Source organism: Colius striatus, chromosome 23 (assembly GCF_028858725.1).
Source record: "Colius striatus isolate bColStr4 chromosome 23, bColStr4.1.hap1, whole genome shotgun sequence".
NCBI lineage: Eukaryota > Metazoa > Chordata > Aves > Coliiformes > Coliidae > Colius > Colius striatus.
The window spans coordinates 4,151,718-4,295,896 of record NC_084781.1 but is presented as its reverse complement, the minus strand read 5'-3'; the positions used below and the strand labels follow the sequence as shown (position 1 = coordinate 4,295,896).

General features: G+C 43.5%; 1 long non-coding RNA gene across 1 annotated transcript; it reads right to left on the bottom strand.

Annotated features, from left to right (window-relative positions):
• Positions 1-69,895: 69,895 nt before the first annotated feature.
• Positions 69,896-119,331, bottom strand: LOC133627627 (uncharacterized). Its single transcript, XR_009820321.1, has 7 exons — positions 119,246-119,331; positions 118,456-118,566; positions 113,928-114,013; positions 105,759-105,883; positions 84,994-85,054; positions 76,125-76,156; positions 69,896-69,980 (listed from the first exon to the last, which is right to left on the bottom strand). It is a non-coding gene; the product is annotated as an uncharacterized LOC133627627 (long non-coding RNA).
• Positions 119,332-144,179: the final 24,848 nt, after the last annotated feature.

Genomic DNA, 144,179 nt, shown 5'->3' with positions numbered 1-144,179 from the left:
TCATAAACATAGCTGCTGAGTGCAGCTGATTAGGGAGAGGACATCACAGCCTCAGGGCACAATTAACACAGACCTTTCCACCTGCTCTCCTGAGCCTACAGTAGAGATAATTAGTAAACCAGTACCTGAGCATCACAAGGTGCAGGCTAGCTTAGAAGCCAAAAAAAGGATGAAACCAGATAACTGAGGATCTGGACTCAGACACCCTGCAAGCTGAGGAAAAAAATGGGCCAGATTAAAGCCATAGAGATGGCATTCAGGACCTAAACTAGGACACAAAGAGGTTCTGCTTTAATGTATGTTGTTCCAGAGGCTGGAGGCCTCCTCCAACTAGGAGATCCAGGTTCAATCCTATCCTTTGTATCAGTGTTTCCAGAGAAAAGTTTCATGCCCTGTGATTTCAGGGAGAAAACTGGTGTAGAGACTGCTGAAATCTACAGGAAAACCAAAGGGCATAGGGGCTGACTTGAGCCCGGGTACATGTATGGTCATGGTTTTTCCCTTCCTTCATGCAGGAACTGGGAAGAGATTTGCATTTCTTGAGCAGGCTGAGACACGGATACCTGAGCTTGCACAGCTATTGCAAAGGAGCTGTGCACAGAACATCTGAAAGACTAACTCATAAAGCAAAGTGGAGCAATCAATATGGGGAAATGATGAAGACCTGAGAAAGGCAGGTGGTGTTGACAGGACTAGGAGGGAGGGATTATTTCTTGGGTAATAAAAAAGAAGTGCTCATGCCAGAATCTAAGGCAGCTTCCAGTAGCAGAAACAGAACAGCAACAACCAATATCATGGCAAACAAGTCATGAATGAGTCAGCATCCGCTGCTCCCCCTTGTTCTCTGGTTCTATACCTCAGGTATTTGAGGACAGTCTACAGTTCAACCAGCTTTGCTGTGCCTAAAAATCATCTCTGTGGCTCTCGAGGAATGACAAGAGGAATGCATCCTCCTCCTTGGCTGAACAAGGCTCAGTTTCTCTCAGACAACGAAATATTGAAGGTCAGAATTTTTATTAGCCTGCTCAACCTCCCTTAAAGTGGCTAATGACAGATCCCCAGAGCTTCACCTTGACCTTGGCTTGTCCTGCATATTCTTTAATTGTAGGTAATTATTTTCTACCCTTTGGGTTACACAACATTGTGAAGGAAACCTAAGAGAGAAGAGGACTGATTTCTAGCATGATTAATGGAGATAACCAAACTGATTTGTAATACCATGCAACATCCTCCAATATATTATTTAGATTTTGGTCTTCAATTATTTCCCTCTGTTGCTGTCAGGCATGTAAATTTGAACTATTATATTTATCCAAGTCTGTGATAAATTCTGGTGTCCTGACTTTGGTACAGTGATATTGTACCTTAAGATCTCCTTGCAGCTAAGTCATTTGTACTATTGTGAAGGAGGGGTAATAAGAAGAAATATTAGATATCAGGGCATGACATTTTCAGAAGAAAAACAGTAATTTCTTATTGCTTCAAATCTTTAGTCCTGCAGTTCAGAGAGCAGAACAAAACATTGCTTTTAAAAATCTTTCCCATTTCCCTTTCTTATCTCTTGTTGATACGATTTCATCAGTGGGAAAAGGGAGAACGACTCCCGATACTCTATTTGCAATGTTTAAGAAGCTTCCTCTTGAAAGATCCCCTTCAATACTTTTTTCATATATGTATTTTTATAAAAGGAAACACTGAGCAGAGGTGTTGGAAATGATTTTTTGGGAAGAACACAGTGCTAAAAGTTTATTTTGCCCTGAACTTTGTCACTGCTGTCTGCAGGCTGCCAGGTAGGAAACGCATTTTCTCTGTGCCACGTGAAAACTGTAAAGACTATGCATTTCAAAAGTCACAAATAACAAATCTGTGGGTTTCTTTGGGCAGGGAGAGAATAGGAGAAAGAACATAACTTCATTTGAAGGTTAGAAAACATATATCTAGTCCTGAAGTTCCGCTTGTGTGTTACCTATCTGTGCATCCATCTGTTATGTGTACTGGATTATTCTGACCTTTTGGGCATTCTGTATGCTGATTATCTAGCAGCTCTGCTCCTCCAATGATTACAACCTCCTCAACTTGTGGGAAAGGGCTGGGGTAGCCAGTCAGTCAAACTACAGAATAATGAAAAGGTCAGACCCAGTATAGCATACAACCATACTTCAGAGGCTACATCAGGCATCGAATTTTGGTACCTCATCTTTATAGGAGTGACTGTAATGAGGTCAGAAATCAGCACAGTGGTTGCCAGACTGAAGGAAGGACTGGAGTAGGAAACCAAGCGTCTGTGATACACTACGGTCCTGAAAGCTTTTGGAGTGGTGATGATGAGGGCAGAAAATCTAGTTTATACCCCTGATTTGTGCTAAAGATGTGATTCCTGTCACCAGTATGAGAAGCAAAGAAGAAAAAGGAAGAAAAATCAAGCTCAGGGCAGGGTTAACTAATTACAGCTGGGTCAGGGTGGCTTGTCCCAACAGGATAGGGGGTTTTTCCTACAATGACAAAAATATTACTGTCATTCAAACACAAGTTGCTCCATAGCTGGGAAGTAAGAAATCATGCCCCTCTGCAAGCTATGTTCAGGATAGTGGGGTATGGTATTCAGTGTAACTATGAGCTGTAGGGTGGGATCTGCAAGACCCTGCACTAGGCACAACAAAGAAGCAGTGTCACAAAACAGTTTATAACTTACACATGCACATCTTCCAAGGCATACCAGGAAATACCTACTAATGGAGCTACTGGTAACCAGCCATTCACCAGTTCCAGCACCTTGAAGACTGATGTCTCAGCTATGTCTTCTGACTGGAAAGATTCATGGAGAAAACTCACAGCAGCAAGGCTTTGGTCAGAAGACCACTGGTATCACATGAACACATCTGTATTCCACGTTACACCCTTGCCTTTCTCATCCTCTATGCCTCACTACAGCTGCCTTGCACATCACCACAGCTCCTTCTCCATCCTCTCCTTAAAAGAAAGAGAAGTGAAAAGCATAAAGGGGATTTCATGGGATTTGAGTGCCAAACTCCAACAGGCTCCTCTGAAAATCCCAGCTTAAAGCAAGAGACTTGTATTCTTGCATTTCTTTCTCCTGATGTCAGTAATAATGACTACTGAATTAAAGATCTCCCATATTGCTCCAGCTTTTGTTTGTTCGTTTTCTGCATTTTAAGCTCAAAAGTTAATAAAGGGGAAATTCCCCTGCAGAAGAAAGGGCAAGGGAAAAGATAAAATCAGAAAGAAAAGATGGAATTGTGGTTGGACATGGTGATCTCAAAGGTCTTTTCCAACCATAACAACTCTTTGATTATCATCACATTTAAATCCACAGCTGAGAACCGAAAGGGAAAGCTGTTTCAAATGAAGGATCTATTTGAAAGATGTTGTTTCTGTGTTCCCAATTATGTACTACATATTCCAGAAACAGGTTCAAGTTCAGGGAACTGGCAAAGCCCATGCTTAAAATTCTGTGCAGGCTTTAAAGTCTATTGACTCCAATGAGACTTTGCTAAAATTTAAGCCTGAGCCATGCTCAGCAGAGTTGAAATTAAGTGTGTAACTAAGCATCTGCTTAAGTGCTTTGCCTGGTCATACATTTATTGCTTAGCCCAGCACAGCAGAAGACCATAAACATGCTGAGAGACCAGAATTTTCCCCATAAAAAGTTCTAGAGACTTCCTTAGATTTTGTGTCATATCGTCACTAGGTCCAAGAAAGGACTATGAGCTATACTCTGAATTTCATCTGAATGAGACATCCAGGAACTGAAAACTCCCTGCTTTGTCTGGAGAATTTGATTCATCATGAGGTGTCCACCTCAAGCAGGATGAAAACAGAATGTGCCACAAAACCACACAAGAGGCTGCGAGACTGATATGTCAGGCTTTGATGCAAAGGATGAGTTTCCAGAAAACCAGCAAGGAATTTCTCTGTGGGTTCTTTTAAGTTTACTTTGAAAGACTCAAGATCTTAGGAGGAACTACATAGTCCAACAGTTAAGCCACAAAACTGGCCATCATCTCAGCCCAAACCTTGCCCTTCCTGAATGACTCTTTGTGACCTGTGACATCGCCTCCAGCCAAGCTCAGAGGCCTCTATTTGGCCCCTGAATCCCTATTAATTGTGGATCTGACTCTGGAAGCACCAGCCCTGCATCAGCAACTTCCAGGCAGGCTGTGAGAGTGTTACTACCACTGAAACCTGAAGTTTTGTGAGGACATGCAGACCCTTCGTACCGTGCAACACTGTGAACGCTCAAAACTGCAGACAGTGGTCCGAATGATATAAAAACCAAGTGTGTTATTAGTGCTGTCAGTTTAGCCCAGAGTGTTATGGCATGTGTGTCACTAAGAGAGACAGAAGCTATTATTGAAATGAGATTAGAAGCATTTTGAAACATCAACAGTGGCATTATAGTTGGTAACATTTCCATCTAAAATAGATGACATTGATGCTATACAATCAACAATGCCACTGGGAATACGATATAGAACAGAAGACTAGATTGTTTTACTCTATATTGATTTTCCCTTAGTAGTTTTTGATTAACTGTCAAATCAATTAGCTTTCCCCACCCAAACATCATATCACATTGCTGTATTTTTTTGGTGTCCTCCTCAGAAACTCCCTGTTCCATAGCAGACCAACAAGAGAAGCCTGGACTCAAGTGCTCAAAAGAGCCCTGAAATAGAGGTTTTCCAGGCAGAGATAAGACCCCACGGATAGCCTGCTTCTCCTCATAATATTGGAATCTGGCCATGTTTTTATTGAATCAGGTTCTGAAGCTGTCTAAGGCACTAAGAGATCTGATTATAGCCTTGCCATAATGTCCTTTTAAAATAAAATGCATGGCATTTTCACAGTGACATAATGTTCTTTCAGCTCAGAAGAGACAGCGTGTCTAGAAGGTTTTGACTGGGTTGGCCTTCCCATACTGCAAAGGAAACAGATACATCGTCTGTCTGTCTGTCCATACAGCCATCTACCCATTGTGATTTCACAGTCCCTATACAACCAAACACCTTGCTTATTTTATTACTTTTATCCCACAACAGCCCTACAGAAGCTGTAGGAAAAAGCTGTTATTACAGGCAGGGCATTAAGGTGAATTAATCAACTGGTAGTCCCCAGATCTATCTGGTTTACCGTAGGCTTCCCAATTACAAGTCCCCCCTTTCTCCTCACCATTCCAGCCCAGGTGACAAGACACATACAGCATGGAAAAGAGGCTTTTGATCTGCAAACCAGAGTTGAGAACTCATTCAGCTCCCGTAATTGCTTCATACCTATGGAGGAGTGACTGGTATTACAGAATCAGAAAGCTCAGATCTAGACTGAGACTAGATAGAAACTTTTCAGAAGCTCAGGAACTTGATGGACCTTGTCTTTTTTTGCACTCTTTATTCGTTAACCCCCGTCTCTCTTCTAACACCTTCTGTTTGTTTTTCTAATTCAAATTATGTTCACTGTAGGCAGTAAATATCTCCTGGGGTTGCTGTGCTATCTACCAGATCTACCAGGACTGATAAATTGGACAATATATATTACTATTTGCATTGCACCAATGCTTATAGGGCCCAGCTGGGACCAGGCTCCTTTTATGTTAGTTTGTACAGACGCGCAACAGAAGCCAACTCCAGCTGTGAAGTTCTGGCAGGCTGAATGGGGACAGCAAGGCAAGGAAGGGAAATCTCAAAGTCACACAGCAGGTGAGTGTCTGGGACAGATCCTGGGTGTTTCAGTTCCCAGTCTTGTGCCCTATCCCTTCGACCTCTCTCTTTCTCAAGAGGCCGTCGTGACGGTTGCTTTGGGACAACACACAATAAATAAACACCTTTAATAAAGCCTTCCACTAAAAACAAGGACTTTACAGGACTTCATTTCCCTCCTGCCTGCTTCCCAGTCCCTTAATGAGAGAAAAGGATCTTTATCAAAGTCAAAGCTGCCCCAGTGTTAGGTGTAGGGAGCCACAATGAAACCAGCTGCTGCTACCACGCCGGCAGCCAAGACTCTCATTTGTTTTGGCTAGCACTGAAGAATCAGCTTAGGCATCTTTGAGAACAAAATGGTGCATGGAACTGATCCAAGCTGCAAAAGATAAGAAGCAATAAGAGTCGCAACAGATTATTTGTCTGCTAAAACAGAAGGAGAATTCTGTTGCAAAAAGAAAAAAAACCACCCCAACCCCAAAGCCCAAGCTGAGAGGATCCCGGTCCCGTGCTGCAAACACAAGTTGTGTTTGTGCAGCGCCAGATGATAGCCTCTCGGCTGCACAACAGGTGCTAAGCTGCAGCTATTTCTGGCAAATAACAAATTGCTGCTGCTGCTGCTGCCGAAAAGGAATGGCAGAGGAAAGTGATTTCTGCACAACTGCTGTAAAGAGGGAGGCTCTTCAGCAACATGGCAACGCTCGCAGCCACCACCGCAAAGTCGGAGGGGAGGGATGTAAGAATAAACATAAGTAACAACAACTCAGAATAACCAGCTTGCTCTCCTGTGATGCTGGAAAGGGAGATTTGGTTGAAGATTAGCCACAGGCTTCCCTAACTGATTTTCAGCAAGCCAATTAACCTCTCTGAAAGTGAGAGGATAAATCTTACCACCTCTTCACACAATTCAGATATGTTGGGCTCGTTTCTCCACGTCCTTTACGCAGCACGGGAGAGAGGAGTGTTAAGTGAGAGGGTGTGTACCCAAAAGGGATCTAACCAAACAGATATGAAAGAAAAGAAAAAGGGAAAAAGAAAGGGAGTTGTAAATATAAGCTTAATAAGCAATGAGCAAAGACTGGCACGAATTCCAAGATCAGGTTCTCACCTCACATACCCCAGTCTCAATACTCTTAATGTCCTGAAGTAGTTTTTATTACATTATTTTATATCCCTTCCTTAATCAAATGTAAACTTAACACTACTTTAAAGCATGGATTCCTTTTTTAAGAAAAATCTCTATTAAAAATGGATATTTAACACCATTTTCATTGCAACTCAGAGTCCCCTTCAGATCTGGGATTCAAACCCAACCCTGAACCGGGAATCGAAACCCAGAGAGTTGATTCTGAACAAGCACCAAACAACAGCCACCTTCAGCCTAAACAACTGAACTTTCACATATCTTGTGCTAAAAAAAGGAGCATATGATAGCAGTATCTGAAGGGATGTCACAAAGAAGCTCAGAGTGCAACAGGCGTGGTTCTCATGGCCGAAGGTCTCTGCAAGGAAAGTGGCACTGGGCACAGTACAAGTGAAACCAGACCCAAACATCTGCAGTGAAGTCACACAGACATATCCGCTGATTTCACCCCCAAACTGTGTTTGCAGCAAGTGTTTCGTTCCCCTGTGATTTCATATGTGTTCATTCCTACATTGATCCTGAGAAAGGGTTTGTATGCCTGAATATTTGTTCTTTGTTTTCCTCTTCAGCTCCATGAGAGGAGGCAATGAAAGAGGCTGATCTGATCCTCTCTGTGAATCCTGACTCCCTCAGCAGTGTACAGCATTTTTTTAAAACTCAGGACGTTACAGTCTTTCTGATAAACACATCTCTGCAGCCAAAGGGATTTTTAATCTCACTTGATTTACAAGCATTTCATTGCATTTGAGGATAACGTATTTAAATAGCATGGTGGAAATTGCAGCAGGGGCTAATTAGAGCAAATAAGCTAGTTAGATTTCTGTACATTTGGAAAGCAGGCTGCATCCATTTAATAGGATAAGCAAAATGGATCACCTCAACCTGCAGAGTTTCTCTGTGGATATCAGGAGTACTTCTGCATGTAGTCTGCATTTACCTGCAGAGGTAAATCTGTTGATTTTAATGGGACAAACACCACTTATCCCTGTGAGCGTGTGACCCATCCTTAGGGTTAGATCCTGCAAAGTGCTGGGCACCTTCACTTCCCATGGAGCACCAGTGAGTCTAGACAATTAGCTCAGGTGCAGATATGCTCAGCAGAGTTTACCAGTTCAAATTCTGCCCTGGTCCCTAACACTGGGTTACCTCCAAGTGACAGAAGCCTCATCGACGGGGACCTCAGCTTTACAAAACCACCACTCCTCTGCTCCATGCTACACAGGAGTGCCCAGGTGTCACAGTCACAGGCCACAAGACCTGCCACATCCACTCTCTCCTGCAAGCACGATGAGAATGGAGGAGCACACAGAGGAAATTAGATGTCAGTACATGCTGATTATAAATCGCAACCAACACCACTCTCTATCAATGTGAGATGATGAATGTGTCACACACAATGTTTGAAAGTCATTTCAAGCCTGTTAGTGTGGCTGGGATTTTCCTGTGTGTGCACTCCTGCTCAGGGGATTGCCCAAACACCATCCCTCCTGCCCTCTGTCACTGTCCACGCAGTTGCACTGATCTTCCTGGGCCCCACCGAACTCGATTCTGTTCTCATTTGTATTAAGTACATTATCTGACTTCCAATGGCTGCTTGATTTAAGACAAAGAAGGAAAGGGAAAATCATACCTGCTCCCCTCAGAAGTGCTTTTCCAAGGGCTCCCTGTCTGACATTGGAACTAGGAAACGCTCCACCTAGGCTCAAGCAAAAGCTGGGGAGCATCTTTGATCCCCTTTGAAATTGCCACAGAAGGATTTAATTTAATTTTCCAGGCTTCTTTGCCTTTCTCATGTAATAATGGCTGATATTATTTAGTGCAAAGCACAACAGCAGCCATTAAAAATGGTTATTAGTCTGGAACTGCTTTCTTAATAGGAAACACACATGCCACACTCTGGGAGTTCAGTGTTTTTTAATAGACTTCAAGGTAAATGCCACCGTGACCCTTATTTTTAAGGAGGGAGGGAGAGAGAGGAATATGTTTCTAGGGCTGAGATTTTGCCCTTAGGCAGAGCCTTGGGCAAGAGGTGGAGCAGCTCCACCTCCCCTCCACTCCTCCCCTCAGGAGGGACCCTGCCTCTGAAACACTCCTCTGAGGATCTGTTCCTCCGCAACCACTCGTTTCTGCTGGAGGGAAGGAAGATGCATTAGCACTTCAGCATCCTCCCTCTCTGGCATCCAGCTGGTGCAGAGGAGCAGAGCCGTGGCTCAGCATACTGACAGCCTTCTCCTCCCTCTGCTCACCCTCTCCCTGCTTTCTCCTTCCCTCAGGCAGAGCAAGGCCTTTGCAGAACTGGGGTGCCCTTCAAGGTAGCCCTGACAAACCTCAGATAGGCAAGGAATTTGAACAGTGCCATCAAGACTGCGGCCTTGCCTTAGCGCTGTGACTGGCCTAATGCCCCTTTCTAGAGCAAGAGATACTAAAAATTGCTGCCTTGGGGAAAAGTAGAGAAGTATACACCAACCTTCAGCAGGCTGAAATGCTTCAGTGTGATGTGGGACAACAAATCTTGAAGTCACGTCAGTACTTAAGATCTTGAAGACTTGATTTACCTTCTCTTCTCCTGAAGCAGGACCTGAGACCTCCTAAATGAAAACAGTAACAGCCCTGGACCCACTGCAGGATAAGGACACAGGGGAGAGGCGAGAGCTGCTTGATCTGATGGAGAAACTCTGAATCCACAGGATGTCCACTGCTACCCTTACCTAATAAAAAACATGCCCCTTCCTTACAAGCCAATTTCCCTAACAGGATATTTTATTTGCACTGGCAGAGAACGTCTAAGGCCGATGTGATGTTTCCCATTGGGGTTTGTTGTTGTTTTTGCTCCTTTCATCACCTTACAAAGGCCACTCGGTGCTTGCGTGATGTTGCGACGTTTGGCAGATGTAACATATGTGCAACAGTGTTTATCATTTATTTAGCGTGCTGGGCACAGCGGCTGGCAGGACGCTGCCATGCCTGACTTAAAGGCTGCTGGCATTTCCATTAGGTAAAATCCCATCATGCAGGGGGTTAAGAATTCAGGCATTTCAAATCGCATCAGGCTGAATCATGATTCAAATTGGAGAAGCCAGTTTTTGGTTCACTAAGGGCTGACGAGGTAGGCATAGGGGGAGGGTGAGGAGGAGCAGGAATCGATGGCAGGTCACGAACACGCTCCTCTTTTCCAATGGATGACCAGGCTAAGGCAGTGCTGCTTATGTTGCTAAATAATTGGGGAAGAGAGGGGGTTCTGCACCATTCAGGTGGAGCTCTCAGATAGATACCCTGTATTTCACAGTGAGATTTTTCAAAGGCATTCATCTCTCGAGCTGGCTGTCTTGCTGCTACAGACGATTGCGGTGGAAGCAGACATAAGCCAGTAGTCATCCGCTTTGAAAATCCCACGGCAAAGAGTCTGACAGTTGCATTTTAAGGACCACATGCCTGCCAGACACAGAAAGCCTCCTGCTATGTGCTGAGGTCCTGCAGCTCTCAAGAACAGAGAGAAATGTCGGCACTGACCTATGCTGACGGCATAGATGCAGCAAAACCAAAACAGCCAGAGCCCCAGGTCGAGCTCAGGAGCTCAGCGTCCAAATCCTCAGTGTCTGTCGGGTGTGACAAACAAACCTTCAGCTGCTCCAGACCTGCCTTCAGTGCCAGAAAGGTTAGCTCAGTGCAAACCTTCCTCAAGACATCCTTATGAGCATGATACAGCTTAGGGGTTTAGTGATAATTTCCTTTTTTGTTTGTTTGTTCCCAAAGAAAGTGAAATCTCTTCTAAAAACCACCCAAACAAACCAGGAGTGTCGGTTTGCCCTGACTCTGGCTTGCCTGAAGAGCAGTAAGAGGAGTCCTTTAACTTCTGTCCAGTTGCAGCTCTCTCTGTTCTCATGGAGCAGCAACATACCACACATTTCATAATTAGGACGAGAGTGAGAGATAAGGCCATCGGTCTGTGCACATGAAAGGAATGTGCTGGGTGTGGGGAGATGGTGCTGAAAGGAAGAGGAGTTTTATATGGGCTGAAAAAGGCTCGGGGAGAGCGGTGTTGTGGAAGGGGGAGCTGCCCGGGTCAGCGGGACAGAGCACGTGTGTGAGCAAAATGTGCAGTTTCTCTCCAACTCTTGCCTCACAAGGATTAAAAAGAGGCTGGTAAAAATACTTGTGTTCAAATCCCTCCTCAGCATCTACATTTGGGAAGGAGGTTTTTCTGGATGCAGGTAAAAGGAACAAGTGCTTTGCAGCGCTTCTCACCTCAGGAGGGACACAGCTCCCACGAACCTGAGATGGCTGTTGCCACCAGGTTGGGGCAAAGGGAAGCAGGAGATGCCTTTTCCCATTTAGCACATCTCCACCTCAGGGTAATATTTACAAAGGCCCACACTGCATTTTGGAGGGCTTTCCTGACTGTTTTGAACAGGCTTGGTTTTGGCATCAGAGTCTAGGAAACCACACAGTTTTACAAGCCTTCAAACCAAAAAGAGACCCGAGTGCTGAGCACAAACGCATGCTGCTGTGGCAGAGGTAGAAGACATCATTATTTGCTGGCTAAAACCAGTGAAAAGTCAAGAAATATGCAATTGCAGCAAAACATAGAACCTACAAATTCTGGCCTTGATCCTGGTCTCTGCTACTGACTAATTAACACAACCTTTGGCGAGTCACTTGGTTTCTTTGTGCCAGTCTTTGCTCCTCAGACCTTGGGTTCATTTCCTCCAGTTAAAACTCCAGGCTCTGAGCCCACACCACTGGGCCCACTGCACTTCTGACCTTGCTGGGGACTTAGAGCTGCCTCTGAAAACACCAATAAATGCCCATAGTTGATATTTCTCTTTCAACTCATAACACTCACTGACCAAACAGGAGACTGAGATACATCAGAATACTGGAGCCTGTTATTAATCATGTTAAAAATAGTTGGTGTATATTAACTATCAGCCTAAAAACCTCCCTTGTTTTGAATATGAAACAGCAGGTCTTACAGCAACGGTGGTGGTTGCTGTGCTGCTGTGTGAGAAGGCTGTCCCAGAGCTCTGTCAGGTGCGGGAGCAGCCAGTAGCTCCTTTGTCTCGGAATAAAGGAAACTCTCCTGATTTACACCACTGCAGCATCCGAGCCTTTGTTCCAGAGAGCCTTCACGTAGATTTCTGCCAGTGAGAAACCCCAAGAAATGACCTAAAAGTAGTCTGCTGTTCTTTTCTTTTTAATATCTATTTAAATGCCTGGTTTCTACCTGACAGCAGTTCTTCTGGGTGTTTGCTCCTCTGGGCAATGCAGCACTACTTAAGCAGCAGGCTGACTACAAAGCCGCTTGTACCAAAGCCTCGCATTTTCCTAACAAAAGCAGCACATGAACCCCCCATATAAATGGTGTGGAGCATTTTCCTAAAATCAATCAGGCTCTATTATTCAGTTTAAACCCAATCTCATTGTCTACTTCTTCCTCCGGAGGCCGATTTCTGCCAGGTAGAAAATTAAGTTTCCTTTACTTTTCTTCCCTACACAATTTTTTCAGTGTTTCAGCACTGTTGTTCGGTGTGGGAAACCGACTTCCTGTCTCAATAAACAAGTGCACACAAGGCTTTTCTGGACACATAATGGGGGGCTTTTTTTGATTTTATACAAAAAATCATTCCACACTTAACACATCAATGAAGCCACTTAAGCTCTACTGCATCTGAATTAAAGGGGGAATTGTGTGATCAAAGAGTGTGAAGGAACCACACATGGAGTTCTTCAGACACTTTACTTTTGTTACATTTGATACATAACAAACCCAATAAATATGCTTATCCCAGAAGCCCATTTCATTATCTCATATCCTTATGTTTAAGAGCATTTCCTTTAAGAGCTTTTCTTTTTCCTTTGTTTTACAGCATCATGGTTTTGAGGCAGTTTATTTTAAATTAAGACAGAGAAAAGCATTTTTCCCTGAATTCTGGATACGCTCAAATAAGACCAAAATCCCTCTACTCTCTTAGTTTTTCACTGTGCTTCAACTGAACTGTGTGCCTTCCATGGCAGAGTACACATACATGTACAGTAACCTCAGCAAGAGGTTATTAGAGACAAGACACAAGGAAGGCTGCCTAAAACTCTTTGCAATAATTCTCTTCATAGGCACCACTCTTTCTTATATTATAGATCAAATTGCTTAGAAAAAGGAAGATTTCACATGCTTCCAGTTCCGGGAATAATGGCAGATTCTCAGCTAACAGTATTTCTCCAGAATTGCATCAAAATAATGAAGATTAGGATCTGCCCTGTTTTTTCCCCCACTGTTTCACAGGGAAGTGACTAGTTTTCTCCAGCCAACAAAGAAGCTGCTAGATCCCTATTTTGGAAGTGCTTATCAACTAGCAGTCGACAATAATGCCTGTCTGGTTGAAAGATCTACTGTCAGAACAGCTCCAGCTGAGCCAAAGCAGGACTTTGTCCAGTCCCTACAGTGGTTTGGGATGGTATGATTTACACCCATGCAGAATACATAGCCAAATCCACTGCTCCTGTGAGGAACCTGAATTTACACAGGACGTTTCAATAGGATTGCTGTTACAAACTGTGCGTGCTCAGAGCCATACATCGTATGGTCTGCCACAAATAACCACTGTAAAGCATCCACCAGACCTTTGAGAGAACTTATTTGGAAGTAAATGACAGGTGCTTTTAGCAGAGTTGCTCATTAAAAAGTGTTTTAACATGTCATTTTAAACATTGCCTCAACTTCTTTTTGTTTTTCCTGTCTTCCCCCAAGGGGTCCAGATAGAAACACTTGAGACAAGATCTTTTTACCCACTGAAATACCGAGCTCAGCACCCGCTTTGGCAAACCTGCTTTCTGCCACACAAGATTAGTTTCTTTCTTTCCTAAAACTGGATGAGAAATTATCCTGCCTTAAAATCATAGATGGAATTGAATGCATCTAAGTGCTTCTCACAGACTCATGTGCAGCAAAGAAAAAGCACCTGAACTACCAGAAAACATTTATTTTCTGCTCTGTTTAATTCCCATCATTAAATATCATGCTTTTGTAATGAGCACAGCCTGGTTATAGCTCCCTTTGTTTCACCGAGCAGTGTTTATCTCTTGTCGCTTCCCAAATCAAAGCAGCTAAACAAAACAACCCCCTGCCAACAAGACACGGTCTCAACTTCTAAGTAGGACACATCTTCATCTCTTCACTCCAGCTGAGCTCCCACTGAAGTCAGTAGGGACTCAGCGAAGCACAGATGAGGTAAGACTTGCAATATTTGACCCCTTGTCCCTCCATCACAATCTATAAATACCTTTTACAGCTCGGAGACATCTAACTCTCTCTGGTAACAGAGTTTTCCTGCCACCATGTTCTTACCACGAGTTTCATAGAATCATATGATTCCTACCACAAGTTTAACAACATTTTTATTGTGTCTCCATGAAACACAGTTCCTGAATTCATGGGAAACTTGTTTCAATATCAGTTTTCATTAAAAGGTGCGGGGTAGGAAAAAAAGGAAGATGCCTTTAACACTCTTGGTTGAGGAGAAAGATGTTGTAAAACATAACTCAAAGAGAAGTAACAACTTCAAAAGCTAGAAGGCAATGAGAATAAGTCCCATGTATTAATGTCCTAATCTCATCGATTTAAGACTCGTGATGTTAAGCACCTGACACTTGGGTCTTGAATGCTACAGGCAGCAATACTACACCAACCCCTACGAAGTGTAAAAAGAAAGTGCTTGGCAAGGAAGAAAAGAAAGATCAAACCTAGAAGCCTGGCTGATACTAAAAAGTGATGCTGAGATATCATCCAAACCGGCCACGCTCACCTTTTGCTGGTGGTGTGTGGGGAAACCTTTGCTTATAGTAGCAGCATCCATACAGATGTGCAATTCTCAGCATTTTTCCTTCATCCATTGTGGTTTTTTATTCCCTGTGCAAATCCATATGGTTCATGAAATAAAAATTTAAGAAGTATTTAGCAGCCAGCAGCTGGGTGGCAAAAGCCTGCTCTGACTCCTTTAAGCTCCTGCATCCCATTTATTGGTAGTGTGAAATATCTACGCTACGCACGTCCACGGTACCGTGTCCAAAGTGATACACGGGAAACAAACAGGAGGGACAGAAGAACCTTAAAGGCATTTTTATAATCTCAGGTTTTCCCACAATTGAAATCCTCATCCAATTTTGGGGGTTTTTGTCTCGTTTTCTGACTGGGAGCTGTTTAAAGGCAACTGTGCTGGTTGTGGTAATCCAGCAGCATTAGTGGTTCTAATCACCTTTTGCTTCTGAGAAAATATGCTTTGGGGGAAACTAACAGAGGAATAATCAGACACCAGCTTTTATAACAGCCTGACTACAAGAAATTTGAGGGGAAAAAGGTGGAAAGGCTGCAAAATCTGGCTGAAGCCCTTGCCAAAACACTTAAATGATAATGAAACAAACCAGCATTTAGTTTTTTACAGATTAAATTGAGAAAAGAGACCACAAAGAGCCACTGATGCCTCACTAAACCGCTGCAGATATTTTGTCTGGCAATAACGCTGCACCTAATGATTAAACCAATTCCCCACTCACAAACTTTTTAATCTCGATCCAAATGGTGAAGGAGGTTTCAAAAAATGAAAGAAGTGGATGTTTGAATGGGATATTAGGAAACCTGTCTGATCCAAACATAAAGTGTTGCTAGGGACTTATAAAACGAGGGGGTAGTGTCTGCCATGTGTACAGAGATGATCCTTTGTTGGTTTTGATGTGACATAGGAAAACTATTTAAAGATTTATTTCAGCTTTTAAACCTGTTTTGAACAGCATAAAGGTATCTGCAGAGATTTGGAACTTCACATGCGCCATTTAGAGTTCACAATGGATCATTCAAATCCATAGATCCCAAATACTTAATTACAAGCTTAATTACAGTCTCTTTCTGTGCAGGAAAAAGTAATACAGGAAAGCAGAATCATGGAAGAACCACCTTCCACTAGCACTTCTTAACTTCAGATATTACATGGGTAGTTTTAGGCAGGATCACTTGCCAATGAAATTCTGTAAGCAGAAAATAAACAACCTGGTTTTCATGCCTGATGGGAATTTGGTGTCTACTTGGCAGTAAGGGAGCTCCAGCAGGCACTTTGGCCTCTTTTGCTCCAATGTAACTCCCCACTAACCTCTGTCAGCATAATGGCACACAAAAAGTACAATCCTGTCAGCGAGGCCCGGGGAAAGTTGGATCCAGAGAGGGTATATTGGTGTTAAGTGAGTAGAAACAAACACAGTCCTTAAGGGCATGGTCAAAGTCCCCTATTGCTAATGAAAAACAGTGTTTTGCACTAGGTGCAAACTCCCCATAGCTGTGTGGCATACCCATCCCATGGCAGTAGCTGAAAATCAGACTCAAAACCTGGATGTCACAACATCAGAGGCTAAAACGATGAAGCTACACATTGAAGTGCAGAGAATGGTTAAAATTAATGTTTCTTGCTTGATGCAAATAATCCCAGCAGGATTGTGGGTTACTTGACAAACTACATGGCTCAGGTGATACCACTGGGCTGTTTTCATAGCATTCAATTAAAAAAGCCACTATCACCATACTGTCCTGCATTTATGCCTCAGCTCTCCAGCTACATCTTTCACTTGCCTTCAGTCCATTTTAACTGCTTCAAACAAACAAAAAATGTGGAGTTTCAGTGGCTTCAGAGGAAGATCACAGCTGTCAGCTCTGAAACAGGACTTAGAAAAGCTGGCATCTGAGCCCCTTCCTCAGATCTAGACCTTCACCTTCAGGGGAGCCACTGAAAACAGCGATTCTCCACACAAGAATAGTGCAGAATATACACCCTTTATGTGTGTGTCTGCAACAGGGACACAAATAATAATGAGGCTTCTTTTATCTGTCCCACAACTCGATCTCACTTTCAGACAAGCATCGGTCACTGCGGGGGGAGGTTTGTAGCATGCAGGATATAACTCATCGGTGAGCAAAAGCGGGAATCTGAGCCATGGCATTTTCATTTCAGACATATCCCAAGGTAGGGAGAGTCACTCTGTTCCGACTAAACTTTAGATAAGCACACGCTGTGCCACGGTTTTGGTCTACTCACAACATTCCTCAAATTTTCACTGCTGTAGGAGGAAAGAGAGAAAGAGAGAGGGGGGAGGAAAAAACAAGAAAGGGAAAAAATGCAAGAAAGAAAGAAAGAGTTTGGTTTACAGGAGGTGTTTTATTGTGTCGGTACCCAAAGGCTGGATTCAATAAAATCTCCATCTGGCTCTCACACAGAGCAACCTCGCAGCAGCCCTCCTCACCTCCAGAGCCAGTTTTTGGAGGCTTGTGAACCTTTGCATGGGCTTCCCTCCTACCACAGCAGGACAGGGCTTTTTACTGAGTCAGACCCAGAGAAAGCATCTTTCTGACTTATTTCGGAGATTGAGGGTGATTTCAAGCCCAGAAGATGTTCCAAGTGTGCTTTAAAAACTTGGCTTCAGATAATCAACTGTTCCCCACGTGCCAGAGCACAAATCAAGCTAAAGCAGTTGCTGAAACTACAAATAGGTTTCCATCAACCCAACTGAAACTTCAGTCAACAACTTCTTTTGTGTCTGAACCAGAGCACAGGGTTAAAAATACATAAATACATAAAGCTCTGTCCTGCTGCCCCTGTTTTCTGATCTGTCATGTACTCAGGTACCTGGACTAGAAGCACAAAAGAAGAGCCTGGAAGGAAGGACAGAGAGATAAATGATACACACATCAATAGACAGGACCAATTAATTAGATGGATCTGATAGATGTTTAGTGCTTTCTCAAGTAAAACAAATATCAACTCCCAGGGACTGGAATTTTCCCTTGTATTGTAAGATGTGATCAATAAATCTTGGTGAGAATGCTATTTTTGGGTCTGCTTTTTCAAACCAAGGAGCAGTTTAGATTTTAAGGTAATTCCTCCTTTGTTAATTCCCACATAGCCTTTCCTCCCAAAGTTCATTTTATAGCTGGCATTTTGGCTCCCATTTTGTTTCCCAGCAAAAAACACTCAGACAGACAATAACAGAAGAACCTATTCCTTCCTTAACAGATAACACTCGTGTCTTGTTACAGAATTTTCAGGCTGTAAATCAACTTGAAAAGCTAATTTAAGGATATTCACTTGCACTGTTCAGGGCTGTATAAACATTCCAAATTCCAATTTCTCATAGAGACATATGTGAACGTTTGAAAGGGATTTAAAGAGCCATTTTGCAGTCGGGAAGAGCCAGACCTAGCATTTTATGCTTTTTTTTTTTCTCTTCAATGAGATTATCATGTAATATTAATCTACAGGAGAAAAAAAATATTGCCAGTGCCTCTATGTATTTATGAGGTCCTGAGGGATGGCAGAATTCCTTCAGCCGAGGGGAAGGCTGGAAGAAACTGCAAGAGCAAGACTGACCGTTGAAACATCAAATAACACGGCACAATTCGTTCATCCACTGCGATTTCTGCCAAAGTGCTGTGGTGTTGGTTTTCACTGTATCTGCTGGTTTAATTGTTTCTGCCTGTTCATTTCTTTGTCTGCCCGAACCCTCTAGCCTAAGGGAGATTTAAGAACCAAAAGGTAGGGCCGAGGTTGAACAGGAAATGAACACTGGTGTTGCGGCGTTATTAAAGCAAAAAGTTCACAAGTGGCTCTAGGAACTGGTGTATTAGTACAGGGTTTAAGTGCCATCTCCCTCTCTCCCTGCTCTTTTTGTTGTTGGATCGCTGCTACAAACCAACCCCAAATCCTCCTGCAAAGCGCCCTGGGTTTGAGAACCTTCAAACAATCCCGATGAGTCCTAGGGAGCCTTTCCCAGCCCCCTCCCCGCATCGACAGATCTGCCTTTGATTCGGTGCCATCGCAACCGTCTCTTTCCCCCCTCCCCGTATCCTTTCCCCATGTGGGAGTTTGTGTAGACAGAAAGCTCACGACAGGGGGAATGAAAAAAAACCTCAACATAAGAGAGCAACACGCGGGTTTCTATTTTCAGTGGGGGGAATGCAAAGTGAACTTCCAAAGTTCAGAGCTCTTCGCCTGTGCGGGTTGGGTCCAACACCAATGACACACTTAATGAAAATAAACAGAGCTGGCATTAGAATCCCAGCAAGGAATTTTCTCTCTTCCTTTTCTGCTATCTTTTTTTCCTTTTTCTCTGATCTCTGGGACAAAAGATTCAACAATCAAGAGATTCAAACCCCGAGCGAGAAGGATATGTGCTTAAAATACCACACGGCCAGTAAAACCTATTTTACAACAGATCTCACCTTTAACAAGCAAATCGACCAATGTAAGCAAAAAAAAAAAGCCTGACCCAAAATCCTTCTCTAAAATAGCCAAAAAAAACCACCCTAAACCCTCAATTGCACCTATTTAAACAGCCATAAAATTATCAGGAAAAATACTCAAATCTCTTTAACAAAATCCCAACGCTGGGTGTTTGGCCACATAAACGTTCTCCCTAAGCAAAAGGTATGAGGCCACCGATTTCAGGACTTAATTCGGGTTAATTCAAATGGCAAAGATGAGGTAGGCAAAATAACAAGCAATTACCTTTTCCTGCCTTTGAAGAACAATGAATTTGGGACTGGTCCAACTTCAGAAAGAGTGATTACAGATTTTTATGCTCAGGCAAAGCTCTGCCTCTTCAAGACATACAACATAGCTCTGTGCACACGTGTGCCACATACATACTTCCTATGTACCTCCACTTCTCTGTATTCCACAACACCCTGCACTTGAAGGCTTTAATTAAAGACAAAATTCAATTATTTATTACGTACCCTGCTAATTATTTTTGAAGCCCTATAAAGGGAGCAGGAAAGCTAACCAACACAAGGCATAATTAAGCAGAAAGGCAGCATTTGTGTGGTCACTCGGCGAATTCCACATGCGAAACGTTTATCATTTAACCATTTCCTTTATACCCTGCGTCGGGGTGGGGAGGGTTGAAAGCGAGGCAGGACCACAAACCCGACTTCAATACATTTTTGAGGAGGGAATATCTATTTCTATGAGTATCGACAATCACTTTAGTGGATAATAAGCAACGTTAAATAAAACATGTAGCTAAACAGGCATTAAAGGCCTTTTACATACTTGGAAGAAAAGAAAACAGGTTTTTTTCCTCTTTTTTTCTCCCCTCCCTTTCTTTCTTTTCCTTTTTTTTTCCATGCTGCAGACTGCAGGCATTTTGGTCTATCTCTGTCAAGTGCAATTCTTTCTTGATGAATGACAAGGTACGATAATAGGCTGCCGTTACCAGGGCAACCAGACAGCAGAGCTGTGTGCCTTGAATTTTGTCATCTGAAAATGAAACCAGAAGCAAAAGAAAAGCTGAGAATCTAGCGACAGATTAACTTGGAGGGGGGAGGACTGGCAGGGGGAGAGAGCACGGGAGAAGGAAGGAGAGAGCACAGGGAGATGGGGGGAGAGGGGGGCTACATTACAAGCAATTAAAAATAGTGTAATATGTGGTACATGTACCTGCATTCCCATTGCAGATACCATTTGTCAATAGGTTTTTATCAGCTTTCCCCACCACTCTCTTTGTTTCAGAAACATACAAGAAGCCTTTAAAAAAAGAAAAGCACATGTCAGAGAAGCCTCTCCAACACACTCATCCTTGCAACAGATACCTGCACCACTGCTCTCCACTCTGCTCCCTTCCCACTTCTTTCTAGCCCCACTCAGCCCCTAAAAGGCTGCAGCTGGGGCTGAAGGTGGGGAACCAACACTCATGTAGTTTATGCTGGGCAGATGGCATGGGACCTTACTTTGTAGGTCCTAAAATTCCTAGAGGATTCACCTAACACATTCACCTGGGGCTTGGAAAGTCTTTATCGTGACCTCTATGAAGTTGTCCTGAGTCAGACCTAGCCATCCAGGGAGTGGTTTTGATTCACAAGCACAAAGTTAGGGACATGAGCTAAAACTAGCTGTACCTCCAAATGTGAATGAAGTAGAATCCAAAGATGCATAAGTCTAGGGTTTAGAAAAAAAAATACCTCACCTGCAAAGCTCAAACTGTCGATGCACAGCATAACATAGCCACTGGCCTTCACCAACACACAATATTCAGAGCTGAGACAAAAACCCTGTCTGCTCCAGCCACATTAACTAAACCTGTAGCACATTTCCTCAGCAATGTAACCCGAGACCTCAGAATATTTGTGTTTCAGAGCCATCATCTCCATACCCTCCATAGATTTTAACGGGCATCTCTTACTAACCTCCTGGATTATCAGATCAAACCTCACTCCTACCACGTTGTGGAAGAGCTGTTGGTAAAATAAGCTGCCTGTAATTTCTGTGCTGTCCCTCAGGCAAAACTCACTGTGATCCTTGAACAATGTGAATGAATCATTAGGCTCTCAGACTTCAGAAGTAGGCACTGCTCCTAACTTTAAGGATGAGGAAACCCACCCTCCAGACCCTCTGAACTCAAAGGGACTCTTTCATTGTGCTCCAGCTGATTTTGGATCAGGCTTTACCAGCCTCCCACGACACTGTAAAACAGGACCTCATACACCTGGCTCACAACTTGAGGCCTCAATAAGCCAAATTTCTTCCCAGCAAGCTTTCTCTCAACACACTGTTGTAAAACATAGTTAATTCAATTAAAGAACGCAAAGCAATAGGTGTTGCTTAACCAGAATTACTCCACCTTTGCACAGGAAAATTATACTCTGAGCATGTCAGTCATAAAGATGACAAGTTCTTCAAATGAAAACGTTTAACCTGTGCATGTCCTTACATGGGGAAATCAGTTACCTGGTTTTTAAGGTATCTAAAGGAAGTGATCATCCCTGCTGTTTCTCCATAGGCACTCAGGAAAATGGATTAAAGACAAATGACTTAACTTTTTGGCACCTTTTCCATGGAAAAATGAAGTGCTTTTTCTCAGTATCATCACTTGCATGATTGACTTTTTTTGCCATGACAAGTCCAAGACATTTCAGTTATCTTGATTTATTTGTGCTTGACTAGTATCCTGTGACTGTGCCTACATGGCATTGAGGAGAGGAACCCCTGCTAGCTCTGGCATCAGCAGCAGTCTATTTGCATCAGCAGCTTCATTCCACATGGACTAATTAGCTTGGGTTCTCAGGCAAGACTGTTGCATTAAGTATAGTTATGCTAAGTTTTGGAGCCAAATTAATATCATCTACACGTTACATATAGCTTTAGCTGACATCCTGCACCGGCACTGGGAAGTCAGTGGCTGCTTTTGCAGGCTGGAGAGGTAATTTGGCTACTTTGTTTGCCAGCCTCTATTCAAGCAAGTGGTCACTAGGGCAATTACAAACTTGTCTTTATTGCAAGCTGCTTGCACAGCCCTTCATTTGAAAGCTTCTTCATTCTTTCTGCACACCTTTTAAATTCAGTTTTCGAGAGGTAACAGCAATCTTCAGTAGAACTTGTTAACAACTGGGTTTATAAAATGTGGAGCTCTTGCTCGTGATGTTATCTCATAACTCCCAAATGTATTCTCTACAATGCAAAAGGCTGTATTTAGCTTTTGAAATGTCCTGTTTTTTCCATCCAATTTTCCCAGAGTTGGGCAAGGCAATATAGACTATAGCCACAATGATTGTGTATCATTTTAAAGATGGGAATTGAATTAAGGCTCCATAGTTTCAGAGCCATGTCTTAACCACTAGACCATCCTCCTGCTGCTTTATAATCTTTCTCTGCACCTCTGTGTTAACTCAAGCTGAAGCTGAATTATGGCTCTTCTTATCCCTGATAAGCTGGGGGAGCTGTGGAAGAGCAAGCTGGAGTTTACGTGGCCTCATGCATCCATCAGCAACATGTCAGCTAGTTTCCAGTTGTGGAATCCTTATTAGCAGTGATGATGGAAGACTCGCATGGAAAAGAGTGGGGTTTTCAAACCCCTCCAGCGAGCACGGGGAGGTGACAGCACAACTAATCACCTTTAGATTTGTGAACTCAGCAGATTGTTTCTGGAAGTTGTTGAGAGAAAATAAATATGGAAAACCACAATGTCATTTCTAAGAGTCACTTTTCAGAGCCTGACCATATTTTAAGTATCTGTTAAGTGATGTCCTTTCTCCTACCATGCTCCTCGCCAAAACCACTGTTGTATCAATCTCCTGACAAAGACAAGTTTGACATTGGGAATCCAGACACCAAAGCAAATAATACCACCTACAGCCCTTGTGAGTCACAGAACTCATGGGATTTTTTTCCAATTAAAAAAAAAAACCCAAACTCAACTAATTCTTAGCACAAGAGGCTCAAGAGAGGAAACAACTTCCCCCTTTGTGGGTGATCTTGTGTCCAAAGGAGAGAAAATTATTTATAAATGTCCTGAAATCACACAAAGGACACAACTTTATATACTTAATCATTGCCTCAAACTGCCTTCTATGGTCTGACCTCAGGGACAACCTCTGGGAGAACCATCTACTTGTAGCAAAGTGCACAGGCAAGAGAAGCTTTTGTCTCCCCTCATCTGCCTGTGTAGATGAGCCAGCTCAGGTGCATCCCTTGGCTAGGCAGGCCCTTAAACTTCGACAGTCCTTCCTGACAACTCTCTCTGGGATGAACACTGCATGTATAAAAGAAAACTGGGGGGAAAAAGGTTCTTTGGGAGAGACACAATGCTACACTTACATAGATCTGGATGCTCCGGTTATGGGTACGTTAAAAAGTATTTAAATGCTGTTATTAAACGAGAGCTTTCCTCCTGCTTCTTACTCTGAATGCAGATGTCCTATAAATTAATCTGGAAATGGCTCTAGACTTTTGCACTAATAGGTTTTTGGCAAGCAACAGGACTCTTAAAAGGACTGCTTTATCATTATGAGAAGATCATAAATGAGGGATAACTCATAGATACAGTCGCTTGCTAACTGTCAGAGGTAATAACAACATATAAGCCACTTTGGAATGGACTGCCATGGAGGAAGCTAGGGGAAAACATAAACAGGCAAAATATATTACACCCTGCAGTCCAGCAGATCCTCTTTCTGTCAAATTGTATTGGCACAATATGGGTTTTTTTCCTTGAGAAGAATCACACAACTATCTCGTGGGCTTCATCTCCAGTGGACACAGAGAACAATGTGTTCCCTTCTCTGCTTCTTTTATGTATTTGAAGGCAATTTTCAAGTTTCACTTTCAGCCTCCTCTTGAATACAAAACCTCAGCTCTCTCAGATGTTTTTCCCCCCCCCCAGAAAAGAAGTCATTACTCATCAACCTCTAACCACTTCTGCTGGTTTTCCTGTTGATCATTTCATGGCATCACTGAAGCACAGACCCAAGAGAAGATGTTGTCCTAGACCCAAGGCTCTGCTTGGTAGAGGGACAGGTTTATTATTCACACACAACATGATGACATTGCTGAGTCATGCTGAGAGAGCTGCTACTGCTTATGCATGTGAAGAACACAGTAATTGTTAGTCTTCACTTGTGGTAACGTGGCCCCTCAAGAGTAAAGATGTGTCCAGCTAAGTGGTGAGCAAAAATTAATCATGTGTTGATGGAAACATGCTACTCTGAAAAAAAACCAACCCTCTGCTGCTATGGAGATGGGAACTATATTGATAGAGAATTGAGAGGCTGAAGCTGTAGTGAGGAAGGAGACCAAATATTTGGAGTATGACAAGAAACAGCCTAGTCAATTAACTTATCTGTTTTCATAACAGTTGGAGAGTCTCCTACATCTACATTGGCAAGTGGGTGGGGGGTTAAGATAGCTGTCATACTTTGATAACTAGGCCACTCAGTTATGAAAGATTAAGGCCAGGGATGTGGATGCAGCTGAGTGTAAATGAGACTCCCAAGAGTGATGATCAAAGTTGGTAGGAAAACCATAGGAAAGCATTGAAAAACCAAACTTCCTACCAGGAATTTGAGCATGAAAGGGCCATGGGAACTTATAGCTTCAAGGCCAGAGGCTGAAGAACTTACTGAAAGCTGTTGGAGGGTCTCTGTGCCAAGCTTAGATAGTCCTCACTGAAAACAGACAGGAAAAGAGGGGTTTCTTTGTGCCCAATAAAAAGAATCAACTTTGCATCCAGGGAATCGTGCTAACAAACTAAGACAAGATACAGCTTTGATATTTCTTGGCATTTTTCTCCTATAAATATGAAGACCACAAGACTTTAAAAAAAGCCCAGAGGGTTCTTGTCTGTTTGTAGTCATGTAAACCACTGCTCATCAGAGAGTCTCCCTGGCCAAAGAATTAAAGCCGTTTCCTTCCTGGCTCCATTTGTGAAAGATTTTGTCTCTGCTGCTTCACTGCATTACAACTGCCTGGGACTTTGCAGGATGTGAGAGGTACTGGAAATCTCTTCTACAGCAAGGTGAGTTTCATTCATGCACTCTTATCTGGTGTAGGAGAACACAGTGCACCAGCCTAAGCTTCACATTCTCTTTATTGTGGCAACTGCACACTCAGTACCCATTAGAGCCCACTACATGATGAAATCCTGGCAGGTTCTTTCACTTCTGTCACTACAGCCATGTTAGTACCTCAGCCCTTTTCCTCACTCTTTAAATGCCTTAATGTAAAACTTGAGGTAAATAACCCCCTGCCTGTAAAATGGAGGGTTGAATAATTACTGTATTTTCCCTACAAACTGCAACACAACCATTAGATCCATCTTATCTGAGCATCTGATTATCTACAGCTTGCTACCACATTGTAACCATTAAGTTTGTGGAAATATGGTATGTAAGTAGTAGGAATGAGGTTTGTTCTGGTCAAAGGGAACAATAAATGGAACACTGAAGAGTTGGTTTGGCAATGCAACTCCTCACTTTTAAAATTCCAGCCTCCTTTAGTTAACTTTTCTAAATCATGTGAAGAAGGGTGGGACACGAAGCTCATGGATGCTCATGTGCTCTGATTGCAGCAGAGCTTTATTCAAAGGCTATTTCCAGCAGATGCTGTACATTGCAGCTCTCAGCAGAGGGAATAGGGGAAGTATCTCCCTCTAGAAACACCAGCACAACTGCATGCACTATCACTTCTTAATCTGAGGTTAGAATTCCTCTTTAAAAAGACAGTGTAATGTGGAGTATTTTGAGCAGGCTGAGGGAAGGCATGGCTACACCTTGCCTCAGTGCTGTCAGGGTTGGGCAGCTCGAGGTGAGAAAGGCAAACTCTGCCCTCCATTGTAGTTGCACTACAGTGACTTCTTCTGTCCCCACAGACACTTCATGGTGGGGGCACTTCAGCTGCCTCATCAGCGACCCTGCACTGTGAGAGTGAACTGCACACAATGGGCTAACCCTGTGCAGCATCTTCCCTTTTACAGTTAGGGTCAGAGTTTGTAACAGGAGACACATCCCTTGCTGTTTTACTTTCCCTCTTTCCCATATTTGTCTCCTCCAGTTTCCTCATCTTTGTTATCAAGTCACTTGACCTCATATCTCTCTCCCTTTGAGGAAAATGACTCAGAGCTAACATTCACCCTTCTTCCACTTCAGCTCTATCCACTGCAAGTGTGTACCAACTGCAGCCCCACGAGGGGGTTCAGTTTTGTCACTGTAACCCTGCAGCAATAAAACTTCAGCAGTACTGAACAAGAGCTTAGGTGCCACAGCAATGAAGAGCAGCACATGTAGCTGGGCCTGAACTAGCTAACCTTAATAAGCTTGGCCAAAAGATGTAGCATGCACTTCACCATGAGCTAGTGCAGGGAGGGCTCTGCATGCTCCTTCAGGTGACTAAGTCGGTCTAGTTTCTTTGCTGTTGCATTTTCACCCCACCATTACCTGTTATCAGTGACATTGGCTCTGGCAGCTCAAGCCACAATCTCATCACACCTTCACCTCTGGCAGCAGAGCCAGACTCTGTTGTTGAATTTCCAGCACACTGGGCATCCACAGACATCATCACCGGTGGCACGAGCTTGTTCCCATCAGCTTTATTCACTGCTCTTCCCTCCTCCCGTTCCTGCAGAAAGCAATCCTTAACTGGGTGCACAAAAAGATTTCATCAGCAACTTCCAGGAGAGCTAGAATGATTTACATCAGCTGGGGACTGAAAGGGATTGTGTTTAACTTTAGTCCCTTGTTTCAGAAACAACAACGCTATGAATAATCCTTTTATGTTCATAGGTCTTGTATAAACATCTGAAACACTCAGAAAACCAAGGAGAGGGGAGAATTCATTAAGGTGGTCCACAGGAATGTCACTCTAAGGAAGGAGGGACTGCTTAGGACAGTTAACATTATTTCATCCCATTACTTAAGAAAGGAGGCAGGGAGGGAATTAAATATAAGGAGATTTCCCCCATCGTGGTGGAAGCTTGTAGAAGCATATTCCTGAGGAACTCGTGGGAGCATTAGTGTGCTAGTCCAGCTGGCCTAAAGGAAAATGCTTCATAATGATTCTTCTGCATTTTACTGCAAAATTGCCAATCAGACAGATCCAAAGGCTGGGATCAATAGTTATCTTTCAGCAGAGTCAAATGGACTTGAGGGCAGGCCCCACATGCTCACTCTTTAAATAAAGGGGAGAAGCAGCGAGTCAAAAAGTGACTGGGGCAGTCATTTTAAGAGAATCCACCTAATTTTTGAGAGACCTATTGAAGCCAACTTTTAAAGACAAAACAGGGCATGCATTGAATTTTCAGTCCAATTACATCACGTCACACTGATTTCATCTGGTCACCGCATGTTATGGGTGAGAATGTAACTTGATGCAGCTCAATACAGCTTGTGGCATCCTGTGATTTATTACAATTTAAATGATAGAGCACTCAAGAATGTTCAGGCAATTGGATTACTCCATTGACTGAACGTTCAGACATCTATTTTTAGGAGAGAGATGTCAGTTTGTACAATATTAGAAGCACTGAGCCATTGTTACTGGAGGGGCAGAGGCATTTCCCTTATCATGTGCTACTGCTTAATATTTCCTCTGCATTTTATGAAGTAGTTTGTGTAGACGTGAATGTGACAGGATTTTCTTCATCAAAGGTGGAACCAGCTTCTCAACACACTTTGCTGGCTCTGCTTATGAAAGAAAGACTAACTGGCAGGATGCATCAAGTCCGAGTCCAACTTGTGCCCACTGTTTAAGGAGACTCAGGACATGGGTTGTGGTTTTGCTACCATTTCCTAGGGATAGGCCAGCAACAATCACTGTTGAGTAGCAGGAACAGGACTAGAACTTGCCTAGAACACATGCAAGTCTATGGATGCCAAGCTCTTGGCTCACACCCATCCTGTACCCTCATAAATTACCAGCTAGGTTCTCAAAGCTGGAAACTGTTTGGACCCACAGCTCTAGACAGACAGACAGTCAGGAAGTGGAAAAACTATGTTCCTTTCTTTTGTCTTGCAAATATTTTAGAACCAGCCATGTGCCAAACCAAAAATAACCACGAAATGGGAATAATTCATGAATAACATGGCACAACAATAAAAGGTTGGGCATTACTGCAGTGGATTCTTTAATTCAGCCAAGAAGAGAAAGTGCTAAAATCAACACAAAGGGATCCCATTAGACCATTAGTAGATGAAAGGCTGTTTCCAATAGCTTTGGTTTACTCAGCTGGATCTCTTTAAGAACACTGAATGGTGAGGTGGGGCCTAATTTTCCATTTTGTTGTGTTCCTAAGCATGGGACAGGGGCTGTGGGTGTGTGAAGGTAGGAAAGGAATTCGATGTGTGTGTTTGGAAAGACAGTAATAACTTATGGCCATCATATATCAGATCAGTCCATCTCTTTGATACACCAGAGAAAGTCTGGTAATGGCTCCAAGAATTTGCTCCTGCCCTGACAACAAACTCCTCATTTTACATTCAAGCATCAGCAACTTCTGGGAAACAGATTAAATCTAGTTCCAAACTTCCTCTTGATATGGATAAAAAATGTCTAGGGGAATGGGCTTGACTAATCTCAGCAGGAACAAGACCTCCTGCTGGTGGGCTCTTAGTTCAGTGTTTTAACATCTGATCTTACTGTCTCTAGGTCAGGATCATGCCTGGTGCAATCCTGACAATAACATTAGGGGCAGTGTAAGAAATCATTCCTCCCATTGCATGCGTGATTTTAGCATCTCAGTCCATCTCTTAGGAAAGAGGCAAGGCTCTGAAGGTAGCAGGTGCAGGGAAAAAGCCAAAACTCAGAAATAAACTTATTAAAATCAAAAAAAAGAAGAAGAGCATGTTTAAGTGCTCATTCTTGAAACATCTCCCCTTCTAGGAGTAAAAATGGTTTTATGTAAGAAATAAGATGCACCAACAACGCTGAAGACTTCAAGGATTAATTGCCTGCAGATAGCCAGGGACAGGGTTACTAGGAAGCCTATTACCTTTGTCCTCTGTTTCAGCAGCAAGCAGGGAAAAGTGGAAGTCCATATGAAAGGATATTCTGGCTCAGGTGATGTAAAGAGCAGTGGCAGGCTGCTAGCAAAATGGAAAGATATGTTCCTTGGAGGAACACCTCCCTCCATTAATCCCCCAGTCACAGCCTCCAGAGCTCTCTGGCCCATCTATGCAGACAGCAGCTCTTTAGTCTTGAGGTCAAAACAGACTTAACACCTAGAGAAGTTAAAAGTCTTGATTTAGCAATGATTTCTAGGTGTACCTTATCTCTGTGGCTTGTTTCAGGCCAATGCCAATTAACACAGAACCATAACCTCAGATACTACCCATGTAATGGGAACTGGTTGGCATTGCAAATCCACCTGACTTCAGCTCACAGGTGAGCTCATAAGCTTAAAGCCAAGCTCGAGCCCAGTTGCTGAAGGTGATGCAGACAGGGGATGTGGGTCCCCATCCTGTGCCTGAGCTTATTGTGGAGACAAAATTACTTGTCCCCAGGCTCAAGCTAAAGACGAGCAAATGGTGCAGACAATTAGGGAGTTTGTGTTGAAATTAGCCCAACAGAACCCAATAAATGTAAGAAAGTAGCTCCCCTGACAGGGATGTAAAATCCTTACAGGTGTAAAAGGTATTCAAGCTGCCAAATGTGGCACACTCAAGCCTGAACATCCCAAAGTGCTTCATGGAGAGAGATAATGCTGGGTGGGAGTCAGTAAGCTACAGTGCACACTGCACTAAGAGCTGCTGAAGGCACAGCTTTACCCCTCCACTGCTCTGTTACCTATATTTGAGGTGTCTTCATAGGCACAGATGGAAAAGGCTGTAAAGGAAACATTTTAAAACTAAGGCTGCATTAGACAAGTGATTGCAGGCACTGTAATTTATAGCTGAAGTAATGGACTGGATCTCAGAAAACTGAAATCCAATTATCAGCTCTGCCATCTCAGGCCAAACGCTTAAGCCAAACTTTCTCATCAGTGCTTTTAGGCTGATTTTTCAGAGGTGCTAAGCACCTGCCCACCCCACAAGCTCTACACAGAATATCCCTGCCCTGGTGAACAGCAAACTGTGTTGAAAGTCAGTGTCCCTTACCCTGTCCCAGAGAAAACAAACAAAAAGCAAGCAAACAAAACCAACTAACACCCCCCATCCCCTCCCCCCAATCAGATTAAATTTGATTCTCCAGTGCTTGAAGTGTTTTATTGATAGTTGGGTTGAAAAGGAACGGCCTTCCTCCTGGTGATCAGGAAAATGAAGTGTGGAAAGGAGGTTCAGGGACTTGATTCTCTGCCTGTGGTTTCCCCTCCTATGAATAAAGACCAGGAATATTTCCATACCCACCTCACAAAGGAATGTGAGAGTTAATTCAGCTCTCTCTGCAGAAAGTGCCTTGAGATCCACAGATGGAACTTGCTGTAGAAGTGATGCATTACCAAATAATGAGGTACCATCATATGTGAACAAAACACACTCATATATTGCTCCATATGTTTCATAACATTAAGTCCTGTGTTGTTTTCCAACAGACAGATACATTCCAACCTGGAGAGGATCAAACACATCCCAGAATATGTTGTCTCTTTATTGGTGAGGTGAGGAGATAGCTCCAACAACACTGTTGTCTCTTTTGGGGTACTGAAACCAAAATAGGATTTTATTGGTTTTTCTTTTTAAAGAGGGAGGGGAAAAAAAAAAGAAGTAAAGGTTTCACACAGCATGTGCCAAAGGAACATAACTTCTCCCTGGACATCTGTCCCTGAACAACAGAGGAGACCTTGGATTTTATATCTCAACTGAAAAGATAAATGTGGAAACACACCTCCCCCACTGTGGCTTCATCGATGGGCTTGGAGAGGGAAATACTCATTTAAGCTTTGGTTCTGCTCCTGAAGCCTCCTTTTGCCCATCTCCAGCTCCCAGTGAATTCACACCAACTACACATGCTCTACTGTATAGGTAGAGGCTTGTGCTTTGGGGAGGGTGGAATGTGGGGAAAGGTCTTCCTAAAACAGGCAATGTGGGGGGAAAAAATGGGGTGATTCTGTCTGCCTTCTCAATGCCAGTTTGTGTGCCATGACTGCAACAAAAAGCAGCATTTGGCTGCCTGAGGAATAAGGGGACTTTAGATCCTTATTGAATGCTTTTGGCAATTGTACCAAAGTGTCATGTTTTTACTGGATTTTGATCACTATTTTTAACTCTTCTATTCATATATTCCAAAAGAAACTGCTTGCTGATATAAAGACAGCAAGCAGAGTGCCACTAATTCAAAAGCAGGGCTTCCCTCCTCCTCCTCCTCCAGTTATGTCTCAGCAGCTTTCAAAATCCACCTTACACCCCAAAACTACACGTGGCATGTTAGGTCACGTGAGAAAGAACAGAGTGGGGTGAAGGAGAACAGGAATGATGTCAAAGCTGTACTGTTATTTCTCAATTACCTATGAAATGTAGGAGAAATATGGATTTCCTGACTTTTTAGTGGGTTTGGGCCCTCAACAATGAGGTCTTTTAAATCACCTTACCCTGCCAGAGAGCTGTGAAGTGAAAACTCAACCAAACAAAAGATTTGAGGGCAAATTTTGATCAATCTGTGTGTGGTGCCCACCAACCCTCTCCCCAAGGTGATATTCTCCCCCCAGCTGAGCCCCAGGGAGAAGCCAGCCCCAACCACTCCATCCTCTCCTCAAGGAAACTCTAAAAGCAAAGGGATACCCTGGGGGGAAAAGGGGTGATCAAATGAAACAGACACACTTGAAGTAACTGATTTACAGATTCACCCTTTACTGGATTCCTTGTGAATAACCAAGTATATTCTTTGCAAGTTCAGACACGATACAAGCACACATGCACATGGGAAAAACCCAAAGTCCACTGATTATTTGTTGGATCCTTTGCACTTTCTGTCCTTTCTGGAGAAGCTGGAATCCAGGTGAGTCTCAGACTTTATCCAGAAATGAGTTCATACGCTGAGAGAGGACTCTTCTCAATCCTCAGCTCATGAATGTCTGATGCTTCACAGCATTTCTTGCATAATTCATCTTAAAAGTGGAGTTACCAGCAGGGCAGTCAAGTGAGAAGTATATAATAGCCTGTGATCATCAGACACACCTTCCAGGGAACAGGAGCCATCGGTTCAGCTCGTTGTAGTAGCCAGAGGGAGCTCTTTGGAGACTTCTCTCAGGAGCTGGCTTAGTTTATCCTCCTCTTTGCCACACAGGACACTCAAGGGCATCCCCCTTCTGTCCCATCTTCCAGAGGTATACAATCAGCAAACAGCACCAAGTTTCAGTCAGTGTGTTGGCTGTTTGACATGAGCAGCCACGGTCTGAGAGTTAGCAGCAGGAAATAAACTTGCCAGGGATAATCTGCTCCTTGTTTCTCAGAAGCCCAAGGCACCCTTCAACAGTTGCTGCTGGACACTATCCCTTACTTAAGGGACAGCACGAGATGCAAGCACAGCACAGTAAAGCATATGTTTATCCTTTAATGCTCCCCCCCAACACCCCATTCCCTAGAGAATATACAATTTATACCCAGTGTACCATCAGCCCACTGCTGTGGGTAGAGCTCTGTGAGCAGGACACAAGGATAACAAGGGCCAGCAAATAAATGATTCTGTACTTGTCAGACATTTCAGTCCAGGATATTATGGATTCATTGACTATGGTGAGGGAAGAGCTGTTAAACAAATACAACTGCAGTAGTCTCAGCCTTCCACAGTCACTTTGACTACCATGTAAATCACAGACTCATCTTTCATCTGGAAAAATGTCTTTTTTTGGCTTTTAATTGGTTGCAATGCCCTTGTACATCAAATGCAGTTGCCCGAGCAGTGGGTGAATGGCACCAAAACAAAAGAGCAAAAATGCATGGCTTGCTCACAGAAGTAACATATTCTTTCATAATTACATCTGGGGGTACACAAGAGGGTCCTCTGGCACACCAGCAGCCTTTTTCACAACCTAGAAAGTTCCACAGAGGAAGAATGTATACCTTTAAGTACAGCAACTCTGTAAACCAGGAGACATGAATTCTTGCCTTGCTAAAGACGTGCTGTGCTTCCCTGGGCAAATCACTTTTAGGTGCCTCTTCCCCTCATATTCCCTCCATCTACCTTGTATAAATCAGTCTCCATCTCTTTTAAGCAGGAAAAAGTCTCCTTCCATGGAGCAGGAATACTACTACATTGGGCACTGTGCAGTTTCAGGGTGAGCCTGTGAGTTCTCCCCTTGCATGCACAAAATAATTACCAACCAGAGCATCTTACCCCACAGCATCACTTGTCTGGGTAGTTCATGGAATCAACATGCACCTTAACTGAAACACAGTTTTGTGTTCAGTAACAGAGGAGTAAAGTTCATTTTGATCCCAGAGTGAAAACAAGAATTAGTGCTGCATCTGAAAGACTAAATCACATCCCGTTCCATTGTTTAAAGGGTGAGCTGCATGCTGACATTTTACTTAAAACAGGAGATGTTTAATTGACTGGCAAAGTCAAATTTTCAGACATTCCTTTGTTTGGCAGAGGAAAAAAATAACCTTGAACACAGCAAACATAGAGGCAGTAAATTACAGTTTGTAAATGCATCACATGAACCTGTGGATACATTTAGATCAAAGGAGTATAATGAGATATTCTGAATAATACACTGAGACGTTCCCAGTAATATTTGATGCACCTCATTACTGAGAACATGCCTAACAGAGTTTTCCAGTAGCAGTATCAATGCCCTGCAGGTACTTGTCCATGCAGCCTGTTCCCCTGTATAGGATCTGTAGACTGCCAACACAGATTGTGCTTGTGAACGTACACAGTCACCCATTCCAGCTGAAAAAAACCCCATGCATCCAGAGGAAAAAGTGTTTGCATGCCATGATGGTGATAGCTGTCCTACTGAAGGCCTAAAACAACTCCACTGATGGCAATGGAGCCATTCCCAGTTTGTCCCACTGGCCAACGAGACAAGGCTTTGGCCTTGCAATTAGAGCCCACACTGAACCCGAGGTCCCAGATCTCTCCTGGACTCAGCCACGCATTTCTCAATGATAAGAAAGGCTGGAAACAGGCAATCTAGGTCCCCAATTGCCTCTATAAAAAGATCTCAGGCTCCAGCACCCATCCAGCAACTCCAAATCCAAATGAGTCAGCGCCATCACCATCAACCTCAGAATGGCTCCTGGCTGATAATTTAATCCTTCTAATGGATCACTTCTAACAGATCTGGCTTTTATGAAGCTATGATCTTCATTATTGACTAATATTGAAGATTCCAGTTGTACATTGTTCACTTCTTCTAAATACCTAATCACCTGCTGCAGATAATATTAGCTGGAGAAGCAGCCCAATTAAACGTGCAACTATTTGTAACCTTTTTGTGTTGCAGTATCAGGTGGGGAAGCGGCAGCAACAGCGGGGGATAAAGGATCTTTGGGAAATGCAGCGTATTATTAGATTTGATGAGATCCATTTTCTTGATGGCTTCTGAAAGATCTTTGTGCTAATTAGCTAAGAATACCACTGAATTATTTAATTATCTCTACTTTTGTGCAATAAAATATGTTGTCATATCACACACTCTATCTTGCTGTTGCTGTTCATACTTAATGATGCCTTTATAGTTAGCGATTTCCTTTGTTCTCCCTCTGTAAGTGGTTTTTGGTGGTGCTGGGGAAGGCGAGGGGAGGGGGAGAAGAGTAGAAAGGGAAGGCAAAGGGGGGGAAAAAAAATCAGGTTGAAATACATTTTTATGTGTGGGAAAACCTTTACACGTGTTTCTCTGCAGCTCCAGATCCCCATGCAATATGTGCATCGTGTTTCAGCGTCAGAGCAGCCCCACGTTGCTAATGCAACCCCGAGCACTTTCCAGGGGAAGAGGAAAGAAACTATCGCTTCAAAAAAAAGATTCTAAATCAGCAAGGAATGTTTTTAACAAGGAAGAGGTAAATTATGATAATTACTCTGACTGGTAGGGTCCTTAAGCATTACTAATTAGCATTTATTGCCTGGATTATTGAAACAATGTGTGGGCTCCCAAGAGTGAAGAAGAACTGGGATGCTCTTTCCTTCCGAGCCCTGGGAAAAAGGCAGGGCAGCAAGAATGCAGTACAGTTGGCAGGGAGGCTCTTCTTCCAAGCATGGCGAGCTGCAGCCCCATGCAGAGCTGCACACAGACCCTGGGAAACGGGTGCCTTTTGTAAGCCCACATCTCAAACTTCTTCCCTGTACGGCTGCGTTCCACCTCGCCCACAGAAAAGCGAACGGAATTAGGGCAGCACAAAAGGGAAGTGGCCATTAAAATAGGCAAAAATCATTTGCCAATGGTTAGAGGTGCAGCTTAAATTTACCTTCTACTCTAGGTAGTGTGTGTTATTCTATTCTTTATTGGGGTTCCATTCTAATATGATTTGGCATGTGTGCAAATGTACTACGAATAAACCTTTCATGACTTTACTGAAGTGTGGCCAAAGACTTCAGGACAGAGAAATTAAAGAGTTAACAAATGCAACAACAGCAACAACAAAAAAAAGAGGTATATTATGCCATTTTCAACCAGCATTTTGGCTGGGTTGGTATGACTTTGCGAAGAGGCTGCAACCAGATTCCAATAGAAGCTGCATTTTAATATCGAGGATTTACAATGTGAATGAAGTGTTGAATTTGAAATCGATTAGAAATTAATCAATCATCTAATCAGCACTAGCCACCACAGAGGATCTCAACTGCTGTTTGGTACCTGGCCCAATAAATCCCTAAGTCCTTTGGAAATGATTCAGGAAACACAGGCAGTAAAAGTATTCTCCATTTTTCTGAGCTGCAGCACTATGCAACTCTAGGTACTGATAAAACCCCTGAAATAAAAGAGCAACAATGGAGAACTGCAGAATGCCTTAGACCTTTTTTTTCTTTAACCTTTTACTGCCACCAAACCCCACGCCTTTCAACTTGGGAAAGCAAGTTCCAGCTAAGCCGCAATGAGGTCAAAGTCACAGAGCTAAATGCTACAGTTGCTGCTCAGACAGAACTCCTGGATGCCAGGGTTCTGCAAAATTGGTGTGATTTATTTTTTTTCCAAAGCAATATTCAAAATATAAATCCCCCACTTTGTTTATATTTCCCCTCTTTAATTATCTGCATCACATATTGCACAGATTACTTGGCGATGTGTTATATTAAATGGCACGATAGCACGTTAGCTATACTTTTAATTCAAACTAGTCCCAGTCAGGTATTATTTTCTTGTTTAGTGATGAATAAGATCTTCAATCCTTACTAAGCCTGACTTACTTGTCTATTTGTTAATTAAATTAACACCTAATATTTATTTTCTCTGCTATTTTCCTTTTAAGAGGGGGAAAAAAATGCCCTTTTGTCCACAGCTTCCTTTTATCCCAGTGACAAATGTACAACTACAGAGACTGATGAAATTATCCTTGAAGGAACTATGTGATGCTAAGACAAGAAAGCCTTACAGCCAGATGCATGAAGCAAAAATAACCCCTCAACGCAGTATCCCTTCTTTTGTCTGCAGAAGGTAGAAACGTTGCAGGAGCAGTTCTGGATTGATTCACAAAGAAATTGTTCCAACTGGGTATTTATAACCTAATGAAGTTTTTAGTAACAGGGAGGGCTGTTCAGCTCAAATCTGGCAGAGGACTCTCCCCCCACCTCAAACCTGCGTGAAGAATTAGGGGGAAAATGCCTCTTATTTTAGCTGCTAATTCTCTCTTTTTCTCTTTGCAAGAATTCGCCTTTTCCACTAGAAAAAAAAATAAAACGAGGGTGGGGGATTCTTTTTCCTTCTTTTTTTTTCTTTGGGTCTCTCTCCTTATTTTTAATTCCTGCCAACTCCATTTCATCTGCTTTCACCGCCTGTCCCCAAGGCCCGCGCTGGCTCCAGCCGCCGCTGTCCCTTTAAACCGACAGCCCCTCTAATTGATGTGTCTGGGCGAGTCTAGACTGGCAGCGATTGAACCCGCTCCCAATTACGCGCTGCGCTGCGCCGGTGCGGAGCTGTGCGCGCCCGGCGGGGCGGGGAGCGGGACGGACACCCCCCTCCCACCGACACCGACACGGGCCCCCCCTCCCCTCCGGCCATTGTTTTGCCGCAGCCCCGCGCAACTCCCGCCTCCCCCCCCCAACTCCGCACAGCGCGGAGACAATAGCGGTTCCGCAGCCCCCCCTCCCTGCGCTGGGGAAGGGGAGGCAGGGAGGGTTTGGGGGTGCGGGCACGCTGGGACCTCCCACCCTGGGAAAGGTTCGGGTGCAGGGGGGGGGCTCAAGGTATCCCAAAGGTGCAGACAAAAGCGTTCGCCCCTGCCCTTCTCGGCGGGAGAGGGGGAACCGCGATTAAAAGCGGCTTTAGAAGGTGAAAAAAAACCCCCTAACCTCCCAACTTTTTGGGGATCACAGCCGGACAAAGGTGGCTGGGGCTCTAGCGGATCGTATCCTGATTTATAGCGCCAAGCAGGTGAGAGAAAATAAACGCAGCTCGGAATAAGTTCCTCACTTTGGAACGAGAAGGCGTTTGGAATAATATACAAATTCAGAAGCAAAAGGGTTTGTCGGCATTTTTTTTTCCACGGAGGTAAAATAGTGAATGAAATTACAGTGTCAATAAAAAGAAGCAAAAAAAATATATACTCTCTCTATATAGATAATCAAACAAGCAACCTTTTTCCAGTTCAGTAACTGTTAAACAACGGGAACCATCAAAGATATCCTAAGCTATTAAAATACCAAAACGTTACACCATGGATTAATAGATATAATTTCTTTTTCGGTGCATTGTGTGTTAAGGTAAAGCATTCAAATAATCAAACACAGCAAATTCGGTGCCATGACAAGGTACAGTAAGTTCATTAGAAATTGCCTTGCAGAACACAGATCAGAAATACACGGTTCCAACCATAATTTTACAGCAGTATTTAGAATATCTAATAAAGAAAAAAAACCCACAGCAGCAGGAAACATTGGGTTTGGGTGGTTATTTTTTAAACATTTCTGATTTGTCATTTACACATCATTTTGACTGGAAAAAGCAGGAAAGTTTGAAGTTCTCGGAAAGGACTAAAACAAAACTGCAGCATTTGCTCATCATTTCTTTTCAGCAGTTTCCAACCATCAGCGCACGCAACCGTTTTATTCTGTAGTTTATTTTTGACCTAACACTCCATAACACCCAACTCATCTCCTGGCTTTTTCACCTTTTCTCTCTCTCTCTCTTTTTGTGTGTGTGTGTCCATCGAGCACATTTCTAAGATTAATCGTTCAGTTTTAAACTTGGAAGCATGAGGCATGCTGGGATTTCAGCTGAGGTCAAGCACCAATGTACCGAGCTGTTACTGTTACGCTCTCAGGGTACTCTGTGTTGCTCTCAAGAAGGGGGTGTGGGGGTATGGGGAGGCGGGGGGGGTGTGTGTAAAAAACCCCAGAGATGCTCCATGCAGTGGCCTGCAGCAAAGCAAATCTTCCTCTCAATAGGAAAACACAGGCATGTATATTAATAAAGCTATAGATGGAAACATAGATCTAGACATATCTGGGGGTTTCTTTCCCTCCATACATCTCCATACCCACGGATGATCCATATGTGCACCTATACACACACTTCCATGGCCGCACTGACATGCGTCTGTATCGAGTATATCTTATCTCCACACACATATATAATAATCGCTGTCTGTGTACACACATACACCCCCATATCTCTGCCAGCTGTAAAATTATCTCTTGAACATACACAGAGGGAGAGAGAGGGAGAGAAAAAAATATTCTCTCTGTCATACAAACACCAGTTTTCATTCGAGAAGAGATTTTTTTAACAGTAAATGGCCATAAACCACCGCCCTGCTATTAGTCCATCGACCCCACGGAGCAGAGAGATACACTTTGGGGTGGTTTTTTCTTCCCTTAAAAGGGCTACTAAACACTATTGCATGTGCGTGTATACCCCTACAATATATATACACACACGCCCGCAGACATATACACATTGAGAGAGGAGATATTTATAAAATAAAGATGTCAAAGCACAACTCACAGCTCCCAAGAGCCTAACCCGTGGATTTAAAAGCTAAACATCACAAGTTAGGGTCTCAGGGATTGAGAGGGGCGCAACAAACTATTTCTTGCAAAAAAAACCCAACAAAATAATAAACACAACAAACGACAAACCAGGGATCAAAAAATGTGAAAGAGAAAAAAGGAGAAAGAGGAAAAGAATAGCAGGCAAGTTCGATTCATGGCTCAATATTACAAAACAGGACACACAGGTGGAAGGAAAGAGCTTCTCTAAGGACCCTCTGTTGAGAGAATACATTCCATTTTTAATCGTTTATACAAAAATGACAAGGCGCGGCAGGTTCCTTACAGCTTCCAACAAGATCGCTTGCGACAAACGCATCAAAAGTCTCCGCATTTAAATAACGAAGAGGAAGAAAGAAAGGGAAGTTTGGGGCAGTGACGGAATTATTTTCATTGTTTCAACGAGAAGGAATGCAGAAATAAGAGCAGGAATATGCAGGCTCTCCCTCCAGCCGCCTGGCACAAAGCATGCAGCAGCATAAAGGCGCTGCCTCCCCGCCCCCTCCGCCAGCCCCGCGGCCGGCGGGGATGGAGAAAAACCCCGAGTTGCAAGAAAATCAGGTAGAAACTCACCATTTGGAAGCGGGGGAGGCTCCGATCTTCAGCGCCGAGAGCAGGGGGGGAAAAGCCCGGCGGTGGGGAGGCGGAGGGGATGGATGGGGGTGGGGGTGGGAAGGGTAGAGGGGAGGAGGGGGGGGGGACGGACGGGCGGGCGGGACCCCCGGGCGGGCTCGGGGCAGGGGCTGGGGCAGGGGCAATGCCCGGACCAGGCTGGGTGCCCGGCGGGTTTTGACACCCGAGCGAGCGCGGGCGAGCGAGCGAATGCGAGCGTGCGGTGTGCGCAAGCCGGGGGAGGGAGGCGAGGGTGGGTGTGTGCAGCTGGGCAAGCCGCTTGCATTTTTAAAACATCTTTTTTTTTTTTTTTTAAGGGAATATATCAAGGAAAAGAAAAGGGGGAAAAGGAAAAGGAACCAAATTCCTCCGCAGTTCCTCGCCTGCCGCCCTCCTCCCGCCGCGCTCCCCACCAATGCCGCTGCTGGTGTCGGTATTATTATTATTAAAGAGCCGGGGCTTGGGGTGGGGGGGGGAGGGTGGTCTGCAAGCTGTGGCCCGCTCCTAACTCCCGCATCAGCTGGGGGCGGCCGGAGCCAGGGCCAGCGCGGTGCCGGAGCGAGCCCCGGGCTGTCAGCGGGGCCGGCAGAGCCGCCGCAGCCCCGGCCGCCCGCACAGCCCCGGCCGCCCGCCCCTGCCCTGCGGAAAGAAACCTGCAGAAAAACCCGCTTCCCCGGCAGAGGAGGGTCCCCGAGCACCGTGCACACGCACACACACAGGCACACGTACACACACAAAAGGGACTCCATCCTGCACCGACTCCTCTCCGAGCACCTTGTGCAACCCCAGCCAATGGAAATTTACGCCGGCCATAACCCAGAGCAGGATTTCGTCCCCAGCTTGCCACCTCCTTCTCCGTTCTTCTTCCCTTTTCCCTCCCTCCCATTCCTCCCTCTTCTCCCCACCTCCCCACCCCCCCCCATCCCCCCCCCCCCCCCCAAATAAATAATATGGATCTGCACCCTCCACCCATCTCTGGAACCGCTTTAGGCCCAGCGCCGTAAGCGGCGAGAAGCCGAAACGTACCGGAGGGCCCGAGATTAAAAATGCAAAATATCCTCCCGCCCGTCGCCCGGCGCTGCCGAAAGCGGGTCCGTCCCTCCCCCGGCCCCGCACGGCCCCGCACGCCGGGCCAGCCCGGCCCCGCCGCCCCCCGCCACCGCACGGCCGGGGGCAGCGCTAACAGGCACCATTACGGAATCATCATCGTTCACTCCCGTTCTTTTCTCACCTCAGGAGTCTGAGCCCATTCACCAAAGTCCTTCCTCGTCCGGGATTTCAAATCTTTTCTGGTTTGGATTTTTTTGTTGTTGTTGTTTTGGTTTTGGGGTTGGTTTGGTTTTGGTTTTTTTTTTTCCTTTCCTCCTTCTGGATCAGCCAGTCCCGACATCATTAAACTCTAGTCCTCCTCTTCCTCCTCCTTCCTTCTCCCCCTCTCTGTCTCCCCCTCTCTCCTTTTTTTTTTTCCTTTAAATTTCAAAAAGGGGGAGTGGGAGGGGGGTAGCGGGGGGGTGGGGGGGAGTAGACATAGCTGCATGAAGTGGCTGCCTTTTAGAAAGCACATTTAATCTTTACTGGCTCCCCTAGGCTTCGACGAAGTAGAAGGGAAAAGAGAGGAGAGGGGGAAAGAAAAAATACAGGCAAGGGAGGCTGTTGAGGGACAGCAAGCATCAGGCTCAAATCAACGACCAGATGAAAATGTACTAGACCACACTGCCCCCTCTCTTCCTCTCGCTCTGTCTCCGTCTCTCTCACACACTCTCACTCCTGGAAAGCTTCAGTGTCTGGTTACAGACTCTTTTGGATCCTTCCCCCCCCCCCCTTCCTCCCCACCCTCGCCCTTTGCCAACTATCCTAGAGATTCCTTGCATGCCTACTTAAATCTTTAACAGAATAAGGACTCGGCTCCCCCCGCCGCCGCCGCCAGCCTCGCTCACACACACACCAGCCCCACTCACCCCTCCCCAATAATCTCTTAAGCTCCCGGGAGAAACCCGTCGCCGCGGCCGCCGGCGCATCCCCGGCGCGGCCGCCCCGGCCCCGGGACCCTCCCGGGCACCGCGCCCGCCTTCCTCAGAAGGTGCAAGGGGGTTGAAGAGGGAAGAGGAGGGGGGGCGGGGGGAAGTGGTGGGACCGCAGCCCTTCGCCTAGCATCCCTCTGGCTCGCTCTTGATTTTAAAAGAATAAAATCCAGCGCTGCTATCTCGGTTCCCCCCCGTCCCCCCCCTCTGCCACACTGCAGCCCGCAGCCGCCCGTGGAAATCGCACGCCCCACGTCTGCATTGAGGCAGGCAGTCTGCCTGGCTCATGCCCGTGATGACTTTAGAGCTGACAATCTCCTCTCCTCGACCACCTCCCCCCCCCCCCCCACCTCCAACCTCCACACCCACCCCTCTGCTCAATGGCAGCACTGCTGCCTTTCGCACCAGACTATATTTGCAATATGTGCTAATTTACCAGCTATATGCCCTTGGATTTTAAAATGAACTCATCAGTCAATGTTTCTAGTACCGATGCTCCCTCTCTCTCCCTCACACACACCCTCCACTGCAGACATGTTACTCATTCTGCAAGCATTTCCTCTCCGAGTGTCCGTCAGACGAGCCTACACTTCATTGATCAAACCAAATCCCTTGATAACAATAAATAATAATACAGACAGTTAACATCAGCGGGGAGCGGAGCTTGGAGGGGAGGGGGTCGGGGAGGTGGGGTGTGGGAGGGGGGAGAGACAAAGATGACGACTAAATCTGCATTGTGCTTTATGAGGCTGCTCCCTGCATTCGCCAGGGATGCGCTACACAATGCGGAGCTCAGGTATACCCCCGGAGACAGCCCACGCGGGGACGGAGGGGGCCTTACCTGAGCCCCCCCCAGCCGTGGAATATGCTGTCAATGCCCAATACCTGACTCTACTTGCTTGTGGGAAGAGAAAGTGTTACTCGCTACGAAAGAGATGAAACGCCTTAAGCACAGAATAGGGGGTTTCTTTGTTGCGCTGTGCGCTGCACAGGTGCTCAGGGCTTCAAGGTAGCTGGGTACCCAAATACCCCCATGGGTGCACAGTGGGATTTTCAGAAACACCTTCTCAGCTCCCTCTGAAAGCTTTTTCCTTTGTACTGAAGACAGAGAGCACCTATCCAAGAAACCAGGTTAGGGAGACGGTCCATTAGACATCCCTCTGTTACACGTGCTGGGTGTTCCAAGGGCTGCAGGGCTTTATCTCCAAGTTTTCTGGGGGCTAAAATGAGGGAAGCAGGAGAAGCTGCCTCTTGGGATTTGGGTTAGTGAGACATCTTGTGTGGGTCTGGCAAAGAGAAAGTGACTGCAGTGTAAGTGTTCGGGAAGTTGGGGAGGGTGGGGCTATCTAGAAATCTTTGACTCACTGGGGTAACTCCCTCAGCACAGGAATGAAATTATTACTCAAAGAGAGCTGCATTTTACGAGCTGCAGCCTTAGAATGAAATGCTGCATGCACACAGAGTTTGAAACAACTAAAACAAGCATATGCAAATCAATATACAATATATAATCAGACTGTTGGGTGCAATGCAGAAGTCGCTGGGTGACAGAAGAGGGGGGGATTATGCAGCCAACTCAGTCCAGGAATCCACAGATACAAATTTTCTTATTTATACTGGCATAATCCTGATTGACATCAGCCCAGATAGGGGAAGAATCAAACCCTGTGTACTGAGGGGTCTAATCTTTGGGAAAAGTAGACTGGATTAGACAGACTGTATCTGCTAACTGTCCTTTCACTCCCCTTACAGATTCCCTCACCATCACAGCAGTGGGCAAGACTTTGCCACCACAGGGAACAATTTACATCCATACTCTTTTTTTGTGGTCCTTATTTTCCTTCCCCCCAAAAAAATGTTTAAGTTTTGTTGCAAATACATAATTTCTTTATACAATTTAACCAAGTCTTTGGAGGATACTTATTTCAAGCAGTTAACACCTGACCCCAATTTTTGTGGGTAATTAGTGAGCTAGATAACCACAAGAAGTGGGTAATTATTTAGTACCCAAGGGTACTGTACAAGAGGGTAGAGGCTGGCAATGTTAACAAAAGCACATCTCTAATTATTGTATCTATAGTGGTGATGTTTTAAGAATAGTTACTCCATCTAATGATCCATGATAAATCAGTCAACTATTTTGCTTCCTTAGCATATATGCATGGGCTAACCAAGGGGAGTATGTGAGGGCAAAGCAAATTGAAGCTCCAGCTTTGAAACATGCACAGGCCTCAAGAGAAGTGAGAGGCATCCACCTGCAGAAGGCAGTAAGAGTGGAAGTGTCTGCTCTAGAAGAACAGCAGCAGAGCCGCCACTGATAGCTAACAGGTTGGTTGAGATGACTTGAAAAGCCACGTAGCCTGTAGAGCGTGCCTCAGGGTCTCCTTCTTGTTTGGGTAATGTGGCCAGGCTGATGGATCTTTGTATACAACAATAACCCTAATAATGTTTTAACTGAGTTCAGTGCTGCTTATTGAGAATGGCTTTGAAAGCTGTACAAATGAGGCATTCTGTGTTTGCAGGAGGTCAGGGCTGAGATGCAAGAGAGTAGCACTGGGGGGGAAAAAAATGTACTTGCTGAATTTCAATTATCTGCCATCTCCAGCATTTCCCCTGGAAAATATTACATCCTCAGGAGGTTATTGTTTTTCCCCCAAATTTAAGAATGAGAGAAAGAGGTGGGAACAGTTTCAAGATTGAGACTAAGTCAGAAAGATTCAACTACCAAAGGAAAAAAAAGGAAAAGAGGTTTTGATCATCAGAACCATATGAGAAGAAGTGTTATGCTGGAAACAGATCCCCAACCTTAAACACAGTGGTCACTATCCACTGACCACTCTTTGCAGCACTTACACACACAATTAAGGACATCTTCAAACCAAGACACTACACTCAGTGGAAAAGCACTTTCCTTTTTGAATCGCTTTTATGAATCGCCACTAACATCCGGACACTTCATTTACTAGAGTCCAGTAACCTTGTTTTCAAAGACTCAGATTCCAAAACCTAAGGGCCTCCAATCTGGCACAGGAAAAAAAAAAGAGAATAGAGGTGTCATTCTCTTTTGATCATAGCCATGTCTTTAACATAGCATCACTGCTTTGGCATTCCAGTCAGGGGAGAAAACACAAATGGCAACATCACCTGGCACTGTGACCACCAGGAACTTGATACTTAAACAGAGAAACTTTGAGGGGTTTCCACAACTCCTCGTATTTCTTTTGTTGTTGTTTGGTTGGGGTTTTTCTTTTAGTGAAATAAGCACAACTGAAAGAGGTCTGAAAATTGTTGTCATATTTAAAAAGGAGACGTGTCTCTGCAGTTCATTTAGTCCTGAGCATGCCTGGTCATATTACCAGTGTGATCAGGTTTAGAAGGAACAAAACCAACCAAACACCAGAAGTGGGGATAAGTTCAGAGCAGCTGTGAAGTGGACACTTGTCCATTCTAAACTGAACCAGAAGACTGAAGCTTTTTTGTGTGTGTGTGATACAGGCCACTTAACAACCCAGTAACTTATCATTTTGGCTGCTACCATGCTGGGGTGGGTATAAACAATTGGGTATCCCCTTCACTAATCCTCCTAGGGAACTGGTTTGCAGGAAAAGTTCTTGCAGAAACGGAGTGAGAGGAAGTTAGCAGAGAGAAGCTGGAAAACAGAAAGGAAGAATGAACTTAATTATGGAGACTGGTCCAAAGGAAGAAGAGACCTTGGTATGTGCACAGTTACAGCAGAAAAACAGAGTAAAGACAAACTATTGCTATCTTTTCTAAGACCAACTGGAATTTGTGATTCAAAGGAGAAGACACATAGGAGAAGGGATGCTCAGTCAGACAGGGTGCTTTAGGGACTTCAATGTGAACTATAAAACCTTAAGGCTTTTTTGAGGCAAGTCAATAACTTCACTCTAGACAAATGGCACAGAGATTATGTAGGAAATACCTTTAAAGTAACAGTTATCTCTCAGCTATATGGACAGGATATATGATAATACATGAGAATAGTTTACAAATATCTTCAGCAGGGTAAAAAGTATTTCCTAACACAAACAAAGGATTCTAACAATGTGAGGAAAGGGACAAATTCACAGTGTGGGAAAGCAAAGTTGGGTGAAGGTGTCATGATTTGGGTATTACCAGAACAGTGGTCTAGCAAGTGAGGAGTTGTGACAACCAGGAGCTTCTAATTCAAACCTCCCTGTTTTGTATAGCACTGTCCAATTCCACATGAAATCACCTCTTCCTACCTTGCTTCCCATAACATGGAACCATCCTGACAATGCTTACCATATCCTTGGAGCGTTCTGAGGTCCTTGGAAGAAAGCTGCTATGTCCAGATTGCATTTCTCATCCTCACCTGATACCCTGTTAGTCAACAGAGAGGATGGAATGTGGTTGAAGACCGTGTAAATTCCCTCTCATCACCAACAGTTCCTTTTAACCTGACTCACCCATCAACTTTCACCTTCAAACCCAACAAGGCCTATGTTAGCAAATTACCTCACCTAAGCACTGTCCTAACAGCTTAAAAAGGGGTTGTTATATTTTCTCTTCATCCCCCAATTCTGCTAACGGGTTTCTCGAAGATCTTTGCTCTCCATCTGTATCAATCCCTGGATAATGGAGAACAGCTAAAGCAATAAGGTGAGAAGGCCATAAGACAATTCAGTCTCAAGGTGAGTAAAGCAAGCAAACAGCAAAATGAGGCAGTGCTGTTCAGCTCCTGGGGAAAAGCCCTGGAATACCACACCATTCAGTGTCCTTACTGAAAACCAAGTCTGGGGAAATGGGAAGAGTTCACCTGAAGGTCAGAAGAATAATGGAGAGATTTGACAAGAGAGGTTACAGAAATGAATTCATCCAATATCAGAGAAAATGAGAAGGGGGAATGCAATACCTAGAGTTATGTGCATTTTGTCTATGGGGAGTTAATGTGCTCTTATCCATGAGTTCTCCTATACATACCAGATTTAACTGAGCTTGAAACCCAAGGTGAAAGTCAAATTGATGTGGATGAAGTCACGCAAAAAAAGTATTACATCTGCTCTTGCACGATTTGCCATTTCCATATCACATAAAGCACCTGAAAACCCTCATATTTCACACGGTTTCAGGTCCCCCCAAAAGCTTCAAGTAAGACTCAATTCACTTAAACCATAATGAAAGCTCCAAGAATGTCACTAAAATTTCAGATAAATCTAACCTGTTTTGAGCCTGGTGCCATAATTTCTTCACACTGAAAGTCTGACTGATGGAGCTGTATTAATATGTCAAGCTACAAGGCTGCAACAAAAACTGTCTGGTCAACATTTAATGCTCTTCTAAAATGTACTTGGAATGTCAATAGAATCATTGCATGGTGTCTCTCAATCAACTCTTGTTGGTTTTGTGGGTTTTTTCCTTTTTGGAAAAGCCAGTAAAAATAATACATGTTGAGGCTGCTCAATGAGAATCTAAACTGCTGCACCTAGAGTCAGCTTCAGAAACATGCATAAAGTTTAAGGACATTTTGGGAATCTGACTCTGGCAGGAAAAGGAAAAACAAAATCAAATTACAATTAGAAAGAGGCTAAGAGCAGAGCTAGAATGAATTCTAGTTCAATAGGAAAGAGGTGCTAGGGTCACTCTGTAAAAAAAGAGACTGCAATTCAGAGACTGGTATTCACATCTCCTCCAAGAATTCACTCTCAGCCCTGCAGTCTACTTCCAATTCTCCCCTACATAAACCCCACACAAATAGGTAACATAAGTACTGCACATAAGAAAGGAGTTGTGGCTCTGAGGCTTGATTAAAGAGCCCTGAGAGATTTTACCTGAACAACCTGAAAGTAGAGCCACCCTTAAATATCCCCCAGACTTCCCATCAGACTCAGCCCTTTCATCAGGACTGACTTTCTTTTTCAGGATAGGATGCACTTATTGAAAAGATAAAGAAAGAAATGTTTTTGAGGTTAAACAAACATATTTCTCTCAAGACAAAAAATACCTGTCTCAGCCACTGCCTAAGAATTAAACCTAATAAACTGGGCCCAAGCCACCAGTCCCTGCACAGGGATGGGCAGAAGCTGGCAGAGAACCAGCCACAGGTGTCTCAAACCAGTGGTGATAACTCAAAAGACCTCTCCCTTTTTCCCAGACCTGCCTCTTGATGTGCTCAGTGGCCTGGGCAAGTCTCTCCATCTCTTTGTGTTTCCTCTTCTGCCTGCCTTATCTATTGAGGCTGCAAGCTCCTGGGGACAGGGAGTCTCTTCTCACAGGGTATCTCTGGGATGCCAAGCTGTCAAAGCAATAACAGGCTTGGGCACTTAAACAACGTGGGGAAAGTCTGAACACAAGTCTAGCAGCCCCCACCTACTTGTGCAACCAGACACGTTGGTCTTAACACGCAGTAACTTTTACTCCGTCACTTTACTGGTGTTGAGAGTGTATTAAAAAAATGAGAAAGCCACACATCAAGAGGCACGTGAGAGGCAGGATGAATGTCAGGAGGCGAGGAAGATGTGGCAGGCTCTGAGGACTTACGTTTGGCCCGTCAGGCACTGCTCAGTCTCTGGGTGCCAGAAATAGCAGCGGGACGCAAGCGCAGCAGCAGCTCTCCCTGCTCCTGGTGCCAGTCCATACTTCTGCATCACTTCACGTTGCACTGCAGGCTCCAGTACACCTTAGACTTAAACTGGGTTGCTTTGATAATGCAAAAAGACAGTGTAATGTTTTTTATGACATGCCAAATGAAGGAAACAAACAGCACAACCTGAGTATCAGATGACTCACTACAGTGATAAATGACATCCTTCAATCAGGGTTTTTAAAGGGTAATAATAGCATTTTCAGGTTGATTTTCTTTGTATAAAAGTAGCAATGGATTATAAATACTGTCAGTTTTACCACTGCACAGCTGAAGTCTGTCTATGTTGCCACAGAGGTAGCCCATAGGAAACGTTTCCTCATAGAGACATGGTGATCTCACTTGCAATTCCAATATGACAGGCAAGAATATTGTCTCTGAACAATTTGCATATCATCAGTTGCTCTGTCTTTACAGTATGCCTTATGAGAAACATGGACCTCTTCTTTTATAGACAGTGAATAAAAACAACCACAAAAAAGGGGACTGATCCAAGACCCCATAGGGTGTCTATAGCAGAACTTTAGGGTCTGCACCTGTGGCTTAATAATAATAAAAAATACTAAATTGTTCCACTCTAATGGTAGTGACTGTGCACAGTCTTCACCCCATTAATAATAAAACAGGACAGGCCCCATGAGCTGAACAGGAACAGGAATCCCTCATGGTGGAGACAGCTTTAAAGTTACAAGTTAATTCACCTGGTGTCTCAGAGAAACCTGAACTCGTGCTTCCCAGGAAGAACTCCTGCCAGCCACCACAGGAAACACCTATTCCCTGTGTGCCCGTGATCACAAGGAACCACGAAGCTGGTGCACTGAGAAATCCTTCCCAAACCAGCCTATACCTGAGAGGACTCAGTAGCAGCACTTAATTCTTACCGTTTGACCCACACAGGTAGCCTCATGCTAGAACGGGCTGTCCATGTGGAAGCAGCTGCAGCAGCAGGTCCCAAGTCATTACTTGATCACTTTCCTGCTTAATTGCCATTTTTAATTACTTGCATGGTAACAATAAAAAGTCAATCTAGCAATGGAAAGCCATTCTTTGAACAACTTCTGCCTCTTTTCTTAAAAACAAACTATTGCTGTATAAGCCATTCCTGATTAATGTGGGGCCCTCATGGGAAAGCCACTACCAGTCTCCTGATTACTTTTCCTACGTTTTCTCTTCTTCAACTAACAATTCAAGCCCCCAAAATATAAAAGAACCCTTATATTATCGTTACAAGATGACAGTGGTTTGTTTTCCCTTCCTCTGGTCTTTCAGGAAGACATATTAGCACCACATTTGCTCCTCCATGCGGTGGGATGTCTTAAACAAAAACGTATGTTACATACGTATGGACTTGGACCTAGAGCTGCATTAGCCTATTAACTATCCACATTTGCTTCAGACTTGGCCAGCCACCTCGAAAACCTGCCAAGACCTTTCTGGCAGCCTTTTCCCAACAGTTCCAGGAAAACATGGAATATTCAAGGAATTTTAGGGCCTCCCGGCTTCGTTTGTCACCACTCTCCTTGTCCACTTAAAACTAAATCACAGGCAAATTGCTCTAATGCCCTATTAAAGATCTCAAAATGGCCTTCTCCAGAGTAGGGTATCTGAGGACAAATCTGTGTTAATATATAATGCAAAGCCTGTGTTAATATGTAATGCAATGTGGCACGAGGCAGACCCAGGGCTTTGCAACATGGAAGGGAGCTGCTTTACAAAATCTGAACGTCCCGAGTGAATTCTACCCTGGGTGTAGCTTTTTAATCCTCCCTCAGATACCCAGGCAAAGGAGAGGCTCATTTTGTCCTCACTGTTACTCTAGCAACTGGCTGTGGAGGTTTCAGGTCTGTATCACACAAGAAGCAAAGAAAAATGTGAAGTTACATGAGGATTCACCACCTCTATGGGTCTCAAGGCACTGCTTACCAATGCTATTAAAGACATGCTCGAGTACCATCGCCTAGAGCTTGTCTGTAAACAGACTTCCAGACAACCAAATAACATGATTCTAAGAGATTCACAGTAGGATTCACAAAAATGGCAGCTGGAAGCATCTTGTTTGCAACTTAAAGCAGGATCTAACTCCTAAAGCTGTGGCAGGAAAAAAAGAGAAGAATCCCGCTGTCCTTTGTGTGAACTAAGCCATTGCTAACCAAGAGCAAAAATGGCCCATCTCACTTGCACAGCTTCCCCTGGTTTTAAAATGCAAGAGAAGCACGCTCTAAATAATTTGAAGAGGCCTTTTTATAACACAGAAAAAGCCTCCCTGTGATTTCAGATGTCAAGTACTCTTTCTTAATTCCTAGCGCTAATTTATGGATTGAATGTTTAATCCTTGACTTCAGTATAGATTGAGAGTTCCCTGTTCCTGAGAGCTGCCAGAACTCCTCCACTCGTGCTCCACTGGACCATTTCTAGGCACCCCTCAGAACCTCTTGACTCAGTTTTGGTGCAGGACTGACTCACTGCACACAGACTATCTGTTATGCTTTCCTTGTATTCTGTTAGTCTAAACATCACACACTTCTCCTTGCACCAGATAACCTTTTCTGGCTTTCCAACTCATTAGACACTGTTGGTTTGGGATGTGCTACTTCACAGGCACGTGGCAAACACATCTGCAAATACATGGAGATATATATTTAAAATGTTAGACAGCAACAAGACAGGATATTTTATGAGATCCACATACAGAGCAGTCAGATAGTGTGCATATCTCCTGAGAGGCTGCATGCACCTTGTAATGAGACTGTGGTTACACATTTGCCAGTTCAAAGTTGCCCCTCTAATGGAATACAAACCAAACAGAACACAGAACCCCTTGTACTAGCGATCCCACCAGCACATCCTCCTTCATTGAAAGAGACTACAGCTCTTTACATCTGAGGCAAGGTCCTGAGTAGCCACTCCATGAAACGCAGCCACCAAGGCAGGGCTCTTTGGGATTTATTGGAGCACACCATGGTTACAGATTGCTGACTTATCCTACAGCTCTGCAAACAGACATGGTTCAGCAGTGGCACTACATCATTACCAGCACAGTAAGCAGTGGGACCCCATTTTATTTTTTTCCACTAGGACCTACAGTGTTTAACTTCTCATTCAATAATTATTCTCACTTACAAACACACGACTGAAACTTGTTAGGGCCCATATGAAATAATTTCTCCTTTCAGGTTTCAAAAGCCATTGGAAGGGCAATTTCCAAAATCAGCTCAAACCACAAGATCTATAGCACAGAGCAATCATGTCTTGCCTTCTTCCCTTCCCATTTCCTTCCTCTTTTTCCTTCTCCTCCTCATCCTTTTTTAAATCCTGTCCTCCAAATCTAACAACCTCATTTATGAAAGGAAATGGAAAGCCAAGGGGAAGCTGTGGCATCTGACAGACTGCAAACACCACTGTTGCAAACCACTCGCTGATGCCACAACTGCCATTCCTTCTTTGTCAAAAGAGATGAGAGGCCACTTCAAACACAAGGAAAACAAACTCTAAAATAAACTCACATCAGTGGCATTAATCCGGGAATGGGTTTGACCTGCTATTTACAACAACTCCTTAAATCTCACTTAAGCTAAGGAAGACAAAGGGTCAGCCTACACTCTTCAGTGACCCCAAATGTAGCACCAAGCTGAGCTGTTGCAACCACAAATCTCCAGTCAGGACCATTTGGAAGTGCCAGCTCAGGGCCCTGGACAGCAGGGCTGTTGCTGGTTCAGCACCACACCTGAGCTCACCACGTCCCACAGCAGTCATTGACAGTTTGAGCACATCTGTGTGGTGTGCTCTTGCATGGTGAAGAGCAGCTCTAACCTCACCCTGAAAAGCAGGTGTGAAAGTAGAACCAGGTGTAACTCTCCTTGCTGTTTGAGAGGCCAAGCAAAAGCCAAACATCTATTAATCCTTCACTTTTATTTGCCAGTGGTAAACTATATGCTTAATCCTTTGCAGGAGACAGATATTGACTGAGTAAGAATCCAGAGTTCTCTAACATACCTTCTCTACTAGCAGCTTTGGACAATCAAGAGCTGCTATTCCCACTGGCTCTTCCCTGCATCTTGAATTGCTGCACTTCATCCTAAAGCCTGAAACATGAAATCTAAACTCAGTTTTAAAGTTATTATAATGAATTACCATAATTTTATGTATGGTTATTAAAAACATAAGTGTCTAATTTGTTCTAGACTTGCAAACTTCCAATTAACTTCTAAAAGCAATTAGGTTCATTTTTTTAATTAAGTACTGGTGGAAAAGAATTGCTTTTTAAACATTTTCAATTTGTCACCATTTCATTTCTCTGCACGTCTCCTTGTGAAACTGTGAGGGTTTCTCAGTCTACCTCCTCATTCTTGCTTTTTTCTTTCCATTATAACATCAATTTGTTTTTCCTTTCTAATGGGAATGGCTCCAGTATAGCAACTTCAGATATTTCCCTTTGTGGGGCCACTTTTGCTGGCAACCCTCTTCCTCTCCTCTCAAGATTTGGTTGTACAGCTCCTATGTTGCATGCCTTACTGCCTTTGGTCCCAAAACCATGGCCAGTGCTCATATCAATTTCACATCACTATTGTGCAGGGATGGTGGTAGTTAGGAACAGCCACTGCATATAACACAGAATCTCAATTTCTTTCCATTTCTGCCCCAGAAACCTGATTCTTGAACTTATTTAACCACGAAACAGGGCCATGACATTGCACAAAGAGGCTAATTTCACCCTACTGCATGTAAAATATTATTTGCTCAGGGAGAATACATATTATATTTTGAACATATAAATCCAAATATATGCAACTGGGACTGCCTGGAGCATCAGCAGAGTCACGGCAACTCTAAGTCTTCTCTTGTTTAAAAAAGAAAGAATGAAGAAAGGGGGTGGGGTGGGTGTTCCCAAATAAAACATTTCCAAACGTCAGATTTCCTTTCTGTGCCAGTTTAGACTGGAAGCTTTTATCTCAAGGTTAAAGCCTATATATGTGGCCCAATACCACATCTTTAACAAGTTTGCCTCTGAAGTCTGAATGGATATAGGACTTACCTCAAAAACTCACCCTAGACACGTTGAACTTCACTTGCTTCCATATCTAAGCCATCAAGCTATGAACACGGAAAAGTATGAATGAGAAGGAAAAAGACAGAAAGAGGTGTGTGTTCAGATCTGTGCTCTGACCTAAGCTTGTTCATTTCTAATAGAAGAGTTCCAAACATTGAGCTGGTCCGTACCAGTCAATTCTCTTATTTTCCAACTGCACTGTGCATTGTCATCGGTGTCTACATCTAATTGAAAGGACATTTTTCCCCCTTACAGGTTATACTTTTTTACTCTAATACACACAAAAAAGAACCTTCTTCAGTAATTTACAATTTCCAAAGGAGAGAGTAGCAGCATTTCTGAGGAATTGGACTCTGTGTAATGAAATTGTCTTATTTTTAACTGTCTGAGCAGCTTTCAAGCAGAAGCGTGTTAGAATTCATATTAATTTGTGCAGTACCCTATCATCATCATAATTTAGCTCACACGGTTGCTGTGCTTGGAATTCCAGTTATGACACGAATTCTATACATTTTATACAGATTTATAAATGGCATCAATAGAACACTTAGGGCCTTATTCATTAAACAATGAGTCATTCTGGCATTCCATTCTATTTCATCCCAGTTCTTACAAAACTTATGTACAAATTTGACTGTACTTAATGCATCTGATTTAGCAGCAGAAGTGTTGCAGCATAGTTTCAGCTGGGTGTGGAAATAGATTAAAGGCATTGTTTCAAAAAGGAAAAAATGATCCCTCTTACAGTGAAAGTTTCTGAGTTTCAGCCTCCTTTCCAAAGGAACAGCATCCAGGTCCCAGGAAGCAGCCCTTGCCTCAGCTTTCTGCCTTCCACGCTGACCCTCTCCAAGGAGAGCTGCGAGGCAGCTCAACAGAATAGTCAGAAGATGCTTACGGGGTCACAAGCAACCGATTTTGTGGATAAGGAGAGCTGCTCCTCCTTCGGGACTGTCAGGCTGCCATCTTTCCCAAGCACCACACTCATGTGAAAACACAAAAGTAAATCTGCAATGGTGTGCTGTTGCAAGTATTTTACCATTGTTTGGTAAATTCTAGCTTAATCTAGGCAAAGTACATGAAAATAGCAGTGAAGTCATGATGGTATGGGTTGCAGCATGCCCTAGCAACTAGAGCACAAAGTTTTCAGACACATGCTGGTTACTAGCCAGTGGGAATCTGTTTGAACTGTTCTCATTACTTCATTCAATCCACTTAATCCAGGTGAACTGGCAGATGCTACAAACTGCCCTCCATTTTACAGTTTGGACACCTCAGCATATCTGACTCTATTTTACCTTCTCTCTGTCCTTTCAACCATCATCCTGATTGCTGGATACATGACTGTGACTTCTGTAAAGCTTGCTGGAGTGAAATAGTCTCCAAGTCACTGCACTTTTATAAAAACTGATTGGGATTAGAAAACAGTCTCAGAATCTGTTGGGAAGAACGAAGGCACAGAGACACAAATGTATATAAGGCAAATGAGCACACTAGCTCTCTTTTCATTGGAAATCATTCCAAGATCTCATCATTCCTTGGATGTCTGCCGTTTTCTTCATTACCTATATAAGCATCAGTGCCTATTTTTGGTTTTATCCTTAATAAGTCACAGTAAATTTGGAATCCATTTCACTACATGTTCTTTTATGTTAGGACACTATCTACCAAGAAAAGTCCAACACTATCTGCACCCATTATCCATGAGGGAGAACAAGGATGAGTGGTTAAGGGTACCATCACATTTTCATTAGTTCTCACACCATGGTATTTCTAGCACTCCACTTTATGTTACAGACTCAAAGGGACAAAAACAAGATCGAAGTTTACATTTCATTATCGTAGGACAAACAATTTTCTGGGAGGTGGATTGTTTCTTTTTCATTTTACATTCCAGTGGAAATGTTCTCTGAAAAACAGTTGCTATCTCTCTGACTGTTCACAGGCTTAACTGAATAAAAACTTGGAATGGAACAGTAGTGGGAAACATGGAAACTAGGACCCTTTTGTCCACTCACTGCCCAAGCTGAGAAGTAAAACTGGCATTTAAAGGAACTGTTCAGGGTGAGCCATCTTCCTTTTGCTTCCTCCTCTTTTAATCTACAGCTCATGAGTTGTTCCTTTACTCATTGCAAAAGGTCCATAATTGTAACACTGGCATATTCTCCTGGAAATCTATTTAAATGGCATATGATAGAAGCCATATGATAGAAGCTTAATTACATAGAGGGCATATGGAAGGCATATGACATAAGGACATATGGAAGGCATATGATAGAAGGGCATCCGAGGACATATGATGGAAGTCTAATTAATTGACAATACATTCCTCTCATCAGGGGGAGAGCTGGAATGCTATTTTGTACAGAAGAGAAATATGCACATTGAATCATTTTTATTGTCAACTTCACTGACCGTTCTCCTTTTCAATTATGATTCCTTTTTCTTTGGAGCAAGATTGATAACTTGACTGACATATCATACGATTAACACTCTTAACATAAAGCTGATAGCCATAAATGTGTGCATTAGTACAAATAACTGCTGGGTTTGAACCTCATGAAGTTCCCTTATACCTGTGCAAAGCAGATTGAAAATGCTACCACCAAAAAAGAAAGGAGAAAGTTCTTATTTGGGAGTTATTACCACCCATTCCTAAAGCTATTCCTACAGAAGCATGCAACAGGTAAAAAAAAACCCTCAACCCTCATGGAACAGCATTACATTGGATGAGAGTCAATGCAGCTTGTGGATTTCCAGCTGAAAATCTGCACTTCCATCTGCAAAAAGATTTATGGGGGGTGGAAATAAGGTACTGCCTAAAACGTGCCAAAAAGATTCCTCTCCTTTAACTACCTGCGTATGTTTAACGTATGTGCCTTCAGGAAACACAGAAGCAGCATTGTGTTAGCCCACGTACTTGCCTTATCCTAAGGAACTGTAGAGTTATAAACCACAGCAGTGTTATCTGTAACCTCTTTGAAAACAAGATGAAATAAAATCCCACTAATTCACTCTTTGAGTAACTAATAATCGAGCATTGGGTAACGCTTGAGAAACCAACAGCTTCTCCGTGCATCCAGTAAGTGAGGATTTGCAGACATTAAAGTTTTAAAGTGACATTTTACACACACAAAAAATATTCTGAATGATTTAGATACCTTGAAACACTGCTATCATTTTCACCCTTTGAGATTTGGCTAATGAAATGAACCCCTTTACTTTTATTCACTAACTTAGGAAGTTTACCCACTAGCAAACAGTCTCTCTTCTGGAAAGTGGAAAACTCTCTGCCAGAATTAGTCATATATACACACATATATATATATATATATAGTCAAAACACGTAATGTAGCTCATGTTCTGGGCTCTGATCAAGTGTTAGAGCCACCATCTTCATCCAAGCTGCCAGGGGACCTGAACTCTGAACGCTGCTGACAGGAAGATCTCGACTCTTGTGTTCAAACTCTACTGGATAAATGCCAGAGTTTCAGAGGGGTTTTTTAAGCCTCAAATACCTAGTCAAATAAAACTGTAGATTTCAGCAGCAGTTAGGTACATTTGGTATATTCCCTGCATTTTAGATGTGTAAGATACACCAGAAATGTGGTCTTTTGCCCTGAATTGCTGGCTCACCGTGTGGCTCCATAGCTCCTGAATCCAAACTGCTGTGAGGGAGAAGCTACCCACCTCTATTGCAGGTGTCCAGAAGCATCAGCCTTTGAATCATCTAATGTTACTGTACAACCCTAGAAAAAAAAAACCACCAACCTTAGGAATCACCATTTTAGCTGACTGTAATCACTAACAGATATTCCCCAAGAGCAGCTCTCCCCAGGGCTGTGTAGATTTAGGTACTTTCACAAAAAACCCTTACAGGCTTTATCTGGAAGCATCAGCACCAGCCTCCTACGGCTTCCTGAGAGACAATGAGCGTGCCAGGTCTCTCACTGCTACTGGGCACAGCCTTGTTTAACTCCTAGTGTAGAAGTAACTGAACCAGTCAAAGACTAAGGGAAAGGGAAACCTGCTTACACATCTCAGTGACAGGTACAATGCAGGACATTTTTCATGTTACCTTTGGAGACTTCTGATTGCTGACCACAAAGGCAATAACACTGATATATTTCCATGGAGCTTTTGAGGAATGTTACATGCTGGGCTGCTCGAATGCTAACAAAGGAAACAGGCATTACCAGTTCACTGAATTTGCTGAAAACTCAACAATATAGCACCAAAAGGTAAAAAAAAAATGCCCACAGAATGAACAGTTCTGAAGTTCTAGAGACACAGAAGAAAAGGTTTTCCAGCTCATCTTACCTGCTCTTTCCTGTTCCTCATGTCCAGAGCAAACACTGCTGAGGGATTGTGGTCGCTCCTCACGCCGTTCTGTGCAAGACCCAAGGAAAGCTAGGAGGTTGTACAGTTATCTCCCTTGGTGTAATTCTAAACTATACAACCTACTACCTCAACCTGGATGCATGCAGTCAAAAATGCTGAAAAGCTACCCACCACTTCACAGCTGACATAATGTCAGGGCTTCTAGTTAGAAAAACAACCCAAAAACTCCTCAAAATTCTCAGTGCACTAATTTAGAAGTAATAAATGCTTTTCTGGGGAAAAGACACCAAAACCAAACGCAGCTCCCCACACTGCAGATGTTAAGACAAAATAAGCCACGATTATTCCTGCTAGATATAGACAAAATCACGGTCATTTTTTCACACAAAGAAGGAATTTTGTCCCTGGCCAAAAAAGTACTTTTTCCCCTCTATAGCAGATGCATCTGCACTACAGCACACAACATACACATCCATTTCTTTAAAGCACTTCAAGAAGCCTTAGGATGAAATTTGTCCTAACACGTCTTTTCCTTTTGAACACATATAACATTGACCTTGGAACATGCATCTTGGCTTCTGAATGATTAAAGCATGACTGCAGAAGTGGGATTAGGAGAACTAGAAAAAGGGCAGAAACTTTAAAGTCAGTTTTAACCTCGTGCCAGTCCCTTGTTAAGATAAACAATGGTAGGAATGCAACACTGAGCCCCTCTCAGCACTCAGAGTAAGACAGTGTTCCCTTAGCAAGGAACACGTTACATTTTTAACTTGTATTAGTTCACAGTCAAACAACCAGGATGTTATCGTTGTGAGTCATTCCCATTACACACCAAGGTATTACTTAAAGCAGTATGCTGCCTATTTATTATGGCTTACAAACAGGGATTAGCATCTTAAAATATGCCAGTGCAGACAGTGGAACTGAATCAGTCCTGAGATCCTGCCTCTCAGGTGAATGCATCCTCAGGCACAGCAGCCGTGTGCTGGAAGGGGATTACGAGGGAATCAAACCCTACAAACGAATGCTGAGCTGTGCTGAATAGATGGCATCTTGGTTGTTTCCCTTTGCTTGGGATAAAGTAGCAGTGCTGCTGATGAAAAAGCCAGTGCCCTATCTTTACATTCCAAGCCTAACTAGAAAGAAAGAAGGTGAGAAATAATACCACTTGTCAGAATTCAGCTTGCAACAGCAGAAGAACATCTGAAAAACCCCCAACTTTCCTGCAAGGTTCAAGTGTACATGGTGTTGATAGTATCAGTGCAGTTCTGAATGACTCCATATTTGGTAAGGTAAACCTTTGACCTGATAGGCTCTGTGGAAATACAACATATTATCTTAGTTATCAGCACAGTACAGTACCCTAACAGCAGGGTCACTCAACCATTTTATTAGTCAGAACAGTGAAACAACCACAACTGTGGGTAGGGAAACCATAGCTCTCTATCCCCAGACTCTGACCAGGAGCATTATTGTTGTCTAAAAGCATCTCAAAACCATCCCAGCTCCTTGATGCAACATCATCATTCTTGCTGAATGATGCTGAACATCTGTCCTCTGACATGGAATCTACTGATGGAACTAATGCAGCTCTACGGAAGCCAATGAAACCCTGTTCTCATTTAGGGTGATGAAAGACCTCAAATCCCACCCAGTTTCTATGTGATGTAGGTGACATAGCTCCTCTTTAACCTTTCAAAACCCTCCTGTTTCATATTCTGCAGTTGTAAATGAAATAATTTCAGTACCATGTGGCTAGGATACTCATTTTTTCCTACAACTTCCCCTTGCAAGCATTTTCCTGTATCTCAACCTTGTCATAAAATTCAGATATTACATAATTCAAAACGTTTAGAAACTGTTACCTACATCTAATCCATTTCCCTAAGGGAAGCACTGTTACCATCACCACTGCACTGAGGCATAACTTGCAGACCAGGTAGTCACCAGCAGAGCTGAGCAAAACACTCTCCAATAATTTGCTCCAAAACAGAAGGTGGAGAAAAAACCTTTTGTTTCATTTGTATCCTCAACTCAGAGCTCCTTCAGATTTTACAATAGAAAATTCCTCATGGAAACACTCCTTACTCTCAACTTTCACCTAAAGAGCCTGAATTTTCCTCAAGTTGGCAAATGCCACTGTGACTGGTTTGCTCATGATTCGCCACCTCTCCTTGCTGCTCTTCCCTCACAACTTCAACTTTCTCTTCCCCACCACATTTAGGAACCCTGGAGCTGTCAGCTCCGTGCTGGCACTTGTTCAGAGAGCATTCTCACTCCCTCCTCCGTCACTATATTGAGCCAGGGAGCTGTGCCCTGTTTGCCACACGTCCTTCCACTGCAAGTACCAAGCCCCGCTCCAAGGTGCAGTGTCCAAGCACGAACTGCCAGGAGAAGGTCCTTCACTGAGAGAACATTCTTATCCAAGATCCCACATATGCCAACGCCTCTCTGCACATTTTGATAGTAATAAGCAAGTCTTCACGTGGGCCTGCATGCAACCTCTGCTTACTTCACACAGCAATACAAAGAGACTTTGAGGTGAAGTATTTTCTAAACCTAAAGTAGTTTCTGTGCCAGGGTTTGATACCTAACTTGTCCTCTGGTCAATTTTTAGACACCTCCCCAGCCTGCTGCACAGATTATCCTGGCAAATTTCCTCCATTTATGAGAGCTTGGCTTCAGAATTACAGGTATTTTGTTCCCACTGCTTGAAGTTCTTGGACAGATGAAAGTGTATTTGTATTCCAGAGGAACTGTAACTTCAAGCAGAAAGAAGCGTCACACCTCTAGTCATCCCACCAATTAGACTATCTGCTGCTATTACTCACATGAAGTACTGAGTTTAGGAACTGAGATCAAATATTAAAACACAAGTCAACTAACTGCCATTGCTTCTGCACCTTCACAGCCCCTATAGATGCCTGGCTCACTGGTAACTACCTATATTCTACAAACACTCTTCTTCTGGGAGGAGAGCAAGAGAAATTCCCGGTACTGCTGTCTACTGAGATGCTTCCTTTTGGTGGCATGAAACTCCATGTTTGTTTTCTGGTGATTTTTGTCAATTATGTCTTTATCCAATTAGCATAATCATACCTAATTATGTAATTAGGGTAAATATGTAATCTAATGACAATGTTCAATTACGATACGTATCGATGTCATACAAGTTCCTCGTAAATATCACGGTGGGGAGAGCTGCACGACATGCAGAGCTGTGCCTTCCCACCTTAAGTTCATGTGCCCCAGCACCTATTGCTGGTGAACCCTTTAAGGCCTCTTGCTTTTTTTATCAGAATCACAGAAATGCTTTCACAGTTCTGTGGACAAAAGGAAATCTCTGTCCCAGCCCAGCCAGTTTCATTTTAAAGCAACAGTGTAATAAAGAGAAAAATGGTGTTCTCTTCCTTAGTGTAACCCTCTGATTTCTGAAACACAGTGGCTGAAGTAAACCTGAAAAAGACTGCTGTCTTATCACAGAGAAGGCAGAATTCGTGTTCAGTGAATGCTTCTTTTAAAACGGAGAGGAAATGTCACCGTAGCAGCTCTTCCCAGACAGATCAAGGGTTTCTGTCTCTGAAGTTAACAACAGCCCATGCCACTGAGCTCAGAAGACATTAGATCAAAGTGCAAGCTTTAGTCTGGACAAGGAAGTCACGCAGAAGCATCACTCATTTTACTGCCAGTTCCCTTTATGGATTTCAGGTGAGAGAAGAATTCAGCAACCTGCTTCCCCTATTTTACACAAACCTGGACTTTGTATCTAATTTCCCCAAGAATGAGGAGAGAATTCACATCCAGCACTGACTTTTGAGGAATATTCCCTTCTTTTAAAACACCCTTCAATTCAAAGCAACAATTCAGTCATGGCCCACAGAAAAACAGTTTCACAGGGCAGAATATTCCCCCAAAAGGACACAGAAAACAGCGCCTCATGTATTAATCCCCTGCAGCTATACCACACTTTGTGTGCATTTACAGACCACTCCTATTGACTTCACAGATTTGAGCAAGGCAGTAAGGACACCAGCAACAGAAATTCAGTATGTGTGTTCAAGAAAGCAGAAGTCTGTCTTGTTAGTATCAGCAGCAAAATCATCAGCTGAGATTTGGCTCTGAATCTTTATGGATGTGACTGACGTAGAAGGAGGAAGAATGCACCTTCACTTTCAGATCCCAAGCAGGTCTAGTGAAGGAGGGGGTGGAGAGCAGACAACACTCAACAAAGAAAAAATATTTCCTTAAGTCATTGAGAAAAAAATTCAATACCAAACCCCCCAAATGATGTTGTTCCAGTTTGAGGTCTTAAACCTCATTTGCTAAATTTCAACCTGGAGTGATCTTTTTTCACATCTGACTTTCATAAACCTCAGACAGAAGAGATTTTAGAATGGAAATGCTGACACTGGTTGTCTCACCCATTCAGCTTTACCCGATGAAACTTTGTTATTAGTACCCAGTTGTGATGAGGAACCTCAAGAGGTTCAAAGGTTTGCTCTAGCTCAGAGCTCTCACGCAACTCCAGCAGACACACTAAACAGAGCTGGAACTTCAAGAGCCTGCAAAGCAAGGGAAGAAGCCTCAGCAGGGTTCAGCTGAAATACAGAGCATGTAAATATTTGGAAAGCTATCCAGATTTTTTCAACACATTACAAAAATGGTCCCTGCCTCACTTTTAGCAAGAGTTACAGCAATCTGAGGATTTACTCAACATTACATTTCAATATCTAGTACTTTCTAGGGGAAGGGTGACTCTCACTCCTGAACCATATATAGCTTTGTGTCAGCAGCTGAAAGTAAAAGCAACTCATAGGTGATTGGCAGGAAACTGTACCAAAACTTGGTGCCACTTCCAAGGTGGCATGAGGTGTGTCATCATGATGCTGCAGGTCTACAGCCAAAGGCCCTACAGTCCAGCTGGAGCACATCTCCTCTCCTGCTAAAGACTCCTGTGGCTCATGCTGCTTACATAATGCCCCTAAGTCACGGAGACTTCCTGGCTAAAGGGCAGGTGTCTTACTGAGCCTTGGATTCCTCTCCTAAGAACATCCTCTCCTTATTTTCTCCCTCACTGATTAAAAGCAAATAAACAAAGAAGGGGGGGGAAAGAAAATCAGATTACTGAAATAGTTATTTATCTGCCTTTGAAGAGTTTAGCCAGATTTGATTATCTGAATAAGAGTTTTTGGATATGGTTCAAGTTCCAGGGTACACAATTACATTCTGCTTATCATGAATCCCATTTGCCACTGCATATGGTTATTCTAATTACCCGAATGCTATTGTGTGCTCCTCTGCTGAGAAGGGCTCGCTGTGCTCCACACCAGACAAGACTGGGAAAAGGGGGAGAACACAAATGTAATCACTTCCACATCCCATTGGATCCGCACTTGCCTGCAAGGGACCTTACAGGTACTGTCAGTCAAAGATGTCAGTTACAGAAATGAGAATCAGTCTTATTATTTGAGGGAGAAAGACATGATTTACTCAATCTGGAAAAAAAATTAAGAATAGAGGAGTTTGCTTTGGAAAAGCTTTGGGTTGCTTCTTCAGACAAAAATTACTGCCTCTGGTTTAAACTGGAACTCTGGCCAAATGAAACGCAATTGTACTAAAGCCTCCTCAGATGCAGCCGCAGCCACGTACTTCCACAGAAGGCACGTTTTCCCTCTGCCTACTGCTAGAGATGGGGTCTGCATTCATTAATTTCTGGAGATATTGGGATGGTTTCATGTTCCCAAGGTACTTTTGACATGCAAGTGCTCTTGTTTGTCTCCAAACAACCAGGTAAAGCACTTCAAAGACTCTGCTGATGGGCAGCATCATGGCAGAACTACACCATGCTCAGAGAAGCTCTGCTGGTACTGCTGAGAGAAGAAGTGCTGACTCTACCTGTGCCAACGTGGACATCCTCTCTGCAGCCATCGTGCTGTACCTCTTGCTGCAGAAAACAGTGTTCAAGAGCCTTCCTTGGGCATGTTTACCCTGTCCTGTAAAGCAGAGGCCACAGAGTGTCCAGGCTCACGTCAGGCTCAGCTGACACATGCCCACGCAGTGGCACAGCTATCCTTTTTCTTTGCCAAGCGCCAGAAAGCCAGAAGCAACCAGAAAACACGCTCAGCCCAAGAATCTAGTGCAATGGTTCTCCTCACAGCAGCACAGGGGCTGCAACTGAGTCCTGTTTCTGATGGTTAGCAGCTCCCAGCACAGTCAGTGAGAAAGCACACCAAAATATTTTACAAAAAACCACATCTGCTTTCTCTTTCCTCTTCTTTGATTCAAATATTGATTTTTTATCTTCCAAAAATATGCTTTAAATCCCAACTGTGGTATCTCATTTTGTGACACATCTGCCCAATTCCCCTGCCACGGGCTTTTGGCACTCTCAAAGCAATGTCACCTGAAGTGCCAGCCTCTAGACACATCCGTGACAAATCCCAGGCTTTTCTCAGCATATTCTGCCAGAAGCCTGATGTCTCCACATGGCTTTACAGAGAAGAGACCACCACGCAGAAATATGTATTATAATGAGAACTGGGGTTGACCAGCTCATTTCTCTTTAGAGGTTAACTAAAGCAGCCAATATTTCCTTTATAGTCATAAATATGGGAATCTAACTCAGTGAATATTCACAGCATTCAAAGACAAAAAAAGGAATAAAAAGAATATTCAGTGTCCCTTTGGGAAAAAAACCAGTTTTTACTGTCAAAACTAGATGTAATCTCATCCTGCTTCTATCAGAGCCATGATGATACCCTACTTATTCCACTACGGATGAAACAACATCCACTAGCAAAGCCAAAGTGGAGGCAGGAACCAGCCCCACGTCCCAGAGGAGATCTTGACTCAAGGTTCATATTCTGGGTAAGCATCCCACAATGTTTTTGAAGGGCAAAAACCATCTTTTGTTTGTGGACATGTGTCAAAAGCCTTTCACATTTATGTGAGACCAGAGCAGTGATGCCCAGCAATCCTGCTGTGCTGTGGCAAAAGGGAAGCACACACCTGAAAAACCACTCGTGTTGCACTACAGAGACAACCCAACAGCAAGAGATCTGGGGACCACGCACTGGCTGCAGTGCAGCTTTTATACCTTAACCTTCTGTATACACAAGAGAGAGGAATATTGACCATTGTACCCGAGCTCATAGCCACACAGAATGCCAAACTCTGCATTTTCTTTTCTTTTTTAAAAGCTAGTTTCCATTCTAGGGGGAGAAAGAGGAGTAGCTAGACTGAAGTTTTATTAGCAGAAGCCTTCTATGACATCATTTTATGCTCCTATAGTAAACAGCACACATAGAAAACCCTGGAAATTCAGCAAGGAAGAAAAAAAACCCCACTTTTTTGGACTGTAGCAGTGTGTGTCAAACCAGCCAAGTTCAAACCCAGAGAAATTGAAAAGTGGAACAGCAGACCAAATCTTTGGTAGAATTAACACTGAAAGCTGCTGGAAAGAAAGAGTCAGATTTTATTTTGAGGTTACAGTCTAATTATTTTCATATACAATCTATATGTTGGGGTTTAAAAAAAAAAATGGCTTCCTCAAAAAGAATTGTTCCACTTTCACAACTTTAAAATGTTGCTTTTATACTGCCTGCTTACATGGTGGGGTTTTTGCTTTCCTCCTCTGGAGTTTACAACATGATTATGTTCCCTTCAAAACTGTTTTAAAAGACGTAAATACCATGAAATTGGAAGGAATGGTATTCTGCAATAAACTGATTTTTGAGAGAGAATAGGAGTTGGAGGGCCAATATCCTTCTCTGTTACAGAGCTGGGAGCCTGCACTGGAGCCAGTGATTCAAAGTTACTCAACATAAAGGCAAACAGAAGCATTTATTCCCCTCACAAACTGCTGCCACTACGCAAAAAAAGAACAGATCCACGTTACTTTAGGAGGGAAATCATTTTATCTGCTTCCCACAACCTCAGAATCCAGCCTAAGAACATTCCCTACCATGTCCCCATAGCCAGACCTATGCATAACATATCTGAGATTGAATTTCTTCAGCCTGATGTCAAACAACTCCCCCGTCCCATTTGACTCAGGCACAAACGAGTCGCTGGTCTGCAAGAGTGTATTTCAACACTGACCAAAGCTGAAAACTGATATGATAATTGCAGAACAAGATTTGCAGATCTAATTTTGTATTTCTTTAAAAAAAAAAAAAAGAAACAAGAAAGGAGGAGGGGAGAAGGCATTAGAAGAAAGACACAAACAGCAAAGTTGAACAGTGTTGGTTTAAATGCAGAAATACGACCCTCAGTGCACTCGCCAGACAGACACATACCTATAGATACAAGCTTGTGTGGAATATGACCACAAGTTCGGATCTACGGGTTTGTGGCAACAGGCAGGGATCTCTTCTGTCATTTGCTAGCTTTGGGGTTAGGCTTTGTATGGAAAGAGGAAAACCATTTCTGCAAATGAAACTTCAGAGCTGTTAGTTAGGAGCAGCCTTCCTTCTCCTCAGCACCTTAAAACCCTCCTTTGGAGGACCAGAGGGTGGGGAGAGTTTAATAACTTTGTGATAACATTAGCTCTGTCATTACAGTTTCTTCCTCCACTCCCACATAACCCTTTGAAAAAGGAAAATAAATCAGCAAAACAGAATGAATTTTAAAAAGAAAAAAAACAGAGCATATCTGTGTTCCTTTCTCAGAAGCACTTTGCTGGGCAGAATTAGTGATGATAACACAGTACTGAGGAGTTAACAGCCAACACTGGAGGTACATCGTTAACAATGCAGCAAATTATCAAACTGCAAAGCTTTTGTATGTAGACAAGAGTTGCAATACACACACATACCCCCCACCCCACAAAAAGCTGTCTTGCTTCCATCCTGGCAGTCTGGCTTAAAACAGAAGAAACAACTGCATAAGAGTTGTTTTAACTTTCAGAGAAGTTGTTGCTGCTCTGTGCTTCTATTTTAATTCTACTTTTAAAGAAAAAAACAATAAATCTTTTCACTCTGCTAAACAATATAGAAATGTCCCCTAATTCCAGCTTTCTGCTCTCTCACTGCATTTCTTCCTAAAAGGACAGATATAAACTTTCTTTAGAATTTCTCTAAGTCTTCAAAAACAGTCGTGGAGCAAAGTTTTGCCACTGGAAACAAGAAGCATCCCCTCCTTCTCCCGAAGTTTCCAAGTTTTCTCTCCTGTGTAACTAACATTTGTCAGTAATGAAATTTTATTGGGTGGGCAACTGGTGGGAAATGAAGCTGAAATGCAGTTCTGCCTGTAAGCTCCACATAGAAATGGTGAACAAATTCAATGAGATTGTTGATTAAAGTGTCACAAAATGTTCACTTGCTACCTTCCTCGTCAGAAGACAAAAAATATTAATGCAAGTTAATGTTACCCTCAGAAAATGAAACAGTCAACACTTGGAAAGTAATTTTGCTATTTAGACGCTTTTAGAACGTTCCCCCACTTCTTCTGTAGGTTCTTAAAATAAATCACTCCAGCCTTTCCAGCCTGGTAACTATGCAATTAAAAAACACAATTTTCCTTTATTGGAATTACTACTCAGGCTGGGTTACAAGAAACTCCTGTTCCATCCAGCAATAGAGATGTTAAACTTTTGCCATCTGTCCAAAGGTTATCTAAATTGATCATCTAAGTTTAGATCCCTACTCTTACACTTCGATACCTACCTTAAAAAGCATCCAGCTTTTCCAAAGTTTTCAGCACTCAAAATTCATGCCAAGAACAGGAGCTGCACAGGTTTAGCATCTTTAAAAAAAATCAGGCCAACTTTTACATGGGAGCCTAAAAATGCAATTTAGGAACCCTCAGAATTTAGAAAGCTCTAGCCCTGCAATAACTGTGCAGCAGTCAAGGCAATGGGTCAGGGAGCACGTGGTCCTGCAGACAGAACAGAGTCACATCATGCACAAATACATGTATTGTGCACTTTCTTGGAACCGAGCTGCAAACGGAATATCACAAATGTTACCCTACCAAAAATAACCCAAGCCCTCCAACCACAAAGCTCATTTATTTCAGAGAACCTAAGATCAAAATTCAAACTGTCTTTTGACCCTTCCAATGGCAGGGGATTAGGAATCAGTAAGGTTGCTGCTGCATGTACCAGTATTTCTGACAATGGCATAGAATTTTTCTGTCACTCTCGTGCTATAATGCAACGCTGCACAAGACAGAGTGTTTCCTCCATGTGCATATTCATTTTGGCTCTAATAGTGTTTTTAAATTAGTGTGTGTATATGAAGGTAAGATGAGAAATGCTGTATTGTTTTCAAATGAGACAGGAGAAAAGTGTTGATTTCACTGAGGGACACATACTACATGGAGGTTACATTTTTACTGGGTGTTCTAAAATCTTCTTTTTCCCCCTTAATAGCTCACTGTCTCATTTTCTAACCACTGGGATAGTTCAAGTCCATGAAGGAAACTGGGAAGTAACATTTGGGTAGCTTGTATATACCTCCTGATCGTACAGGACATGAGTCCTCAATTCTGACTGCTCCGAAGGGAAGTTGCAGGCACTCAACATACTTCAGCGACTGCTCTTTATTACCGAATTGTAGCAGCCCTTCTCAGGCACAGAACAGACCTTCTAAGAGCCCACCACGTGCTTGTAAAGGCAGCTGTTAGGTGTTGACCCATACAGAAAATACACCCTTTATTTAGTTGCCCAAAGGAGGGCTGATCTCTGCTGCAAATCTGGCCAACCATCTCCTTCTCCCTTGCTACCTGATTGGCTTTTACAAAACAAAAGGGAAGAACGAGTGTCAGAATCCATCACCATAGCTTCAGTCGTTAAAAATGGAAAGAGGGAAAAAGAGAAAGCAGCAATAGCTGGCTCTGGAAAAGCACCTATGTGTGCCAAATAAATCACTCAAGCAGGTCCCTACTATAAATCTGACCGACCACTTCTGCATTCCTGTGAGCCCCAGAGAAAGGCAGCTCGGTGGCACAGGGATTTCATTTAGTGGCACCTGTATGCTGTAAATTACAAGTATCCAGGAGCCAACCTACTCCTTTTCATGCATTTTGCAAACCAAGCTCATGGGCAATTTTTGAGACAGTGAACTGATAAAGGCAGCAGCAAATTAACATGGTTTTGCTTTTTGTTGTAATGATTTGTTGGTTTTTTTGAAGAGGAATTTCACTTGCAATAAATATATTCAGGGAGATTGAATGAGAGCCATAGATTATACAAGATCTGGGTTTTGAGACATTTCCCTACATTGATTAATCATACAGCTATTGCACCTTCTGAAAACCTGATGAACATATACACAGTGGCAGAAAATCCATGATAGGCAAACAAATCAATCACCTTCATGCTGGATTTGTCTAGAATGCTAAGATGACAAGGAAAAAGTTTCAACCTGTACACTAATGATCACATTATCTACATTAAGGACTGTGATATCCTCACAGTGAGGATACTTTGCTTCACTATTAATTTTACAGTATGTCAGCGATCGCAGGATCAACAAGGCTTTGGCACTAGAACCTGGGACAGCCAAAAAAACCCTAATCCACTTTTGTTAGTATTAACCCAGCATAAAACTGGCATTTTAGAGATTTCTGGCCAAAGGAGTATAGAAGAAAATATGTAGAAATAAAGTCTCTAAAGACATAACATTGGTTTTGGTCTGTGGGTGGTATTCTTGCAAACCACAAAGCATAAATGCCCCGTCCAGGAAAATCGATCATTATGGAATGCATTGTGTGCCTGAGTAAAAAGCTGTTTGCAGCCATTTCATACTTCTGCCATGAAAATAAGACAAATAAGAAACACGACTGCTAAATAATTCCCATTCTTTCCCCCCCTAACCCGTTCCCCCCAGTTTTAAACCCAATCTATTCAGGCCTATAAATACACATACATATTTTTTATATATATATATACACACACATACACTGTCTCTCAGGCTTAAAGATCTGTATCAATAGATTTCTGTACTTCAAATATTTTTAAGAAATCACAAGGAAAAGGAAGACACTGACTAGAGAATGCATGAGAAACCAAATTACCTCAGTAGCAGCAGTTCACGAGGTTTCTTACCGAATGTGCGCTGCCATATTGCTAGGCCCAACTCTTCAAGGAACGTACTCTGGAAGACAAAACATTTATGGATATTTTCAAGACATGGATTCTACCTTTATATATCCAGAAGCTGCAGCTTTGGAAGCAAAAGGAACAGTCAAGGTCCTAAGAGAGAAATTACTTCTCTTCCCCCCCCGCCCTGTTCCCCGATATCCCCATTGACAAATACTTTTTTTGGAAGATTATTTTCCATGTTAGCCCTTGGATGAATCCACTCCTGCCCTCCCTCACACGAGGAGTTAAATCCGTGGAAATAAAACATTCCTTGTAACACGAAGCTTTCAGAAGTTTGCCAGTTCTATTAACACCACCAAAAGCGATTAGGAAAAAACATAAAGCAACGTGGAAGTTGCAACTGCAAACGCGTCCCCTGCCAGTTAGTAACAAGCATCAACTTCTTAAACTGGTTAGTTATCACATATAGACCCTCATCCAATTAAAGTTTGAGAAAACAGAATCAAATAGGAGGATTGTTACCTGCTTTTGAGAAGGTTCACCAAGCAAGCATTTTAAGCTTTTTGACTCTTTTAACACTGATACAAGGAATAATTATTTCTCTCTGCCGATGCGATTGTTAAAAGAAGAGAAACCCCGGATTGTGGTGGCTTCGTGGATGCTATTCTTTTTGCACCACAGCAGGATTCTTGGCTGCCAGTCCAAGCTGCTTTCACTTGCCAAGTTTTAAGATGCCGGTTTTGCCTTTCATTTTATTGTTCCTTTCGCAACGTTAAAGACCGACTTAAAAAACCATGCACAGCTGCTATCGGGGAGGGGGGGGAATTATTTGAATTTTGCACAAGAATGGAGATGAGGAAGGAGAGCGCTGTGATGTAACCACAACGACACCCACAGAAATACTTCCAATATTGGGGGGGACGGGCTCCACGCTCACAATCCCGGCGTTTGCCTACAACGCGCTGGGGATGTGGTGTAAGACAAGGAAAGAATAAAAACGGCCAGAGCTACGACCAACCCTAGTCCCGTTAGAGGTGGAGGATGAGACTTCTCTTCCCCCCTACCCAGCACCTATTTTTTTTCCCCCTCTTTGCTCAATCCACTTTCCGCGGCTTAAGGCTGTTCTTTCCCACTGAGGATTTCTTCCAGGGGGGGAGCAGGGAAGCAAGAGGTTGGGGAGCAGCCTAACAAAAGGATTCCCCTCGCGCACCCGACTCCTACCCCACCCTTTCCGCTGCTTCCCTCTGATAGGAGTTCACCCGTGCCCAAACACCACGGCCTTTCTTTTTGACGCGATGCCACCGTGAAGAGGCTCGGCACCACGGCGCAAAAGCTTCCAGCAAAACTCAGCGCGGGGCTGCGAATCCTTGCATCAAACACAGTCATTTCTCGTAAGCCACTGCTTTTTGGTTGGGTCTGGTTTGTTTTTTTTTTTTAAGAGATTCTGTAAAAGGAAGTCGGGGATAGCTTTATTTTCCTTTAAGAGAAATCCCCTCTGTATACGGGTTGATGTGTTTTGTTTTACTTGATGTAGCAACAAAACTGTTGGGACTGCTGGGGCCGAGGCTCAAACGCATTGAAACGAAGGAACAGCAACAAAAAGTTGTTTGTGATCCTCCTCGAGCTTTAACTAGCTATTAAAAGCTTTACTGTGGCTTCTGCCCAATAGGTGTTATTAGGAGGTACGGACTGATATAACTCTTCCATCAGGCACACAGAGTCAGTCTGAACAACTACTTCTTGATACAGATGTTAGGGGGGAACATACACTTCATATTCCCATTCAGACATGGTTCCTGGAGCTACCCGTGCAGACAGACCTACGTGCTTAGGAAACGCATGCAGGACGGTCAGAATGGCTGAAGAGGACTATTTTTCACAGTACCTAGGTGACTGTTTATACAGCCTGCAAGCCAGAAAATGGAAGCTGTTTCAAACATACAATAATCAAGGGTGAAAACAGCTCTGACACCAGCTGTTATACGTGCAGAGGTTTACTGCTAGCTTTACAGCAGAACTAACTGCAACTAGAAGATGAATACACCCCCGTATTTCATACTCAGAGAAAAAGAGACAGCCTACAGACAACTTAAAGTTTCTATGAAAAACAACAGTCTGAAACAAAAGCAGCGTGAATTAATAAAGGGGGAAAGAAAAACAGCAGCTTTGTTCTAAAGTGGAAGCATAAGATGTGAAATTTCAAAATCAGATGGCTTGGTCTGTGATTTCTTTCATTTAAATGAATTGATCTGTTGCTAAACTGCTGCTCCGGTGCCAAGAAACTTTTAACTCTTTCGTCTCAAATCTGCCCGTGTTTTGCTGTTCTCACTCTCCTCCCCAGCACACTATGGTTAAAGCAGAAAGAAATTAAAAAAAGAAGTGGGAAATATAAAAAGAAAGAACCCCAAGAGCATAAAAAGAATGGGGGAATTAAACTCACAAGCACATGCAGGACACAAAAGAGCCCAGATATGGAGCGTATCGGTGCTTCGTTAGAACTTCTACTGTATAAACAACGTGATTCTGGTTCTTACAATGTTGCTAAAACTTGGAAAGGAGACAGAAAGGCCTTCAACCTTCACAGTTCCACGTACAGCAAGAACTCCGGGGCAAACCCAACAGAAACAGGGCTAAGCAGCAAGAAAAACAACAGAATCCCTGACCTAATTCATTGCAAACATTCACTTACCGAGAATGCCTTAAGCATTTCCAATAGAACCCCCCTTCCTACACATGTTCTCCTATGTGAAAAAAGGAACAACAACCAAAAAAGAAAAAAAAGCAAACTGAAAAAGCCCTCAAAAACAACTCAAAAGATTTGGTAAAATTTGGGTGAGAGTTCCTAGTGCTTTTCCATTTTGTTTGGGATTTGTTTTGCCCACTTAAAAAGAAAAAAAGAGAATCATTAAAAACAAAGAATAATTTAAAAAAAAAGGAAAATAGAGATGTCATAATTAGAGATAATTCCAGGGGAAAAAATATTTATGTGTAGAGAAGGCAAAAAAAAAGGAAAAAAGGAAAAAAAGACTGTTACATATCTATGTATCTCCCACTTTCCAGTTCTGCTGCAGTTCCCTCTAAACTGCTGCTGCTTGCTCCAATCTGCTGCCTGCTTAACAGCGGAATGACAGGCAACATCTGTTTGTATAGAAGCCAAGATCAAGCCTTCAAAATTTTTTTGGCTTGGTTTCTTTTTTTTTTTCTATTCCCCCCCCCCGTCCCCAACCATGGAAAGCTTTAAAAAAAAAGGAAAAATAGAAAGGCAAAGAAAAAGTAAAAGCGCCCAGCGAGATTTTTGAAAGCGACTCAAGTGAGGCAGCAACTATTTTCCCTTGAGTTATTTCAAGGTGCAGGACTTCGAGGATAACTCTTTCCTCCCTCCACCCGCCGTCACCTCCTCCCCACCCTACAGCCTCTCTCTTGCCCTGTGCTATTAATAAAGTATCACACAAACTGGAGGGGGGGGAAAGAAAAAAATAGAGATGAATCCAACGTACCTTGATCAGTACAAGGCCACTCCCTCCTACGGGGAGGGAGGGAGGGAAGGGGGTTCTTCAGGAGGCAACTAAAAATAATTGCATGGGGAGGGGAATAATGGGATGGTTCAGGGGGGACAGTCTTGTCACAATCCTCTCACTCTTTTTTTGTTGGTTTTTTTTCCCTCTTTTTTCCTTTCTTTCTTTCTTTCTCCCCTCCCTTTTACAGACTACAAAATACATTGTGCACATTTTCAAATAAGAAAAGAAATTGGTTTGAAATAAGTAAAAACACGCGGGCATGCAAAAAAAAAACCCCCCTCAACCCCAAAACCCTATCAGCCCAGCTCCAAATACAATTCAAATGACTAACAATGTCAGGCTACTGCCAATTCTGTGGCAAATCGGGAGAAAGCACAATAATTCCACATGCTGAGATGTGAACAACTGGAAAGAAACCAACTCTCTACAAGTCACAATGAAAAGTATGACGGTGCCCCCAACCCCCCCCAGCCCAGCCTCACTGCCATCCCCTTTTGGAGTCTCCCTCTGTACCCTCCTCCCTCCAGGGTGGGGGATAAAAAAAATAATTGAAAAAAAAATTAAGCCACTAATTTAACAAGAGGAAAAAGAGAAGGAAAAAAAAACCCAACAACACCATGGACTGAAGCTATTTAAAAATCGGGGAATGTTTTGTTCACTGGTGATTTGGGACAGTGCTCCCATGTGTGTACAAACACACACACATGGAAAAAAACACTAAAAAATCAGACAAGTTGCTAAGGAGACTTGTGTAAACTCAGAATACAGGCACATTTCTGGCCTTTCCCCCTATATTCCATCTCGTATTCCGATCACGCACCACTGCGGCACGATTGCACCAATGCACTGCATTAATCTTGGCCTTAAACGGGCTGACTGGCAAAGCAAACTGTGTGTATATATCATCTTTCAAACTTAACAAGTTAAAGGGAGAGAGGGTGGTGGTGGGTGGGGAGGGCTGGTGCTGGGGGGGGGGAGGCGGGAACCTTTGTGCTGAATATAAAATATAGGAGCTGAGCTTAGTAAGGGAATTTTAAAGAGGAAGTGTTATCCAGGCGTATATATAAAGCTGCAAGCCTCCCTGAGCTTTCTTGCATCTCTGTGTCTCTCTCTCTCTCTCGCTCCTCTCTCTCTCCCACTTCTCCTGACAAAATCCCCTGTTCCCTGGCAGATGTCTGAAACCCTGCCAGATCTAACAATGTCGGACCCACTCTCTGCCACCAGACACTCGGGGCTGCAGACTAGCTCATTCTCTCAGCACAGTGGGGTCATATATACATATTAAACAACCATTTATGGGTTGGGTTTTTTTCAGGCCCTGATGTGAGTGTTCCAAAACTGTACATTTAGAGATCTTTTTTTTTGTTTTCACCTTCTACTTTTAGGAAGGGGCGGATTAAATCAAAGCCTGAACCATTTGTGGAAGGTGACTATGGAAGCACAACACAATCCATTCCTCGGTAACTGACAATGCACCAGCCCTGGGCTGGGACAAAATTAAACCTGGGAGGTTTTTTTTCCCCTGTTCCTTGTTATTTGGGTGCAGGAAATACAGCTCTTTCTCTAAGCCCTCCTTCCATCTCTGACAATCTCAAACCCTCTCCCACTGAGGGACAGCTCAGTAGAATCACTCGACACCTGCCTTTTGCTGGTTTTGTGTTCTGCATTTCACAAGACAAGGATTTCAGTCCTCACATGAGGAATCCAGGCATCTACAAATTCAACAGCGGCACGTACAGGAAAAGCCAATTTCATGGGCTGTGGCTTGGAGTTAGTCCCACAGCATTACCCCACTTTCAGGTCTGAATGAGGGCTTTTACTGAAGGCAGCATATTCCAGGAGAACCTAAACTGCCCTAATGAGCACCGTCTTCACTTTACACCAGGCCAGCAAAAGCACAGGAGAAGAAAGTCCATTTGCTCAGACTCAGAGGGTTTCCACAGCAGAGCTGAGAGTGTCCCCTGCCTTCCTTTCAGCACAGCTGATGTCACACTACGGTGCCACCCCATCCAGGAGAAGCATCATCATGTGTTGGGCATTTAGGGTCAAATGCTCACTCCCTGCCCCAGTACTTGTTATTCACATGAGAGACTAGACTGTGCTATGGCAGGGCTGAGGGTGCTGAACAGCCACACGTCCCACAGGCTTTGTCTCAGCTGCAACATAAGATGCAAATGGATAACTGTGACTAATGCTCTTGACGAGGCATAAAAGAGGGACAATATGGAAATCTGAAAGAAAAAAGCATAGTTGGATTCAAAGCATCATGTGGAAAAAGCAGAAGCTGGCCATCAAGAATAAGTCTACTGGTATCTTCCACTTAATCTAATGACAGTCTCATAAGACTACTATCACAGCACTTGATGGGGCCAATTCTGACAGTGTGCTTTCGTTCCAGCTCTAAATGACAGTGTGAGGGCATTACTGACAGAGGAGCAAATGATAAAGTTCTAATCACTAAATTTGGGCTCCAAAGTGAGTGAATCTGTGGCACTGTACACAAGTCAGAGAATGAAATATGTATTTTAAATGTGCCTCTCGGTGGGTTGGTGCTCAGGTGGCTGTAGAGCCACCCTGAACCTCACTCCCTGAAGTTCAGAGGTGCCTCTCATTGCCTCCATTCATGCTTTCCCATTTCTCTTCCACAGATCCATTGGAAAGTGGAACATTTGACTCACCTGACTGCTTATCTCTCTTTGGGAAGAGCCACCTGAAACAAAGATACCAAATCAACAAGTTAAAACTACTCATTTCAGACAAAGGCTGTGCTTTTGCCCTAGCAGGTACAGAAAAAGTAGGAATCGTGGCAAAATATTCTCTCTCACATACTAGAGAGGTAGACAATGGAGCTCCAAGCAGCCCTACCTAAAGGAACATGCTCAATATTGGGCAGGGATTTGAGTACACTAACTGCAGCTGCACTGCTGCTGTCAAAATCCCTACTGACCACAGAGCAGACACTTATGCATGTGTAGCCTGGACACAACTTGAGCATTTTTCCAAGGAAAAGAGGATCCATAGGTCTGAGGCCACTAGACAACTATTAAATAAATCATCAGGCTCAGTAAGAGAGGTTTTTGCAAGGCATCAGTACGAATAAAAAATTAAGTAGCAAGGCAAGGTAGAAGAGGCAAAAATATGCTAAAACCAAAGCAGAGGCAGTACCAGGTGCTTCACATGCTTCCCCAGTTCTGGGCCCTAAGATTTGCAGAGGAATTTGTAGCGTTGAGCTTGACTAAGTGGGGCTACATTTTTGTTTTGGTTGCAAATTGGAAGAGACTATTTTTCTCCACAAGTCTCCCAAAGCATCTGTTCTCTAAGATTTCCTTTTGTAAGACCTAGTTAGAGGTGTGTCATTATTTTTAAACGTTACCCTTCGCAGTCACACATTTTATCATCATTACATGTGTCATTATCTGTGTATTTGAACTGTGTAATTTGAAGATGAGGAGATAAAATCCTTGCAGGGGGTCTAAGAGTTACTTCCCCTTGAGCAAATATTTTGGGATAATACCCACCATTTGCTACAAGCTAATGCATCCCCAATTGAAATGAAAAGCAATCCTTTTGCAGGTCACACTTTAAAGTGACCTAGAGAAAGAAACAGTTTGGAAACACCCGAAGAGCAGGAGAAACGCTCAGCAGAGGAGGATACTCAACTTACTCCTAGCTTGTAATCAAGGCACAGCCATCTAGAAAAATCTGTGCAAATATCATTTGCTTTCACTGGAAACACGGTATTCATGGCAAGTTCTGTTTCTCCCAAGCAGTGAAAGATGAGGATATATCAACCTGTTTCGTGGTTGGACTGTAAGACAGAAGACAGTATGTCTTATTTAATGAGCTATACAGAGTAGCAATTACAACAGTCCTGACAGAGCAGTAGTTTTGGACCACTTAAGGGTTTGTATAATCTGATATAAATGCAACTCAGGTCATTTAATTTAGGAGGCCACTTTCATTTTGCTGTTCCTGTAACTGATCCACCTTGCTGCTACTAATGGCTATGGGGATTTTTTATTGCCTCAACACTGCTGTCCCCAAGTGATAGGCAAGCAAATGAGATCTACTCCAACCTATAGCAGCCAAAACACACCCTCTTGTTACATGACAGCTCAGTACATCATCAGGTTCCAGGAGACTGTAAGGCACCAGTAGTGAGATGCTACCGCAACACAGGCAAAGCATCAGGAGACCAAAAGTCTAAACCTCTGGGTCTAATCTGAGAGACAGGCACGTGCAGCAGTGATGTCTAAAACTGCAGTTCAAAGGGAACAATCAGATGTGTCATGAGACCTGCAACAAGATGCATAGAATTTCAGCTCCTGATGAGCAACAGCCCCAGTTTGACCTAAGAATGTGTTGGACTTGATACTATACTTGGAGTAAAAGCTGCTATGCTGTCCAAGAGTGGGTCAAGTGCAACAATTGGTGAAGAGTCACACGTTAGGAACGGTTTGGGTTACATTTTTCACATCTGTCAAGGCCTTCTAGCAAGACATTTTGTCCTCTATATACCCTATCCTAGAAATCCTAAAGAGAACAATAAAGATCTACTTTCTTCTACCCTGAAGTCAAAGCCGTAACAAAAAGACCAAGGTAAGCAAAGGCAAATTTTAGATGGAATAACAATGGTTCACTGGGTGTGGGAACAACCTTACAGTTTGCAGGTGAGCAAAGCACTGTGGGGACAGCAGGGGATATTTTCCTCAACTTATATTATCCAAACCCAGGTCACAGCTGATTATGCACAAAAGTTCAATAAGGTAAGAGCAACTCCAGTGTCCTAGGCTGAATAACACACCCAAGGGATCTGCAGCTCTGTTCTCATTACCCAAGTGCCACATCATGCCAAGGGGAACACTTCAAAGCGAGTGGGGAGGTGTGTCAGCCCATGGAAAACCATCTTCATCAGGACTCAGCCCACTCTGCCTAACACTGGGAGGTGTGTGGGGTGCTGAGCCTGCAGCGGGTGCTCATGCAGCTCAGCCAGGCTGCCCAGCCCTCCCCGGAGCTGCCACTGCCTGCCACGTGCCCCTCGGGGAGAATGTGTGCACACACCTACACATTCCTTCTGCATTATTCCATTGGAGGCTCATGCCTTTGGCCACTGATTCACCCAGCTCCAAGCAAAGCAGCCTTCTAAGAGTTAAAGACAAAAAACTTGACCAGCATCTCATCAGATTTGAAAGTCAGATATAAATCATGGAAGATGTTTCATTAAATGCTGCTGTCATGTTTCTATGACTCCAAACCTTCAAAGAAGAAACACTACACCTCCAAACAGGACAACTGATTCTGTGTATTGCTGTAGATGCACAAACCTCTAAGCAGTTAAAAATGAATTCAGTATGAAATAGATGTTGACACACCTGACAGAAGTCTCCAGTAACTATAGCTACATAGAACAGCAGGTGCATGGGACTAGAGCACTGTTTTAACCCTAAAGTGAACACTTTTAGAAAATTACCTGCATCATCAACCAGGAGCTTTCAGTATTGCAAGTCTGCTGCTGAAATCATGAGAGCAGAGCATGACGTTTCACAGGCAGAGCATGGAAGCACAGAGGAGATGGAGTAATCTTCAGAAGCTGACAGGAAGTGCACAACATAGCCTGGAATTTATCTTACATCTCTTGGTTCCAGTCCAAATGCTTAAACCACAAGATCATCCCTCAGGCCTAGGACACTAACAAAATCTTTAACTCTCATATTGGAAGATGTTGAAGCATTTTCTGTGATTGTATTGCAGCAGAGGTGATCTCCAGCCTAGGACAGGATCCTGATCTCACTGCCCGATGTTCAAAGACAGAGAGACAGAGTTGGAGACCTGTCTGTTGGATGACAGCCCACACATTTGGGCTTTTCACACCCTGGACCTGATGTAGCATCCCACATACTTCTGCCTCTGCTGTGCTATGATGGTTTGCAGGGATCTGAAAAAGGGGAAAGAGATTTTTCCAGATACAACATCTTACTGAGAGAGTGCCCCTTCCCACATCTTCCCTGTACAGCCTCAAAAGGGACAGAAAATGAAACAATCAAAACTTCAGGAAAACTGTAAAGTAGTGAGCAGAATTCCAAAATAAGATGGAATGAGACTACTTAACCACAAACACAAAAGCTTTCTGGGAAAAGAGGGGAGGAAGAAGGGATGTCTTCTACCATCCAAAACATCGCTTTCAGCAGGTATAAAAATACTCTAACCCCAATTCCCTTCAGAAAATACAGTGAAACATGTTGATTATCATAGCAAGAGTGATAGCTTGGGAGGAAAAGAAGGAGGAGTAAGAGACATGTGTCTACATGCTCAATACCAAAGCAAGAAGAGCTGAAGTGAAGCAGATGTATATCTGAAAGCAGACAGTCTTATTGGGGAGTAAGCAAATAACCCTCATGTTCACTTGTCCATCTCCTCTTTGGCCTGAGACTAGAGAAAGGACAAGTGAAACAAACAGGGTCACAGCTTAGCACATATCATAAAGCCACCTAAGGGAGAAAAAATCTGCCTCTCTCAGTTTCAAATGACTCAAGGAGAAATTGTTCCACCACTTCATCTTTTTTGGCTGCATGTCCCCTCAGAACACAGTGCAGTGAGCATTTTATCTCATCTCCACTTTCTAAATCTAGGTCACCTCAATCTGTGGCTGCATTGCCGGTGATAACTGTATGATTTGCCACAGCCCTGCCTTGAAACAAGTCAGCAACAACTTAGGAAAGGCAAAAGAGCAGGCAGTGTCTAACTAGCACATGGAGAGGGCTCCTCATAACCCAGTCTCTGAACAGTCACCAAAGGAGACAGATCACCTCCTTCATCATCACCTGAAGTGATGGCTCACTTAAGGATAAAAGCCTTTGGGCCCACAATCAAAAGTCGAGAATATTCACCTCTTCAGCTGCTGGACCTGTGTCAACAGGAGAATGTATCATTCATTACCACCATGCTAGTTCAGCGTGGCTACAAAACTCGCCTCTGGTAAGAGGAAACAGGGATGGAACTGACTGAGAAAGTGGTTCACACGCTTCTGTCAAGCCTCCTGGAGATATCCTGATTCTGAGATTCTTGCAGATCTAAGGCCAGCAGAATTGAAGTAAAAATAGGAAATCTGAAGCAAACCCTCACAGAACAAGAAATGTAGTCTCTTCCCTTTCCTTGCTCATGTGGGATTGTCCCTTATAAAGGCCTAAAGGGTGAACATGTAGATGCTCTCATTTGTCCTAGTAACGTCTGTTGCTGCAAACTGGGAGGGGAGGAGTGCTTCAGACCTGCTTTAGATTAGGAAGAGACAGGAGAAATAAAAAGAGCATCTGACACCAAAATAAAACTATTTTGGTCACTGCCATCTCCCTTATTCTAAATGAAGCAATTGTGGGCTACGTTTGTTTTGCATTCATAATTAGCAGACGGAACAGATGGCAAAGGCGTCACTTAAAGCCACACGTCCGACAAAATAACCCAGGCTGCCAGTGCAATTTTTCACTAGGAACAAGGAATACTTTCCCCTCTTCTTCCCATTGAAATGTATCCCAAAGAAACGAGGCCAGCAAATGTTTGCATCGAGTAGGGGATTCACCGCAAAAAGGAATCTATTGTGTTCTGGAGCGTGTTGATGACTGGCTGAGTGAGGAAGAAAAGGGCAATAGCAAACGGATTGCTAAGGGAACAAAAAATAGGAATGGAAACTAGTGATAGGTTGCCAGCAATATAACAAGGGGCTCAAATAAACATATACTCTCTCCCTTTAGTCTTGTGGTTCAAGCATAGGCTGGAACTCAGGACATCTGTGTTTCATTTCGAAGACAGTTGAATAGGAGAATCCTGATCAGTGAAGGTATCTATGGTCCCTCGTGTGTACCTGACTTAAAGATGCTTTTCCTCTCAATACCTACCTCAGTTAAAGGATCCTGGAAAACTCACTGAGAAGCAAGCAAGGCACAAAGTTTAATGCACCACCCACCGTACACGGATGGTTCACAACCTGGGTTGGGAGAGATCATTTCACTAGAAATCCGGAGTGTGAAACCCATGTGTGGCACTCCCATCCTATTTCCTCTGCCACAGGCATGGAATGAGATTAAAAAAGAAAAACCCCAAACCACATGCTACTTGCTGCAAACATTGAAGTGCTGTTCCTTGGTCTAATAGAGCTGTGCTGTGTCTGGCTTGTGACACCCACAATACAGGGATGTGAACATCTCGGAGGAAGAATTTCTCTGGGGAATCTCTCCTGAGAGCCCATCTTGTATGACAAAGTCCCTTTGTTATGTTCTTTACCTCCTACAGCCCCCCAACAACTTGATCACGTTGAATATCCCTTCTTGTTGGGAAGAAAAAGGAGAGACAGATACTAATATAGTTTCCTTCCTTTTATAGCCTCGTGAGGTCCTCCGACAGCCTTGCTGATGGACAACAAGAGGATTTTGGCACACCCTTCTCTGAGCACTATGGATAAGCTGTTCCCAGCATGCATGACTGAGCAGAATCAGGGCACAAACTGATGGGCAATATAATAAACATCATGAGCCTCGCCTCACACATACTGCAAATGTGCTAGTAGCTGTGTGTTTCCACAGCTATTGCAGTCTCAAAAGCCTCCTCTCTGATACTATTAAGATGCTAATAATTGTGAGCCTTGTCCAGCTATTGCAGCCACAGGCCTCCTCTCTCAGATACTGCAAATGTGCTGGTAATTGTGAGCCTCAATAGCTGCTGCACTGTGGAACTCTGGTCTCTCTGATGTTGTAAATACACTAATAATAATGAGGCTCGATATTACTGTAGCCTGCTCTGCTGACTGTCAACAAAAGAACAATGCCTAGAGAAAGAGCACAGATCTCTAGCAAAAAAACACAGGCTTAGGGAAAAAGGATAGGTGCCTAGGAAAGAGTGCAGACCTATAAATAGAGAAGAGGTCACAAAACCACAGAACGCTGGGGGCTGGAAGGGACCTCTAGAGATCATCCACCCCTTACCCTGGTCAAAGACCCTTCTGAAAAAGGAAAGCCTCTCTGGGGAAGAACAGAGAGCCCCATCTATCTATCTATCTATCTATCTATCTTAGTGTCTCCATTAGGAGCAGGATGGAAGGGTTGCCTTAACACACATCCTTCCAGTGAGGCTCATGGCCTCTGGATGAAAACAGATGGCAAATCTCTCCCAAGCATTGCTGCTCCCTTCACCATGTACTGGTGTAGGAAAGGGCTCAGTAAAGTAGTCCCTGCTTTAAGGACTACAGATATGTTCTGCATTAAATTCAGCAATTAAAATGCACAAACAGTCCTCAGAGATGTAATCTCAGTGTAAATAATCACTGAAATAAAACAATTCACTAGCCAAATTGCTAGTGGAATCACTGGAGGAGGTAGGAAGGTGAATACCTGCCTTAAGACCTTGCCTCTGTCCATACTTAGTTATTCATGCAAAGTGGAACAGCATTAAGGTAGGCTGGAGTTTAGCACATGCTCCTGCAAGCTGGATGTGGTTCAAGTTTCCTGTAGGTAAGGAAGGTAACTGAGCCAGGGTGCCCCACATCTGAGGTGACCGCACTAACTCCTGAGACACTGGATGAAAACAAGATGCTACCACAAATGCTGCTGTTGCTGCCTACCCCTCTCCCTTCACCTTCTCAAATCCAGCCTCCAAAGCTCTGCATTTTGCCAGCTCAAGGCAAGCTTATTATGTTAAGCATGAGGGAAGAATGGTTGGGGGTGTAAAAGATTCCCTTTGGTGGGAAGAAAACATAGACTTTTCTCCCTCAAATTCCTGATTCTGACACTGATCTCCCTTACTCTCACTCCCCTAAAAACAGCCCATTATTCACACAAGCCAGGAACAGACTGATCTCACTGAAGTCAAGGGTAGTTTATAAGACTTCTGAAAACTCGGTACGCTTCTAATTCAGGCGTCAATGAATTCAGTAGATTAACAGGTGTCAACATATTCATGCACAGGGCTTAATGAAAACAAAAGGCATTTGGACCCAGAACACAGCAGCAGCAGAGCAAAGCTGGTATGCTCATTATATAGGCATGCACACACGTTATTCATCAGCTCACAAGCCATGTTATCTTGCTATCTACACTCATATGTGTATCTCACCATGTTACACAGTAGGCATACGTGCATGCAATATTAAACCAGCAATAGCACTTGGGGACATCAATTAGACACGTGCTTCTAGAACATACATTAGTAAAGAAGTAGAGAAAGATGTATTTCAGTGCAAAGTGAGGAACTGCAGATCTCCAAAGGTGAAGCCCTTTACAAATGAATTCATTGGGTCAATTCACCTTTATGTCCAGTGTTCCTTTAAGGCTTCAGCGCTGGCTGTTACGTGGTGTCCCACCATTTCTTCATGGTGGGAATTTTGTCTGGTATGTATAATAACTCTCACCTCCACAGCATTAATTTTTGCCCATAGGCGAAATTCTCACAAGAGCCATAAAGTATGCAGTTACCTCATCCTACTGTCTAATCTTAATTTCAAGAGAATGAGGTAACCAATCTCAGCACCAATAAATTTATTATCATTGTTCAACCTCAATTTTCCTCCTTTCATTTCATTTATCCAATTAAACCTGTTCACATCTGTGGTCCTGCATTCACGCTATGCATTTAGAGCACTCGGACTAATGATTCCCACAGTGAGAGGCAGCTTTGAACTCCATCTTTAATTCCATAGCTCCTCCTGTAACGACACTAACTTGGGAGGAGATGCCTGCAGCCACTTACCAGCTTACAAAAAAAAGGGGGTGTGTACCAGTGCCAGGGCTCATGATAACTTCTACAGAGTTAACACACTTTCATGGCACAGGCCAGGTAAACTGGAAGTCTCCCAGGTGTGCTTTTTCCACAAGTTCTTTCTAAATTTGGGGAACTAGGCTGAGATACCTTAAGAATGCCTCAGCAATTCTCATAACCTCTTGGAAAATCAAGCTTTTAATTGGCTTTTGCATTTCTGAGCGTGATGGAAAGCCTCAGAACTGCATATTACTACTCACTTCTGACAATGAGATTGTGATATCGCTTGAGGCTTGCAAAATAGAGATAAACATTATCCCAACATTAAGACATACTTTCTGATAACAAGTTTAAGGTTCCTTTAGCTTTCTTTCATCCTGCTACTATAAACTCTTGCCCAGATTTCTCAGGAGGGCAGAACTCAAATCCACTTAGATGTACCCATGTGGTAATAAATAAAATAATAATTAATAGGTTACTCAGATAAAGGATTTCCATCTTAGAGCAGCGGAAAGTATTAGTTAATTAATCATCATGTTGGCATTAACTTATCTTTTGGCACCTACAGTAAAATGTAAATCTAAAACGAGCAGTAGGGGTGGAGGGGGAACAAAGAAAGAAGAAGCCAACAATAGTTTTGGAAATGGATGACAAAACCCAAATGTTCTGCCTCACTGCTGCTAAATTAAGTGCAGTGTTATCAGTGCAAAGATTAAAAAAGGAGAGATTTTTCCTCTGAACCTTAAGTCACACTTCTTAGCTGCACAGGACATGACAGCAGCAGTGAAGACAAGAGAATTCACTCACCCTGAAAATGAGTGGAAGTAAAGAAGGATCCGTTCGGTTCTCCATTTCCCCAAACACAGTTCTATAAAGCAGAAAAAGAAAGAAGGACATTAGTGTGTTGAATGCAGTGGGTGAAGAAGTGATCCCCCACAATTCTCCCTTTCCTCAGCACCATCCAACCTGCCTTCACCTTGTTCTGCCTTCAGCCCTTTTCCCCTGCAGAGCTCGAGGGAGAGGATTACAGCCAACCTGCCACTTTTTAACAGTGCTGAGTAGAAGGGGCTCTAGAGAGATCCTGGCTTCAGCTGAATATTATTCTGGGAATTAGTTTTGTTGTTAAAAGGATGAGAAAAATTGTTTTTCCCACCTTCCATCAGAGGCCCTCAGCTGCTGAACAAAGATGAAAGATCCTCACATGGAATCGACTTTTCTCCGATTGATTTTGTTCAGCTTCCTTTTGAGTCAAACCCACTCTTTCAGGGAGAGGTCAGGTCCAGGAACTCATGCATAATGTTTAATGTATGCATCAATTTGAGTATTAAGGGATGCACAGTTCTCCCATGATTCTTCTACCTACAGTCAAACTGCATCTTCTCTGCCTCTTGCTCTGTATGCATAATAAAAAGTCAGTTAGCTTCTGATTTTCTGGCATTTTTACAGATGCAAAAGAGGTCTCTCAGCATCTCTGTCCTTATGATACAGCAATGAGAGCACAGAAGACACCGAAAGGGACATCACACCCTTTGAAACTTCCTGATCTTCTAGTTAACATTAGAGTGTGGGAAACATAGCCCTTCATTTTTAAGCTGCCCTGGGGCTTTCCTAGTGTTTTCTACTGCTTTGGGTTTTGATAGTATTACTAATTATTAGTCCTATACTGGACCATAAACCAACAGCCTCAAGTCAAATGGATCCAAAAGCCATCCAAGCCAAACTACCACTGAGTTTCTCCAAGATCTTGGGCAAGCCATGAACTCTTCTGGTGGATCAGTTCCTCCTGTATTCAGGTAAGACAGAAAGCCCTGTTCTAGCTTATGATGATGCAGTGCTGTAGGGTGCTTGAGTGATATGGACCTGGAAGTCACCTAGGCACTAAGATGGAGAGATATGCTTTGATGCTGTTGGGCTCATGAGATAGATCTGCTAGTCTTTACTATTGACTCAGTCTTGATAAAATCACTTAATCAGCCTCAAACACCATGTATGTCTCAGATAAATCTGATATTATCTTCCCCTCAGAAGAAAAATGGTGAAAACAATTAATGCTTTATAAAATACTGTTAAAAAGAGAAGCATTACATCTGGTCCTTTTACCCACATCCCCATGAGAATCAGCAAGGGTCACAATTAGACACATTTCTTCCAAAACTACAACCAATAAACATTTGGTTCAGTTTCACCTGTGGGTGTTTACTTGACCAAAGTTACTGTGCTCCTTCTTGCCCAGGAACAGGTAAATCACTGCCTGGTAAAGGAGACAGGAGGATGGATGTGCACTTTGCTCCTCCAGAAAGCCATTTTATTACCAAATGGACCATGAATAATGGAAGGTAGAAAGACAACCTTAAACTATCTCTGCTCCTGCTTTCAATTCAAGATATCCTAAACTACATTTGCCTACAGTAACCTCCCAGGAGTCCTACTATCATCCAAGGTTCTCTGGAGTCTATAAACCCAGTGCTGCCAGAAGGCATAAAGGCACCTGATGCAGGGCAGCTCCAGCACCGCGTGACACCTGGGGAAATCATGGCATTCCACAAAGCCAGGTTCAATCAGCAAAAATCAATGTATTTCTAATCAGCAGGGCTACTTAGGCACAGCACAGAGCCCACAGCTTCTCAGAGAGCCCCTACAACCCCATCCAAATGAAAACTCATTACTTCCATAGATCCAGATACTACCCTTAACGTTCTCTTTTCTTCTGTACCCTTTTTGCCACTAGAATGACACGAAATCCAGCCATTCAGCATCTTCTGACTGAATGCACAAAACCCACCAAGACCTGGTCTTAGCTGCACCAAAGTCCATTCAAATGCTATGGTTTTCCCCCCAACTTGCCCAGTCACAGTAACTCACAAATCCACAGTAAGGAGAGAGAAAATGTTTCTGGATCTCTAAAGAAAGAAGATGCAGGTTTAAGTGTCTTTTTTTCCCCCTCAGTCTTGCATTCATTAATTTCATTTCAAGAATGAAGTCACATCTAATTCTTTTTTTTTTTTTAATGTGGCTGGTTATTTGATGAGTGAAGCATTAGATTTGTGAGTTGTTCTGCAAGCCAAAACATGCTCCCTTTCATTCATAACACTGAGCTGCTCTGCATTAAACAGCCGATTATCATGAATGAAGTGGGTGTAACTTCCTTGAAATCCTCCAAAGACCTGTCAAAGCAGAGCTACTGCAGCTCAGTTTTCTCCTTGAAGCGCACAGATCATTGGTTTAATTGTTCCACATTGATCTTGAAATATGCTTTCTTGGTTCAAAGCATTAGGTGGTATCATTTTTCGAGGAGGAAAGGAGAGAAGGGTGGAGACTGGTGCCTCGGGATAAGAGAGAAAAGTGGGTATATGTCTCAACCATCACATTTAGATTTTCTTCTGGAATCTAAATTGAGCTTCATCCATTTAAAAGTGTGTCAGACAAAACCTTACAAATCAAAGCCCTGGCCTGTTTTGCATGGATAATCAAGAGCCTCTGGCTCTTTTTGTAAGAGGCAACGTTTAACCCTAAAGAGAAGAGGACTGATCTTACTGTTAAAGTGCTGGCCAGTGACTTAGAAAATGTAAATCTGACCCCAGGTCTGCCATTCTCCATCCCACTTCAAACCTTTTGGTGCTGCCCCAGTGCTATCACTTCAATAAAAGAACGTGCTGATGATATTCGTGAACTGTGATGGTCTTTGAGCCCAGAGACTGAAAGACTGCAGACACGCTAATGAATAAACATTGCACAATCTGTGTCTAGGAACTTGTTCTATAGAAGGATCTAAGGATGGCCATTATCTTTAACAGCTAGACCTGCAGCATCTCAGTGGTTTATCACTCTTTAGGACACCAACAGATGGCTCTTGGCCAGTAACAAATTGTGATAGTGACATTGACTTTGGTGGACCCAATAAATATCTCACCCACATCTGACCTCTTGCCTAACATTCTTAAAGCCTGGCAAGCTGGAGATGAGTACAGGAAACTCAGGAAAGAGAAACAAAACCATAAGTACTAACACACTTTGCAGGGTTAGTCTCAGGAAACCCTGGGGAAAGTGGCACCAGTGAAAAATCTTGCATTTCAGCTCAGAGCTTTCTGCTAAATTTCATTCTCTCACCAACGAGCAAAACAACAAGTCTTGATGGTAGTTTCATGACACCAGTTTTTACACATCTCTTAACAGCTACAACACTAACAAAGGCTGCTGCTTTTGGAAAAGAAAACAATAAACATTCCTCCAGCATTCTGGAAATCTCAGAACTACCAAAGCACTGCAGCCAGCTCCAGAGACAGTCCCACCTGCTCCCCACTCCTTTATCACCTCCCTGCAACGAGGTGATACCCACCTGGGAGCACTCACATTTGCCTGGAGCCTGTACCCTACTGAAACTCTCATTCAGACTCCAGAGCTGGAAGTTAAAGGTGCCCACAGCAGAACACGTACTCCACCCGCTACGCCTCGTAAAAATCCACATCTCTGCCTTGCTTATGAGCAAATGCAAATCACCACAGCATGTCCCCAGGGATTATTCTGTCCCTGCTGAAGTGAGTGAGAATTTTGACACTGGTTTCAGAAGCAGCAAGAGCTGGCTGCCATACAAGCAGGTCTGACAGGTTGCATTTTCATTCGCATCGTTACTATTACGGGCAGGAGGATTCATTTCTATTTATCTCTAGCTGGCATTCAGTCCTGGATTTAAACTGCATCTGTGGCTGCATTGCTGTGAAATGTATCACTACTTATGACTCACGCTGCAAAGGACACATTTGTAAACTGACCCACCATTGACAAAATCCTCTCTTTCTTCATTTGTAGGAGGCAAGATGAGGCATAGGTTCCTCGTCTGATTCATTTCCTGAGGAAATTTTTACCCCATGCATCTTTTTCAGTCCTTATTCAGGCAGAGGGTAGTGAAGTGATTAATACAAAATCCATTCTTGACACAGAGTGGAAGGAGGATTCATTCAAATTCTTTTAAAAATCAGTGCTTAATTAATTGCTTAGAAAAACACCCCATTGCCAAAAATGTGTGGGGTTGTTTCGGGGCTTTGTTTTTTCTCTTTCCTTTTTTTTTTTTTTTACTTTCAATTGAGAAAGCTTTTCCAGTTGAGAAACTAATTACAGGCAATGGCACACAGCAAAATGCATGAAGGACAAATCTGGCACCTTTTGAAATCAAGCCCCTCGGAAGGAAGAATTAGCAACCTGGACAGAGCTCCAGGCAACTCCGGCTTTCCTGCGTCTGGTGCTCGATCTAATTCACTTACAACCAGCTCTGGTCCTTTCTCACAGCGCTGCAGAAATCCTAGGAGAGCTGGATATCTAACACCTTTGACAAACACAGACAATGACCAGAAAATTCAAATTGCCAGAAATAAAAGATAACACAAAGACAGCGCTGAGGAAACTGCAGTAAGTTTCTTGACAATTTTTATCTACCTGATTATTCATATCAAGACAGTACTAACCAAGTCCAGATCAGGATGGGGTTGTGAACAATCCCTGGGGCTTGAAAGGCTGTTCAGAACTTGGCACTCGGGATCAGGCTCATTTCTCCATCCTATTAGGGTGGACAATGTTAGCCTACAGAAGCGGGGAGAGAAATGAGTGTGTCCTTTCCCTTCATTTCTTCTCCCTCTCTCCCCCTCTCTCTCTCTCTCCACATTCTTCTCCTCTTGTCTTTTCCACTGCGAGCACTGAATGATGGGATTTTTGACATCAGAGGAAAGTCATCCCTTCTCCACTCCCCCAGCTCCTGCAGCTTCCTCCTTATACACGGCTGTTCATTTGCATACTATATCCCCACTCAAAGAACGGGATCAGCTGATCTGACCACAGCTTCATCTCACTAAGCATCCTAAATCCTGCCCAAAGTAGACCAGACTGACTGGTTCATTTACCCTGGCAGCCTGCTACCAGCAAGCCTTTAAAGTACATTTTGTAACTGTGACATACCTGGCACTGACTATAGCAAAGTCATTGTTTAGTCAAGGTAAAGTGACCTCTATTTACTGAGACAACTCGGCTGCCTTCAGGGAATAGCTGGATTGAAGTGAAAATCTGCTGGGAAAGTTTCACTTTGGCTGGGCTGATGCTTACTACAATAAGCTAAATGTTTGGTCAGTTCATGCCCTTTCTCTAGCAGTTTCTTCAGCCCTTTGATTTATTATCTGTGACTAGACAGCAAATGACCCCGTGCAATTTCAGCGAGCCTGTGGTAAGCCAAAGACAGAAGAAAGGCTTGTTCAACTAAGTGTATTTCCTAATCTCCAATAAATACCCCCTTGATTATCACAAGCTGCCAGGCACCTGCCATAAATCGTTTATTCATGTATTAAAGAATTTCATTAACAGAATCAGGTCTTTCTCTGCATGCAGCTTCTCAGATAGCGTCAGGCATCAGTTCATTCCAGCTGCACTTCAGGGGCTGCTGAACAGGAGCGGTGGCAGGGTCAGGGTAGGGACTGGAGGCAGGGTCAGCGTAGGGGCTGGTGGCAGGGTCAGGGTAGGGAGTGGGATGAGCCAGGAACCACCCCAGGAACCACGTATGCAGTGACTCAGGCAGGACTGTGAGTCACGGCGCTTCTCCCGCTTCCTCCTTTCTCCAGGGGGCGGAGGTAGGAATTTCCTGCTGGCCCGTCCTTGTAAATCACAACGTCCTGTTGCTGCAGGAGGGTCACTGACGGGGGGCAATGGAGCTACTGCCCAGTCCACCTGCTCTGCAGATGGAGAGATGGGGCGTGCAGCCCCACTTGGGCATCTATAGCAGGAAGATGGCAGAGAGATGTCACAGCAGGACCCCAGGTCCCCTTGCTCTGCATTGTAGTTCCATTTGCAGAATAGCCCTGACACCTTCAGACATCTGACACCTTGCCCAAACTGCATGCTGTCCCATCCAGCAACCCAAGAACACAACTGTCCTCTTATAAACACAGGAATCACAGAGAAAGTGAAAGGAGGAAAAGGAAAAAAGGGAAAGGGAAAGGGAAAGGGAAAGGGAAAGGGAAAGGGAAAGGGAAAGGGAAAGGAAAGGAAAGGAAAGGAAAGGAAAGGAAAGGAAAGGAAAGGAAAGGAAAGGAAAGGAAAGGAAAGGAAAGGAAAGGAAAGGAAAGGAAAGGAAAGGAAAGGAAAGGAAAGGAAAGGAAAGGGAAAGGAGGGATGCTAGCAAAGATGGTACTAAAGCAGAATTCCTGGTCATACTCCAGGGATGGTGAGAGAGCACCAAGTTTAGCTGACACCAAACACATGTGCAGGAGGCGAAATGAGCTTGGTACACCACAGGAGCTGTTCCTTCAAGCTCTGCACAAAGAACTGGACTGACAGACAGCACTGATTTACTCCACAGGCTCACCTGATACACAGCCATGTTGTACAGTGCTTAATCACTTAACTGTTTAAGTACCACACAGTGACAAATAATATTGCACAATACCATTAATAGCACCTATTACAATAGGATTATATCCCTTCAACTATGCTGGTGTAGTTATATGACTTGCCACCAAGTGTGGACACAGTGGGTAGGACTTTTCAACCTGTCTCTCTTTTCAGTCATGCACCTTTACACTGGTTTAATTTCCTCCCTTCTAGGGCTGGCTTTGCTTTAGATATCGCAGGGGGAAACATGACATAGATACAGCAGAGATACAAAGGCACATGCACACAGGGAGATCACCATTTCAGATCAGGATTGTCAAAAGTGTTTTATGACACTGATACTGGAGAAGGAGTTTGTGCATTTTGGCACATTCTTTAAAAAGTGGAGGTTTTGAGAGAGATCAAATGGTTGCAATCTGACTCTCACATCTTATCTGGAAGATGATGGCTCTTGAAGCATCTTTTAGAGCATATCATACCTGGGCATCAAAGACTTCTACAAAATATTTGCACAAGAGTTCTTCTGTCTACAGATAGAAGTATAACCAAATGCAACAACAAGGAAATTAAAACTAGATTTTGACCAAAAATGAGACATTTGTCTTTAACATCCAAAGGCAATTAACCCCTGGAAGTGCTTCTGAAGGACAGAGCGTGGTTTTCCATCACTCACTGTTTTAAAACCAAGGACAGGCATTTTTTATCTAGACAGATGCAGTTCAGACAGAGAAATCTTATGGCCAGCATTGCACAGAAGGTCAGAGCAGACTCTGATGAGGATCCTGGCTGCCTCCACAACCTACGCAGCCGTTCACCTACTGACTCCCCAGCACCGCTCTTGCAGTACATACCCTTGTTGTGCACAGTCAGTCTGTTTCCCCACGGATGACCAGACCTGACCCTGCTTAGATTACAAAAGCTAAAGGGTTCAGAAGTGAGGAAAACAGGAAATCCAAACAGTGAAAATCTCAGCAATAACGTTTCCTAACAAAGACCTTCAGATCTCACTCTCAGTCAACAGCTGTCTTTGTGACGTCCAAAAAGGGTGATGTTTAGTATGGTAAAGACTGTCTTTCTGCTATTTATTTTCACTCTGTTTATTTTTCTATACTGTGACATTTTCCTCCTTGTTAAAATCTTGGGTCATAAATGAGGGTGCTAATCCAGACCTAAGAAAACATACACGAACGCACGCTCTCCATATGCTTCAGTTACACAGGCTCACAGGATGCAATCCTCCCTACAGAAAACCCAGCCAGTATCTGTATCTGTGGACCACTTCAATTCCCCTTTGGACCACAAAATGAGAATGGATGCTGCAGAGACTTTTTCTTTCAAGAGACCTGAAATAAGACAGCCTGTAGCTCAATTTATTGTGTCACAAAGCTTGGGACTGCAAAGCAACTCCAAACATTGTCTTGTGGGGATGAGTGAATAAAAGCTGAAGAGCAGGGAAAGCTTAATTTTGAAGAAAACTATCATGTTTGTTTGCATTACTACTGCTGCATTTTAAACCTTACCCAAATGTCCTGACCTAATATCCTATACAAGCAAGGCTGTGATATTCACATGAGCTCCGGGGGCCAAATCTGTGAGTGGCATAAATTGGTGCATAATTGGGTCACATAAGTGAAGACCTTGTCTGAGCTCTTTGCAGAGAATGTTATGGGAACTGAAGGAGGTTGAAGAGGCATTTTAAGGTTTGGTCACATTGAAATTTTAAATTCCATGCAATTTGGAGGTGAAATGTGACTTTTTGGCAGGCAGGGCAGGTTTTTTGCCATTACAGTGCCATCTAGTGAGGTGAGTTTGAGAGGCAAAACAGCTGCCAAAAGATGGCTGACCAACAGCAGGTGCTGAGCCAAGTACTGAAAGGAGGCTCCAGGATCCCATTAAATTCCATTAAACACACAGAATTGTAAAAGGCACATGCAGTGGTGGTCCTCAACTATTTACAAGAAAGATAAGCATTATGGTACATAAAATAAAAGGCTCACAATGGAAGGGGTTGTAGAGAAGCTCATCCATTTTCCAGCTGTTATCCATGGTAGAGGACACTCAAGGCATTCAAGTTTGCAACTAAAAGTCTCAAAGTCCAGCTTCCCAACTGATACAAGCTGCTATTGCTCGATCAATTTATAACTGCCAAGCTTATGTTCAAGAAAAGCCTGCTCAGAAGCTTTTTTCACAAGAACAACACTCTTGCAAGTGCTTTTGAATGCCTTTGGCCATGTTTCTTCCAGCTTGACTGTACAGAATCCTCGGCATAACTCCCTCCTGCATTCAACTCAGTTGTATCAGACCATCTGGGCCAAATTTGTTATCTTTGTAATTGATTTTAGTGGTTTCTCCCATGGACCATTTTGAGAGTCTCTATCCACAGCCATTACTATGATCAATCATCACCCAAAAAGGATTTACTAAGCAAGCACGTCATATTGCTTACAGAAAATCCTCCTCATAATCCCCATGCTCAAGTACTGGACTGCAAAGTTAAAGCTTTAACATATGAGCCTGAAATGAACTGACCTTTTTGAGTTAAAACCCCAGTCCTAATGTTTTACTCATCTTGAGGATATTTGTCCTCAGTGGTATGTGTGTCAGAGGGCGTGAAAGTGAGAGTTTCTTGAGGTTAACAATTGTTCATACTCATAGTGGATGAATCATATCCACTATGATAACACCACAGCAACATCCTGTATAATTGTCGGGAGCCTCTATTTCTGGCACCGTGTCCCTAGTCTGTCTCATGAGCAAATGTTATTTGTGCTTTACTATATAAAACCAAAACCAAACAAAATTATACAACGGGACAGTATTCTGCAGGCACCAGCCAAAATCACAAGTGCCTAATTGAGCCTTCAGTCACCCGCTTCAATGATGAATTGTGTGACGAAGTTAATAGGGCTGAGATGGATATCTCTGTTCTCCATCCGATTAGTACATGAGCAACTCTCCACATGTGAGTAACAATATTTGTGTTTCCTTAGCCACAATTGAACTCAGTGGGACTATCACATACGTAAAGATCTGCGACACGGCTTTGCGAGGCGCTGGGTGCTGAGGGAACGAGCATTGGATTGCGCATTAGGAGATTTATGTTTTCCTTTTGGATGGCTGAAAGTCACTCCCCCCCCGGGCTTTCTCCCTCCCTTTTCTCTCTTCAGACCTGCAGTCTGCAGGCTTTGCTGTTCTTTCAGCAAAAGAGCTGCACCAAGAGGACATCAACTCGCTTTGCCAATCTAAACACAGACCTACCTGTGGAAAGCAAAGCACAACACGGAGGGCGATGCCAGAGCATCACAGCAAGCCACAGGTTTAAAGCAAACTCCCTGAGATAAAATACCAAGTATCTGTACCAGTCTCTAGCACAAAAAGGAGTTTCCCCCTGGGAAAAATCAGGATAGTGGTGCAACAACCTTTTTGTGTGGCATAAAGCTAGGAACATTCTTTAAACCTTCTTTAAAACCATCCATTGAGAACTTTCAGAACAAGCGCTTTGTTTCTCATTAGCAATAAGCTCTGCTTTGACATTCACTGGCTTTACTGTTGTATTTTCACATATTGAAGTCCAATACATACATAGAATCTTTTAAATCCATCTATAGTGAATATATATCCTGGTTTTTAAATAGCAAATATTGTGATGAAATGGCAAATTCTGTTCAAATGTATTTTCTTCTGAGAGGGACGAGTAGATGAAAAGCTTCCTTCAGAGAGTTTCAAAATAAGGGGCCCGTTTCTGAAAACAGCTAAATTTGAAATCCTTTACAAGGATTATCTTCCATTTAGCTCTAAAAATAACATATTTCTAAAATGCCACCTGAGTTCACTCAGTGACTGCCACTACTGTTTGTTCATTTCCATTGGAAACTCTCGCTTTCAGTGTTTTAACCATTACTTGCAGTAGAAATTTACAGGATATTCCCATGAATAAGAATGAGATTTTACACAACAACCTAGGGGATCAGCCCCACATCTTCCATTAAAACTGAACTACCCTTGGCTGCTTTAAATTCTCATGAGATTAATTTTAAGCAAGCCTATTTAAAATTAACACAGAAGTAGGCCAACACTAGATATGTTCTACAGTATCAGATACATTCTACACGTGCAGCACCCAAAAAGCACTGCTCTGGATTCTTAACTCTGTGCCCAAAACCAAAAAAACCACACACAAAAAAACCCTAAAGCAAGTCAAGCAAACAAGCAAATATCAGCAGCAGAAAGCAGAGACGCTTCACGAGGTCACCTTTACTGTTTTGGCTTCAAACCTTTGGATCGTTCACTCACATTTCGCTGCTTTCAAATCCCAAGCCTGAACCTGAACCCAGGTTTAACGCAACCCCAAGTTCACAGTCTGCCTCTCTGGGCCAAGGGTTTCAATAAAGCCCTCTCTGCAGGACCAGCCTGAGCATTCCTTGCTACCAAGTCAGAGGAAAAAAATCCCGTCAAATTCAAAAAATATCCTCGGTGCTGCCTCCTCATTTCCTGCTGCAGCGAGCCCGGAAATAGCTACATTTCCTGAGCAAGGCTGTTCTCAAGGGAACGCCAGCCCGTCTGCAGCAAAGCAACCAGTGGATGCTTGGGCTGGACTGAGGCGTCTCCGAGGGTTTTAAATCCAAGCTGGAATAGCACGGCAGCAGCATTCCTACTTAGGCAAGGGACACCTCGGAACAGGAGGTGATGGGGAGGGAGGGAAAGCTGGAGGAGATTAAGTAGCAAAGCAGGATGGGAATATAAAAAATGTGTTTAAGAAAGAAAGTTACCAAAACAAAAAGGAGAGAGAAAGAGAGAGGAGATAGTGTTCACTGAAATCAGATGTAACTCCACAGCCCCCCACACTTTCAAGGAGAATCTCCTTAGTCTGAGTTCTGTGCACGGGGTACCTATTTGGTTCTGACTGCTTTGGAGGGGGGATTTTCCTGCAAAGCACAGGCACATTCAACAAGGAAAGCAATTTATTAAGACAACATGAAGGCTTGGTTTTAGCAGTGGGGAGAGATTTAATGTCCCAGAGGGAGGGGGTAAAGATGGATGAACACAGACTACTTCTGAGAAACTCTGCAAGGAGGTGGAGCGATTCAGAATCCAATAACCCCCACGGGGAACACCTTATCTTTCCTCCCTGCATTGGAAATCCATTCCTCCTTAGCTCTTTGTGGCCAGGCAAGTCTCTAATTATCCAGAGAGGTGTAAAGTCCAAAAGAATCCACATACCTTTCAGGTAGTCATCTTAGATTGCTCTTGTCGATAGAGAAGCTAAACAGAGTTTTTGCCACTTATCTTTGCAATGTCTGTGGTAAACGTGTACTTATGGTCACAGAGGCTGAGAGACAGCTTGAGTCATTTCATCTTTTAGCTCTAACCACTTAAAAGTTGGGTTTCATTTCTCATCCAATTGTTTAGGTGCTTTACATCACAAATAGATACAGGCACCTGTGGGGATAAATCAACCAACACTAAACCAGAGGGAAATGAGAGACACTACTACTCATGGACAGCTGGATTTTAGATGACTGAACTTAGTCAAGAGAAGCCTCACACATAGAGCCAGCTTAAGACAAAAACCAAAATCATGATAATAATAAAATATGGGTTTAACTCCCACTGTAATTAAATAATAATATCAAAAAATGGCCAGTGGTGACCTAAGGTCACACAATCAGTTTGCAGCAGTGAATCACCAGCTCCTGAGAGCCAGTCTACTAAGAAGCAGGTTTGGACTTGACCTCTGCGTCCTCCTACAAAGAGGATAAAACTGTGCCATGTTTAACTGTTGAAAATATCACCTTAACCCCACCAATCAATCTGCTGAGCCTTCACAATTTTTACCCACACAACATCTTTGCTTTGTAATTATCAATCACCCTTATGCAGAAAGGTTCCTCCAATTTTTTTAACTACTCAAATCCTTTGAGAGACAGATGAATTTTAATGATTTAGATTATTAACCTAAAGGTTGATCCAGACTGGGAGGAACGGAATAATTTGTTTAATCATTATTATTATTTATAATTATTTAACATAGGGGAGAAAAATATCACCTTAAATGTCATCATGATGCTTTTTAATTGCCTTGGATGAAATTCAGAATAATCATTACTCCGTAAATGTATACAGATCTAATTTTAAATACCTTAAGATGCTGGATATTTATCTGGAAGATTGAAAGAATGCATATTCATTACAGTACAGGGAGTTAACAGAGACAGAAAAGAATTGATCAAGCATTTATTGAAAATTAATTCTTTTCTCAATTCACAACTGGGCTGTAATTTGACATGAAGCAGAAAAATGAGCCCAGCCAGGTAATTTTTCTTATTCATTCATTCATTCATCCCAGAACTTCAGTACTCATCCTTTATGAGCAGGTATGGATATTATATGGATGTGTAAGAACATTCCTTTGTGCGGCTGTCATCTGTAACACATATGTTGTGGAGTTATCTTCATTTAGAATGGTCACACTGAGGGATGCCCAGCACTTGGGGAATTCCAGTACATGAGGAATATTGGTACTCAGGTACCAGATCTCACTGGTTCAGAGAAACAACTTCATACCAGGTAAAGACAAACCTCAGCACGTCAGTAGACTCGGTCAGGTTCTGAGTCACTGGCTCCAATGCTGCCCTTTCAGCCACCCATAAAATCTGTCTCCAGTGTGAGGAGGAAGAGCCCTTAAGATCATGGGTTGGAGCAGCACAGATAAGGAAGACCTCAAACCATTAAGGCAGGTCCATCAATTACTGCTTCAACAACAGCCTTGTCACCAGGCTACACGTGCAGAAAGATCACTGGTGTCTCCCAGCCTGCCTGATTCATTCCTGCAGGGAGCAGGACCCTAGGATCCATTTGTAACCTCCGTTCTCCTGCAGCCAGACAGTCTCCAGTGTGGTACCTAACACCCCATACCCATGGGCTGCAAGGATGCCCTCGATGACAGCATCTCTGCAGCTGAAAGAACAAACAGTCTTCTTTCTGACAGGAAACCTTCTACAGTAAATAAGAATAGAACAAATAAATGAACACAAATGGAAAGACGGAGATATCAAGTTCCCCTGTAAATTAGTAAAGGATCCAGCAGTCCAGTGCCAGGTTAGAGGGTAATGGATTTTCCTACAGAGAAGCTCCTGGGTTTGCAGGAGTTCCAGTAGGTACCCTCTGTTTTGCCCTGGTCTGCCTTATTCATGCTTCATTTTTCCAAAGCCCTTTGTTTTCTAATCTGAGTTAGATCAAGGCCTCCCCGTTTCCCATCACATACATGTCTCCGTGCCTCTGCTGCTGCTATCAGAGCTGGGGCACAGGCACTCCAAGTGCCTCGTCTCGGGGAAACATTTGCATTTTCATTGGCACAGGTACAGCATTCAGAATTCTTTCAGGCCAGGCCAATTAAAACAAGCTGAAAACTGCTGAGTGAAGCAGTTTCAGCAAGGATCTGCTTACATTCCCCCTCTGAAAAAAGCAGGGGCCCCACTTTCTGTAACTCTCTCCCTCTCCGCACAGCGTGGGTTTTGCTTTTTTTCCCCCATTTTCCTTTTTACATTTTCTTTTTAAGGTGGAATAACTTGTGCCCTTTACACAGTGGCTCTAAGAGATGGATGGCAGAACTTGGGAATGTGGCTTCATTTTAAAACCAGAGAGCCCAGCCTGTAATACCAAATTGAGGCATGGGAAAAAAAAAAAAGGAAGAAAAAAACCACCCACCAACCCTAGAACTGGTAACTCTTCACAGATTAACACACTTTACCCCCTTCACAAACCTTGCATGGTATTTTCTTAAAAAGGAATAGAGCCACATAATTAGCAATCAGATGGAGCCTAAGGCTTTTCTACCACCACAGAGACTATTCAATGCCTACTGGCTCTACTAACACACTCTTATTACTCTTGGGTTTCTTTTTGGACAGCCTCTTTCAAACCTCAGATGTGTTGTAAATGCATACTGACAGGTTAAAAGATACCATTTTTATACCTATGAGCCAAAAAAAGAGGAAAAAACCTAAAAAAAACCCTTGACCCTACTAGTGCTGATTTGTTCTACATCACTACTCCTGCTAGAACCAGGCACAAGGTTCTAAGAACAATGAACCACCTCAAGAGAGTCCCAGGGAAGGAAGGAGATGCCACAGGTCAGGTTTCTGCACACACCCCCTCATTCTGGGAGGCTGACACAAAACTGCTAATGGCAGTGGCCTTATCAGATCCCAGCTCTGCTACTCACAGTGGACACTCCTCCAAACATCTTCATGCCAGGTCTCGATGTCAAACAGAGAAAACACCTGCAAATGCCCTGGCATCAATCTGGGAAAGAAACGGGCGAATCCAGCAGATCAAACCACAGCACATGGATTTGCATTTGTTTTCATCTCTGAGAATGAGGCTGTGTCAGTCTTCGACTGGGGCTGAATTGATGTGAAACACGTACTGCATGTAAAATTCAAATCCATTTGGAGTTGATCTGGATTTCAAACAACTGCAGGACCCAGAGAAATGTGAATCAAAACTTCTTTCTACCCACTTACACTTAAAAACAGTCTCACCTTGACTGGGTTTATACAGCAACCTACACAATGCAATTCCCTTCAATGCCTGTACACCCAGGAGCTGCTACAGTACAACCAGAAACCAAATCATCATGCAACACTGACACATAATCTGCTCACCTAGTCACCACCACATTAGTAATATGTTAATAAGAGAAGCACAGAAGCAGCAAAACAGGTGACAGCTGGAGTAAACAGTGAAAGATTTGAGACAACAGAAATACCAGATCTCTTAGATCATCCCTGAGAAAAGACAATTCTTTTCTCTTCTTTTCTATACGCTTTCACAGCCCTGTTCTAGGAACAAGCTGGCCCAAGGGACGGGGAAACTAGGACACTGTGACTATTCTGGATCAAAATCCTTCTCTTTTTAAAAGGCTGCCGGGATGCCCTCTGCAGTGACCTCAACCAGCTCCACTTGTCACCTGCTACACAGGTGACTACAAAGGCCATTTATTGATTTAATTAGGGCAGACAAAGAAAAGGCATCATCAGCCCTTGAAGTACGTGGAAGCACCCTGTGATCTCATCTCTGCCACGTTTAGAGAACATGGGATTATTGATCTTCAAAACTGTGAGCAGATCCCCAGCTTTAATATTGTCAGATGACAGTGTCTGAAATTCACGTGGTGACTTTTATGTTCGAGTGTCCTGAAGTACTTGAAAAGACAGACAGCTCTATACTTCTTCCTCTCCTGCTTTACAGCTCCTCCTCTACAATGGCCTCTCTTCTCAGATAACCTGCTGGTTGAAACAGTTTTATCCCAAATCTGTAGCACTTTTTATTGTTTAGAAACCTTCCTTACTTTCTTCCCTCCACTAAGGAACTTCGTTTAGTTTCTCTTTTGATTCGTCTCCCCACAGAAAAAAGAATCAATAAGAAGACAATGTAAACTAAAATATCCTCCATGCAGACAACTCCTCTCCAAGGACTGGACTCAGTGGGTGATCTTCAATGGAAATCCAGGTACCACCAAAAATAACATCAAGAAAATCCTTGCAACTGAGCTATCCTGGAGGGTCACGGTTATCACCCACCTGGGACACTTGGCCTTCTAGTAACAATTGCTGAGGACATCACCCGTGTTGGGATTCCTCCAGTCGTGCCCTACGAGGCATCCTTTCTCCCTGGCCCACAGGGGAACAACAAAACCCAGTGAGGGGAATCAGGAAACACTCACTTGGTCGTGTCCTGAGCAATTCCCACGATACGAATGAGCCGAGGCTTCCTGCTGTCCCCTCAAATATGTTATTTTCCACTCCCACCTTTCTTCCTCCTACTTATCTCCCTTCCCCCTTGCCTTCTGAGGCTGACTGAGTCACCTAGTGCAGATTAGATGCCAAGCAAATGCAGTCTCTGTACAAAGATTTGACTCCCACAGACACACTAGAGAGATAAAAGCAGTCTAGTCAAACACTGTCCAGAGACAGCACAGGGAGAACCGGGCCCTCGGTGCCTCTGACTGGGTGATGTCTCCAACTGGTGACACCCCAGCAACTGAACTGCAAGTACTAGAGGCATAAGCCTTTCTTTCTGGTGCTTAAGCTTAAATACAATTGAAATGGGTCAAATTTCCCCAAATATCTACTCTCTGGAGATAAGGCTGACCAATAGAAACCCTTCTTCAGGCATCAAAGACCTGCTGAGAGAGGCAGTGAAATCACCATCCTTTTTCAGTGCTTTACTGGGACCAGGCAGATAATGCCAAACACTATGTTGTGTACAGGAGGACTCGTGTTCCCTTGCTATTGATGTAGTTATATGCAAACACACCTTTCTCCAGTGATAGATACACAAAACCATTTCCCCTGCCACTGATGTGTAAGGATTTCTATAATGCAAAAGTGTTAAACAATGAACGTGAACAGTGCACAAAGCTGTGATTAGTGTTACTGTAGCTGTCTGAGCCCATACAGAGAATCTGTGTGAGTTTGGAAGGTAATGTCCCATGGGAAATGTGGACAAAGCCTACCTCTGCAAAACCTGCTGTTACAACACATGCTGTGGGTAGGCAGACTCGCCACAATCTGCAGTCGTGCCATTCAGGCTACACTTGTAATGCTCTCCTGTCACTTCAAACAGAACTGTTGTCCCCTTGAATGAAACACTGAACATCATGGCATTCACCAGGGCAAACAGTCGTGTGGCAAAGTTCCTGTCCCATCTGTGGACCTCCAAATGACCCTGAATGCAGAGGTACAGGAAAGCTTTCCACCTTCATTCGACTCATCTCTGGTTACATGATAAGAAATGAGGTTGACAGAGCAATATAAACATTATTACTGACAATGTTAAGATAGACAGTGGGTCCAGGTCAGGCCACAGTATCCAGGGGATACTCTGTAACAGTGGCTGTCATATTTATCTCTGTCTTCTTTAGAGCCAGTTTTAGTAGATGGAGACAGAGCACACAAAAGGACTATTCAGTGCAATCCATGATCTGAAATAAACCAGATGCATTGTGGAAGTTTGCAAACTCCCCAGCACAGAACATTGGCAGATCCCTGCTCTGTAACCAGGGGCCACCTTCTTGGCAGCATGAGGAGCCCTTCCGAAGCTCTGGTGCCAACGGTGCTGCTCACGCTGTTTAGACGAAGGACAGTCTGGAGGACAAAGCACTCAGCTTGGCAGTTAACAGGGATGCAGAACTAACCCAAAGCTCAGAGGCCACCCGAGCTTTTAATCACACCACTTTTGGCTGGTAAGGTTTCTGTTGCTTTTTTTTCCCCCCGCTGTTCTGGCAAATTACTGAGCAGAATGGGAAAGCACATTGCAGCAGAACCTATCGTCTGACTTGTTGGCAGTTTCATTCTATGCAAAAATCCCAAGAGGTCAAGGTGCAAAGAATGTATATAAAGGTCAGGTTTCAGAGACTGCAGTGGCATGGAGCAATTTGGAACATCTAGTAAAATAGGATGCGGTAAATGGGATATGGGACCAAGGATAGATTTGAACAAGGTCTATTTTCTATCTGGAAAGCATAAGGGAAGATTCAAGTGCTTTAATTGGGAAAGAAAATCCAAATCCTTATCCCAGTTTGAAATTAATTTTGTCCCTATTTTAAGACCAAACTGAAATGCTTTTCTTCATAGCTGGTATTTCAGGAATGAGCACAACCAAAGGCACCTGGTCTGGTTTTACGGACTGAAACGCTTTTGGAAAGGAATCAGATATGATTTGGACAAAAACAATGGAGTCCCAGACACAGAGGCTGCCCTGGGAGAGTATACCAGCTGTCTGCTCAGTTTCAAACCTCTAATCATATTCTTGGAGGGAAAGCAAGGGGACCTGTTAGGGGTTGCTGAGCTCTGTGCTTGGGGCCAGGTCCAGACGGTGGAGCCAGCGAGCATGAGTCCTCCCCACTCAGAGGCAGCTCCATCCCCTCAGACCTAAAATGCTGGCACCAGGACAACAGCAAATGAGACAGAGCCTCTGAACAGACACCAAGGGCTGGGAATGAGGCAAAGGGATTAAAAACAGCAGCACGAGCAAAGATGAAATAGTGGGACTCAGGAGAACAGTGGGAGGAAGCTTGGCAGTGCCCAGATAGGCAAAGCACCTGCTGGCATCGTGCAGGGAGGACTGCATTTAGTAGGCAATAGGTCTCACCCTCAGCCAGCATAAATCAGCCCTGCTTCTTGCTGGCAGCTTGGCACTGCTCAGGCACAACAGTTTTACAGCCCCACTCCAGCACTGATGGCTTGATCCCCCAAACAGAGCCGTGCGCTGTCTGCACTAATGGGACGGGCAGGATGGAGAGCAGAGGAATCCAGGCTAATGGCAATTACAGCACTGCCTCAAAGCAAAATAAATCCTTGGAAAGACACCTATATAACTACTACTGTGCCCTTCTTCAACTCTTTAAATCCTCACCCACGCCTGCAAACTACCCAGCAGCATTCAGCAGCTGGCAGACTGCAATGCCTCTTTGCTACAAATCACTCCTGAGAACCTGTTATTCTCCTTTTCAATTTACTTGGGCCATGTGGACACCACATCCTGGCTAGCACTCATCCCAACGAGGTGCAGGCAGTTAATTAAGACCTCTTCTTAAGGAGCATAGTCTTCTTGGGCTCCAGAGCAGATAAGCAACATATCCAAAGGTGATTCACTACACCACTGACTTGGAGAGCTTTGTGTAACTACTTCAGGTACTGGTGCTAAACACCAGAAAGTAGGTGGGATGAATCAATCCAGGCCTGTTCACTTGTGGATCTGATCCCTATAGAGGGTCTCTTGTTGCTGCCACTAAGCAGTAAAATGCCAAACATGGCTCATACCAATTCCATCCCTCACTAATATGTTTTGTCAGCTCATCATAACCTCCAAAGAACCCTTAAGTGCTGGGAGGTATCCTGGTTTCTCATCACGCTCAGTCAGATTTTGTGGCCTCATATGCCTATTTAGTCAAGTTAACCTGGCTCACGCTGTTGCTGCTTCAAACACCATGGACTTGAGATCATTTTCCACTTGGAAAAAGATAATGTCTACAGTTTAAGATAAGCTTAAGAAGAAAAGAAAGGGAAGTAATGTCCTTGTCACCCAATATACCACAACAGCTCCCAAACCAGGACATCCCATACAGAGAACTGGTGACCTTCTCAGTGGCATGTTTAAAAGTCTGCACAGCAGGGCCCTGAACCCATTCCCTTTCTGCAATGCACTTGCCTCTTACCATGATCAGCAGGGGAGATGGACACTTTCAGAGCAATATCCAGTCTGTCTGAATTCTGAGTCATATTCTGCACCCATTTATCTCTCTCCACTCAGCCAAAAGTATGCTGGGAAGCACAGGACTGTGACCCAGGCAGCCCAGTCACATAAAACACAGTTTCCAGTCTCTAAGCCACAAATATGAGTGGCCTACACTAGCATCTGGTCCTCTCTGCATCTGAACATGCACAAGCCACGCTGAAGTTAACTGGAGGAGCAGTCAAATCACCAAGGAACTGCACTCTGGTTGTGGGAACTGTAAGGAACTTAAACTTTTAACCAGGGGAATCAAATCCTGACTGCCAGATTAGGGAAAAACATCTCCTGAAGCCACCCAAGACACAGGTTTGCACCAGCTGCAGATCTGGCCCTGTCTGCAACTCTTTCAAAGAAAGCAAATTGCATTCAATTTCTAAGGAACAGCCCCAGATCTTATCTGCACATTACTGGCATCCACAGACAGAAATCAAAGCACAGGATACTTCAAGGGGTGAATCAGAGAGCAAGAGAATTCATCACAAAAGGCTTTCATAAGCTGCCATTCATTACCACTGTTGTTATTTGTATTTTAAGAGATGTCATAGTATTCTCAGCACTTTGCAAACAACAAGCCAGAATCTGCAGACTTTTCCAAGCAAACTACCTGGGTTAGTCCAAAAACCCAAAGGCTATCCAAAAGAGCAGACAATCCAAAGCTGACTCAGTCTGCCTCAATACAAACCACCTTCTGAAACGTCCTTCCATCAACCACTTGCTTACTAGAAAACATTTTCTCTAACACCATTTTCAGAACCATTTAAGCCCTACAACTGTGTCATCATTTCTGATGAAAGTGAATTTCAATTGTGGCACTTTTATCATCTTTAAATCCATGGGCAGGGTCTGAGTTATTGTAGGTGCTACTCACAGCACTCTGACAGTGACTCCAGGGAAAAGGTACTGACCTGTGGTGATGGGGATGTGTGTAATGCACAGCACTCGTGTTCCCTTTGAATACAACTCGAACAGTGCCTCAGTAATCCTTCCTTTGCAGTGGCACTGCCTTCTCATCCAGTTGCCAGAAGGAGATCTGAAATGAGGCATTAACATCCATCACTTACGTTTGCTTTTTTTCCTGCTAAGCATCCAAAACCATATCTTAGATAAACAAACAAAACAAAACACTTGGCCTGAGCCAAATCCTGGCTCCAAACAAATCTGGATAAGAAATTTGTGACTGGGATCTGTCATATTAAATCTAGTGAAGTAAATTTACCACAGGTATGTCCATTACTGTACCTGGACACCAAACCATTTGGTGGGTTGGGTAATGTCTTTTGGTATCTTTCAGGACACAGCCCAGGGGTGTGTCTGTGCTCTGGGGTCAGGGACAGTTCAGTAGTCTCTGAGCTGACCCAGACCCAGAAACAGCTCAGAGGAAGGTGCATTCAGGTTGATTTTACAGTAACAGTCTAGCCATTGGGGTCAGACCATCTCTGTGACCCTGTTCTGTGGCTAACTGAAGTCTAGCTTTGGGATCACCTTCTCCCCATGGACACATCTTACCCTTAAGGACCTGCATGAGGTAGCTCAGGTGAGGGACATCCCCCTACTCAGGAAATCTACAGCAAGAGAGGTATCTTTGGAACCTTCCATCTCTCACCATTAGCTACAATGCCTTAGGGCACTTCAAGCCAAATGGTGTGAGGCAGCCAGTGGCCTCAGATCCAGCTCCTCCTTTGTGCTCACTCAGTTATCCAGGCTGCTGTTTGGCTCACACCCAAAAACGCAGCACCTTGGGAAGCCTCCACCACAACCCAGTCCTTCCAAACATTAGCTGCAAAGCTGTAAGGACACATGCCTATCTTCAGTTCTCATACAGCCCATCTCTCCTTACCATTGACTTTCCATCCCTGCTCTAACTCCCAGAAAACACGAGGGATTTGCTGTGGCATGTGGGACTCGAGGGCAAGATGTATTGCTAAAATTGATGAGGGTGAGAGGCTGCAGAGCTCTGAATGGGCTGCCTTGTCTTTGCAGTTTCCACTGAGCTCAATTTTTGCCTAAAAGGGATTCATTAACACTGGACAACCCCACAGCAATTCCTCATCAGCTCTGGAACAGAGGAACCCGTCACTATGGTGATACAACATTCAAGGGTTGGGTCCAAAACGTTGTTCTGGCAGGAAGATGCACAGACCAGGCCAGAATCTGAGATCCCGGGTGAGCTGGTTGTAACACTGGTGGAGATAGTCCAGGCTTACCCCGGTGTCACTGAGATCAGCCCTGGCCTGCAGCCTTTCAGGAGAGCTCCAGCCTGTCGTGCAGATGGTTCGCCTTCTAATTTGGAGGGGCTGAATGACTTTTCAAACCTTTGATTCCTGACTGATGTATTCACTTCAGGAGACACAGAAGTACAAAATCTCAGCATGGAGTGACTCCCATGCTTTCTTTTTCTTTCCTTCCCACTCCCCCTACACCCCACTCCCCCTTCCCTTGTCTTTTCTTTTCTTCCCTCCCTGGACAGTTTTATAATGTTGGCATGCAGCCAGAATGTCTGTCCTTATTAGCCTGGGCTGGCTGTGAAACACCTGCAGCCCATTATAGCTGGAGGATGAAAAAAAAACCCAGTTGTCATAGGTAAAGTAATGACCACTTATTTCTCTGTTTTAACATACTGAAAGGACAGTCGAGAGAGGAAGAAAAAAAAAGAGAGAGACATAGCTTTACTATCATGCCTGCCATTGACTGGACTCAACTGGAGACATTAGGCCATATTTTTATCTGATAAGTGACTCCAGTAAATTGTTGTCACTTCATGCCAGCGAGGGTTCAGGTTTATTGAATATGACATGTACTTGCTGCATTTGAATAGCATTCTGTGCACTTTTTGTTAATTTATGTCTTTATTATGGACTAAATAGGCACTAGGAAGAAACTTCCCTCTGGGCAGGTTATAACTAGTCTGCCCAGTGGCATATCCCTCCAATATCCCAGCTGGTACTGGCTGCAAACAGTGCCAGACCCAGCAGAGCCTCTGTAATGGCAAAGGAAAAGGGCTACAGGATGGGACAGACACATCTGAGTCCCAAAAGTCTGACCAGGGTACAGGCAGTGATGCAATAGTGGTGCTCAGGGTATCACTGGAGCTGTTGGCTCTGGAGCTGTGCAGAACCTTTTCTAATATACACTGACATTTCCATCATTTAGGTACACGGTGACACTGATGGGACAAGTGAGAAGCAATATTTGACAGACCAGCTAATTGTACTTACACAGGACCATCCACCTGGAGATGAGCCCTGCTTCTGATTACAAAACCCTACTTTAAAAGATGCATTTGTAGGCAAGGATGTTTTACTCAGAAGATGTTGACAGTAAAGGGATCAAAACACCCTTCAGACACCCTCCTGTTCAGTAGTAGCATAACCAAAACACACCTGGCCTGAAGGAAATGCCACAACCAGACCTCCTGCTGTAGATGTCTGACTGAAGGTGCACGTATGTTGTAAGGGATGCCAGAGAGAGAGGATCTGGGAGGACAGCTCGAGGTCTAAATAATTTATCATGCTCTTGAACTTTGACAACAAAGTAGCTAGCTTAAACTCAGCTCCAAGAGTTTTGCTGCTGAAAGTAGACTCACTCTCTAAGGACTAGATGGTATTTCAATCCCAACAGCCTATGCAGTGGAAATGCCACAGTTGGGACGTCAAGAAACACGCAGTTCCTTCCAAAACTTTGCTGTTTTAATCAAACTTACTTGTCTAGCTGCAAGGCAGTTGAGACATTTACCCCAGCAGCTGACATCTTGACATTTTTAGTTCTGCATCAAGTGGAGTGTAGCTATTTTTTTTTTTAAAAGGCATTAAAGAAAGGCTTGTGACCACAAGGGACTCTGTCAAACATTCCCACTGCTGTCCTGGAGCATGGAAGCACAAGGCTGCTGTTGCACACAGGTCTGACTATTTGCATTTTTAATAAATCAAGAGTTTAATTAGTATCATGGCCTTAATCAGAGGCTGAAAATACAGCTGAAGTCATCAGAGCTTAATTAGCTGGAAAAAAAACATCCACAGTCTGAAAATGTCTCTACTAACATGAAGGTCTGTTCATACCTTGATGCTTTGGGGTTCAGATGAGCTTTTACCTGTTGCTTCTGATTTCCTGTACCAGCAAACCTCAGAACAACTCAAAAAACCCTAACAGTATCGAGTCAAATCAGTGGGTTTTCCTGTTTATCCCTATAAACTGTCCCATAGCTTTCTTGAACTGGACTCGGAAAGAAACCTGACCACACTGAAGAGAATATCTTCAATGAATCTGGACTGTAGAAGCTGCCCTACATGGGAGGTAACACTGGTCCCAAGTTGGGTGGTGAAGCACAGGGAGGTCTGCTGGTGCTTCCCTTCTGGAGTGCAAGAGATGGACATGTTCTCAAGGGGAATTATCATTTGGGCTGAGAGAATCTGAAGCCCTGGCGAGAGCTGTCCATTTACTCAGTGGACAGATTGATAGCATTGTACAGGACATCCTGGATGGACTTTTTCAAACAATATGTGATTTAATGGTGGGATTCATCACCACCCAATGCTGTGGAGGCCAAACATATAAACAGGTTCAAAAAATGGATTTGCAAAACTCATGGAAGATAGGTCAATCACAGACAATTAAGTATGGTAATCCGGATGCAACTTCCAGCTCAGGAAGTCAGTCGCTCCAATGCCCTTCCACCTCTGATTTACTTGTAAAAAGGAAGCCAGAAAAACTCTCCCAATGCCAAAATTGTCCCTTGGCTCCAAGCATTAGCTAGAATCACAATAAATTCTCTTCTCTTTTTTTTTGGCAGGGGGAGGGGGGATACACTTTCTTTCACTAATGATATTACAGCATGCTCTTCATTTCCCTCTGCAGCTCCTGAACCTCTGTGTAACCTCCCATCTCCCTGTCCCCTTAGGAATAGCACAAATAAATTATTGAAACCTACTGGAAGGTGATAGCAATCACAGATACCACTAAATTCCATTTAGCAAGGAATTAGGAATCCACTAGCCTATGTACATAGCAAGGGTCTGATCGGATCATGCTGAAAGAACAGTCTGTCTTTGAGTGTATTGGACCAGAGGAAGATGCTGGGAAATAAAGGCTTGAAAACAGAAGTTGGTTTGTCCATAAGGAAGGTTTCTTGTAACCCCAGGACAGTTCCTGTTTGAGTCATCCCCTGACACATGCCTGTGCAGAGCCTAGTTTTATAGATATATATTAAATACATACACACAGGACATTTCCCACTGCAATGTTGGGTATTCCCAAACCACTCTGAATCCAGCTAAACTCTCACAAACTCTCCATCCAAAGGGCAGCTAATGGCACGGGTTATCTGCTCTCTGCTCCCTTACTTGCTGTATTTCTATCCATTGTCTGGTTTTGGAAGGTGTTTAGGGGGTTTGCAGGAGAACAGAGGACAAGATGACAAATGAGCTAACACACAGCAATGGAATGTAAGTGAGTCTCAGCTATTTTTAATTAAGAAGCGATGACAACTGACTAAATTCCCTGACACTGCAGTTAAAGGCTCCCTGACCCAGACATTATTGGACACACTCCTAAGACCAATATATATTGGTCCCGACGGTGCTTCTATTATTGTCCCCGCCGTCTCGACAGATGCAGGACTAACAAAATCTATGTCTATTATCAGCATGCAAATGGTGAGATAAACATGTGAATGCTTATGAGCAGGAGGAGGCAGCAGGTGAGAGGAGGACAGTGAAGGTCATTCTCAAAGGAGTACAGAAAGTGCCAATATTTGGTTCCAATAAAGGTTCAAAAGGTTTGGACAAATTTACCTGCCATCTTCTTTTGCAGTTGGCTAAATCAATGATAGATTGATCATGAGAGAGTCAGAGAGACAGAAGGAACAGTTCCTGCTGTAAGGCAGATAAAAGATACGAGGCAATGCAGTATGGTGTCTCGGACTGGCTTTTCCCAGCTCACAGATCACAGGGAGGGGCTCCATGGAGAAAGTTTCTCTTCTAATTCCCAGACCAGAGAACCCAGAAATCTGTTGAAGTGGTCTGGATTTTGAAGGATAGGATTCACCTGGCTTCATATAAGGACTCTAGCTGAGACAAGAATACAGTCAACATGTCCCACTTCCACTGTCAGAACAGACTGGCAATAAAGTGACTGTTTCAACAACAGACTGTCTTGGAAAGATGTCAAGAGGGAGATACCAACCACAAAAAGACAATACAAAACTCACTTTTGTTCTCAGGGCTTGCACAGAAAGGCATCCAAGCAGCAGGTCCCTTTACTTTGAGCTCACCAGTCGGTTTTTGTAAGACAGACAAGAAAAAGGCTCCCTTCTACCCTTTCCAAGGGATCGTGGAGAAAAGGGATAAACCAGAACAGGCAGCAAAGTCACACAAATCACGTACAAACTTGGCATGAGCAAGACAAATATATTAAGGAATACATAAGGAACTTTCCAGCATGGTTGCATGGTTGGAGGGGGGGAAGAGTTGCTTTCTGCTGTTGCTAAGACAATTCCCCCACCCTTGCTCTCTCCCAGCCCAGCCCAACCCATGTGCTTTCTCCTCTCACTGGCTCACCAGCTGCATCGAATGATCATGACAGGTTTTCCTCCTCCTCACCCTATTGGCTTCTGTCTATGGCTTATTATCAGGGGAAAGCAAATCAGACACGTAATCAATAGTTTGCAAGAGGGGCCGTGGCTGCGGGATGCTCCATTTGCATGAAATCTCTCGCCAGGGATGTCTCTGCATGCAGATCAGCACGGAGCAGCCACACAGGCCCTGCTCAGAGCCCAGCCGAGATGGAGGGCTGAGAGCAGAGCACTGTGGCAGGGAGCTGTCAGGGCAAGGCACCCACTGCATGCCCCAGTCCTCAGCTTAAGGCCAGGCTCCACCTGATGATAAGCTCAGATCTTGACCTTGCAGGCAAACCAGGATAGTTCAAGGATCATCCTGCCTGAGCACTCATCTAGAGGCACAGAGCAAACTTCCCTCCTGGTCGCCTGTCTGAACTCCTGTGTCCTCAGCTGCAGTACTCCTTAGGGAGGCTGGCTCTGAAAAGAAGGAAAAGATGTATAGCAGGGGAGAAACCTTTCCTGCAGTACCCTAAGTGATGCCCTCTCCAACAAACTTGTAGGGAGTTGCTTGGTCTGAAGGTGTCCAGAGGCCTTGTAGGGCAGGCAGAGGGTATGGAAGCACTCCACAAGGCCAGAGAAAGTTTTCCTGGCTTGAATCAGGATGGTCTATGCCAGGCAGCTACCACACAGTGTGGTAGTTACCACACAAAGAGTGTGGGCAGCAGGTCAAGGGAGGTTCTGCTCCCCCTCTACTCTGCCCTGGCATAGGACTCCTCAGCTGGAGTCCTGTGCCCAGTTCTGGGCTCCTCAGCTCAAGAGAGACAGGGAACTGCTTGGTAACTGCCAGCCTTCAGAGATTTGGGAACAGTAGTTCCTTCACCTTGCCCTGTCAGCTTGGCTCTCCCCACCCCACCAAAACCCTGTTACTGGGCAGCAAAACACAGCCACAGCGGGACAGCTCCCAGGTCCTACCACAGACCAGGCCAAGGCCTGGAACCAGGGAGGAGGTGGATGACTTAGAACAAGTTTCCAACTACAAGCAAAATGGGCTTGAGTTGATGCTGTACATCACAGAAACACCAATGCAAAACAAACCTTGAAATCAAACTTCCTTATTGGGGATGGGGACCTTGACCAAGGTGTCAGCAACTACTGAACTGGCCTCAGGACTTTAAGCTTTGCAGTCAAACTTGCCCAAGTAAAGCAGCTGATTAAATATCCCCAGGCACATTGGGACACTGGTGAAATAGCAACCTTTTGGCTATTTTCTTTCACCACACAGGTGAGTCAGCATCCGGACTACGGAAGAAAAACTGGTGTTTCCTTTTCTGTTCAGGACTGCAAGTGACTGGCAGCAGCAGGAGCTCAGTCCAGTTTCTAGTCTGTTCCTAATAGACATGTATGCAGACTACAAGAGGTCAATGAACCCAGCAAAGCCATCCACTGCAGTTGGACACACATACATTGGATGTATTCTGTCCCCTAAACACTAGATCTCCCTAGCCTGGACAGTCCACTTGCTCTCTGGCCTTTACCTTATACAGAGGTTCAGTTAGGAAGAGTTATAACTTATGCAAATAATACAATTATGAGGCAAGACACAAGAAGATTTTTCTATGGAAATTTCCACAGCCAATCTATTTGTGTTTATTTCAAGGGTGAGAGTGGTTGGACACGAAACACTGGGGCAGTTGAAACAAAATCCTAAGTGGCTGACTTGAATAAATCTGTTTTTCTAAAATCCACGGGGGTGGTTTCTTCAATATAAGATGGAACTTCCAAGTTAAAAAGAGGAAAGAGAAGAAAAAAAGCATGCATGAAAATCAGGTTGAAATCCCTGCTTGGCCTCACTCAGTAAAGACTCTGAATTAGGTCTACAGTTACTTAAATGGCTTCAAATATTTTGGGATCTCTCTCCAGTTCATATGATCTAAGTTTCATCCTGAGGCAGAACAGGAAGAATGCTCTGAGCTCTCAAAAATGTTCATGACTTTGGACAAATACATTACACCCAGCTTCAAAACAGATCTGTTCTCTTTTTGATCTTATGTAATAGTCTAGATGTCTGTGTTTTGATTCCTCCCGATTGTGCACTCAAACTGGTACAGAGCTCTGTGAAAGAAAATTAATGGACTGGAAGGAAACCTGCACTTCTTTTTCTCTCTCTCTCTCTCTCTAAACCATGTGCCTCTTTTCCAGTTACCTTTACAGAGAAGAAAAGCATGAAATTTAGCAACCACTAAGATGATAAAGATGAACTCAAATAAGAACTCCTATCATGAGTTAAGCCGGCTTCAGCCACTCAAGAAGACAGAGGTGATGAACGAAGCCTTTTTGATCAATAAAAGCCTTTTAAACAAAATGAAAGCCTTTTCAGGCTAATTCAAGAAGAAACTACAATGTAAAAGATTTGGTCCTTGATAGCCTGGGATAAAACTTGTTTTCTCCTTACTGCTAGTGCCCACACAACATTTATCTGAGCCTATCAGATTTGCTGCAGATGGAAAAGTAATTAGATTCTTACCATGACTCTGTTGTACCTGTCCTCAGCATGAAAGGCAAAAAGGATGGGTGTGCACTTCCTGATCTCCAACATTTAGCAGGCACAACCTGGGGTATCAGGAATAAGAAACATATGAATACAAGGAGTAATATGATGGATGACCTGCCAGGAAGCGCCCAAGCCCAAGCGGAGGAGAGAAAACTGTGTCCATAGCTTTATTTCCTCATCCCACTTCTGCTTATCACGATGTACCTGCTTTTGGTCCAAGGCTTGGACTTCAGGGCTTCAAGGCCACCATTCACCACCTCTCTGGCCTTGCTGATGGAGAATAAGAAGCCAAGAAACCCGAGAGCCATTTCTGAGCCAACAGTCTGTGTTCCCAGGTTCAATTTTGTTTTCAGATTGCCAGTTTGAAATATTTTCATAATTCCCAGTGTATTTCTTTTCAGATTTGTCTTAAAAATTATCAAAATGTCAGCTGCTTGTCATTTTTTGCTACAGAGAGATAATTATTTGCCATATGCATTTCAGAATTGTTCAGGGGAAAAAAAAATTGCAAGGATACAGCCACCCTTACTCAGCACGTTGTATAACTGTCCATAAAGGGATCTGATTCCTGCCTATCTGCTTCTGGTTTGTTTCCCAGCACCATTTCATTAATACAATTTCTCAAGAAGTTAATATCATTACTAAAGGCAAACCACAGTAATATTGCTCATAGCTGCTCCGTTTCTCTGATGCCAAAGGCTAGTTAAAAGTTCTGCAAACTTCAATTTAATCTTTAAATAGTTCTGTGCAAGGTAACTCAATGTTACTAGTCCCATTTTGCTATTAAACAGCAACACAGAAGAGCGCTAAGAATTGTTTCAGGCCATAAAATAAGGAGAAAAAGACAACCAAACCCTGAGCCCTGACCCACAGCCTCTTGATCTGTCCCAGTGGACAACATTCATTCCCATGATTACTAAACGTATTGGGGTCTTCTGTGAAACAGTGTGGGATGCTAATTTTTGAGGTGAAATGACCAACTCAGCATGGGAAATCATGTAAGGGAATATAATACTCTCAATTTCCTGAACTCTTGTATAATAAAGAGCTTAACAACTTGTTTCCCACAGAGACACCTGTATTTTAGCAGCAGATAAGAAATGACACATGTATATACATAGCCATATTTTCTTTTCTCCTACTTGTATGCATACATATATCCATACATGCATAAACATAAAATACATGCAGATCTAGATGTACACATCCAAGTTATTAAAATCAGAAATAACTTTGATGTTGGACTCAGTATGCTCTGAAAAAATGCTAATGACACCACAGCACAGCTGTGGGAATGAAATGCCTGCTCTGTGCACAGCACTTGAGGCAGACAAAATGCAAAGACCTCTTTTGGAGGAGAGCACAGAACCAAGCCATATCCCTCAAGACGCTTTTTCCCACCTATCACCTGCTCAGGAAACTGAACTTCCCATGTCTCCACCAGTTAAACCTTGACCCCCCTATCCTGAGCGTGTGTCACCTCACAGTACTTGCTCTGTATTATCACAACACCTGGCTACCTAACAATCAAGGTATTTATAACATGTCCTCATGGTCAAGAAGGGCATCCTGGGGTGTGCTAAGAACAGTGTGGGCAGTAGGTCAAGGGAGGTTTCTCCTCCCCCTCTGCTCTGCCCTGTTGAGGCCTCATCTGGAGTCCCGTGTCCAGTTCTTGCCTCCCCAGTTCAAGAGAGACAGGGAACTGCTGGAGAGAGGCCAGTGCAGGGCCAGCAAGATTATGAGGGGACTGAAACATCTCTCTGGTGAGGAAAGGCCATGGGACCTGGGGCTGCTCAGCTTGGAGAAGAGAAGCCCTCATTAACACTTACAAATACCTAAAGGGCAGGTGTCAAAAGGATGAGGCCAGTCTTTTTTGTGTGGTGGCCAGCGACAGGACAAGGGGTAACAGGCACAAGCTAGAACACAAAAAGTTCCTCTGGAAAACAAGGAGAAAACCTTGTTGGTGTACAGGTGATGGAGCCCTGGCCCAGGCTCCCCAGGGAGGGTAAGAAGGCTCCTTCTCAGGAGGTTTCCAAACCCACCTGGACACGTTCCTGTGCCCCCTGATCGAGGGGAACCTGCTTTAGCAGGGGGTTGGGCTGGATGAGCTCTGCAGGGCCCTTCCAACCCCAACCCATCTGGGATTCTATTATAGTAGAAGTACAGACATATCTAAATATCCCAGGATGAGATGGTTGGCTACCTTTGGTACTAAAGCCAGTGCCCTCATAAATGCTCATTTCTCTGCTCCAGACTCATTTGTTTAGAATGACAGATTGACAAACATCGTCATTTCTTTTAATTTCTTCTCTTTTTTTTTTTGCCTTACAAACAGCTTTTTATAACTCATAACCCAAAATAAGCCCTGACCCAGCTGCAGTGCCATGTTAAACAGTAATTACTCTATATAAGGCTGACCAAATGGGAATATTTGTGGGCCATGGAATGAAATTATTTTAGGACTTACACAAACTTTCTGTGGGAGTGGTGAGACTAGCTGTGGGTAATGTGGTGTACCTAAGAAACAAGCAGACACAGGAGGGGTTTTTTTTCTTCTTCTTCTTTCAAACCTCCATTAAAACTCTGTAGGTGACATTAAATGACTTTCCAAAAAAGGAAGTTGAAGTGAGATTTGTTTACCCCACTATAAAAGAGGCTTCACTATGTCAAGCCTTGTCTCCAGCTCTTACCTATCATTCAGGTTGCTTCACCATGAGCTACTGTGCGACATCAACCACTGAAATGTCCATCATCAGGCATCTTCCTGGCTCAGACCTTCACAAGCAGCTCTCTTCCAGCCCACACATTACACATGTGGTTCCTTGCCACCTCACTGCCACAGAGCCAAACCCTTCATGAAGACTGGCTTCATGGCAAGTTGGATGTTTTTGTTTAACTTTTGCTTGAAATGATGCTAAACTACATCAATACATACTGCAGAGGAATTTTTCACTCTGTCTATGCTAAGGACGTGTCAGCACTCCTGATCTTTTGGTAGTGTTTGTGGCCACTGAATCTGCTGCTGAGGCTTAACTGAGGAAGAGCCCATAAACCCAAACTCTCCCATCCTCTCAAAGATTCAGTTCACCACTTCCAAGTGCCTGATTTTGAAGCAGGTGAGACAGCAGAGCCTGCAGAGAAAGGAACAAAAGAGCTGTAACCTGGGGCATGTCCTGCCTTGTAGGAGGGTGGGGATCTCTGTGGGGAATCCTAGAAGAAGAGGCTGACAGAGCTTTTGGAGTGGCAATGCTCAGTTCAAAAAACCTGCAAAAATTAGTGGCATGCCATTCTGGTGCAAGCAGCAGTTTTCCAGTTTCCAAAATATCCCTCCTCCTTATGTCACAGTAAAAGAGAGCAAAAATGGAAAGTGGTTTAGCAAGTAGGAACATTGCAATTCAAAATAGAATCAGAGAGGATTAAAGCAAATATCCAGGCTGTTCTAACCTGTGTTTACGGCCAAATACTGTACCAATTCCTGTTATTTTCAGGGGTTTCTTCCTGTGTTGTAACATTCTCTCTGGGATTAAACTTGGCCCATGCAACACATGACTCATCTGACTACAAGTCCCTGGGCATGTGCTGCAGGTTTTGCAGATGCTTATCACTGACAACCCATCTTATAGCATCAGAGTCCAGTGCAGCACGTTATATGTGGGGTTTTTGCTGGAGGGGCAGGAAGAAAATGACAGCATCTGCCTGACAAGAAATTTTCATCCTTAATTATGGACTTCAAATTAAGTCTATTTTCTGAGCAGGACGGTGGGTGGAAAATAAAACAAAGCTAGTTTTTAATGATCCCAGTGAAAGTCAAGTCCATTTTCTAGTTAATATGCATCCTTGCACCCAGGAATTTCAAGTGAAAAATTGGTTGCTATGGAACTCATCTGCAGCACCAAGCGCTGACAATGTCCAAACTAACCCTGGCTAGGACTCCTTCGCCTTCACTGATGTGAAACAGATTCACTGCCTTCAGGTTTGCTTTTCATTCTACCTGACGTTCTGCATTCCAGTGGGCAACTTCTTTTTTATGTCTGTCTCTGATTACTTCTTTGAATTACCTCCACATCACATGAGCATTCAACACCGAGTCCTCCCTGCCGCTCTCCATTCTCTTTCACGAGTGCCAGTACCACACTCATACCCACTTGGAGACACAGCAATGCCTTTAAAGTTTTACCTGTGTTAAATTCACAGGTGAGATCAATTTTAGCTGCAACAAATCACAAGAGGTAGCAGGAGGTAATTCAAAGAATGAAACTTCACAGAATAGAAAGAGAGGAAGAAAAGGGGGGGAAAAAAAGATAAGCATGCAGAAGCAATGGACTTGTGTAATACACTGCAGCCTTACAGTACCTTTGTACACATTCTGTAAAAATACAGCAAGGGGTTATAAAGCTTCTGAGCTCTTAATTATCTGCTCAATTCAGAATTGTTAAAGCTCTTCTAACAGAAAGGCGCAAAAAGCTAAGCACTTCAGATGACTACATACTGAAGATCTCACCTATAAACAGCTCCTCCTTAGGCTGTTTGCTGTTGGGACAGAGAAATCATGAACTGGGACAACAGCTGGTTGCATGGTTTACAGAAGGGACTTCAGTGGTATTGGTAGATCCTGAAAGAGAAGGAAATTCACACTCAACAGTGGAATCAGATGTGATCTCCACATTTCATGGAGTCATTGCTGGAGAGCCCAGCTCTGTCCCCATGCTGACAGTTTGACATATGCCTAAACTGAGAGTGAGTCTCTGCTAGACAATTCAGGTGTTTCAGTACATGGGTATGCATGTGAGAGCCCAGCTGATAGCAGTGGACATGCCTGTCAGTACAAGTTACTCAAGAGCCAGAGCCTCTCACTGAAGCAACGCCTGAGGTCGGAGCGGGCTGCGCCTTCTTCGCAGTGTTTGTCTACCAAAATAAGCAGAGTCAGATTTGTAGAAGGTGGGTCGCTCAAGGTACTTGTTGACCTTTAGGTATACACCTTACATGCAGAGAAGCAGGGCTTCCTAATGTGGAAGCTTGTGAGACCTCAACTCAGGGCTCTGCTGACTACCAGGAGAGCTGGACTCCAAACTTGAGAGCCCCGATCCTCCCTCTTGATGCTCCTCTGGCTCTTGATAGCCCCACATTCCCATTTCTGCTTTCATTGGCTAAGACCAGACTCGGGGTAGTATCACCCCTCATTTCTTCTTCTTTAGGTGTCCATGAATCTGCAACCTTCCTTTAAACTCAAACAAGGTGACACAGAAATTACAAACCATTTAGAGAGAACTATGGAAAACAAATATACATACCCTGTTTTTTTTTTCCATGGGGTTGCTTTAAAGCACAGTGCTGTGGGTTTATTTCTTCTCTCCCAATCTGTCACCAACACTCAGCTACATGGGAGAAAACAAATTTCAGTTAAACTCAAACATTATGTCTAGTTCATTACTAACACCTTCTAAATAGTGCTGAACACATTACACCGACACTTTGTGCTATAACCCCAAACTGTAGGGCCAATAAAGCCACAACAGCTGACAGCAGTTACAGATCTGGGCTATATTCTGAATTAAAGTATTCAAAACAAGGAATAAAATCAGCAACAAACAAACAAACAAATGATTTTAGTTCTGCAAAAGTTGCTTAACTTCCCAAGCCCAAAATGTTCATCACAGTCCTTAAATCTGGGAGACGCGTGTGTGTGACAGATGGCTGCTCCTGCAGCACAAGTAACACACCACCTTTGTACAAAAACCGTGGTATACAAGTGTTCATCAGTTGACTTCTACAATAACTGTGTCAGGTAGGATCATTAACACCATCCCTCACTTTACTGAGACAGAAGGATGGAGAGCGTTGTCTAAAGTGAGTAACAATGAGAACTTCAAAGCATCCTCCCATCTCTGAGTCCATGGAGGGTTGTTTTTTTTCAATTAAAAACAAACACCAAAAAAATCTTTGGCACAGTGATCCAATGCCAATTAAAGTTTGAAGACTTAAACAAACAAACAATGGACTTCAGCTCGTACCCTAAGTTCATAGCTAATGAAGCATTTAAGTTACATTAAAAACGTGGCTTAGCTTAAGCATCCATTTTTAACTATCAACTGAAGTGAAAACATTAATTCATGCAAATCAATGTTCCCTAAGCAATAATTTTCCCTTAGAATGTTTCTTCTTTTTTAACATAAACTCTTATCTAACATAACCCATTTAAAGCATTATATCTGCAGAGTTCAGCAATTAGCTCTGTAAATTGTTTTCCTTGAGTGTATGGAAGGTTACATTACACAGTGAAATATAAAGTGTATGCTATAGTGAATGAAAACCTCTCTTTGAACGATGATTATCTTTCAAAAAGTCTGGGATAAGGGCCAGATTGCCAAAACTAATTCAAGTCAGCTATTAGAGTTCTACTTGTACATCCATTTCATGCAAGTATCCACTTTCAGTGCATCTTTGGTGGTTTTGAACTGGAATTGTTTATATGTAATACTCATAGACTGTGTTTTCCTCAAAACATGGCCAGAAAAATCCATTCTTAGGAAAAAACAAGCAAGCAAACAGGAAATAAGTGCAAAGAAAAGCACTGAAAAGAGGAAAGGGATGGTATATAAAACTACCACATGAAGGCAGAAGATGGCATTGAGGGTACTTCTGATGTTACAGAAAGTGAGGACAAGGATGGAGAAGCTCCACATTGCCTGTCCACTAACCCAGAATAAACTCACGAGAGCCACAGAGATTTGTAGGAAAAAGGTACTGTAAAGGTTGTAAAAGCATGCTGGAAGCCATCTAAGCCATCCTTTTCCTCAAAACATGGCTAACCTCAAAACTGAACTGAGCTCTAAAGATCCCACAGCCTAGCTGGGCACCTGCTGCAGTGCTGCACCACGCTGCCAGGTTTGGGATTTTCCCACCCCCTATATCCAATCAGAATATCCCTTCTTGCAGCTATGACACTTTTTTTTTCCCAGTTATTTAAAGAAGGTTTCATTCATCTTTTCCTCTCAGACAGGTGGTTTACAGGAGATGCCCCCACAATACCTTCTTTGACAGTCTCCCTGCTTTGATCCTGACCCACAAGCTCTCAACACCCACTGTTACTGCTCTGCACAAAACACAACCTTCTCCCCTTGTTTTACATGCACACGGAGAGCCATACCCATCCATCCAGTCACATGATCTATTCCACCATGCCTGCAAACCTCGATTAGATTCCTTAGTACTAAGGTACTAATTAAAGTGGTGTTACATACATTAGGTGAAGCAAGAGACATAGATACTGTGAGGGCAAATTGTTCAGCGTCAAGTGTTAGTGACAAAGCTGCAAAGACAATACAGGAACCCGAACTCCTCATTTTACATGTTACCTTTTAGACTAAACAGCATTTGATGATGCCCTAGAGGGAAAAATGAGAAGGAAGGCTTCTCATGGAGAACAGTCACACAGGGCCAGATGCTCAGATCAAAACTGGTGAACTCCACCGCTTCCAATGCAGCTACGCCAACTTACATCAGTTGACGATGTGACCTATATAATGAAAACTAGCTTGAAGCAGCTAAGGAATATAACCTTGATTTATTCCAAATACATTCTATTTAATGCTGTCACTTATCTCTTTCCATGCCAACATGCAAGCTCACGAGACAGACACATTTGGTTACTCTCAGCTGGGAATCGTGTTCTTGCAACACTCCTAGATGATGCACATACTGTCTCTATTTGTGTTCACCCTTTCAGATGGCATGGTGCCCACGAAACAAGCTGATTAGCACTTGCCCTGGGCTATCAAGGCAAGGCAATGGTATGTTTAGATCAGTAAACTACATAACAATATAAATGTCATCTATTCTACAAGAAGCTTTGGCAGTATTTGCATCTTGTGCTTCGTTGCATGTATGTGCCAAAAAAGAAACTCAAAGACTTGCAAAAGAAAGACAGGCATGGGATTTGCCAGCCCTCCTCCCAGCTGCCAAAACATGCTGTAGAGCAGTGGGTGCCTCGTTATAATCCCCACGGACCATCTACAGGGTGTCAGATTGTATGTAACGTGAACACTACTGCTACACACACACACACACACACTCACACACACACACACACATATAGCGCCTTTTTTGTTCAGTCAGGCTGACAAGCAGAAAACGAACCACAAACAGCATGTCTGGCACAGTTCAAGGCATGATCTGTACACTTGCCCAGAAAAGATGGCACCCAGCCTAAACAGAATAGGCCTGGGTGGTCACTAGCTGGTTGTGCAACGTCTTTGCTGACGGGGCAAACTGTAGCAATACCTAGAAGATACAATGGATAATGGGTAAGGACACCGGGTTGAGGACACTAGCTGGAGTGCACGCCAGGCCTCTAATGGCCTGGCACTCATTAGCATTTGATTGTTACTGGAGACCTATATGACATGAAATGATGGTCTCACTCCAATTCCTGGTGAGTAAATGTCAGCACCATTATCACAGTAAGCATTTATCTTAGTGGTCCTACCAAAGAAGCCAAGGACTGGCTGGGAAGAAAGGCTGATCTATGTCTCTCATTGTCAGTGGAGGGGACTTGCCAGGACAGAGCTGGGGCGAACTAGCAGGGGTCAGAATTGCTGCCTCTACAAGACCTACTTAATTCTTCAGCAGATGAGATAGGATGCAGAAAGAGGAGATGTAGTGCAGGAAAGATGCACCAAGAGAATGCTGTCAGATAAAAGTAGGAAAGGCAGCTCTACCAATAAGCAGGAAAAACATCACAGCATGACATGCCCAGTGGCTAGCAGAGTAACACCCCCAGGCCATCAGAAACAGCACTGTAAGTACATAACCAAACAGGACTCTGTGGCAAATTCAAGGAACGTTTACTAGATTTCCCCAGTCATGTTCTGTTCACACACCAGCACCCAACAGTAGAGTTAAAGGTAAACCCCTCAACCTTTCAGTGTCAACCAATCCAACAGCCTGAGGCGGAGCTCTCGGCGCTCTGGACTCTTCCAGCAGTGTCCTTCTACAGCAAACCTAAGAGCCTTCTGCATAGTTTGTATAAACTCACAACCAAGTGCTTTATGCTGACTACTTATTAATGACTACTATTTGTTTTATTGAAGCTCCCTTCCCATGACAAACGTACAACCCGGGCATCGATCTCATTTAACAGAAGAAGCGGTTTCATACTTAGTAAATGAATGTTAATTAAGATGTTCAGAAAAATCCTGTCATCGTTGGATAATGAAACTAATACACCTTGTGCATGTGTTCAAAAAGTCTCTGCTGTTCTGCCTGTATTGAGTATAAGTGGCCTTTTAGGTGATACACTTGCCAAGACAAACCTTTATACAAAGTCTGCTGCTTTCTGCCTGTTGACTAAAGATCAGGTTTGGACTCTTGCAGCAAGTGCCATACTTTATATGAAATCTGTAACCAAGTCAGCAGCACTTCAGATGAGCTAGACAATTGGAGGCTGGCTCCAAGAAAGTAATTCTGTAAAAGGACTTGGATTTCTCTCAAGGGTTTGGGGTTTTTAAGAAACAAAAACCCCACACCCAATTAGAGACAGTTCTGTTAATATGTCACAGAATCAGTCTTATTTTGTTTGGGTTTTTTTTCCCCTTCTATTCAGCCTCTGCAGAGATAGTTCCTAGTTGCCCATCCATTGATCTACCTATTTCCCAAAGTGTTTGATCATACACCATGTCATACCAGGTCCATTTATGGCATGTATATTCAAAATGACAAACAGAGCAGGTTTTGCAATGGTAATGTGGGACATAAGAAGAGCCCAAACAAAGAATCCCATTGACATAGCTGTGTTTTGGATCGGGCCTACTGTGAATCTGAAGACAGAATAAGAAGCTATTCCCTTCCAGTAAATATGCAAAGTTCTCTTCTCACATACAATGGAAACAGTTTTACACTGATGTAGATCATGGGCCATGGATAATCAGTCCACTATTCACTTCCCCAGCTCTGCGGAAGCGTAATCAGGAAAGCATTATGAAGGAAAACCTGCCCTGCAGGGATAGACTTGCTTTAATAATGTTTATGACTTGTCCATATTGTATTTATGTCTGGAAGTTGATTTCTTGGGTTTTCCCACCCTTCCCCCTTCAGCCCCAAAGACAATTTGCAAGCTGAATCCTCCTCCAGGATGAACAAGGAAAGCACCAGTGACTGATGGACAGTACTCTCCTCTCTGTGTCCTAAACTCTGTGTCATATCCAGCAATAACACTTGATTTTATGTGACACACAGGTCAGAGCTCACCTTTTCCTGAAGGCAACTGTCCCAAAAGTAAGCCCAGGCTTTCACAAATGATCAGGTTTGGATTGAAAGTGTAACACTTACTCTGGTCAGCTGCTGGCCCCTCCTGACACACTTGCCTTGAAAGCACTCCAGATTCACGATGCAAATAGCCATAATGCAAGAAAAGGATGGAAGGCTTCCCCAGTATCTGCCAGGCTCACCATTTTTATTGAGCCTTACAAATGTGTCATCAATACTAGCTCTTCTAAAGCCATCAATCTTAGTCACCCAAATCCATCACAGGAAACAAATCCCAGAGAGGAACCAATCTGCAGAGCAATTGCAGAAAGACGGGCTGTGAGCAAAGCCATGCAGAAAGGTGCTTCATCTATATACTCTCAGGCACATTCTGCAGGCAGAAATCTGCTGGGCTTGCTTTTGCTGTGTTATTCCACTCTGATTTCACCACTTGCTTCTGCAAAATCTGCCTCAAACTTCCCAATTTTCTGATGCTCTCAAAAGTCACCAAACACTGAAGCTTCATCTGACTCGTGGGGCAGTTAAATTTGATGGCATTCAAAGGTGTGCACTGAAACAAAGCTTCCAGGGAAGAAGACATACAGGAATTGATAGGTGGTATGAATTTCCTGGGCTTTTTGTTACATTTCACTGCTGTTAAGGTGCTTTGATTAACACTGCCATAAGCTGCAAAAATTCCCAGGTGTCACTAATTTTGTGGGTGCCTGGTTGCTTAGATTCCAAGCTGCCTGTATCCAGGCTTAAGCCAGCAGACACAAAACCTTTCAGACACATCCCCTATCCAAAGGGCTACTGACCTCATCTGGATTTGCAAAGGATCAACACTCCTGAAAATAAAACACACCCCATTTTAACACAAACACCCCAAAAATGAGACAAAGCCATCTTCACTATCTTTGGACCCAGCCCATACTGAATCACAGAGCATGTCTGGGCTCCCCAAACTCCAGGCTGCTCTGAGGTTCCTTCCAAGCCCAGGACCAGGTGTTCACTTGCACATAAACACTGTAAAAGGGTTCGTTCAGAGCACTCCCTGACTTCTGCAAAGGGATGAAGCTGTAGGAGACACTTGTGATGACTCTGATGACTTCTTCTTGGCAGCAAAGGCAGCTGGAGGGGAGCATCCCTAGCTCTGTGCCTCACAGCTGCACTGGACTTACATCTTTGTGCCCTTTTCTAACATTCAGGTGCTTCTAAAAGACATAAAATAAACAAGCCAGTCATGTTTTCACCCTCCTGTGCTTCACTCAGCACCTGTATTTGTCTACAAGAAAAGTCTCTGAAAGCTGCAAGGTTTCCTTTTTATTTACCTCTTCCATCTTCATTTTCTATGAAGTGACCCAACCTTGGTTTAGTATAAACCTAGTCAGAAACAAATTCTTGAATTCCTCTTCATTATAAATGGATTGTCAATGTGTTAAATAAATCAGTGAAAATGGAAATCCAAAAATAAATAGCCATCCTGCTGTTGCTATGACAACTCAAATTTTTTACCTGGACAGAGATTTTCTGTTTCACAGTTGCTAATCACTGAAAAGGAGGGTCACTTTTTTAAACCCTGGCACATTTCACCACCTACCCCCAACATAAAAAAGGGGATTATTTTTTGTTACTTTTTAGCAAACGAGGCAAGATCAAAGAAAGGAGCTGTTTCTCATTCCAGACAGGAGAGACTGATACACACGTACCAGTTACAACAGCGTGGCTTAGAACATCTTAGCTCAGAGAGGAAGAAGAGTACAGAATACTACAGTGGGATTTTAAAGGCTTTAATGTGGGTCTGCTATGCAACAAGCCATAGTATGTATAGACTAAGATTAACACAGCCTAAACCCATATTTTGGCTCCCAAGTTCAGGCAATTTTACTATGGTAAAAAGCTCAACGTCTCCGAACCTCAGCAGGAAGCAAATGTTTTGCAACTTGTGCCACTGTTGATGGCAGTGAAATGTGTATCTAAACGACCCAGCAGGTCAGACTGCAGAGTTAATACACTGCCTGGTCCCTAAAATAGTAGAAAGCATCTCAGTTCTTTCAAGGTCTGTGGCTAGGGAAAGCCCAAAGCAGCGAAGAATCAGGGTCACACATTGAAGTGGCATTAACTTCTGGATTCTATCTGCCATGTGTGATGGGAAGGAACACTCTTGTCCTCTTGTGATGGTAAACAGAGGGAAATTCAGCAGAGGAGAGAGGCAAGAGCCACTAAGGGGACGTCAGGTATCACCTGGGAACCCCTCAGCCAGCACAGAAAAGCCACATAAAGGGCTTTCATTTCATATCATCTGCTGTAAATAGTCTACTTGGTAGATGGGTAGAACCACTACGAAAGAAATGAGTCTGATCACAGAACATCTTTAATTTCTTGGCTGGTACACATTTGCCTTCACCTCAAGGGGTAGCAAAAAAAGGCTAAAATCTCTTAAGAAGTTCAGAAACTCAAAATGCAGTTAAAGAACCCACCAACCCTCTCGAAAACAGCGTCACCTCAGTATGTTTCCATTGGCTGCTTTCTAAAGTGCTTACAGTAACAAGATGAAATCTCAAAACAACATTGTCTTGACCAAAATATTTTTCCTTCAGTTTGAAACTTTGTGACTTGTTTCCAGAAAAACATTTAGGATTGAGGGGTAGGGAGGAAGCAGCACAGAACCAAACTGCTTCTGGCAGAAAGGTTCCAGAAACCAGCATTTTCCACACACACAAAACCCCCCCAACCCTTTTGTCAGAAAATGTCTTGACCTGCATAAATGGAATCAATTAATCCCAGTCCAAATCTAGCCTCATGGCAATAAAATGCTAAACAGTCCCCAAATCAGACACAGTATCTCCATCAGTAAAGTGATAAACTGTCACAGAACCACACACGATATATCTGGCCACGTCAGATATTTCTTGCAGTCCAACGTTTGCAGTTTTGTTACCAATGTATGTTCCTGCTAGCCCCAGTCTGTATCCAGTCACTCTTATTTTATAGAGATATGTACACACACATATGCACACACACTGGGATTGTGAAAGTGCTCTAAACAAATATGGGTGTTTGCATCCTGACTTGCCCGAAAAGCAAAGCAGACTGTTCAAGCAGCAGCCGCTGAAAGCAAGCATTCAATTCTACTCAGAGGCTCGTTTTCCTCTAAATGGGCCTCTCAGACTCAGTGACAACTCTTAGCTGCCTGAGAAAAAAAACACTGGAATAAAAAAAAGAGAGAGAGAGAGAGGGGGAAAAAAAAAGGAACCTATTTTCCAGTGCAAAGTAATCCCTGTTCCATTGCCATGGCACCAGACATCCGTCTCTTTCTTTCATTGACCAGACGAGGTCCTCCTCAGCCCCTCTAGCTTCTTTTTTTCTTACACCCCCCCCCCCCCCCCCAAAAATATGTTATTTTTTTTGTTCATGCATGTGTGTTTGCCTGAATTTGTTTCCTTGGTAGGAAAAGGAGTCATTAAAGTATTAGTTTAGGTTGATTGATTCTTCGGGGACAAGAAAGAGGGTTCTGGGGCTTTTGTAATCCCTGACATGATCTCGAAACGGAGGCTCTTCAGTGTGATCCAACACTGGAGTAGTAAAAAGAAGATGCAGCTCGCCTCTAAGAAAGCCAAACTGCACAGTTTACAAGCTGGAAGTCAAATCTCTTCCAAAAACGGTGTGATTTCTTCTAGGTATAACAACTGTTAGTGAATAGAAGAGTATAATGTACTCTGTTTTTCTTTGAACTTACAGCAGTTCAGACACACAACATGATTCTGAAATGCCCTCTGCCATGGCTTGAGGATGAGGCTGAGAAAGCAGCAAAATATAAAAAGAGAAGAAAAGCAAAATGCAATGACTCAGTTTAAAATTAAAAAGACAAGGGGGAAAAAAAACCCCCTCAACCAACAACCTGTGTTCAAAGACAGACCAGTGCTGAAAAACACACAAATGCTGCAGAGGTTACCAAAACTACCTTAGCTCTGCCTCTGCATTTTCAGACACCCTCCTTATCCTCTCCTGCATCCCAAGGAAAGGAAAGCCAGCCATCTCCAGCTTCTTTGGGTGAAGAGAGTGGTACCAGAGTGCTGGGTCATGACTCAGCATCTGTTGCTTTGTTTCAGTAGATTATTGTGGGGGGTAAGTTCAAAAGACGTCTCTCAACTGGATGTGCTGCCTGTGCTGACTTAACTTTAAGGGAAGGAGAACCTGTGCTTGCTGACGGGTTTTATAGGAAATAACAAAAGAAAATGCCTCTCTCACACAGAAGAGCAACATCTTTGGCTGCAATTTACATGGCTCTTTATTAATGACTAATTCCAAACAACCATCCTATGTGCCTCCCCTCCAACAAGAGCCCTGACAAGACAGATGGCCCAGAATTGCCTAATGCCACGCTTCACCTTTTTATTTCATAAAAAAAAAGAAGAAGAAGAAGAAAAATCAATTTTCTCTGGCATCTGCAGGCCAGTGCAGGAGGCAGCAGGGAAAGGCAGCAAATGTATATGCAGAGCACACACAGACTGCGCCGCCGAGCGCGCACGCGCCGGCACACGCACGCACCAAATTGATTCCCTGTGGCTCCTGCAGTCTGATCAATTTTGCATTCAGTGCAGACTTAAGAGTGAATTTATTACTCCTCGGAAACTTTCTAGCAGAAAGGGAGATGGATCCATTATGGCAGAGCCCAGGGTTTTCATCAGGCATCTCCTGCAGCTCCTCTGCAGTTTTTGACTCATCCCTTTCCAGCAGTGTCTCCCCTGAAGGTAAGAGGGCACCTGATATAAGACCAGCAGGTTCAACATTAAGGGTCACACGAATGTTGCCAGCATTATGGCACTTCCCAGAGGCACTGTTTGACATGAGGGCCCCATTATACTACACAAATTTCAATGTTTAGATTGCAAGATGCAGCAAGAGGAAAGGGGGAAGGAGAAACAGAAACTCAAAATACACAAACGACACCACCAGCAAAACCAAGACATCTCTAAGTCCGAATCATTTACCCATCTTTAGCTCATAGCCAATTCCTCCTACCCGAGGCCAAAAGGATCCTTTTCTTAGATGTGTGGGACAAAGTTACTTTTCAAGATTCTAGATGTTTTGGCATCCATGTCTCTCAGAAATACTCTCCTATTCCAGTCAGGAAAACATGCCTCCCTCGCCTGACACCATTGTAAAACTAACTTCTGTCTGACACTTTCATATGTGACACACAGAAAGCCAGCAGAAACCTTCTTCCATGGTAGAGTTCCATTTCAGGGTGAGAATACGGGCTCCAGGAAGTTTCTCCAGCTCATTTTATATGCAACAGTGGGTTCAATATCCACGTTCAATCTCTTTTACCATGTGCAACCAGGAATTATAGTAAATTGAGCCCAGGAGGGACAAGAGAAGAGAGAAGACTGTCTCACCACTCTCCCCAGAAAGGATAGGTAACAGTAAGGGAATGCCACTTCCTTAAGCTGGGGGGGTAGACACATTATGTGATTTCTATTCAGTTTGAGTTCTCTTTCAAATTAAACTCAGCTTGTAATTCAATCCCTTCCCCAGAATATTTTCCTGCCTCCTTTAAAATGTCTGGGTAGAGGTTATGAACTCCAATGTGATTACTGCTGCAAAAATGAAGAGGAAAACGATGGAGCAAGATGGCAGATGTTAGACAATTAGTCAGGGACATGTTTGTAGCTGAGTGACCTTTGTGATTAGGTTCAGTTTTTGGAGGATGAAGCTTGGATATGGATATAAAGTTGGTTGCTTACCTCTGCTTTGAGCCAAACAAAATCTTGGTACCTACATCCAGAAATGTATTGTAATACTTCCAGCCTAAAAGTTTCAAACCTGATCTCTCATTTCATTTTCTCACCTCCACATACTGCAATGGATTTGCTCTTAGCTAGCAAGACCATCCATGGCAGACAGATAAGGCACCTGATGTGACTGTTTTTACCTGTTGTCTACTCACCCCTCACACTACCCTTCCTGAAGATGCTCTAGGATTGGCTCTAAACTGCCTTCTATCCAGCAGGATTGTTATCTAGGCAAACATCATTTAAAGGCACTATCAGATCAGACCAGTAGCATTTGGCACCTCGACTTCTCACAGGCACAAACGACGATGGCAAGTGCCAGCCAGGGGAGAACCAGTCTCCCCCATTGTCAGTTCTCCAGCTCCCTTGAATTAACACCAGTAAATGGGTGAGGTGGCTTCGATACACAGACAAATCACATCCTGCTATATAACTCCAAAAAGGTCTTTCACAAGGATAAGGACAATGATACCCCTGCGACCAGCTTTGCCAAAATCCTATTGTCTGTGCTACGCTGCAACACTTCCCTCCCTGGCCAATTCCAGAGACTACCAGAAGAGGGGGATCACATACAGGACTGACCAAAAAGGTGGGTTTTTACCACCAGACTCGGTTTTCCCTTCACAGATATTTTTATTCATTCCATTTTGCCCTTTCCCCTTCCAATTCCCACTGGTGGCAGAAAAATAGTAAGGAAAAAACCCAAACAAGTCCTTTCCAAGAATCCCTGTGCCATGTGAATAAAGCTGCAGTCAGTGAAGTAAGGTGATAACATAGTAATTTATTGTGGGTTTAGTAGGAAAAGTGTGGTTTTAAGTTAAACCACGCTAAACTTTAAAAAACTCAGACAAATAATGAAAGAAAAAGTAATAATGATGGAAAATAATGAGCCTCTGAGCAGCTTTTATGAACTTGATTCAGGTTCCACACATAAAGTTGGAAGGAAGTGGTACAATGCTGACAAACAGAGCCTGGCTGCAGTAAGCTGATGCAGAAATCAGACCTATTGATCTTTTCCTTCATTTTTTTTGGGAGAGAAAAGGCAAGCCAGCACACAGAAATAACTGAGCTGAAACTTTACCAGTCCCACCCCAAGTGGGAGAGAATCCAGTCCCTGGATTGGCCCAGACTTCACGTACCACACAAGCACTGAAAGACTTAAAATATGCTGTTAGAGATGAAGATAAATCTTAGAATTCAAGGAAGAACCTTGAACTCTGAAGCCATTCGTAGACTACGAAGAGTTTATCAGCTTTTCCTGCCCCTGGCTGCAGTCGCATGAACCATTCTCTAGGTGGTGGATTGGCTGAAATAAGTTCTCACCCCCTCTCTGCTATCCATCACCTGACTCCATGCCCTTGATCCCAACTCAGACATGTCAGGACATTGTGCAGTAGCTAGATCCCTGCTTTTTCAAACATCATACCTACTCACAAGGGACTCCAATGCCCTAAAGGCACCCGGAGAACTGCAGTCATATTGACAGAGAGAGCTCTCACTTTGCTTACAGTGGTTTATCGGGTTTGATTTGAAGAGCCAGAATGCCTAATTTAGCAGATGCTGGCATGAGTGAAGTGGATTGGGCACCCAAGTCCCATAGACTGCCTCAGTCCATAACTTTTTCCCCATCCCTTCTAGCAGGTGAGATTACCAGGCAGCAAATGAAAAAAAAGACACCCTTTTAGATATTATGGGCCAGATTCTCCACTGATGTAAATGAAAACCCAGAGGGGTTGGATGCTGATTTAGGCAAGGTGGTGCTTGCCAAAAAACCCTACCGAAAAATGAAATCTATTTTCACTGGCTTACTGTCACGGAAGAAAGAAGCCAGCCTCAGAAATAATCCAGCCAGACCCCTGGGGAGAAGGAGAAAAAACAAAGCAAAAGCAAAGCAAGCTCCTTCTGGTGTCCACAGCAGCCGCAGCAGGGACTGGGGGTGGCGAAGGGTACGTCTGGCCCAGGCAGGGCTGAGAGCTGGAAGCCCAGGCTGGACAGGGCACGGCCACTAACCCCCGAAACAATCGGATGAGCAATCTTTGTCAGGAACAAAAGACATCTGCTGAGTAAAACAGGAATTGACTCGGAACAAGGACAAAGCCAGACAGTATCACATGACGCGACAGTCTGTTCCAGCAAGATGCCAGGGTCAACGGCAACTAATGCACCCAATAAGTCAAGAGGAATCAATAATGCTAAATAACTCAGTGTCTTCTGTATGGAGCAAATCGGTGCAAATGCAGTTAAAATGGGCTCCGCAGACCACAATCTGATTGAAGCCTGCCATGTGACACGGCAGCACTGGCAGCCCGAGGTTCCCACAGCTGCCGTGAAATGTCTTTCCAAGCCCGACACATGCAGCAGGCAGGTTTGAATATGGATGTCTGATACCCATCTTTTTTTAGAGCTCTAAAACAGGAGGAGAGCAAGGAGACACTGGATTTTTAGAAACACTCACATATTGCCCACGCAAAGAGGCTGTTTAATAACAAACCCCACTTCCAAACCACCCCCTCACCATTAAAGTATATTCCAGCTTCTTAAATGCTGTCTGTGCACTTGTATGCGTACGCTCACACAAGAAAGACAAGCCTACCCGACTCATCCATCAATAACCAGCCACAAAACAGATGTTGCAAGCAGAAATGACTGCACCAGGAGGAAGGGTCCTCTTTCAAGCCCCTAGAATGCCACCGTGCTCTGTTTAACTTTGGGTCGGGTCACTCGGCCCCCTCTGGGCCTCAGTTTCCCTTTTCTAAGACAGGACATCACCACTACATCCCGCTTTTAGGATGCCATGAGGAGAGTACATCAGCAGAATAGCACACACCCTGATATCACAGCAATATAGGCCAAGCAAAGACCTACATCTACGGGAGATTTATTACATGGTTTAATCCAATTATTAAAGAATCATCCATTCAAAGTTAACTACAACTTAAGAAAGTATCAAGCTCATGTTAGCTAATATTTCAACAGGTCCTCTTTCTCCACAGCAGACTTGGCATGCAGAGGGATTTGCATCATCATTACACAAAATGGCTCACTTCAACTTCTCCTTCTGATTTAGCAGGTGATACCCTAACCATTGTCCTCAAGGATACCACTAAGAAACAAATGTCTCCAACTTACTTTGGATTCAGACTCATTATTTCCCCTAGGGAAGCAAGCTCAGCTCCTCACTTAGTAACTTGTCTGAGCACCTGTGATTCAGCACAATGATTTCAAATGTTTCATACTTCAGGGTTATTTTTTTGAACTACATTTTCCTTCTAAAATCACTTGCTCCAGTTTGTTCAGCAGCTCAGTCCACCCTGGCAACTCCCAGAACTCTAATGTGAATTTTATTGTTAGATGGCACAGCACTGGAGGGAAAACCACAATCCAAAACACACAAATGAATCCTAACCAATTCAAACCAAGAAATATAGGAAAGGGAGGCAGTGCAGAGGGAGGCACTGCTCAGCAATCCACATCTAAGAAAGGACCTGAATGGAAGTAATCTGCATCAAAGAGTAACAAACTAGCATCACAGCACACATTACCACTTTCCCTGGCATCTCTCTTTCAATCATCTCAATGGTTCATTTAACCTGTTCCTAAGTGCCTCTGTGGAGGAAAATGCAAATTTTTATGGGAGTAAAAATGACTCATCACTTAAGCAGGAGGATCTTAACCCAAGTCAGCAAATAAGTTAAAAGTAAAACTGGTTGCTTAGATAAGCCGCAAAGATAAGTATACATCAAAGACTGGCACAGAAAACACACCTTAAATACATTAATGAGTGCCAGAAAGTCATGTCGTGGCCTGAAAGAGTCTGCTGTTCAACCAGAGGTCTGCTACCATTGCAGTACAGAAACCCAGACTTCTGCAGCAAAAAACCTCCTGTGGGAGACAGCATGTGTGTGATGGAGTTCTGCTGCAGAGAACACAAGGCTGGAAGTGTGGAGATTTCCCTCATTTCATTTCCCACTTCCCCATCAGTTCCACTCTCAAATATCACACAGCGTGGCTGGCCTTGGCCATTCACACACATTTCTCTATCCCACGGGCAACTGAAAATCCAGGACCTTCAGGTAGAGAAGGACAGATGAATGCTTCCCTACACTCCAGATATAATGAAGCACAAAACACCACACAGAGGCTTTTACTGAGCAGGAGGAGAGAAGGAATTAGGAAAGCTAATACCAAGGAGGCCCCAACACTACCTTGAGCTCTGTAAAGCAGCTGGGTGAAGTATTTCAGGATGAACAGGACTAAACACAGATGTTATTGTTATTATTTATTATATAACACCCCATAGTGCTGCATTCTCAGTTCACCCACAGCCACCTCCTGGAGCACTTACACTGTCACTCTGTTCTTATGGTGCCCTAGTTTTCCAGCTTTCTTCTATCTAGGTAAATATAGAGGCCTCATCTCTGAAGCAGCTGAGTACCTATTATATCCTGCTGTTTCTCCCTCGCACTTATCCTATTATGCTATTACAGCTGGTGTAGGGTCGTGTGTTTTCTATTTTGTGACATAATATTGTGGGCCCAATTCCACCATCACTAATACACTATGTAATAAGGGTGAGACACACAGGAGTGCTGGTAAGAGCCCTTCATGTGGCAGGAGTCGGGGCTACAAATGGTTAGACTGTGTGCAGCCGGCTGGAACTGGGCTCTGCTCATTCCCACAGACACTGCTGTGCCTTCCATTTATAGACAAATTACTCCTGTACATATAAAGACAGTACCGACCTAAAATAACAACCACAGCAAATACAGCTACTTAATATGTGCAAATAGAGACAACTCAGATGCACATTAGAATGAATAACCTCTCTCTCTCTCTGCCTTTGAAGCAGGACATCTGTTCTCAGCGCCTTCCACCTTCTGCAGCTGAAGGTACCTGAACCTTGACCAGCAAAATGGGAAGTGAGCAGTGCCAGTGGTATATGGGTCTTTTCCTTCCCCCAGACTCCTTGGGCTGGGCAATTTTCGTGCCCTTTGGCCCTTAAAATCTCCACTGATAATTTTGCTCTTGGAACAAAGCCAAAGTGACCCTCTGGAATGCTCTGCAGTGGTCACAGGGTCCAGCAGCAGTTTGTTGTGCCATTTTGAGCCAGTGTCCATGAGAATGTTGAGCCTACGCACATGGGGAACCTGAGGCCAGCTCGGTACACTGTGGATGGAGAACAGCTGAGCAGGAGGAATTCCAAGCCAGATTTTAAAAAGCATGGAAAAGAGATGGAATTTGGGCATTCAGATTTCTCCAGTAGAACAGCAATGCCATTTTCAAGTCCAGGCTGGTGCCTCCTTGACATCAGATCATGTAGAACAAAAAAGTAACTCTGCTGCACAATGAATACCCAGAAGCAGCAGCTACAACAGCAAATAAGGGAAAGACAAAGAAGGCTGTATACCTGTGAGCAGGAGGACTGAGCAGAGACGCAGGATCTGGTGACAGTGAAGGTTTTAGCCTTTCAGCCCTACCTGAACAAAATCCAGTGCAGGCAATGAGTATGACCTGTAAAATTACCACACAGTCCCTGTGACTCCTTCCACAAAGATCTGGGGTTTATTATTGCTCTTACTATATATGCAGAAGATGCCAAGCAAGACTGGCTGGTCATTTACTGAACTCAGTATCAAGAAACGGTAAAAAGCTTTGAAAGCAATGGGAATTACTTGCCCCAAATTAATACTATCTTCTGAGCTGATTTTTAGGAACAGAGTAGGTTCCTAAATCTCTTTCTCAAAATGCTGCTTTCAGGGATTTGCCTATAGTCACAGAGAAAAGGCACTGCAGTGCTACCACACCCAGATCTGAGCTGCTTCAATTTCAAGCCTTGGCAATAGCAGCAAAGGTCCTGGACCAAGGCTGACATCATGGACAAGGAATAATAAGCACGTTTTCCTCCTATTTAAATACATACAATGATTGCAAAATAGCATAATTATTGATTAGTTAGGGTCTTTCATCAAAACCTTCATTTTTTTTACCAAGGACTGTAATGAGGATATGAATTATATAACAAATATTGTGTTGTATCCATATCTTCTGTCATGGTTATAGTTAACCAGCTTATCAGAAAAAAAGATGAGATATGTAAGCTGATGAAGAGCAAAATCTGCTTTTGGGTTCCTTCTCCTTCTGTGACTTTAACACAGGCTGCTCTGTTTCCAGCATCACTGAAATAGGGAAATAAATCAATGAGGCTAATTGTTAATTCTGAAGATTATGGAAGCTACTGAGCCAAAGGGGACCAGAAGAGCATTAGAAGAAACCATAAAGGGGAAGGAGGGACATTTGTGGTACTCAAGGGCTTTTGCTCAAATCAGCACCATCCCTGAGCTCAGAGGATTATCTGCACTGAAATCATTCTGTAAACTAAATAAAAGAATAAGAAAGTCCTTCATAATTTCAGTTAAGTGCTAAGTGAATTAACCACCATCTGTCTGGACCAGACTAACTCAGGGAACAGGCTGAGGTATTCCTGTATCTCCTCCTGTCTTGAGGACTGAACTGAAATGTGGCTCAGCTCTTGAGGAGAACTCAGTAGGAAATGAATGCTGTTGGCCTGACAATGACTCTCCTGGCAGAGCTGAAATAGGCTCTCTGAATAACAGGGATGAAGCATCGGTTTAACAAGAAGTACTCCAAAGAGTCCAACGTGGTTTAAAATAGTGAGATTATCCTGGGGAAGTCAGTTTTGTCTACTGTAGCATTTGGAGGCTGATATCAACCAGCAGCTTCAGAGGAGTAAAAGCCCCGTTGTAAATAAATAGATATAGGATAATCCACATATTAGGAAGAGTTTGACCCAAAATCCATTGGAGCTGACTGGAAGACTCCTACCAGCTTGCTGGCTGCTGAATCAGCTTCCATGAAGTTAAACCCACTAAGACTCTTAAGAGGGAGATAATTTTTTTAGTACAGACTGCCTGGATTTGACCAAGATTTGACTGATATAAAAGATGTTAAATCTCATGTTATTTTATTCAGAACAGTCCTACTGTCAGGAGTGACACATATGGAAAGTAGACTTGCTCCCCTCAATCACGCTGTAAACCAGACTGTCAGTGTGTTCAGCCATGATTTCAGCCATGGGTGAGGATCCAGTCTTACACTCTTACAGTGTAATGCTGCTGAGTTTTTGCCACAAACTATGGAAACACCACAATTTAACACAGAGATCTTGACATAAATTTGCTGTTCTTTGCTTTTGGTTTGCGCTTCTTGCCAGTGTCAGTCAATCTTTCACTAAAGCCAAAATCAGTTCCCAAACAACAAACCAAGCTTTGGACTTCACTGAAATCCATCCAGAAGACATGAACAACAGATTCATAACTTACAGTCATTTCAGAACTTGAGCATCTTGTGTTTTGTTCAACAGCTCGCGTGGCAAGCGTAGCCATGTAAACTGAGGAGCAGAATCTGCACCTCATTTTAACTGAAGGATTCGGTAACAGCACAATGAAGAATGGATTTATACAACTTCTGCTTATTGAAAGAGCAGAGATTTGCAACCTACTCAGGCAAACTAGCCCATCTCTTTTTAATTCTTTCCTTCCACATTCCCTGCAACCTTTGGGGGGAGTTGCATGTCACTGTGATCATATCATATATTCCCATTATATCATATATTCCCTTGCAATCACTCTAACACCCTTGTTTTAAAGCTTGTAAGGATGAATCCCAACGAACTGAAATGATGTTAGAGTAAGAGACAGAAGGAATGAGAGATGAGAATCAAGTTTACCATTTCTTTTTCTCTTGTAATAAAACCAGTTAGCATCATAATCAATGCCCATCTTTATGGGGGATTAGTTCCTGAAGACATCTAAAGTCACCTTCTTACAGTCAGCCTGTAATGTCACAGAAGTAAAATGATTTTAATAGTTCCTAAGCTTTTATCTGCCAATGTGCAGGCCAGGGCTTTTTTTGCTTGCTAGTTTGTCATAGTTACCTTGTCCAAGCTATCCTGGGACTGTACCCAGGACCTCCAAAGCTAAACCAACAATTCTTTACAGCCTGAACTGTGGAGGCCAAGTCTCAGAGCCAAGACAGACCCAGTTCCTCTGAGATTTGGGCCCTCAAGGGACACACATTACACACCGAGTAACTGACTATACCCTTCACTGAACAGTAGGGACTGGCCTGAGGTATCTCTGTTGAGCTTCCACTAATTGTGATGGCTACAGTGTTGGCCAGAACACATGAGTAATTATAGCTTGACCTAAAGTTGAGGGACTTGAAGCATGTCTCCAGTAGCAGCAGTGTGTCACATATCTGAGCTAACTCTGAAAGACCTATTATGCCTATACATCTCTGCACTGCTCCAGGGAGACAGATCAGCTCAGGACCTAAAAAATACAGTGCCATATTAACCTGGTGTAATTAGCCTCTGCATCAGCCAGGCTGGTCCTGCTTTGAGCATCTGAACTAACCCGTCTGCGTTACAGATACCCACTGAGCAGAATAGCCAGCTGGTGAGTTCAGGGGCCAGATCCAGTTCATGAGGCAGAAAATCTGGTCCCTGGGGAGGCTGGCTGATCAACAGGCCAGACAAACTAGTATTTCTGTGTGCCTGCTTAAGTGCGTGAAAGGGCAAGACACAGGTCAGCAGCACTTATTAAGCTGCCAGTAAAACGGGACACACATCAGACACATACCAGTGGGTTACACAAACACGTGTTTACGGAACTCTGCTCACACATAGTTTCAATGACTTCAACTGGACCCTTCGCATGAGCAATCACACGTGTGCAGAAGTATCTGGAGGATTATGGACTAATTGTGTGAGTAGCCAGCCCCCATATGAACTGTATATGAAGGGAAAGATTAGCATTTGATATCTACTTCAAATTGCAATTAATCACAGCTTGGTGGATGCAGCACACTGCACTGAAATGACAACATGCATCCTGGGAAGCCAGCACTGTCATCTTTAGCCACAGCAAGTTTCTTTTAAACCTCAGAACAATGAAGGTTTGTCACTGAGCCCCTTCTCTGATCCACTCAAGCTGAATGCAGCTTTCTAAACAAGTAAGTACATGGTCCAAAAGGTATTTACCCAGGTTTAGATCGCTCTGTCACCTTCCAGAAGGAGGCTTCCAAAACAGGGATTTGTGTCCTCGGAAACAAAATATTGTCTTAATGCCTGAAACTATCAGGTTGATATGTGGAATGTAAATATTAAAGAACACCCATTCATCAGCACTCAAGGAAGAGGGCAGATGCTCTGTAACATGTTACCTTTCCGTACATATTTAATTGCTGAACACTCACAATGTGATTTTATTAACTACTGAACTAAACTATATGCTGGATTAATTAATGCCTTTGAGCTAACGCTGGCATTTCTCCAATTCCCTGTCTCCCCATTCCATTTCCCCTTTTATAGCATTCTACCCACTTTACCTACAAGAGTTAAGCCCATCCTGGAAAGCATACAAAGCTATGTAACCACCTTGACTCAGGTGAAATGACACCTAAATACTTGAGCTTTTCCCAGTGTTTTTAACACTTTATCAAAACTGAACTCTTTCTGCCTTCCTCTGCAAGAAGGCATCAAAAAGAAAAAGAGCTCTAACCTTTGGGACCTTTAGATGTGAGAATACTGTCCAAAGAGAAAAAAGAAATGAAATTCATCAGCTACATTACTCCACCCAAGGTTCTGACCTCTTCTTGGCTTGGCCTCAACCTATGATACCCACACCCAGACCTGCCCCAGGCAGCTTCCCACAACAGAGGCCACTATAGTATCAGCTGGTTGCCCACCTACTACATCTACCAGGAGCCTAACAAACAGCAGGTCAACAATTTAACCTCACCTCAGTTGGTGCAGCTGGAGTTTTTCTCCTCCCAGATCCAACATCAGAATGCCCTGGCAGCTGGTATTATTCCAAATCACTGCCTCTTACCAGTGGTGAGGCTGGTTCTAATGGGTTTGCCTCCCATCATGCACAGCAATAACGAGATGCCAGTAGAAAAGGTGTCACTACATACAAGTTCAGTGCCCACAGGTAAAACCCTCTGCTTCTTTAACAGGCCACATTTTGGAAATCTGCTCTTTCCACTGGCCTGTGTTAATGGGTTTGGGTGGTCATAATTTCCCAGCACCAGGCCACCTACACCCACCAAATCACAGGATAATTCAGGTTGGAAAGGACCTCAGGAGGTCTCTAGTCCAACCTTAGGCTCAATGCAGAGCCAGGTCTGAGATGAAACCAAGTCACCTGAGGCTTTATCCAGTCCCTCATCCACCCTGTTGCTCTCAGCAACACATAATCCTCCCCTGGCAATCATCACCACTGTCTGATTTCCATTGCCCACTTCACACTGCTGAATCTTAATGCCAACTGGGCATTTTTCCGAGCTGCAGCTCATACTTCAATTAATTGTTTTTTACCACTTACCTAACTGTTTATACAGAATTCAAAATGTGTAACAAGAACAAATGAAATAGCTCGACACTATGTCCTAAACTCACACAGTTTATCAGCTTATTTCACAACAAAACAAGCACAATGAGAAAGTCAAATAAATAAGGGGAAAAGAACCGTGGTTACAGTGAAAATATCACACAATTTATTCAGATATGCGCCTGCTGTCTGGCTAATCTATCTACAGCCTTGACAAATATGTGGATATATTAGAAGAATAAATCATTTCATGTGGTCAATACTGAAGAAGAGAGGTTTTAGAAGGGATTTGCATGTTGAGAAGGTGATGACTTGGCAAAGACTGGAAGGATTTTCTATGCACAGGCAGGAATATGAACCAGAGGTGGATATCAAAGTAGGTATCAACAGCAGAATGGAGGGAGATATGACCAGAAACAAAGTCTGAAGTAAATTCTGAAGGAAGACTATGGTTTGCAACTGGTTTACTGCAGCCTCAGCATTTAAACCTGACTTTGGCATATTCCTTAAGCACTTGGGGCCAAATCAAGCCTGTGTTCAGTGTCCCCTCAGGTGACTACACCTTCTCTCTACAGAGCAGATTATGTAGTCTCTTAATCTCATTCCTGTATCACTTTGCCAGGTAATACAGGATGACATTGAACAAGACACTATTAACAGTGCAGAGCATGATTTTTGGCTTTGATAAAAGTTTGAACAGGCCATTGAATCCTACAGAACTTACTGCACATTCTGCAGCAGCTGAAAAAAATAGACCAGGACTGAAAAGGTGACAAGGGCCTTCCATTCAACTGCAGTCCCTTCTCAAACCACAGGCAAAAAAACATTGACAAACCAAAGGAACAAGTGGCAGGTGAAAACACAATCTGTGTATTGCCCTTTTTAAAATGAACTCACACCCAGGCTAAGTCCTTCATCATAGTCAAAGTCATTGTAAAGGAACAAAATGATGTCCACTATTTTCAGCACTTACACAGCATTTGCACATTGACTGCCCTGCTTGACATTCACATAAATAAAATCAGCAATTCCACACACAAGATGGAGAAAGCAACTGAGTAGATTTAAAGTGTGTAAGTGAAAACTGAAGATGCATGGCAAAAAAAAACGCCTACCAAATTCACCTTGTGGTAAAGTGACAGCCTGTAAAGCTGAAATGATGTTCTGAAACCTGAACTAAGACTTGAGCACTTCTAACACACCATCAAAATACAGCAAATGCCCTGAGTTAGAAAGAAAGCAACAATTATTAAGAAAATTCTTTTCTCTTTCTTGCCAACATTGTCACATGAAAGTCTTCTGTTGTGCTAACACACTAATGGCTTTCAAAGTTCTGTTTTTGTTAAACTATGTCACATGTTTTGAATAAGGAAGAACGACATTTGCCAGCACAAAACTGTCTCAACCTCAGAGAAGAAAAGACCAAGCAGGACAGAGTCCCTGACATTTTTACACAAGGACTTCAATGTGCCTCACATCCTGCAGCTGAAGCTCCAAGCTGTCAAGCACTGTGGCAGTTTTCATCAGGTAAGTCTGTCCCCCACACTCTCTGTATTCAGAATCTTCTCCACAGACATAGTTAAGCATAGATTTGCAGTGATTTGCTGAAAACCAACATAATCTTACCCATTAGTAGAATAATTGCCTGGCCAGCCTTCCACTCCACACTTCTCTCCCAGCTTCCCATGGCTAAATGACTCCCTCCAAGCAGGCTTTTCCCAGTGGAAGATAACATGTCCTTCCATGTCTTACTTCAGATGCTTCTACTTTAACAGGTCTGTAACCATCCTATTTTCTACCTGTCAAGCTGAAATCACTTTGCTCATATAGAATAATACCTAACTCTATAAACAAGCATATGGAAACCAATGATAACCCCTGGGGAAAATGCTGCCCATGACACGCAAAGCCTACCTGGACACAAAATGCATTGCAAAGGCTTGCTTGTGGTGGTTGGTAAAACTCAAGAGGCCAGTAAATGCAGTGAGTTACCTAACCAGTGATTTAAAGTGACACTGCTCTATCTATGTGCATCTCAAGTAGTAACTGGACAAGGATTTGGTATTAGTAAAAGCTTAATAATCCAATGGTTCAGCTTTTCTTGAGGTGGCTCACCAGGGATGGCTCTTGCTATGTTTTGGACTATACAAACCTACCATAGTCATAAGTGTGTGATGCCACACAGGTCAGCAGCAGTGTAAAAGAACACCCTGGGGTACATGAACCTGCCCTCTCATCCATTACAAAACTTCACTGACAACATTTCTACCTGTGAGAACCAAGCACTCCTAAGGACTCACCAGGGAAGCTCCAACCAGGGAGAAGCAATACTTGCCTGAACCTCAATGCAGGATGGAGTCTCTGGAGAAAAGGCAGCAGGTGAGGTCCTCTTCTTGGGTCTTGGGTAGGTCTTTCATGGAGACGTCTTGGGTCTTGTGTAGGTCTTTGATGGAGACTTCTGGCCTTGACTCTTACCTTCAGAAGAATTCAGATGACCCTTACCCTTTCGTGTTTATGAGCAATTCCCACTGTTACTCCTACAATGAAAAAGCAAAAATAAAAGGAGAAATTTATTCCTATGTAGAGCAAGACCATAAGGATTGTGCTTCACTAAAATCCCACAGGGAAAAAGTTAAATAGGTGCCTGGGTTGACACTGTACACAGAGAACTTCAATCTCAGATTACAGAATGGATCTGGGGGGAAAAAAGCCTTTATATTTTCTAATATTAAAAGCAACATGAACACAAGTTGACTTGATAAATAAGAAGGTAAAATTAATCTAAAAAATTAAACACAGAGCAAAGTTTTCCCTCCTCCCCTGGAAGAGTTCTCCCTTAATCCCAAGGCTGTAACAGTTTTTCAGTCAGACCCCCTGAAGCATCCTTTTTGCAACAAAATACATTTGTGGGGTGTAGGGACAAATGTTCCTGCCTTTGCTCTGAATAAACTTCTTCTTCCTCCCAGGTAGACCTAACATCTCAGCCACCATCACTAACCACATTCCCACTGACAGCGTGGAATGTCCAGACACACCAAATTCCACCCCAGTTCTTTGGAGGGGATGGTATTTCCCTCCCCAGACCTACCTAAAGAAAGCACATCAAGTTATTCAAATATTTATTCCTAGAGTCTGGAAGGTCAGATTGATAGTCCTTCTACAAGCCTGTGTCCCGAGTAATGACTGAAACTCTTGATTTACACCCGTGTGTAAATTAGCACAGAGTCACTCGGTGGGCATCTACAATCAGAAGGGGAAAACGAGAGCTTTGCATGCATAAAGCACAGCAAGATAAGCCCAGAGTCTCAACAAGCAAAGAAATGAGGCAGGCCTGATTCTGACGCTGCATCAGTATTCAGCGGTGGTTTCAGTGGGACAGCTCAGTATTTACGCTGGAGTAAGGAAAATCAGGATTAGGCACCATCTGTCTCAGAGTCAAGCGACCAGAATTGCTCTACACGTTTGAATCCTCTTCCCCATTTCTTTAATCTCTCATGCATTCCAGGTTTTCCATTCAGCTCCAGTGACAAAAGATTTTACAAAATGACAGTCCAGATTGAGAGCACAGAAATGACAACCTCTGACAAAAGAGATACCAAACTTTTATCAGAGATAAGTGCTCCTTCCACACAGACAGTGGACTGCAATGGCAAATATAAGGCAGATGTCGAATGGAAATTAAACATTGTGCTCCCAGGGTGGCCTCGGCTGCATTCAGGGTTTGATTTAAAACAAGGCCAGAGTTCTTTCATCATTCCTTCAAAAAGTTTCAG